Source organism: Ptychodera flava, chromosome 19 (assembly GCF_041260155.1).
Source record: "Ptychodera flava strain L36383 chromosome 19, AS_Pfla_20210202, whole genome shotgun sequence".
NCBI lineage: Eukaryota > Metazoa > Hemichordata > Enteropneusta > Ptychoderidae > Ptychodera > Ptychodera flava.
The window spans coordinates 10,640,319-10,745,256 of NC_091946.1; the positions used below are offsets into that span (position 1 = coordinate 10,640,319).

The 104,938-nt window shown below is 39.8% G+C and overlaps 8 protein-coding genes across 10 annotated transcripts; 3 read left to right on the plus strand and 5 right to left on the minus strand.

Annotated features, from left to right (window-relative positions):
• The first annotated feature begins 11,237 nt into the window (after positions 1 to 11,237).
• On the plus strand, positions 11,238 to 31,090 carry LOC139118538 (tripartite motif-containing protein 2-like). Its single transcript, XM_070681887.1, has 2 exons — positions 11,238 to 11,648; positions 25,169 to 31,090. Exon 2 carries the CDS (start codon positions 25,182 to 25,184, stop codon positions 27,510 to 27,512), a length of 2,331 nt encoding a protein of 776 aa, XP_070537988.1. The 5' UTR covers positions 11,238 to 11,648; positions 25,169 to 25,181; the 3' UTR covers positions 27,513 to 31,090.
• A 5,855-nt stretch (positions 31,091 to 36,945) lies between these two features.
• On the plus strand, positions 36,946 to 44,083 carry LOC139118539 (tripartite motif-containing protein 2-like). The gene is made up of 2 exons (XM_070681888.1): positions 36,946 to 37,375; positions 40,371 to 44,083. The coding sequence occupies exon 2, from the start codon at positions 40,409 to 40,411 to the stop codon at positions 42,296 to 42,298; it is 1,890 nt and encodes a 629-aa protein (XP_070537989.1). The 5' UTR covers positions 36,946 to 37,375; positions 40,371 to 40,408; the 3' UTR covers positions 42,299 to 44,083.
• Positions 44,084 to 48,081: 3,998 nt separating this feature from the next.
• LOC139118234 (inactive pancreatic lipase-related protein 1-like) lies at positions 48,082 to 53,341 on the minus strand. The gene is made up of 6 exons (XM_070681514.1): positions 53,243 to 53,341; positions 51,828 to 52,117; positions 51,296 to 51,527; positions 50,883 to 51,019; positions 50,266 to 50,338; positions 48,082 to 48,881 (listed from the first exon to the last, which is right to left on the minus strand). The coding sequence occupies exons 1-6, from the start codon at positions 53,283 to 53,285 to the stop codon at positions 48,646 to 48,648; spliced, it is 1,011 nt and encodes a 336-aa protein (XP_070537615.1). The 5' UTR covers positions 53,286 to 53,341; the 3' UTR covers positions 48,082 to 48,645.
• Positions 53,342 to 54,528: 1,187 nt separating this feature from the next.
• Positions 54,529 to 63,896, minus strand: LOC139118235 (pancreatic triacylglycerol lipase-like). Its single transcript, XM_070681515.1, has 5 exons — positions 63,605 to 63,896; positions 62,708 to 62,939; positions 62,026 to 62,162; positions 55,227 to 55,296; positions 54,529 to 54,906 (listed from the first exon to the last, which is right to left on the minus strand). The coding sequence occupies exons 2-5, from the start codon at positions 62,829 to 62,831 to the stop codon at positions 54,671 to 54,673; spliced, it is 567 nt and encodes a 188-aa protein (XP_070537616.1). The 5' UTR covers positions 62,832 to 62,939; positions 63,605 to 63,896; the 3' UTR covers positions 54,529 to 54,670.
• Positions 56,416 to 61,355, plus strand: LOC139118540 (uncharacterized). The gene is made up of 4 exons (XM_070681889.1): positions 56,416 to 57,806; positions 58,114 to 58,384; positions 58,799 to 58,886; positions 59,065 to 61,355. The coding sequence occupies exons 3-4, from the start codon at positions 58,863 to 58,865 to the stop codon at positions 59,980 to 59,982; spliced, it is 942 nt and encodes a 313-aa protein (XP_070537990.1). The 5' UTR covers positions 56,416 to 57,806; positions 58,114 to 58,384; positions 58,799 to 58,862; the 3' UTR covers positions 59,983 to 61,355.
• A 2,152-nt stretch (positions 63,897 to 66,048) lies between the features above and the next one.
• On the minus strand, positions 66,049 to 70,247 carry LOC139118542 (pancreatic triacylglycerol lipase-like). Of its 2 annotated transcripts, XM_070681893.1 has the most exons (7): positions 69,733 to 70,247; positions 69,223 to 69,448; positions 68,698 to 68,993; positions 67,811 to 68,042; positions 67,255 to 67,391; positions 66,695 to 66,773; positions 66,049 to 66,341 (listed from the first exon to the last, which is right to left on the minus strand). In XM_070681893.1, exons 4-7 carry the CDS (start codon positions 67,890 to 67,892, stop codon positions 66,100 to 66,102), a joined length of 540 nt encoding a protein of 179 aa, XP_070537994.1. In that variant the 5' UTR covers positions 67,893 to 68,042; positions 68,698 to 68,993; positions 69,223 to 69,448; positions 69,733 to 70,247; the 3' UTR covers positions 66,049 to 66,099. The 2 variants fall into 2 exon arrangements, with proteins under 2 accessions (XP_070537994.1, XP_070537993.1); XM_070681892.1 differs by having other exon boundaries at positions 68,698 to 69,748.
• Positions 70,248 to 71,838: 1,591 nt separating this feature from the next.
• On the minus strand, positions 71,839 to 86,044 carry LOC139118541 (pancreatic lipase-related protein 2-like). Of its 2 annotated transcripts, none has more exons than XM_070681890.1 (7): positions 85,895 to 86,044; positions 85,106 to 85,169; positions 84,387 to 84,673; positions 83,118 to 83,352; positions 75,181 to 75,314; positions 73,694 to 73,763; positions 71,839 to 72,178 (listed from the first exon to the last, which is right to left on the minus strand). In XM_070681890.1, exons 1-7 carry the CDS (start codon positions 85,949 to 85,951, stop codon positions 71,964 to 71,966), a joined length of 1,062 nt encoding a protein of 353 aa, XP_070537991.1. In that variant the 5' UTR covers positions 85,952 to 86,044; the 3' UTR covers positions 71,839 to 71,963. The 2 variants fall into 2 exon arrangements, with proteins under 2 accessions (XP_070537991.1, XP_070537992.1); XM_070681891.1 differs by having other exon boundaries at positions 85,106 to 85,186; positions 85,895 to 85,926.
• A 6,441-nt stretch (positions 86,045 to 92,485) lies between these two features.
• LOC139118545 (inactive pancreatic lipase-related protein 1-like) lies at positions 92,486 to 103,602 on the minus strand. Its single transcript, XM_070681895.1, has 7 exons — positions 103,496 to 103,602; positions 102,517 to 102,708; positions 101,116 to 101,210; positions 100,519 to 100,753; positions 100,090 to 100,223; positions 95,114 to 95,177; positions 92,486 to 94,424 (listed from the first exon to the last, which is right to left on the minus strand). Exons 1-7 carry the CDS (start codon positions 103,545 to 103,547, stop codon positions 94,210 to 94,212), a joined length of 987 nt encoding a protein of 328 aa, XP_070537996.1. The 5' UTR covers positions 103,548 to 103,602; the 3' UTR covers positions 92,486 to 94,209.
• Positions 103,603 to 104,938: the final 1,336 nt, after the last annotated feature.

Consider the following 104,938-nt stretch of genomic DNA (forward strand, 5'->3'; position numbering starts at 1 on the left):
CACGTGTGTGAACACGTGAGCAAACAACGGGCGTTTCGGGTCATCAATGGACAGCTGGAGAAGCGCCCGCACGCGATGATTCAATCTTTCCGTATGACGTACATTTTGGAATTCACAGACTACTCTCTGGTCACCAAGGCAGAGTAACTCTAATATTTCACTGACAGAACAACTACCATTTCCTTTGTCGAATTCGAAACGCTTTCCTGTTCGGTATGGAAGGATAACCGCACAACAACAGTATATTTATAAAATATCTGAAAAAATATCTCTTGATCCATATGACGAAAGCATTTTTCAAGTGATGGACGCATAGAACTCAGCGCAAAAAGGCAAAACGATGAAAGTGCATTGTTCTTATCACATTTGTTCGACAAACCGTCACTGCATCATAAGTTTTTCTTGACCATGGCTGTATGTAAGTTTCACATAGCGCATAGGACTTGCCGACCACTTTACTTCCCTTGTCGGTTTGGTACCGGAGAGCCTTAAAAGATACTCGATGAAATACATGTAGAAAAGATAGAAATGTTTACGTTCTTTTACTTTCACTGTGATCAGCCAGACTTTAGATTCAATGTCATAGTTTATTATATATTTTACAAAACGTTTCTCTTTGACCATTTCCGAGGTAACACCCAAAGCTCTCAACTTTTTTTGGCAAATTTATAGAGAAGTTTCATGTAATTTGCGACTTACACTCAGTAATATTACAGTTCGTTGAGTAACAACAAGCAATCTACCGATATACGTAAATAACATAATTTAACCAGATATGAACTGAAAATGCTCACGTGTTTCATTATATATTGCATTTATGTGCAAGTTTGAACCTTTGCTACATGCTTTGCTACATTTAAAGTGTTATGATCAACACAATGAATTTCACCACAGATCAATTCTAAAGGTCATTAAGTATTCAAATATGTAATTAGCTGAAATAAAAATAATTAATTTCTTTGAGTACTGTCATTGTATCACAATATAGCATGTGTAATTACCTTTGGTCAAGTCCTTCAAGCTCTATATGCCAAACCGTGAAAGCTTGTTAGCTATTTATGCAAATTATGAATTAGCTGACATGAAAATGCAAAATGACTTTCAATACTGTTATAACCTGGTATAATGATCAATGTACACAGCATGTTTCGCCAAATTTTATCAAGTAAATGCCAGTATATATCCCTAATTTGGAAGGTTCATTAAATATGCATATTGGGAATTGGCTGAAAAAAATGTCAAATGACTTTCAATAATCTTGTATCATAGTATCTTTAATGTACATAGCAAGTTTTGCCAACTTTGGTCAAGTCAAAACAGATAAATATCGCTAATAAATGCGGGATATCGGACCGCAGGCGGGCGAAGATTGCATTATAAGCGCGCCAACCCAAACTCACTGCATGGACATCACATTTACGAAATCGAAGTCCAAAGTCAACTACGTCATTGTTAGAATAAGAGAGGTTTTCCATCACACGGGAGCATACCACCACAAATTTTGCACAGATGGCGTTGCACTGGCATCGAAAAAGGGTGCATGGGAACGCGGGCAGTTTCCCTCGCTATGGGTAGGAAATGCATTGAGCAAGACACACTTCCGGGTTCGCAAAAAAACGAGGATCCCATTTACGGGGCGCTCAAATATAACTATTTGCTGTGATACATAGCAGAGGCGTATATGTTTGTGATGCTGAGAATAACATCAGTAAATAAATGACGGGTTTTAAAAGTTGACGTTTTTTGCGATGAAACAGACTTCTGAAGGTAGCTCGCTTGGGGAACACGTCATCCGGCCGCTGTCCGCTTTGACCCCAGTAATTCACACTGGTTTTGGTCGGCCCCAGGTACCCAAGTCACTTCGACCCGTCACACTTTTGCCTACATGTCCACGGAGACGATTCAACATGTTCCACAACAAAGCCAAGACAAAAATTGAAAATATCAATAAAATGGCTTCACAAAGGCTGAAATACACGATACTCGATGAAGTATGAAGTTTATGAAATGAAATCAAAATTGACAACACAAGTGTTTGTCTCGGGTAATACCACTACAGACTGTTTTTTCCATACAGTGCAGTATTTATCAGTGACAAATTAATCTTTGCAATACATTTTTTTGCGATGAGCTGGAAATTTGATTAATATCGAGTTAATGTACATAAATATTCCGTTATTTACTGGGACAACGTTTATTTTCTCGATCCGCTATCTGCGGACTACGTGCTGAAGTACATTGACTGTTCATGTCAACGATCGTTTCTCCCTCTGCAGAGTTTCTGTATCCCGTTCAACAACGCTGTACCTCGATCACACGATAGTGACGCTATGTAGCTGTGCAGTATTGAAACTTATCATAAAATGGCCACCTCGTCTAACAGTAACACGTATTGTCGGATTATCGTACGGAAAAAAGACTGCAAAAGTAAGACTTATGAATCTTCATCAGAATTGAACACATCATGATTGTACACGAGTATCAACCGTGAATGCACGTTGAGCTCGGCAGTTACACAAGCATGGTACGCTACATGCAAAGCCCTACGAGTATGGCGACAGTGTCCGGCTTTGGCTACGCCGCCTACCGGAGGTGGGAGGCGGCGTAGCCAAAGCCGGACACTCTCGTCATACTCGTAGGGCTAGCCACATGCACTGCCGCGATGCCGATCGTATGCATTCCAAGGCCTATCCCGGAATTTGTTTCACAAACAACCTCAAAGGAGAGCAAACATACTTCTATGGACAATGACGAACACGTTTCTTGGCGAAGCAAAATCAAAACAGTGCAGAAGTACATGAAGTAGGTCATGGCCTTGGACTCTGTGCACGAACCTGATTGGACACTTCAATACCTTTGACCCAAAGTTATTATTCATCAGCACTTCCATGCCATGAGGCTAGGTAGAGAACGTATGTACTCATTTCTGGCGATCGAGCAGCGAGGGAAACAATCAATTACCAAGGATAAAGCTAATTTGCTAAACGATATTTTATCTTGAATAGTGAGTTGAATGAGTAATAAAATATCATATTTTTAATGTTCAATACGAGGTTGAAACACGGAGGGACCGTGGTTGAAACCAGTGCTATCCAGCTGTAGCCAACCTGGACAAGCACATTTCACAGCGCCCTCAAACAGTCGATTGTTTTCACTTGTCATACGCGGCGTAACAGAAAAATTAAAACTTTCATAACTTCATTAATATCCAAGCCACGCCCACCAAAACCTTTTCAGTTCTAGCCATTTGAATTCTGAAGATGTCTACCAAATTTGACTGAAATACGTTCAGCCGTTTTTGAGAAAATGGACCAACAGACAGACAGACAGACAGACAGACACACAGACAGACAGACATCGCTGCGACATATGCTCACGTGTTCACACGTGAGCAAAAAACCAGAGATTTTCAACTTTTGGACCGTTATTTGCTCACGTGTTCACACACGTGGGCATATGTCGTAGCGATGTCTGTCTGTCTGTGTGTCTGTCTGTTGGTCCATTTTCTCAAAAACGGCTGAACGTATTTCAGTCAAATTTGGTAGACATCTTCAGAATTCAAATGGCTAGAACTGAAAAGGTTTTGGTGGGCGTGGCTTGCATATTAATGAAGTTATCACAGTTTTAATTTTTCTGATACATGGTAGTCTATGGGAAGCCGGTATCTGTGGTTTGAGGGCGCTATCCCCACGTTACACTCTGGCTAGACGATGCTGAAATTAGACTCGGTTTCGGATTCGGTTTCGGATTCTAGAGACTGAAAGAAATTTTATATTTTCAGCCAATTGTTACACTGTGGAATACTGGATTTTCCTTACTTTCCCTGGACCCTTTTTTCAGCTAAAATAATATCTAATCACACTAAACAAAGTGAAAATCAGTATATAGGGATAACTTAGCAATACAATTTTTTGACAAAATGTCATGTGATCTCGATGACCTTTGACCTTAAATATGAGTATATGTCCATAACTCAGTAACCACAAGTGCTACACCCTTCATATTTGGTATGATGGGAGACCTTATGACATCACATGCTGTACCTCATTAATTATGCGCATATCTAATTCTGAGCCAGCCAATAGAGCTAGAGGTCTGATTTTTGGTATATAGGGATAACTTAGCAATACAATTTTTTTGACAAAATGTCACGTGACCTCGGTGACCTTTGACCTCAAATATACATATTTGTCCATAACTCAGTAACCACAAGTGCTACAGCCTTCATGTATGGTATGATGGGACAGCTTATGACGCCACATATTGCACCTCATTAATTATGCACATATCTAATTTTGAGCGCGCCAATAGAGCTAGAGGTCTGATTTTTTGCTCACGTGTGAACACGTGAGCATATGTCGCAGCGATGTCTGTCTGTCTGTCTGTCTGTGTGTCTGTCTGTCTGTCTGTTGGTCCATTTTCTCAAAAACGGCTGAACGTATTTCAGTCAAATTTGGTAGACATCTTCAGAATTCAAATGGCTAGAACTGAAAAGGTTTTGGTGGGCGTGGCTTGGATATTAATGAAGTTATGAAAGTTTTAATTTTTCTGTTACGCCGCGTATGACAAGTAAAAACAATCGACTGTTTGAGGGCGCTGTGAAATGTGCTTGTCCAGGTTGGCTACAGCTGGATAGCTCTGGTTTCAACCACGGTCCCTCCGTGTTTCAACCTCGTATTGAACATTAAAATACGGATGATATTTTATTATTCATTCAACTCACTATTCAAGATAAAATATCGTTTAGCAAATTAGCTTTATCCTTGGTAATTGATTGTTTCCCTCGCTGCTCGATCGCCAGAAATGAGTACATACGTTCTCTACCTAGCCTCATGGCATGGAAGTGCTGATGAATAATAACTTTGGGTCAAAGGTATTGAAGTGTCCAATCAGTTCGTGCACAGAGTCCAAGGCCATGACCTACTTCATGTACTTCTGCACTGTTTTGATTTTGCTTCGCCAAGAAACGTGTTCGTCATTGTCCATAGAAGTATGTTTGCTCTCCTTTGAGGTTGTTTGTGAAACAAATTCCGGGATAGGCCTTGGAATGCATACGATCGGCATCGCGGCAGTGCATGTAGCTAGCCCTACGAGTATGACGAGAGTGTCCGGCTTTGGCTACGCCGCCTCCCACCTCCGGTAGGCGGCGTAGCCAAAGCCGGACACTGTCGCCATACTCGTAGGGCTATGCATGTAGCGTACCATGCTTGTGTAACTGCCGAGCTCAACGTGCATTCACGGTTGATACTCGTGTACAATCATGATGTGTTCAATTCTGATGAAGATTCAACTTCAGTGGTATTACCCGAGACAAACACTTGTGTTGTCAATTTTGATTTCATTTCATAAACTTCATACTTCATCGAGTATCGTGTATTTCAGCCTTTGTGAAGCCATTTTATTGATATTTTCAATTTTTGTCTTGGCTTTGTTGTGGAACATGTTGAATCGTCTCCGTGGACATGTAGGCAAAAGTGTGACGGGGTCGAAGTGACTTGGGTACCTGGGGCCGACCAAAACCAGTGTGAATTACTGGGGTCAAAGCGGACAGCGGCCGGGATGACGTGTTCCCCAAGCGAGCTACCTTCAGAAGTCTGTTTCATCGCAAAAAACGTCAACTTTTAAAACCCGTCATTTATTTACTGATGTTATTCTCAGCATCACAAACATATACGCCTCTGCTATGTATCACAGCAAATAGTTATATTTGAGCGCCCCGTAAATGGGATCCTCGTTTTTTTGCGAACCCGGAAGTGTGTCTTGCTCGATGCATTTCCTACCCATAGCGAGGGAAACTGCCCGCGTTCCCATGCTCCCATGCACCCTTTTTCAATGCCAGTGCAAAATTTGTGGTGGTATGCTCCCGTGTGATGGAAAACCTCTCTTATTCTAACAATGACGTAGTTGACTTTTGACTTCGATTTCGTAAATGTGATGTCCATGCAGTGAGTTTGGGTTGGCGCGCTTATAATGCAATCTTCGCCCGCCTGCGGTCCGATATCCCGCATTTATTAGCGATATTTATCTGTTTTGACTTGACCAAAGTTGGCAAAACTTGCTATGTACATTAAAGGTACTATGATACAAGATTATTGAAAGTCATTTGACATTTTTTTCAGCCAATTCCCAATATGCATATTTAATGAACCTTCCAAATTAGGGATATATACTGGCATTTACTTGATAAAATTTGGCGAAACATGCTGTGTACATTGATCATTATACCAGGTTATAACAGTATTGAAAGTCATTTTGCATTTTCATGTCAGCTAATTCATAATTTGCATAAATAGCTAACAAGCTTTCACGGTTTGGCATATAGAGCTTGAAGGACTTGACCAAAGGTAATTACACATGCTATATTGTGATACAATGACAGTACTCAAAGAAATTAATTATTTTTATTTCAGCTAATTACATATTTGAATACTTAATGACCTTTAGAATTGATCTGTGGTGAAATTCATTGTGTTGATCATAACACTTTAAATGTAGCAAAGCATGTAGCAAAGGTTCAAACTTGCACATAAATGCAATATATAATGAAACACGTGAGCATTTTCAGTTCATATCTGGTTGGTATATAGGGATAACTTAGCAATACAATTTTTTTGACAAAATGTCACGTGACCTCGGTGACCTTTGACCTCAAATATACATATTTGTCCATAACTCAGTAACCACAAGTGCTACAGCCTTCATGTATGGTATGATGAAACACCTTATGACGTCACATATTGTACCTCATTAATTATGCGCATATCTAATTTTGAGCGAGCCAATAGAGCTAGAGGTCTGATTTTTGGTATATAGGGATAACTTAGCAATACAATTTTTTTGACAAAATGTCACGTGACCTCGGTGACCTTTGACCTCAAATATACATATTTGTCCATAACTCAGCAACCACAAGTGCTACAGCCTTCATGTATGGTATGATGGGACAGCTTATGACGCCACATATTGTACCTCATTAATTATGCGCATATCTCATTCTGAGCGAGCCAATAGAGCTAGAGGTCTGATTTTTGGTATATAGGGATAACTTAGCAATACAATTTTTTTGACAAAATGTCACGTGACCTCGGTGACCTTTGACCTCAAATATACATATTTTTCCATAACTCGGTAACCACAAGTGCTACACCCTTCATGTTTGGTATGATGGGACACGTTATGACGCCACATACTGTACCTCAATAATTATGCGCATATCTCATTCTGAGCGAGCCAATAGAGCTGGATGTCTGATTTTTGGTATATAGGGATAACTATAGAAGAGAAATTTTTTGACCAAATTTCATGTGACCTCGATGACCTTTTACCTAAAATATATGTTTATGTCAATAAATAAGTAACCACAAGTGCTATGTCCTTTGTATTTAGTAGAATGGGAGACCTTATGACAACACACGCTTTACCTCATTAATTATGTACATATCTAATTCTGGGCAAGCGAATACAGCTAGAGATCTGATTTTTTTGGCATATAGGGATTAATTAGGAATATAATTTTTTTTTTGAAAATGTCATGTGACCTTGATGACCTTTGACCTTGATTATACATATATATGCATATTTCAGTAACCACAAGTTCTATACCCTCCAATTTTGATAGGATATTAGACCTTAAGATGTCACATCTTGTACCTCATTTATAATGCGCATATGTATTTCTTGGCTGGCCTATACTGCTAGAGGTCTGATCTTTTTTCCCGATTTAGAACCGTAACTTAGACATGCCTCATGTGTTTCAAATTGGGAACAAGGACATAGACCTATGTGCCCATAGATCTCAACATATACACTCCAATGATACTTCTTAATGACCACATTTTCCTGCCCCATCAAGACTAGTACTCCTATTACAAGTGGGGACTATGTCATTGTAAATGACTTGTTGAGTTAATGGTTGTATCACAGTATTCGATATATCTAATTCTGTATTTTTTCCATTTTATATTCTGAATAATTACATTAAACATATTTCACTGTCTCCAGTACATTTCATTTAAGTATTTTCACTTCATGCACTTTATCCCTTTCACACATGTTCAAATATCTGACCAGAGAACAAACACTAAATAGTCCAGGATGGGAGCTACAGTGTCATTGACGCTATTTTACTTCAGCCAATTCCTAATTTGCATATTAAATGAATTTTCATACTTAGGGATATTCATCTGAATTGACTTGATCAAAATTGATGTAACTTGCTATGTACATTTCAGACACTGTAATACAATATTATTGAAAGTCATTAATCATTTTCTCTTCAGCAAATTCCTAATTTGCATGTTTAATGAACTTTCCTAATTAGAGATATATATCTGAATTGACTTGACCAAAGTTGACAAAACTTGCTACATATATTGCAGATACCATGATACAACATTATTGACAATCATTAAGCATTTTTACTTAAGTCAATTCCTAATTTACATATTTAATGAACTTTGCTTATTAGGGATATATACTGGGATTTACTTGATCAAAGTTGGCAAAACATGACAACATTGATGATTATACCTGGTTAAAACAATATCGAAAGTCATTTCACATTTTCATGTCAGCTAATTTATAATTTGCATATCTAATGAGCTTTCACAGCTCGCCATATATGGCTTGAAGGACTTGGCCAACGGTAATTACACTTGCTATATAAATGACAGCAGTCAAAGAACTTTAATAATTTTATTTCAGCTAATTACATATTTGTATACTTCATGACCTTTGAGAATTAATCAGTGGTGATTATTGTTCATTATGTTGATCATAATACTTTCAATGAAGTTGCAAACATGTGGCAAAGGTTCAAATTTACACATAACTGTATGAAACACGTGAGCATTTTCAGTTCATATCTGGTTTTTCCTTTGCTGTAGGCGACAGTTCCCGTCCTACCAAACCCACTTCCCGGAAGCGTGTTCCATAAAAATCGCAAGCACATCTGATTCAGAGCCTGTTTAGGTCTAAACCTTGCCAGTTTTCTGTCTGCCCAGTACCCCCATGGAATATCATATTTTGACAAGACTCTGTATTAATAGATTAATTCGATCCGTCAATACGAGTTGGTAAAGTCAGCCTTCAGGAAATATACGAATTCGAGGCTGAAAATCTTAAACCATTTTGAAAGGAAAAATATCTGATGTTCTGAGACTTCTGAATAATAATACCTGTCTCGGTAGTATCGAGATTCATTGCGAATACTCCGCTATTTGCAGTTCTTCGGTAAATTTACAACTTTTGCAAATGGAAAGAGACACATGAAGTAATGAAATGTCTGGATGAAAAAATAGTTCAACCGTCGACTTGGCTATTTATTGGTGTCGTCAGATTTTCAACTTGGATTGTATCAGTTGTCATTAGATCTAAAGGCTAAGTACATCGGATATTGTTGCTTGAGGAGACTGAGAAACCAGATTCATCTCGGCGTCACTTTCATGTATTGCCGATTTTACCAAAAATAAAAGTTCTGTGGCCTAATTAAATTGAAGCCACACCCACGACGGTTTGGGGTGCACCGCTCCCGGTGAAAGAACTTCTAATCTCGGGTACTTTAGCCCACCACACCGGCTCCATACTTCCGGCCTGGAGACAAACCCTTTAGGTCACGAGCCGGGGCTTTCAGAGAACTGATATCGCATTCACTTTATATACCACTATCGCAACTTCACAGGGAGCGTGGTCGGCTTTAAAGGCCACGGGCGGTCTTTCAGTCGGTGACCTGACAGGCTCGGACAGACGGCCCGACTCCCCTGGCTCGGGTCGTTTATTGTCCTCCGTGTATTGAGGACAAATTGAATAATGATCCAAAGTCTATTGCAATTAGAGGAATGATAAAGACAAACATTGCCTGTGTGTAAAGCCAAATGACTCGCGTCAGACAGACCTGTGAGCAATCGGAACTCGCTTAAGGCAGTCGACAGAGATACGCGCTTTTATATCTATATGGACGTGAGTGTAAATTGCACGTGTAATCTAACGGAAACGAATTCGATATTCCTTTCGTCGTATCGCATAACGTTCATTAAAATATTTCCGCGTTTGCTATCTGTATACCGATCTCTAATTAAAGGAAACCGTTATATACTAATTACAGCAGATTATCTTGTCAGATGTAGGAAATCAAAACTGTTTCAGAAGGGTTGACTCGTCACATTGATGTGTACAAAGTGACTCTTCCTAAGGGGCCGACTGTCATGATATCGGTGACATGCGGATAATATATGATCATGGGGACTGTAACGGCCCAAGAACACTTAGCAGACACGAGCCGCCAGCAAAGTGGGACATAACATGATATTTACAACGACTCAAATGATTTTAAGCAGCGGTCAATTCAAGACCGCGACTGACTACATGGAATCCCGGCATGGAATGTAGGCTAAATCCGGGTTAGGCCTACGCAAAGACTCGGGCGGCATGACCCTAAACAGCTGGCGCTGTGAAATATGCAACCCGAAGTTGGTATAGAGCTATGATAAGCGTGGACATTGTATGTATGTATGTATGTATGTATGTGTGTATGTGTGTATGTGTGTGTGTGTGTGTGTGTGTGTGTGTGTGTGTGTGTATGTATGTGTATATATGTATGTATGTATGTATGTATGTATGTATGTATGTATGTATGTATGTATGTATGTATGTACATGTATGTATGTATATATATATATATATATATATATATATATATATATATATATATATATATATATATATTTATATATATGATAACACAAAATTACTTCAAGAACAAAGTAATGATATCTGTTACTTAAGTTTAATGCATCCTGCAATCTTCTGTCTGATGATTGCAGGATGCATGAAACTTAAGTAACAGATATCATTACTTTGTACTTGAAGTAATTTTGTGTTATTATTTATAACGCCCTGCTTTAACATCGAGCACTGTAATTTCCCATGAGGACATCTGTATACTTCGATATATATATATATATATATATATATATATATATATATATATATATATATATATATATATATATATATATATATATATATATATATATATATATATATTAGCTGGTCCATATTGCTCCATGGTTCCCTTGGATATTCCATTCCGACTGTAACGATAACATTCTCCTCACAAGAGGCCTTCTGTAGGTCGTAACAGTACGATATCTCGTCAAAGTATGCGAACAACGCGACTTGATGCAACCATGACGACTGCCATTACGCACTTACTTGCTGCTGTTGATTCCCCGCCGCTGATTGGCCGGCCCCGAAGCCTCGTGCGGCCTCGCTGACATGCCAGGCGCGTCTCTGCTATTGACAACTCCTGCAGTTACCCCTGACAAGAAGCATCTCCCACGCATGAAAGCTGATCTATGTCTGATATACATGCGCACATCCATACATTGTCAGAGGTTTTAGTCCAGCCAGTAGCTTAAGCGCCTTACTAGATAGCTAGTGATGTGTGTAATTCGTCCTTAGTCACTACCGCCGTACTTTTACATCTAGAAGTCACCGCCACAGTACAATCCCTCAGGATTATAAGTAACAAGCTCAAGTTCAAAGTTAAAAAATAATCACCGGTAGAGAACTACAAGATTGAGAACTGTTAGAACCACTTCTCCTGTCAAAATCCCTGAACGGCGACGGAACCAAAGTGACCGGACCAGGTGAGTAAATCGCATTCTTAAACGGTTTGCCTTGCCATGAAAGAGCTAAAGACTGGGTCACTGCAATCTGACATGTAAATCCCCGAGGAATTCTTGTTGTCCATTGCATTTAACCTTGACGAAGGAGCACGCGAGGTTACAATTTCTATTATGTTTCACGTCCATCACGGAACGCATGCGATGTCAGCGCGTGAATATAGCCATATAAATGATAGGTAGAAATATCCCAGTGGAAGTAGATGCTCAGATCGAATAGTCCTGTGTGTACAGTCTTAAATGTCAAGACATAACTGCCCCTATGGAGTTATCGACCGGTTAAGAGATTCCATTTTCTATCCCGAAAGGGCAAAGAAGTTTAAACGAACTTAAGACGGAAAAGAATGGTATCACGTGGTCTTAAGTGTCTTTCGATTGTGTTAGAAAAGGGTAGCTTTATAGAGAGCTGGCGCTAGTGTTGACGGTTTATTATGTGTGAAATGTGCAAGACGCATAGCGACTCAAGGTTCGAACTGATTCCGTAAGTGTCTTCGAAATTCAGGTTAACGGGAAGGATATAAGTTAAGTAATACCAACTAGGCGGTCCGACCTAAGCAGCGTCACAGTGACCAAGGAGTGAAGCGATTTTAATACCTTCAATATGATATTTTCTTTCCGTTGAATTGACGTGAAAGGGTGTGAAAAAGCTGCCCGTGTCATCATGGGTCAGTCATTATTTGCTACAGAGTCAGTCCGGATGTGTGGATGTATTTGCACGGCCTGCAATGTTTCAGCAACTTTATCTATGGAGTGGGCGTTCTGAGTGATATAATAGTTTTCAATACTGCTTAAATTCGTACTTAGACGCCAGCTTTTTTCATTAAGGTTATACACGCCTTTAAATTGGAAGAGTTTAACTTTCGCTCAAATATTCCTCAAGGAAACTTCAACTATTCTCTTTCAAAATCAAAAATAAAAACCTGGATTACCTTGCAAATTTTTCAACTGTTGAAACAAATTACCTTAAATTTACCATTATTTGAAATTCAAAATGGCCTCCACAAATGTGTTAATTCTATTAGTGAAAGAAAAATTTCGATTATCAAAAATGTAAGAAAATGAAAGTTTTCTTACTCCAAGAGCTTTAAAATGAACCCCACAAAAGGTAGACAGACAAAAACAAACAAACAAACAAACAAAATTGTATAAATATGAGAGTCGGCATATCTGTCCCCGAGGCGTATTCTACACCACGTCAATAGGTCGACAACTACCGTTATCTTAGTAAATAACGAGTGTCCGTTTATTTACACATACTACTATGTAACCTTGGATAGAATGTTTCGCTCGCTGTTGCCGGGATGAAGAAAGGGAAACATCGTTTCAATTGCGAAGAAGTCACATGGTTTTGCTGGCAATATCCCGTCAACCACGGATATGCTTGATCTTCGTGCTCGTCAGATTAATGTATTCGAATAGCTCTATTGTTCATCATTACACTGCCAAAGGCATTTACTAAGAGACTTTAAACCAATAGAAACTTTGTCAAGAATTTACCTATTTTTATAAATAATATCGTCAAGTTCGATGAACTATACAATAGTGAAATTCTGCTGAAGGAAAGTCTAAATTTCGCCCAATGATATGCGTCAAAATCAAATAAAAACCTTAGGCAGCCTACTTTTTAAAACAAGATATACTGAAATTGACCTGACACACTTAAATGTCGCTATAAGCTTTCAGCTTCCGAAACCTTTGTTTTACCACACATTGTGCGAGTCTTGAAATCTCAGCAAGCATGCACAAGACATCACGCCGCAAAACATATACATAAAACGCTCAATATGACAAGTTTAATCCGAACGCTGTATCAAAAACCAATATGAATACCAAGTTGGCATGTTTGCTTATGATTCATGTCATAACGAGCCGACCACCAAAGTCAAACAACTATTTTTCATTTCAACGACCACATTTCATATTATTAATCATGGCAGCTATGAAACGATTAGGCGAGATTGTGTGCCGCAAAGTGAAAACACCAGGCCTTGCCGATCTTCCTATCATGTTTGTTGGTAAAAGACAGCATCACGAATGAAATCATACGAATAAGGACAGCTTCTTACTGGGTAACACCTGTATCTAGATTGCCAATAGCTTTGTTGGTTTTGTTCCATAGAAGAATTTTATTTTTTGTTCGCCTCCCAGAAGTATGTGGAAAGAATTAGCTGTATCAAAACATGTGTAATGTATAATATGCAAATTTTCGGTTGAAAAATGAATTCTAGTCCATAATAATTTGTAAACAATGGTATCAGAAATTACACACGTACAGGCTTAGACTGCCAACCGCAGATTGTGCCGTTTTGGCATTTCTTTCACTTCGAGTGGAAGTTGCTGCGGTCAGCCAGGCGTTTGCGCCTTTCACTTGTCACTCGTTTATCGGTAAAAGTACTTGCGTCATATAAAACCGCACCTGGTGAAACTGGCTACGTCGCGTCGACTTCGGTAGTGTAGACAAACAAGGCACGAGGGACCGTCGATCGTTTAATACCGGGTGCTAATACAGTACAAAGCTCAACACTAGATATTTCAACATTATTCCTGATGTATAAAAACATATTTTACAAGCAAAACAAAACTACTGGAAACTGCAGTTGCAGCGTATGGAAATTTAAAAGTTAGCAAGGCTCTAACCAAAAGGGTATCCAGTCCCCGTATTTGCCCCTTCCAATGTTAGACACAGACCTGCTGGTGTGAGTTCAGACTTGCACCAAATATGTTGGCATATAACTTGAACATCAAAAGAGAATAAACGGAAGAAATAACCTTCAGAAGACTGTCGCGCCAGTGCTAGGCTGTAACTGTGTGATGCGGGTTGGGGTTAACGCGATGGCTCCCAGTCGCTTGGCTCTTTTCAACAGCAGTTACTAGCCAGCCAGTAACTGATGCCGAGAAAAGCCAAACAACTGGGGGCCAGTCTAGTATGAGTGGTACATACTGCCGTGATTCTATCATTACATTTTACAGTTGTTTGTTTCTTGTGCGTTGTTGTCTCTAGGAATGATGAACAAATGAGAGCAGCAGCTGTCAAAATTCTTCATGTTGTTATTCGAGTAAATTGAGTGGCTGGAATCGATTGCTTTACGGTAAACTATTTCGTACAGACGCTCTCCAAGTCTTTTATCGATGATGAAGTGCATACTCCGTGGTGTTAAGGTAGTGTGCAACTCGAAATTGAAAAAATTAAACTGTCGCTCAAACTTTCCGAAAGGAAATAAAAATTATTTCTTTTCGAAATCAAAAATAAAAATCAGGGGTCACTGTTCAAAATTGGGTACAAAAGAAACAAATTAGCCAACAACGTTTACCGATAATTAAATTCAAAATGGCCGCCATCCCTGTGTTAACTCTTATGGGAAAAATAAATTGCCGATTTTCACTCCATGAGCTTCAAAATGGGCCCCAAAAGTAGTAGACAAACACGAATACTGTTTTAGTGTCCGAATATTTGTCCTCAAGGCACTTTCTACTCGATGTTACTGCTTTTATATGTAATTTTCATCACTTGTGTATGAAAGACCATAAGGGGCAATTTGGAAGGAAAAAATAGATATTATCTCGTACGCATGAGATGATAATTTGTACACATGATTTTGGATCTAGAATCTTCTGTTATTGAGCTAGCTGGGAGTACTAATATAGCGAGGGAACTATGATAGAATTACGGAGGAACCACCAGCAACAAAACGAGAACTTGCTTCTCTTTACGAAACCCCTGCAGCAAGTATGAAAACGTTACTTGTCGGGACATCCAACGTTGTCGAGGAATATCTTCACCGTGTTATATTCAAGAATTTCTGATTCAAGTTTTCATTTCAGTAAATTCGATGTTATTCACTACTGTAATAGTTTCGCTTTGCTGACAATCGTTCGCCGACTGTCAACGTTTACACTTGATCCGTCCTGTTTGCATAATTTTAAATCACGCAGGATTTGAAGTATACGTCCATATAAAGTTCGGAAAAAGCAACTTTCAAGAGTTTATGCAACTCACGGGTGACTCGCAGGCCAGTGTTTATATTCTGAGTTTTGCCCGCCTAAACTGAGTAAATACCGAGCCGTACAGATTTCATTGTGCAAGCCACGTCCTTCGAGCCAATCTATGTGGCACATGTATGCCCATTTTTAAAGCAGATAGTATTCCGAAGTACGCCTGAAGTGTTTGTGTTTTAGAAGCTTTAAGAAAGAAACCAACGTTGATGCCACCGACGACGTGTCAGGTCGTTAAATGGTTTTGAATTATAATGTCTTTGCCACGCATACCATGATTTTTTGTTTCGTACGGGGAGGGGGCAGGGGCATCGTCAAACTCTAATGTGTGAACGCAATATTAAACCTTGTTTAGTGTTATTAGTTCACGAAGAGAAAATGTTTAGTACTTGTGTTACAAATTAAAGTATCAATTAACGGAGTACTTTGGCTCACAGGTTATTTTCGGCGAGGGATTTTTTTTTTGTATCTCAGCGTCTTCAAAATGAGCTGATGCCAGAGGTCAATGGCCAAAGGCATGATAATCGGATAATCACTGAGCATAGTAACTTTGTAGGATGAATCAGTAACGCTAGGATGATACGCTCAAGGATCTATGGATGGAGACGTTTAGTGGTCAAAATGTCTTAGCTTAGCCTACTCTGACCAAATTTTCTGTGATTTCCTCGCATTTGAATTTACGGAAGGAAAAAACCAAACTCAAAAAAACAAAAAAACACAACCGAGTGTATAAATTAAGTCATCTGGAATTCACTGGCACTAATAGGAATACGTACGTGAATACTGGCATTGCACAGTATCTGCCCTCGCTCGTCCATTCATCTCCTTCTATACTGTTATTAAAAGTTATGTACGCTACATATAATTGATCTTTCGAATCAGGACACGGGATTCGCAGTGATTCTTCCCATCATATTTAGTGCTCAGCGGGCCGCGGTCAGATAATATTCACCCTCAACAGGATGAAGTAAGGCAATCCAATGGTTATCCTCTTGTGAACTTACAAGTTCAAGAACAGCAGATCGGTATAAACCACAAACTAACAAGTGTGGTTTTTGCGTCCCGAAGAACGCAGGAGAGTACGGGCAAACATCGTAAGTTGGGACAGACAGCTTTTCTTTCTCGTTCGAACATATTGTAGATTGGATCACCTGCCTTAGGATACTGACTTGAATGGAGCCATGTTTTTCCTCTTTCACTTGATATTATATCTCTTTTATTACACTCTCCCTGGCCCTCGTTCGCCTCTCTGCGTCTTATCACTGCACTACACTGCTGTACCCTAAACAGTCTGGCCCAGGCACCCCGTCGGAGGCAAATGCGTAGCGATGTTTTGTCGGCTACGTGACTTGCTTTCGCTTGCTGTGTGCTACTAAGCTCGGAAAGAGCAGAACTGCGTGGCCAACGAGGGGCCGTCAGAGCTTCTCGGTTTTGAAATGAATGACTATTTTGCAACTTGAAAAAGGTTGTTTTGGCTTCCTTTACTCTTTTTTAATACGCAAAGTTCATATATAATCTTATCTCTTTAATTTCGTTCATAATATCGGCAGGGAGTGTGGGTTTGACAATGCTATCATAGCAAACATGATTAATGTGACGAAGGAATACCTAAGTATATCTTTTGGACAGGGACCAAGCAAAGAAATTTAAGAAACGAACTGCTACGCATGTTGTCCCCTACCGTCAAAGACTACACAGACACGAGGTCACACTGCCACATTGAAGAGCCGCAGAAAGATCAGGCGGTGCGTCAGCAGTATGCAATTTAAATGATAGCGACTGTCAGTTCATGAGGGCTGTTTCACTGATCATCTGAATAATAAAGTTTTGATTTATCGCAGTTAAAAATGAAACCATCGCTATGACTTCAATTCAGTCAGCCCCTTTGCAGTTGACGATAGACACAACTGAAACAGCAGAAGGAAAGAGAGGAATCAACGACGCGGACACTAGAATCTCAGTTATGTTAAGATCGTCGATTAAAAATACTCGTGCAGGAATTCACAACACTTTGTGCATTGTTGTAGATTCGATCTACAATAAGGATCATGTCAACTTGACTTCAGTCAATCAGGAATACCATAAACGAAAGGATAACACGAAGTGTTTGTTAAAGTACACGAGATACTGAGGAAAAAACATGTCACAGTGAATAGATTACATCACTCTGGTATATTTCAAAGACATTGCTGATTAGTTTGATATGTTAATCACTGACCACTGCGAGTGTGCTTCATACAATCATTGTCCCTCTTGATTCTTCAATACGCAAATATTATTCAGATTAAGTTTAACGAATGTGCATTATAACAAAATTAAGAATTATTAATACTAGAAAATCAATCAATCAATCAATCAATCAATCTAATAATCAAGAAGTCATGCTTTTTGAAGCGTCAGTCTTCAAGTGACTTTCTCCATTTACACAAAATAGTAAAATTTAATACTTTTTGAGTCCGTAGAATTCTAGTTTTTTCTTAAATTTGCTTAAGGGCGTACGTAGTTCAAGGGACAATGGCTTTCGATGGTTCTTTCCTTGTATTTGTTCCTTGAAAACACATTATGTTCTCATTCTTTTCCACAAGGGCAAACATTAATTGAGTGGTCAACGATTAAACTTGACATTGCAAACCTGTAGGCAAACACTGTAGGCAACAGCGGACATTTCGATATGAATTTTGCAGTAGAGCGGGGAACTCTATGATATGAACAGACCAGAAATACTGAAACAAAATACGTACACATCAGAAGTTACATCTAATGGAACTTTAAGCAGGCTGCGTGATTCTGATAGCTTTCTCATGACACAGATGTTTTGAATTTTCGGAAAGTGTAACTCATCTTTATTTTTGGCAATCTGTTTCTGCAAAAAAGAATGACACAGCTTTGATCCACAACGAGCGATGAATAACAGGGATTACTGTCTTCACACGAACTCCACCGAGACTGATAGAGACCTTTAACACGATTCCGACAAGCGATGAGAATAGGGTTTGCCTATTTCCTGGAGACACGATTGTGGTTAATCAAGCGCGGCGTAAGATTTCAGTTTGTTTGTCTTATTTTATTTTGCGGTGAAGTTGTTTCAACTGCAGGCATAGGATGCGAAAGTTGTATTTCTATACCATAGGATGTTGATATTTTGCGGAGGGAAACGCCCTCTATGCACACTCCTTCCCTTTCGTGCAAGTTGCGGTTTCATTTCCAGGTACAAGAAAACAAGTTTTACCTAATCTAATGATTTTTATCGTTTGCGGTGAGAGAGAGAGAGAGAGAGAGAGAGAGAGAGAGAGAGAGAGAGAGAGAGAGAGAGAGAGAGAGAGAGAGAGAGAGAGAGAGAGAGAGAGAGACTACAGACAGACAAATAGATAGACAGATAGAGAAACACGTACAGAGACGACATATACCTGTATCAGACAAAGAGCCGACAGAGCGACAGACAGGCAGTCGGACAGACACTGTCAGAAAAACCTCTGTAAGCTAGAGGCCAGCCAAAGAGAAAGAGAGACAGACGGGGAGGACAGGCAGACAGAGAGACAGACGTGTGTCATCCAGACAGACATGTAGGCGTAGGTTAAACTGAACAGACAGATACACATCTTGCCAAGTTCCTAAATGTCAAATTCTTGAAAATGTCCTTGTAGTATAGTTTTACAGGCTTTCGGGGTTGGGACTTACTTTCCAATGTTTTTTTTTTCAAAAGCCTTAAAGATATAAATAAGTACTACTATCATTACAAGCTTTAGTATATATACCAGGCAGACATACAGACAGACAGTTTAGTCTGTTTAATATAAGATGTGGGAAGGCTCCATTTTCATGTGACCAATACCATATTATGTAGCTCTCCTCTCTACACAGAGAGGAGACAATGTTGAAATTTTTAAAGCTCGGCTGAAATGTTTTATCAGGGATAATATTGATAAATAGAACTTTTGTTTTTTATTCTCTTTGCTTTGTTGATTTTTTAAATATTTTATTTATATCTTTATTTTGTCTGCTATTTGACTTCATTGTTTTTTTTAAGACTTATTGGATTTTAATTCTGTGTGTTTAATTAGGACCCCATGGGAGATTACAGCCTTATTGGGTAATTTTAACTCGATTTGAGCATGTACATGAGTAATCCTTTAAAGTGAAATAAATAAATAAATAAATAATAAACAACAACACAAATAACAAGGTAAGGACGGGTTCTCTCTGTGCACCTGATTGTAATCAGATCATATTATACTGTACGTTAATTAATCACAATTATCGTCAGATCTATATCGCTTTCCCACTCTATTTTGCTTAACGCATCTATACTGATTGTGAAAATCAAACGTGTTCCCCACAGTAGCATTCCTATGTCTCATGACTACCAAGGCAAGTGATCAAATTGTCGGAGATGTACTATTACAAATGTACAAGCAATCCTCTGTCATAACATTGATATTAAGACAAGATGACAAAGGGAACACAATCACGTCTTGCTTGTGAAGTTTGAAACATAATATTTTCAACTTTGATAAGGGACAGACCATTAGAATTTGGGTGGGGAAGGTTGGAGTGATCACGCATTTCTTTTGACGTTCCCTGATTTGACGTAATTTTTGTTCAGAGTCATTAGCGCACGCAATTCTTAATTTTTCGTCTAACTTTATATTTCTTTCACTGTATAATTACATGAATATTTTTCGCAAAAGTAGCAGAAATGCATGTTTCCTATAAAGTTTGCTTGGCAGATTTTTTCCATCCTTGAGATCTAGTTACGGTTCGCCAAGTGACTTATCTTCTCTGCAGTGAACTCTTGGTGACCTTTTAACGTGACAGCCACTGCAAAATAACAACGTGCTGGTTTTCAAGATAAAAGCAGTGTCTCAACCTTAGTGCAAGGCGATACGCCATTATGCCCATCAACAGGCTGTTTATCAGTGTAATAGAGCCTGGAAAAACGATTAGCTTTGACATAAGGCTTGTTATTTATTTACACAATGAAGACGTCTGGTGTCCTGGCAAACTCCATAATCCTTGCCCGATTGTCCTTGGTGACCTAGGAGCCCCCGTATTTTCGACTCCCTGGGATTTAAAGCGGTGCACGGTTATTCCCAGGCACGTATGCTGGACTCAGTACTCAGGACAATGACAGTTAGCGGTTCCTATATGGTATATGACCATTTCGATATTTGACTATCAAAATCCTTCACATAATGCTTATAGTAACGGCGCACATACCGTCACTGATGTTAAGCTGCAGGCTTTTTGATGACAGTAGTATACACAGTTCATTGGTCGCTCGCTGTGGGGCGAACATCATCGCCTGTATACTTCAACATCAGAAGTTTTACGACATCAGTGCCAGATACCCTTCTGGCGACTTTTCGATACTTTTGATATCTGTTACTCACAAATACGCAACTCGGGTCGTAAAAAGTGATCATTTGTGCAAGAACAAAAGATCAAAGTGGCGATTTTATGAACTGGTATATATTTAAAAAATCATAACGAGAAAATAACGAGGCAGATTTACCACCGTGCAGGAACGTCAACAAGTCTGGACACTTTTCCGACTATGAATGCATTGTTATTAACGGGAATATTTTAGCAATTAACATTTCGGATTTTTACGATGCAATAAATTTGATCGGTACTCTTACAGGGGAAACTGTGAAACACGTCACATCACAAAAATACATACGTAACAAACAGAAATTACACGGGAACATTTTTGAATAATAGCCCTTGCACAGGGAACACTTCATGCCCCTGTACACATGCTAACGATTGCACGGAAAGCGGTGAACGTCCAGTCGTTTCGCAGAGCTCTTTGTGAACACATTAGGCGTGGGTGAAATAATAGCGTGCAGTGCACGTTTCTCAGGCTGGTTAAATGACCAGTACAAGATCAAATTCAAACGCCAAACGTTTCAAAGTGCGCATAGCAAACCCAGTGGCAATATCAGCAACACGATGAAGAATTATCGAAATGCTTGCTCAATCAATCAATCAATCTCTCCATCGATTGATTGATCGATCGATTGGTGATAAACCCTACATAGTCTTGAGTTATTGAACATGTTGTATCATATATATATATATATATATATATATATATATATATATATATATATATATATATATATATATATATATATATATATATATATATATATATATATATATATATATATATATATATATATATATATGAAACTTTTACATTCTTCGGCTCAAAAACAGGAGAAGGGTATTTTACAGACCGCACCAACTGGTCGTACTCACTGCTGGGCTCTCATCGCTAAATTGTGTATTATGATGTCTGTAGTGGTTTTTCTAAGGGGAGTCTGCACAGAAACAGATAGTGAAAGAATTAGTCTGATGACACTGACAAGCGTGCGCTGGCCTGCATTGTTAGAATATCCCTGTCAACGCAGCTGTTGTCGACGCAACACTGTGGCACAGATATCGCTTTTTATCGGTCCTGTCACTCATTTTGATTTAATTTTAAGAGGACTTTCTGGTCTAGCAAAAGAGAAAATTGAAATAGTTTCTTGAAATCCCCCTCGGTGTCATCCACCCTGTCCATGCAAGGATAGAAAGACATTTTTGTCGGGAATTTGAAGCATTTCAAAGGCCAATGGCCCCGTTTCCGCTCGCAGATGACATCTAGGTTCCTTCGTACAATGCTTATGGACAATAACAGACGATCGTATGTTTCTTTGTGTGGCTCTCTGAAGTTCGACTCAAATGTACACATGTGTTTGAATTTTTATCATGCTAGGGTGTTCATCTTTAGGGACACACCTTAGTTAGGTGCATATGCGGTGAGATCTTTCGACAACTATACACACTTAGTAAAGAAATGCTCCAGCTGGCACCCCTTAGGATGAAATTTGTCCTAGTTTTAATGAGTAACATCCAAAATGGCATAGAAAGAGCAAGAGCATGGGTTGTAAATTGTACACGATAGATGGGCAACATTTTCTCCCTTCATCTTCAATGAAAATGTACTGCAGGTCTTTGCGTTGCTAAACTCGTCTGTATTAGGCTGAAGAGATTTTCGATTATGACTTAGATGTTGAAGAAACCAAAATTACTTTGATAGCGATCAAATAAATTTTCATTTACGGTATTTTTGAAATCTTGGCCATGGATATGTAACAGCTGCATTTCACAAAAAAAAATGTCTATGTTTTAACATCACAGAACTACAGGCGGCGGTAAATTTTTATGTCAACTCCAGTTGTTGCACAAATTAGTCGGACATTGGGATCAACAATGGATACAGACCGAGCGTGTTATGCGAAACACAATCTAATCATAGACCGTGATTTAATTGACCAGCTAAAGAAAGAAAAAGTTAACATCCCCGGTGGATTTCCTCTATAAACACAGTACTGGTGTTAAGTTTATTGCATCTACATAGACAGGCGTTTGGTCTCTAAATTTTTTTCAATGATTTTCTAGTTTTCTTCTCGCGTAGACCCATTTTAAGGCCTTTGAAGTAAGCGCAGTCTTGATTTTGTGAAAACGGAATATTAATTTTCCCCATTAAATTAAAACAGGGTATTGTGGTCCTACTTATTTCAAACACGTAAAATTTTACATTTATTCCAGACGTTTGTATAGCGTAAAACTAAGCCAGTTTCAAGGCGCTTACTACCTCAAGTGTGACACAGAAACCTTCGATTAAATGAGACATTGAACAGACAGCATGGAAAAATTATACGTCATTAAAAGGGACTTAGCTAATAATGTCAACGTTACATCTCATCGCACCGCTACGTAATGAATTCCAGAGTATGGTCAAATGTGTCGCCAACGCAAGCCGCGGTGAAATGGACACCGTTGCCGTGGAGACTAGCGTGGTGTGTTTTACGTCATAGAGCGTCACAACTGCCGAGTAACATGTGGGGACATAGACTTGCCGCGGCTAGATTGGTCATGTGTGAAAGAGATCCCCGGCTCTGAAAAGCGATCGGCACGTGTGCCAAACGCCGACCAGGGTTCAGCACCGGGATATCTTTACACTCTGGAGCCAGAAACATTTCTTAAAATAGAATTTTGGTTAAATCTGTGCGGGATTTATGTTATTTTTAGCCTCTAGTTACTGTAATAAACTTCATTTTAAATGCGGCAAATGCGCGGGGCATGACCTTACGATACCTGCTCTACATATTTCAAATTGCGTCACAGACAACAGAAGGTATGGTGAGATCGCACTCACATATCTTGACCATCTGTAAAAAAGAAAATATAGGCCGTAATTCAAACAAATTGCTCCATTTGGGAAAAATAAATCAGCTAAAAAGACCGACGTCGTCGCATATTTGATACGAATATAGTATTTGGTGAGAGTTCATAGGAAACGTACCGTAAAAGTTTGGTTGCCTTTACGTATATCAAGAGTACAACATCTTCTGTCACAGCTCACAGCGTTTTCTTATCTTAATTTTACAGTCTGCATTTCCAATTCAAGACGGTGCCGTGTGTTTTGTATTTTCCAGCTAAAATATATTATTGACATTGTGCCAGCAATTTATTTCACAATTTTCGTATTTTCTTGTTTTCATATCTCCAATTATACTTTGCATACAAATCGACTGAGTTTTATAATTTGATTTCATATATTAGGTCGCAAATATTTGTTATAGAATGAAAATTTATCTACATTATCTCACCTTTTCGCATGATAACTGACATACATCTTTATCCTTTACTTGGCTTTCCGTACACTGCATTGTAACAGCCAGTTTCATTGCTACCATACAAGACAAGTTTCCACAGTGATTAAAACACAGTAGCTGTACTCCTGAGAACTATCGTGACAAGCAGAAATTTTATTTAGTAATGTTAGTACCCTTTTCAATTATGACAGATTGCAAGAACAGAATTGTAACTAATATATTGTCAAAACGAATTCGTCTGGACTTAATGATTGGACATAGTGCTGGTTGATCCAATAGATAACGAGTATACCGTCTGTTTTCACGAGAACACTGGGTCTTTTGGATTGCTACCGAATGAAAACGATTCTTGGGTTTACTAAAAACGCTGAGAGGAGGAGACGTATAGAGCTTGGGAGGTTCTGTGCCTTCAATTGTCAGATAGGCGGTGCATATTGAATGCATTATCTTTAACGTAAGCTTAAGGGGATTGTTTCAATGGAATGGTGGAACATATCAGGAAAGAGCTGGATCGACAACTGTGGAAACTCGGCGTCGATTTTCAGAGACTCCTTCATCATAATACACAGCTGTCGTCGCTTCGAGGAGGGGCACCTTTTAGTCATAGGCCTACTTGATAAGCTTATACGCCCACGAAATGTTTTATCAAAGTTCATGTTAAATGACATGACACACCCAACTTAAGACTTGAATCATGTTCTCTGAAGATATAAATTATATTCTCCATAATTCTATCCTTTTTGTCACTTAATTAATTGTTTCGTCAGCTTGGAAGCTTGAAGTAAACCTTAACTGACCATCTACTTTTAATTTTGATTTCAGGTCATGATCCAAGATGGCGGCATACAGCACCGTCAAGACCGAAGATCTCGATCAACATTTCTTGCAGTGTGCCTTCTGTTTGGAGAGACTCAGACAGCCTAAAATTCTGAATTGTCTACACACTTTCTGTAGGGACTGTTTAGAACAGTGGGTGAAAAAGAACTACGGAAAGCTTATCTGCCCCGTGTGCCGGAATGAGTATCCTCTTCCGGAAGAAGGGATCGCCGGACTTCCGGATAACTTTTTCATCAACAATATGATAGATTTCTTGGAAGACAGGAAGAACGGAAAAGCTGTCAGTTCTATACCGTGTCACGGGTGCGAGAAGGGCGCGACTACCTATTGTGCCGACTGCACGGAGTTCCTGTGCCCCGACTGTTCTCACGTACATCGCAGGTTAAAGGTCACTCGCATGCACCGCCAACTATCTATGGAGGAGTACCAGTCGTCACAAGATGGCGCCTTCTCCACACCTCGACCTGTCTCGTGTCCGAGCCATGAAGGCAGCGAAATCGAATATTACTGTGAGACTTGTGATGTGCCAATTTGTCTGAAGTGCACAGTGGTTGAGCACAGAGTTCCCGAACACAAGCATCAGTATTGCAGCGACGCCGCCGACAAACAGAGGCCGATATTGGAGAAACTGCTTCACCGGGCTCAGGAGAAAATCCCAATCTTTGAGAATGCCCTCGATAACGTCAAATTCGTCCTGCAGCAGCTTGATGGTGAGAACGAGGCATCTGTCGAGAGGATCCGAGAGCAGAAGCGAAGTTTGCTGGCCACAATTGAGCAGAAGGAACGGTCACTTTTGCAAGATCTCGCAGAGACATACCGCGGAAAGAGGAAGATTCTAGAAGCACAGCAGGATGGTTTGATGCTTGCACTTGGCAATCTCAACAGCGGCTGTGATTTCACCGAAAACCTCCTGAAGCATGAAAACGAAGTGGCCATGTTGGCAGTGAAGAAACAAACCTCCCAGAAAATACAAGATTTGCTGAAGATGTCCCAAGAGTTAAACACACGACCAGAAGAAAACGCCTGCCTTCAGTTCCTGCCCAACGACAAGCTATTGCAAAACGTAAGACAGGAACGGTTCGGCGTCCTCATCAGAGGCAACGCAGTGGCTGCGAATTCTTCCCTCAACGCCGAGGGCCAGCAGTTTGTCACAGTCGGCGAGAAGCACACACTTGTCCTGTCCACAAGGGACCGAAATGATAAAGAAGTTACCCAAGGCGGTGCCATGGTGACAGCTAAAGTCAGGTCACCAAGCGGTGCAGTTGCAATGGTCAAAGTCACAGACAACAAGAACGGCACTTATGACATCACATTCCGCCCAAACATGGAGGGAAGATACAAGCTGTATGTGTCTGTCTTTGGGCAACAGGTAAATGGCAGTCCCCTCACCATCGATGTCAATCCACCTAGAAAGCTAACCTTGGTTATTGGCAAAAGAGGTGAAGCTAGTGGCATGCTGAAAGAGCCATGGGGAGTTGCAGTCTCTCCTAATACATCCGATGTCGTTGTCGCTGATTCCGGTAACAACCGGGTCCAGGTGTTTCACAAAGCCGGGCCCTTTAAAAGGGAGTTCACCTTTCACGGATTCGAGAAGAAGTTTGATCCACTCGATGTAGCTGTCACTCACGACGACAGAATCGTGATATCCGACTACGCCAATAAGCAGATAATTGTCTGTGATATGGGCGGCCGCATGATACGCACCTTTGGCAGCGACATGATGAAGTGGCCTTGGGGTGTTGCCGTCAACAGCTATGGTGACATACACGTGGTTGATTACGAAGATCACTGCCTCCGTATCTTTGATTGCGACGGTGTTTACATCAAGACCATCGGTAACAAAGGCAGCGCCCCGGGCCAGTTTCGTAACCCCCTGTGCGTTGCCATCAACAGCAGGAACAATATCATCGTCACAGACAGGGAAAACTCCCGCATTCAAATCTTTGACGAGGAAGGCAATCTGTTGTATATCTTCAAGGCCCCCGGAGAAGAAGAAGGCCAGTTCAAATACCCGACTGGCATTGCCGTTGATGTCAATGATAACATCATCGTCTGTGATGACTGGAACAACCGAGTACAGATGTTCCGACCAGATGGCACATTCGTTCGCCGCATCGATAGCGATGCAGACGGATTGAGGTACCCGGATGGTGTAGCCGTGACGCCAGATGAGAGAGTTGTCGTCTGCGACTACGGCAACGACTGCCTGAAAGTCTTCGACTGCAAAAGCTTCTCGCAGCCCCGTGCCCAAGTCTTCGTGGTCCTGAACGAGGCTGGCACAACCAAGAAAGTCGTCACATCATCGGTGCCGAACGTATTCGTGGCCTGAATTTGACGACGACAAACATGTTGCAGCGTAAAGACGTAAATTGACTTTCAATGATTGAAGAGTGTCGTCACATGAACAATAATAATGACACCTCTTGTCGACTGAACCCGCGAAGACATATCGATAATGTGGTTTCAAAGACAATCATGAACATGAATGTGACATTGAAGTGACACTCAAACTACAGCAAAGAAGTGGAATTTCACTGTAGATGACCTGTTAATGACAGATTATTGTGCAAGGTTCTAAATAATAGAATACTGTCTGCGACCTTTACTGCTTGTTAAACACAACACTCAGTTATGTCTCTACAGGACGGATTGTAAATGTAACGTTTCGACTAAGGAAAGTGATATCTTTAATGCCTCTGTTTCTAGGGGCTTCAAAATCGCCCGAGGCAAAGTTCCTAAACGCATTTATTGGGTTACTACAAATCTGCTTAGTTTGCAAAACTATTTAATGTACCGAAACATGAAACTCATAGTGTAGATTTGGTCTTGATGGCATGCTAATAGAATTGGAGCAAACTGATCTCGTTTTTCACCATTCCACGCACGTTGGCCTCTTGTTAGGAGACAATGAAAAGAGTAATTAGACCCGATTATTTTGTATACGATGCAAATAAACCGTATTGAGAAAGGTCGTGAAATGTGAGAAATCTCGTAATTCTGTTTATACGACGGCCATTTCTTTGCACGTGGTCAGTGTACTCGAAAGGCATTGCCCTTTAACAAGAAGTCAATCCTTTCCAATGTTCCTTTTCTCCTACTGTTTTGAAAGCGCATATTTTTTCATCAGCGCTCATTATTCAAATCGCCTGCGTGTTTCAATTCCCCTCGCAAATGCAGTTTTGAACTTTGCCTCGCCGTTAAGGTAGAATGCGCCTCGAAAGTGAAAGACTTAATCTTTCGCTCAAACTTTCCTCAAGGAATCTTTCAACCATTCTCTTTCAAAATCGAGAATAAACATCGGGGTCACCGTGCAAATTTTGGTACTGGAGAAACAAATAACCCAAGATTTACCGATATTTGAAATTCAAAATGGCCGCCAACCCTGTGTTCACTCTATATATGAAACTAAAATTTTGGATTTTCGAAAAACTAAGACGGTAAAAATGTTTCGTACACCAAGAGCTTTAAAATGAAATCTAACAAATAGTAGATCAGAAAAGAATCGGAAAAGTTTGAGTGTCCAAATATCTGTCCCGAGGCGCTGTCTACCTGAAAGTGTTTGTTTAGGGGTTAAAGTTATTGTTGAATGAGATGTCAGAATGCCATTTCACCTGGCTTGCATAAAAGTGTAGCAAGAGAGGGATAAACTTGCACGAGTTCACCACAAACCAAACGGAAAACAAAAGCAAAAAAAAAAGTATTGGAGAATCGAAATTCGTAGCGCCACAAACAAACCCCGTGCACATCTTAATAGAAATATTTTTGCAAGTGAAAGAAAACACGACTGGCTTAGCTCAAGCCCAATCCCTATCAAACTGAATCAAAGGGTGAACAGGTGAAAAAGAGAGTTCAAATTCTTTTTCCACCGTGGGCGGAAAAGAGAGAGGTAACAATGCGATTGGAACATGAAATTACAAGTTCAATACTCTGGTAATGTACATAGTACTTCTGTTTGCATGACGACGAAGAATAACTCTACAAAAATTGTCAAATATAAGCACTGAAGTAAAGACAACTTTGCATCCATCGTGCCAGAGACGCCAAAACAACAATTTGTACATAATGTAAAGGACCTGTATAAAATTCTGTACATACAATCACTTGGATTTTTGACACAGCTAGTGTGACAGATATCTCGAGCGGCGAGGTTATATTCGATCCATTCCAGACCTATTGACCTTTTTAAAGTTGAATCTAGGCAAGAAGGATATGTCACAGCGAATGTGCGTGACACATCGCTCACATCGTGTTTGGCTATGTTATGTTCTCTCATGGTATGTGGACAGACCGTACCAGGGAATCCAGTTGGTGTTTATATGATGGCCACCAACCAAGAATAGTAGAACTTACATTTGTACATCATGACAGGTGAACACCGAGAAAAGCGCCGCAGTGAAGTATTCTGTCCACTTGATAGTAGTTCTCACGTTAAGCATATTGTCGTTCGACGACATCAACACGTTTTGTTCGTGGACGAGGTTAATTAACGTATTCGTACATTTCTGCTGTTTGAAGGTAACAGATTGTCTTGCAGACCTGTCGCTGTACAATATCAGTTATCGCAGGACATATTGTAAATTATCAGGAAATTGTTTAATATGAATCATTTTGTACACGAATATCTCCCCTTTAACGGAAAAGTGTCAGTGGGTTGACAAAACATCAGGAGTGGACGATCTAAAACTTCAGCGCAAAAAATGTTCAAACACAGGACTAATGTTTTGATTTGTATGCTTGATGACGTGGTAAATGGTAGGAAATGACGACTTTATAATCGACTTAATGTATCCTTCAACCTGTATGTACTGTCATGACTGTGCCTGCGGTCGCTATGCAACCAGGCAAATTAAGATTGCATGGCTAAGCCATGCTGTATTGTAATCGAAACAAAAATGTTTCGCTTCGAAGATGACGACTAGAATTTGCTCCAACAGCAAATGCAGGAATCGTCGATGATATAAGACAAAATGGCACGAAATAACACAAAACCCAGAAAATCTGCTATGAAAAAAAAAGCCGTGAAATAGACTTCGCAAAATCCTGAAAGAATGCGTCCATATTTTGTAGGAAATTTTGCGATCGGTATCAATGGAAAGACAATTTCACGCTGTAAGCTTGTCGTTGCTATATGGCACGCGAGACTGTTCATTTTCAAAGAAATTAAACGTAACATGAACGTATGGCGCTGGTCAGATCTGATTATTTTGACACGTCATGCAGCATTTTCAGCTGTCGTCGAAGATGATTTAACGTTCCACAACTCTAGATTCGGAAATGAGGCGAGAAGGTAACCTTTGGCAAAACGCCATTCCCACCGCTCGTTTACTAGCGCCATCAACGACGTCAAAACTCCAAACATGATCAAATGACAAATGTTGAAATATTTATCTGGGGCTCTAGGTTCAAGAATTAACTACAAAATAATTATTACCACAGTCTTTATAATTAAATAGTAATAATTCGTGTTAATTAACATTTTATTGTAGAGCTGAAATCACAGAAAGGGCCGTTAAGCGTATATTATATGTTGCGAAAAAATTGTAGTTCATGTTTCAAGCTGGTATGCCATTACCAATATATGAAGGCTTGTAAATTTTTATGTTTGTACAAATACTTAGAGATGCAAAAGGGCAGATTGTCGAATAGAAATGAAGTTGCTTAGGTCAAAGTGTCTAAAAACAGATAAATGGGTTGGCGTTGTTGATCAATCATAAAGCTGTGCTGGGAAAGTTCTATGGACAATGAAGAACATCCTCTAAGGTATAGAGCACACAGTATGATATGTGTGCAGGATGTAAAATCTTTATTTATGATACTAACTGTAATTCCCATGATTCCAATTGTTTTCTTCACATGTGACGGATTGTTTTGTCAATAAAACTATAAGTTACCGTTGTTTCCCCTCAATCAATGTTTATTATTTCCAGCCCCCCTCATATATTTGCACCCACTTTTTCAAGTATAATGTTTTTATGTGTAAATGTGTTTATGTGTATACTGCCTTTTCCAGATACCAATGATATAATAATGACATACTCCCCAAACAGTTGTGAAGCATTGCAGTTGTTATGAATGCAACCATACACCATATGGTTCAACTGACATCGTTGCTCTCGATACGTCAAGAGCCAACAGAAGGACGCCCTCTAGTAACAGCATCGGTTGCCGCATAAACCTGTAACGGGTAAAGATGGTCTTCACAATTCCCTAGACTATATCTTACAGCAAGAATACTTTACAAACCTTTTGAATATTTTCATGATGCTTACAACCCTAAATTTCACTGTCATATGTTAAAATAGAAGTAACCATGGAATCGAACAATTAAAATACAACGATAAAGGGAGGTTTCTGACTTTATAACAAAACTATTATAGTGTGGCTAAATTTTTACTCGATTGTTGTGCCACAGCATTTATTCGCTTACCCCAACTACCCCTACAAGAAAATGGAATAGCACACAAAGATACCGTAAAGATTTGTTTTCCATGGTAATACCATTTCATTTCAAACAAATTTTCCCTGTGCGTTCAAAATCCACAATTATTGCTTGGTCTAAGTTCGTTCTGAATTTTCATCTTTCACAATACTTCCGAAGTATATTTGTAAGATTTTGCGAACCGTTCACCTTGTTAGGAAACAACAATATGCCGTCAGTAAGCGTAAGTAAAAACAGGTCATATATCACTTACTTATACCAAGTCGTTTGCTTTTGCTGTAATTTTTCTTTACTACAGAATATTTGTCACAACCTGTGACCTTGAGCACGAAAATGACTTTCTGTTGTATTTCAAAAACGAAAAGCTGGTGGTATACATTATTTAGATACCATGTCAAAGCAATTGCTGTAATTTCTCGCAATTATACAATTAGGCTTTCATTTAAATCGATTTTCGAATTACAAAAAATCGGCCTCAGATACTTTTTTTCCCGCTCGGATGCAATTATCCTCGTGATGAATCAATCATTTCTTAGTCTGATGTTTATACAGAGCGATTAGCTTTATTAGGAAAATTGGTACGGGTTAATTTTGTTTGATATACTTGCACAATTAGCGGTCAGTACGGTCAACGTTATAAAATTATTGGCGGAATAACTATGTCTTTTTCATAAGTCAATCGTCAGCCACTCCTAAGGAGGAATAGATGATTTTTAATATTATCGTTCAGATATATTTTAATTACGAGGCTGTGATGATTTTAGAATTCGCAATAACCAGCCGCATTATTTTTGTAACCCCTGGCACGCGCGTTTACACAAGCACACAGCACAACAAACCACATACATGCATGCATGCATGCATGCATGCATGCATGCATACATACATACATACATACATACATACATACATACATACATACATACATACATACATACATACACAAATACATACATACATACATACATACATACAAACATACATACACACATACACACATACACACATACACACATACATACATACATACATACATACATACATACATACATACATACATACATACATACATACATACATACATACATACATACATACATACATACATACATACATACATACATGTCAAAGCAAATCCCAAATCAACCCAAATTACATTGCTTTCGTATAAGTAGCAACTTGCCTTCTGGGGTCACTCATGGGTCAACCTCCTAAAGAAGTAGGTACGCACTAAAGTGGTTAATTTTCATCAACGTAAGTCAAGCAACATCCATACATCCCTACTTCGTTATCGGCCTTTCCACACGCCAGAACACGTGTAAATTTTCTCTGAAATACTAAGATTAATAGTGTCGTTTGTAGCTTGTATTATACAGTTCAATTATCAACTAACAGATTACACATCTAGAAGTGTATTTCTGGAATCAATGCCCTCATGATTGAGTGCGGCGTCCCAGTCTCGTATCTACGAAAACATGAACATTTATTTCAATCGCCTTCAGCAAGCATCGTTGTAGCTGCAAACTGCGTGCCATTACTCGTAAAAGTGACGACAGCTCTGAACAAACGGTACGGAATTATTTATTGTAATGCCAGCTTGGATACGTGGTATACCATATCAGTATATTTAGTGTGGTTTTCCTTTTTTTCCTCAATCATAATAAAGACAAGCAGACACTTACAAATGTAGTATTAACCTAGGTGGTCGAGTCAGCCTTTCCTCTGAAGGTTCAGATCGTTTGGGCATGGTTACTCTTCCCCTGTGCTCGGTATATCGGGTTACATAGCGTTAAAAGTTTGCTTAGAGAGGGCCATAGATTGGATGTTCATGTATTTCCCTGAATAATCGACGGAGAAAAGCTCTCCTTTGTTCATTGTCGTAAAGCACTGTCCTCTTTACGGCAATAGCTATACACGTTATACAATGAGGTTCGTGGAGCGGAAACAAAGCTGTGACTCGTGAGGATTCTCTGTTTCATTCGTCTTCTACATCGGATATAGTTTGATTTGTTTTCCGGTCAGATAAATCTATTTGTTCTGTCAAAAATACAGCTCTTAGAGCTGTCTGTTTAAGTTTCTGTGTGTTGTCAAGGAAACCTATCATTTGTAATAAGCTTAACATGTTTGTCGCTGCGACGGAGTGACACGGGGTGATTTTTATTCATCTAAAGGTTTCTAACTAAAGGAGATTGATTTTTGTAATGCGTTTCCTCCTTGTGAAGCTATCACTTGAAAACCATACCGGAATACAAAACTTGACTATGACAGTGAATCCTGATGCAGCTGACAAGACGATCGAATATATTTCCTTGTCTGCAATAATCTGTCACTGTGTGCGTTTGTGTGATACACTGAGAGGCAGAAACACTGACACACAGACCGACAGAGACAGAAATGGATAGAAAGATAAAAAATCGAAGCAGATATAACAGAGCAATGGTGTAACGACGGAGAGACAGATAGAGAAATATCTCATATAGGGACAGGCAGGCAGACAGACAGACAGACAGACAGACAGACAGGCAGACAAATACATGAGACAGAAGCAGGGAGATGAGTCTCATCTAATAAAGAGACAAACGCTATGAAACAGGCAGATTGCCTGGTAATACCGTCATGCCTTTCACTTGTTGTCAAAATTCATCTAAACAATTAAAAGCCTTTGATTAAATGACACTAATATTCGTATTTGTATTTGTAGCTTTTGACATGTATATGACGGTATTTTTATTCTAGTGATTCTCATTTTGCTTCCTGAACCATGACAAAATGCTTGGTATTCCACCCGTTAACACAGAATGCATGTGTACAATATGATAAATTGTTCAAGTTGCTGACAAAATAGCTTTAGTCCAGCTTTCATCAATATTAGCTCTGCATATTGTACATGATGCATTGTGTTTAAGGATAAAACTTTATGATGCAGAAAATATACTTGTTTTCTGGGAAAGAATCGTGAAAATATATTTCAAAAGTTACAGCTGTTCTAAGCTATCAAGTTATTTTCCACGGGGACAGATATTCGGACTCTGAAAATTTTACAATGCTTTTCTTGGCTACCGCTTGTAGGAGTTCATTGTGAGAGTGTTTGTTTTCACCGTCTTAGTTTTGTGAAAATCAAAAATTTAATTTTCAACGTAGAGTTACCGCAGGGATGGTGGCCATATTGAATTTGAAATTTCGATAACATAAATGTTGGATGGTTTGTTTCTCTAGTACCAAAGTTTGAAGTGTGACCCCTGATATTATTTCTTGGTGTGGTAAGAGTATGGGTGTAAGTTACCTTTATTCAAGCACCCATTGAAGTAGACGTATGGCCAAGTGGTTTTGGAGATCCACCTCCTTTGCTGGGCTGAGTTGGTTCCATAGATTGCGGGTTCAAATCTAGTCGATATATAGTACCGACTTTTTGTTTGGAATGTCTAATTAAACGTTAAATCTAGGCGGACGACTGTTGGACATAGTTCGTCTGAGAATGAAAATGTCCAATGAAGTCGGTTTGAATTTGTCAGTACAATGGCATTGGTACCTGGAGCCAGAGAACCTGTCACAAGTTGGCCTGCAGAGGTAGGTCGAAACAGACCCAAGGCAAACTAGAAGAAAGAAAAGCTGGATTATTAGGGTATAGCAAGAAAGACATCCGTCAAAGATGTGTATTACCATACATATATTGAATATCACAACATGAACTAAATAACACAGAAAATATTATTATTCACGGTACACTATGAGATTTCAGGATTATTTTAGGTTACATCCAACAGAGTCACGCTTACATTTAATGTGACACAGTCAAAAACACCACACAGTGTGCCGTATAAGGAATGATAAGTACCATAGCCGTCGGTTATAAGCCCGTCGCAGCCGTCTCAAACTCCTTCTTTTCTCAGAAAGTGTTGCTAGCTGTGAGTTTCATGTTCAATACTGTGAAATGAGAGGAGTCTGAATGAAATGCGGGATGCTTGAATTGAAATTCTAATTGTGCAGTGGCTGTGAATACCATGGACCGGCTTCTCATTGAAACGAATTCAATGACGAGAAATGGCGACATTGGAATTAGATCGTGTTTCCAAGCCTTCTTTCTCCTTTCTCCCCGATTTGCTATCAGCTGAAGATTGAACAGACACTCTGCATCGATGCAAGCACGCGTCTCATCACGGAGAAGAACCAGAGTAATGACAAAACAAAGTACAAGCTTTTGACCAATGCGACATCAAACAAATTGGTGACGCCAACCGGAGAGAATAAAGTTGTTTTTTGTCACGCACGCTTGGGTACAATGCTCTGACAGTCTGTGAACGAAGCCTCGAGGCGTCAGTGTAACATTGAATTTGCAATGATTTTGATCATTATTTCAACTGAAATAACGGTTTCCCGTCATTGGATCTTCTGAACAATTTATCTACATACGTACTCTCAAACCCAATATGAAAGCTCTCAACATATGTTAATTAGCTATGTCCATCACTAATGCATTTGCAACTTACCTATTATCAAGCCACCATATTATGTCCCATATAAACTTTACTTACCTCCCCACAAACCCGCCCACCCACCCTCCCACCCACCCACCTACCTACTTACCTACCTAGCTACCTAGCTACCTAGCTACCTACCTACCTACGTGCCTACGTATGTACGTACGTACCTACCTACCTACCTACCTGCCTACCTATCTACCTACCTACTTGCCTACGTACCTACTTACGTACCTACCTACTTACCTACCTACTTACCTACCTACCTACCCACGTGCCTACGTACCTACATACCTACCTACGTACGTACCTACCCTCTCACCACCTCATTATCTTTCACTATCATAAGATATCTTTTCGTATCCAGTCTTATCGCACAGTTCCTTCAAAGCTGTAGTGAAGAACATCTACGGCTTTTATATTTGGCACATCCAAAAGTCTCGGACTTCTCACTGCAAAGTTCAGTTGATGTCTATGCTCCAAATACTTGTTTGATTTAATTATATGACAATTTAACACATACTCCATGGTCAATTCATTACATTCGAAAAATGCCTCGCTACTACACAATATGGTAAAATCGAAATCGCATCGTATAATCAAACATATACACCATGATTCAGGAGTTTCACAACTCAGAAAACAAAACTTAAATCCGTGACATGAGGTCGTATCTACAGACAGTTACTATAAATTTTACGATTCTAGTGATACAAAAGCAACCGAGATATTCTATTGAAACTCAATAAGCAATATTACTATTGATGTAGGGCAGTTATTATGCTAATAATCGGTAATATTCATTTCCCTCCATATTTGACATGCGCAATCTTAATTAAGGGTTTGTCACGTGGTGCCTTACATCAACTCAGAACGGTTCACGCAATATTTTGCGATTTCTGTCATCCAGGCTGAGGTGTGCATTGAGGACAGTCACGATTACTGTAGAAGATGAACTACAGCGATGCTATACCACGCTAGTTGTCAAGGTGATAGCGACTTGAAAGGGGGTTGAAACTGGATATATTCCATTGTACGTCGACCGGTGCGCAGGCTTTCCAGCGACATCGATCTGTAACGCGATCGAGCAACTGAAATGCATGATACGCCTGGCGTGTTCGGATGCAAGCAGACCCGCCACGCTCAAGACTCAGTTCTAAGCTTCGACATAGGTATTCAGGAAACGCTGACGGCTTCTTTACAACTTGTTTGTAATGTCTAAGGGCGGATTTATTGAACACGGCTGTCAAAAAGTGGCGCAGCCCTCAACTAAAGGTAAGTGTTTCCTTGTATAAAATTTTCAGTGTTTGTCAAACGCAGTACAACAGCCATTTCAAGCAGCCAACAGCTGTATCCACGGGAATTCAAATATCCATTGTACTGGCTTCTGGGATCATCGTAAATGGCATAAGCCTCATAAAAAGGTAAAATGCAGGTAATAGCATCTCATGTGTTAACATTTATCGTTTTGAATTATTTCACCCACATATAATGTTCAAGGTAATGCAATTCACCTCACGATGGCATGCTCGCCTCTCTCATTGGCGGTCGGCACGGTAATGGGGCGATATCCATTGTCGTATGCTATGACCGGGATGATTTATCGCCGTCGCCCGAAATATTTCCCACGACAACCGCCGGCCGTAACTTCAAAAATGACGGCCAATGACATCATCGGTCCGCTTTTGCAAAGGTTAGCTAAAGTGTTACGCCTTCCCTAACATGAAAGGACCTTTTACTACATGCACTGGATCATGCTGCAGTCTTTCAATCGATCACGGGGCGTCCTGGTGTAGACGTTCGATGTCTGAATTCCCATCCGGCGCAGCATGCCTGTATCGCGCTCAGATTAAGCAAATCCTCATCGGTTGGCGGTCTGACGGGGAATCCATGATCGTCTGGTCTGATGAATCTTCTCAGCGGCGGATCGACTGAACGGGTCGGCTATGAGAAGCGTAATTGTGGTGTAATCTAACACAAAATAACCCCTGCAAATTAAATCAGTGATCCGTTTCGTACGATTCATCGCTAATTCACATTGCGAGAGCGAAATGAATTGACGTTTAGTCGGATGGCCGTTAACTTCGGTGATTACACCATGGCACTTTCTCGACGAACAACTACATTCCGGTAAAACCACAGATTACCGATTCCAAAAACTCGCCCTAAGACAAGCAAACACATAAACACACAAACCAAAACCTCAAAATAATAGACAGCATTTTTTAAAACCATTTCACGTGTCGGATGTGGGCAAGTCGACCTTTAAAACATTACAATTCTATTTACATAGACAAAATGAAGTCATCATATTCTTGCCATTATGACCGGCATAACCATTATTCATTAGAAATGAACTATGTCAATTTTGAACGCGAGACGGAACATCCGTTGTTTGAGCGAAATCCTTCAGACGAATAGAAACGTTTTGTCATCAGATAAAAGGTAATCACCAGATGACGTATTGAGGCTATACGTCTTCGTGCGTAATTACTCTCTGCAATGTCGTTAGGAACGTACTAGTAATTGACAACATGGTTCGGAATTCAAATTAGCAATCATAGCAAGCAGATAGTGCCACAAACTTCACCGAGGAAATATTTTAATTCAGTCTTCTGCATTAAATCAATCTAAATATCATCTAATACTGCTTCTATCACAACGATTCGACCTGTCAATGCTAATGTCGAATTCTTTCGACACAAAAATATCAAAGAAACATAATTTCTGAAAGTATTTGGATTAAGTGCCAACAAATTTGGCAAAAAATATGACGGGGCACTGTCAATTCACGGGTAGAGAATATCAGAACGAAATTTAGTATCAAAAATAAATTCAATCTCATGTAAATGGATGAAGGAAATGATATCCCAAGATCCACCACGATCTCGCCTCTAAGGTAGAAACTGGTCAGAATTGGCTTACCGACGTTAGAAAGCAACAATGCCCTAACAACAATTACGAAAAGGAGCCAATTAGGACGGCTTTTGAGGGTAAGGTTGTATCACAATCTGACATGTCTTGGAAACCAGGAAGGAGAGGATACTCCTGGAAATAATGCCAGCATTTCATGACAACTGGAGCTGACAAACGAGCTAAAGCTCACCGTGTTAAGTCACTTGGAAATTTTGTATCGAAACAAAAAGAAAATCTTTCGATTGAAAAAACGTTCATTAGCCATTTTCATTCGTAATCACGTTGCACCGATGCGTTTTGAATTTGGAAAAATAGAATTATTCAGTATGGACGACATAGATGTTTGGAATCAAGAAGGTATTTCGCTGAGCTACTCCCTAAGAAAAATCAATTTTCACCGGAAGTACATTTAGCGAGCGGCGAAGCGAGAGGGACGTTTGCAACACCTGTTCTCGAGTCAACTCATCATGTTTGGTACGGTACGATGGCAAATGAAAGCAATAGTAACTATCAATTCGTTCTGCATGCGCGGATTCAGTACGCAGTGTCACGAATATATATGAGCGGGTTTCCCTACCATGCACACAAAATATCGCGCTAAATCGTGTTTTTTGAATAGATCATTGCATATCTACTCATGATGTACACGTACCACGCTGGAGGAATCTTCAACGATGCAAAGAGAGTGAACTCAAAAGATATAGAAAACTAACCACATTAATACCCCGCCGTCTTTACACATGGATTTATTAGAAACGCCGCTACAAGCCTGGAAATTATACGGTGGTTTCTTATCATACAACCTGTCACAGTCCGTTAAAGATAAATATATGAACTTCTACATCATAATTTGCTAAAACTGAGACCAATAAAATATATGATGTATAAACATCTACAAAACATAAATGGCTATATATATATATATATATATATATATATATATATATATATATATTATATATATATATATATATATATATATATATATAATTTTATATAAATATGCGTGAAACGCGAGTAATAGGTACCAAACGTACTTGATGCGTTCTTATTTTTATTTTAATATTGCTCTGAAAGTCTGCATCGAGCAGTCTACCCCTCTGAGAAGATACAAACTAGTTGTAGTGTATATATTATAAATATAAATAAATAAATATAAATGAATAAATAAATAAATGAATAAATATATGGCTTGAAAAATTGTGATCAGCAGTAGCACAGCTTTTCGAATGTCCATGAAACTGTCCTCGTGCAGTAACGATGTGAAATGCATTCTCATCACGTCTACCTGGCGGCGACCTTTGACTTCAACAGATTACAACAGTGTCTCCTCTTTGCTCTTTTTCTCACACAGGTCCCACAGGGCACAGTTAGCAGCTGCGTGTGTCCAACATGGCATCAAATTCGATTCCCATTGAAGAGCTGGATGACGAATTTCTGCGCTGCCCGACATGTCGGGAGCGATATTTTTCCCCGAAGGCGCTGCATTGCCAACACGTGTTCTGTGCCGGCTGTCTGCAGAAATGGGTATCCAAGAAGTCGGGAAAGCTACACTGCCCAATCTGTCGATGCGAACAGAAATTATCAAGCCTAGGAATCGATGGGTTACCGGACAGCCTGCTAACCAAGAATTTGCTCGAGCTGGTCGGCATGCACCAGGAGCAAAATGCGCAGGCGCAGACAGACTCCGACATCACCAACTCTCTGCACACTGTATCAAGTGTTTCTGCATCACTGTTTTGCGTCCACCACGCAGGCGCAGAACTCACCGTCTTCTGTGAAACTTGCTCCACTCCCCTCTGCCAGCAATGCTCAGCAGAGGACGAGCACCTGGGCCACGACCTCGTCGATCTGACGCAAGCCTGCGCCGACAGGCGTCGACGTTTGCTTACGGTCAGGGAGAAACTGGACGCCAGGGTTTGGAGAGCGCAGCAAAAAGTGTCCTCTCTCAGATTGTTGGAAGAACAACTTGATAAGGACAAAGATATAGCCGAAAGCCACATCCGAGGCCACTGTGATTTAAGCATCGACTTGGTACAGAAATATGAAAATAAGTTACTCAACGAACTGGATGACAAGTTCGACGAGCTCCTGAACACCTACCAGGGCGAGAAAGACAAGGCTCAGCTGCCGATATGGGTTGCATGGTCGGAATTTGTCGACGCTACTCTGCACTGCACCAGCGATGTGGACTTCATACGGAGGGAAAAAGTCGTCAGGGAGAATTTCCAGCGACTGGAGTTGAAGGCAAGCGACGAGGCTTCGGTGTCGGACCTTGCCTGCTCCCTCAGATTTCACAGCAATGACGAGTTCCTGAACCAGTTCAGAACGAACCACATCGGAAACGTTGCAGTCGAGAAGAACCAAGACCCTCCACAATCGCCAGGCCTCATAGCGAGCGGCAGGAAGTCTACCTTCGTTCCTAAGTTCCGCGTCGCTTTCTCAATCGACAAATTCTGGTGCTCGTACAACTGGACGACCAGGACTCTGGAGTATCCACACGCTGTGGCTGTTTCAGGCAGGGGCAATATATTTGTAGTGGATAGCACCGAACAAGTACACGTCTTCAACGACAGAGGGGAGTTCATCCGACACTTCAGGCCGAGCTTCACGTCGAACAAACCCTGGCCAGTCAACACCTTCGATATTACTGTGGTCAACGAAGAGGAGATAGGCATCACTGATCTAACAAGCAAGAGGGTCTTCATCTGCTCGATGGAAGGGCGCATAAAAAGGCGGTGTGGGGGTTCACCTCTCCGTAGCCCAGCAGGCATAGCCGCCGGCAAAGACGGCAAAATCTACGTGGTTGACAACAAGGCCTGCCGAGTTGTCGTGTTCAACCTCAGCGGCAAGTGTCTGCACTACATTGGCCACCACAGTGACGGGCCCGGGAGGCTGAAGAACCCTCAACACGTGGCGGTTAACAGCTGGAACCAGGTGATCGTTACTGACCAGGACGAGACTTCGAAGAACAGGATTTGCGTCTTCGACGCACACGGGGAGTTCATCCACGAGTTCGGGCCCTCGAGTGTAGACGACGGCCACATCCTCGCCCCGAGGTCCATCACCTGCGACCCAAACAACAACATCCTGGTATCTAGCCACCGCCGTGTCGTCATTCTTGGGCCCGACGGCACGTTCCTCGACCGGGTCGATGGTGCCGACGGCGATTTCATCCAAGACCCGCGAGGCATCGACACTATCGTTCTCGACGGCCAACTTCGCGTCGTCGTGGCTGACAGCAACACGGGGTGTGTGAAAGTACTGAGCCAGACGAATTGAACCAAAAACTCAACAACATTCGGAAACCCGAAGTGTAAATGAAATCGTAGCTAAGAACTGAGAAAAGAGTTCTTCCTTGTAAATACCATGACTTTGACACCATAACCTGAAAGATTTCTTGACCCTAGGTGTAAAGGTAGTATCGCGCTTCGACATTGTGCAAACTTTCCACAAGGAAATTTTTAAACCACTCCCTTTCAAAATAAAGAATAAAATCAAGGGACAGCGTGCAAAATTTGGTACTAGAGAAACAAATTACCCAGTATTTACCGATATTAGAAATTCAAAATGGCCGCAATCCCTGTGTTAACTCTATGGAGATTATCGATTTCAACGAGAAGAGGCCTACGAAAACCTTGGAGCTTTACTTAATCCAAGAGCTTCAACATGAGCCCAAATGCATTGTACAAATTTGAGAGTCTGAATATCTAGCCCAAAGGTGCATTCTACTCAAAGTGTTTAGCGCACCTGAGCTTCAATCATTGAATAAAGTTAACCTGAATAGCCATAGTATCATAGACCGGTATAATATAGCTAGAACAATCGGAATTTTACAAGTAGTGAAATTACAAGTTACTCCTGACAAAAACACATTCGAGATACATTGATAAGAGACAGCACGATTCGGATTGACTTATGGCGTAGCCTACAGAGTCTACACTCAAACGATCGCTGATTGCAAATGTGCATCCCGATAAAGTAATCAGTATTTAAAATTTACGAACTGTTGCTGGGGAACTACAATCAGCAACGTATATCAGTATTGTAACCCAGAGACACAAACGGATGTCGTATCTCACTGACTCCAGCTTCTGATGTTACAACCATTGTAATTTTTTTCTTTTTAAATATGTAAGGTTTGAATTGTTTCAAGTGCTCTTTAAAATCGATGATGGGATAAAAACGGTGATTTCCGTTCTTTTTTAAATCCATAATCAATACGTATCATGTAGTACCGTGTTAGTGATGGATAGTAGATGTAGTCTGTATTTCAAGGTAATAGGTCAATGCAACAATATCAAAGATAGAGAGCGTGTAAAACAAATTGAAAACACAAACACATGAACTATAGTGTTCGTCAATTAGTAATGTTTCTTGAGTTTTTTGCATGATAAATGGAAGCAGCTGAAGTTGCATTGTTAATTCATGTTTCTTCGGAAAGCAATTCAATAAATCCAGACCCTGGAGGAGGGCAATAGTAATGTTCACTGGTGGGAATCACATGACAAAAACTGATGCTGTTAAGTCATGTACAGGACATAGTGACAACGACGTCTACAAGTGCTTAAAAGTATGTAGCGACTTTTAGCGACAGATCAGCGGTGACTGCGATGAAAACCAATAAAGGTGCCATCACTGTACCCGTCAAAATTCTTGGATGTGGTCGATCCTGTCCCAGGAATTGTCATTAAGTAGCTGCTAATTGGTAGAGCTGGCGATAATGGCCACTGTTGCTATGGCGACCGAGAAGGTTCATCTCTCCACTAGTGCAATATGAGACATAATTGTTGGTATAGAGACCAACATCTTTCCACAAGAGCTACTCTTGCACACCTATATAATGCCACTACACTAACGCTGCCATGCTTCATACAAACACCTCCTTTACAATGAATTGCACCATTGCATTAACAACGACATACGCCACAACCATTTTCCCCTAGTAACAAATTACAGGATATACTCTAGTAAAGCGAAACTGCCATACACTTGACGGTGACGAATATTGGAACCCCCCTCTGAACTACCCCTCAACCTCCAGACAGTCCGTTTTTTATATACCTCCATATGAGATACTAATATCATCGCCATAAGCTACTACTGACATCACTATATATCGCAATCACTTCGAGAACCACGACTACCATTTGAACGCAAAGCAGTCTGCTTTTTCGTTTGCCAAACATCGTTTAGTAATTATCGTCCCCGCGAGACTTTACCATGGCAACCATTCTCTCCCATTGAAGGGCGAATAAGCAACAATATCTGTACAGACTGCAACCCATACCTACGACCGCGATTCTGCGCCACGATTACTAATAACTCAGAAGAGAACCCGACTGCGCGTCGCAATCGCTCTGGTCTCACTCGTACTCACACAGACGATGGAAACATGAAAGACGAAGCCGTTTCAAAAGTATGAAATAAATACCATGGACATGAAATGACCCTGTCAAAACTATGAAATTACAATGGGAGCGTTACGCTACAAAACGAGAAGATCATGTTATATTCCTAACCGCTGATTTAACATAATGGACTCTTTTGTGAACGGATTTAAAGCCATGATGCAATTCATGAAACATATCGACTTTTCTGTTTGCGGAAGGCACTTGTATTATTCATGAAATAGAAGGTAGAAAATGATATTACGCTTCGGTGGAAACCCCCTTTCTTTTCTGAATACATAATTATGTTACAAAAACCCGGACTCAGTAATAGTGTAATATCATTTTATGCCATACCTGCTTAGGCAAACATCAACTGTTTAAAGAACTTAATTCAGATGTCCGCTATTTGCCTTTATTTGCAAACGAGGTTATTAAACACATATGTCGTATTGCTGTCAGCAGTGAGAACAGTTTTTGAAAGATACATGAAAATTATAGACTGACACAATATCAGTCCCTGAAATATCATCAGTGTCCTACAGGCCCACGAAAAATTATCAAAACGACGTTGAAAAATAATACATAGCTTAAAATAATACCTGTATAAAACCTATTCTCAGACATTCAAATCATCGACACCTTTAGTCATGGAAGACTCGATTTTGCTCTTTTCTAACGTGGTAAGCACGGCTTTCCTGTAAAATATTTTGAGTGTGTCCGCGGGAACACTCGATGAACAAAATTAACTGAGCGCTCCCCTGAGGGATTCTGTCGAGTTTCATTTCTGTAAAAGAATTGTACTTTCGTCGGTCACTTGGACATCAACAGATAACCGCTCGTAACCGTAGGCTATTCCGAAGTGATTTCCTTTTCGTCGGTATTCATGGAACATCGTAAACGCTGTTTTACTCTGTTGCTTGAGTGGAGTGACGCCCACAGCTCACAAGAAAATCACCCGCCCCACTGCGTTGAACGTTTTGTCGCTCAGTCTTAGGGAATCATCCACGAACTATTCTTCCGGTAGGTTTTAGAATTAATCCCAGCATACGTCATGCCCTCTGACTTGTGAGCTTAGAGTGTGAATAAGTTCCAACAAGATCGTTCTAAAACGCTCAGTCAGACTAGTGCGTCGTTTTCCGTGTAATAGCTACAAACCGCTGAAACTACTCATGTAACAGTATATTTGAAAACAGATAACTCTTCTGGAGAGCGAACTTGATCCTGGTATATATGTGAGCGATCACCTAATGTAATTTGTGATAGGTACAGCGGAATATCGCAAAGGTACCAAACTACACCGATAGTATATCGCAGACAAAATGTCATCAGTGTCTCACAAACCGCAGGGAAAATCTTAATCTAATGGGAAACTGTGTAGCAGTGAGCGAGGAGAGTGTTGACCTTGTGCATGATTTGTCGGAAATTGCAGACTTCCCTTTACTTCAAGTCTATATGATCCAAACAGAACGTTCATCCTGGTTTCATTTCTAACCGATCAGTCCGAAACCATTAGTCTTTATCTCCGGCAAAAGTCCCATGCTGACGTCACAATCCGTTTGTGCGTCCCTCGAGGAACATGCGCACATTTTACCAATACATGACACGTCGTCGGGTCATATACCTGAATATGTGACACTCGTTCTCTATATTCTACGCGTATCATGATATCGATTGGCGGATCTGCGTTATTGATGTCTGTATTTATCATCGCTAATGACCGCAATCCTCACAACTGTTGCACTGAAAACGAAAATTTATGATTTCGACTTGATTTAACGGTGTCGCCACGCAGACTTTATTGTAAAATTTACGGACAGGGCTACAGTGGCGATTAATTTCGCACAGATAAGCAAATGCAGGGTGAATCATCTACTCATCGTTATTCCAGTACACCGCTGATAAACTTCCAATTAGACGGACTCTCTCCTAAGGAAGGGGCTATTCATACGAAGAGTAGAGATAAACTAATTTATAGCTGTACGGTTACAAAAGGAACAAAAACAAAAACAAATAAACAGACAAACAAAACAAATACAATAAACCTGCAAAAGACAACGACTGTCATGAAAAAATGGCCTCACTTAAAGTGAGACGAGTGCTTCATAGTGAAAAGGATATTTTAAATTCTGAATGGGATCGTACTCTTACGACACTTGTCACGTAAAACCTCAATTCGTTTCCCATATTAAACATTTATAACACGGACAAATGTCAGTTCTTCTAGGCAGATTTAAAATTTGACTTGTGCTGGCTGCACTCTTGAGCTAGGCCGTGCTTTGCGGGACCCAGAAGAACAGTCCATCAGTCTGAGAGATATACCTCACAAGTGAAACTGTCATTCGTCCTGCAGGCCCGTCGTCTAAAATGTGCTTTCTTGGTGAGTTATCACATGATCTGCACCGGGAAATTCTTTATACTACGCCGTTTAACCTTGCATGGACTATAAGCTACCACTTGCGGTCGCTTTGCAACCGCGTAATAAAAGCTTGTTCACACATGTGACAATACGACGTAAAGCCTCATGATATAAGCAATAAATGCGACTAGTTTGTCTAGCATATTTATTTGGAATGTACCACCCTTGACGCGAATCATAGGTGTACATTTTGAAGAATCATATTCGGTAGAATTCCTCCCAGACGTTGAAAAGAATTCTTATTGACAGCAATAGACCGGACTATGTATTGGAAATTCAAAGACTTAAGTAATGTTTTTTTATGTGCGTTTTGATTTAGTAGCCGTGAGTAGAATTCACAAAGAGGCATGTCGATGCCTGCTTTGCTGTCGGATTTTGACTGATTTTAAGAGGAACAGAGTTCATGTGTCATTTCTTTTAACTGGACTTGAAACTGGCACTACAAAATGCATGTAGTTTGTGTCGGCAATCTTCACTTAAGACTCCGAATAACACAACTGCGTTACACGGCTGCAGTAGTAAAATTATCACAGCAAGCTCAGAAAAGTGTCGATAATTTTAACCCAGTGTCAAAGACCTGCTGATTGATCCTTTACGTTTGCTGTTAGCATTTCATCGCTAGTGATTCATTCATCTGTAGGCTGATAGGTATCTCATGCATTCATAAACAGCCCTGTAACAGTATCGAGATGTTTTACGATTTCAACTTTAAGTGTGATAAAACCAACCACAAATTTACGACGAAACCTGCCGCAGATAGAAAGGACATTCGCATCGAAGGATCATAAATTTGATAAACCTTTTGCTCATGCTCCGCTGGGAAACTGGGAACAAGATCTCAAAGTTCAAACATTTTAATCAGGAAATTGTACTACCCACAATCCCCTCAAACTGATATTCGAAATGGCCAACGGCTCTCCGATGATTCCACTTACGGAAGAAATAAGGGGATTGATTTGGTATCCTATGTTCTTAAATTTCACGTTATGACTCGAGACCAACACATCAAAGAACCGGCTGTGAGCTATTCTCAGAAAATTTTACCTGCAGTGTGTAATATCGTGAAAGCAAAAATATGCGGTCATTCACATTGCATTGACCACAGTGCCCATGTCCATATAAGTAGTGAAATCAAACCCATCGTTCACCCCGGTAGCTTTAATTAATGCGAGACCGCAGTTGCCATGGCAATATCTCGCAGCGGCCGCGACGTAAAAGACCATTTGTGCCAATTTGACAAGGAAGACTGTCGGAAAAAAATATTTGTTTGAATTATTTATTGCATTACATTTGCAGATCCTGCATAATACATGGAGTTCTCTGATTGTCTTAACGTTGTATTTGCTCATTTAAACACCGATGCGAATCGCTGTTGGTTTCTGGGCTGTATTTGTATTTTCGCTGAAACAGTTACAAGATTGTACCCAACATATACAAATTATGTTACTGTTTCAAGGACCAGTAGCTGTAATTTTAATAATTTTTTCACCATTTTTGTTTTGTACGCCAACATAGGTTTCTCATTCTACTTCCAAAAGCATGTTAAAACACCTATTTAGCTTTTAGCTTGTCAACTGTATAGTGTCTATATGTGTGAAATGCACTGTTACTACTTACATTTGAATTGTGGTCCGGACCAGAATTCACTTGAATGTCAACAACAAACATGCAGTGCACACATACACAAGCTGAGTTGACAAGATGAATACTGTGAATCTTAACATGCCTTGGGGAGTAGAATAAAAAAACTGTGGTTGACGTTAAAAACATTTTAAAATACATGATAAGTTACAGCTACTGACCCTTAAACTTGGATCAAACTATTTCAAACAATATGGCGACTCGGTGTTGGTTTCCAGGTAGAATACTCCCCTTGTGTTCCCCTTGTCGGCGTTGATACCCAGGTAGGCACACTGACCGTGTGGACAGTAATTGCAGGCCGACGGATCGTTGTCGATCTCCCACATCGTGCACGGATACGCTGTAAAGGGACAATCACTGACGATGGACTCCATTATGTACTTATGGGAACGACTGTGGTCGCAGTTTGGGTAAGCTGAAAATGAAAGAGTCGAACAGGTATTACGTATTAGATTTAATGCTTGAAAGTAAAGCATGCGTTAATAACAGTAACAAAAAATAAAAGATGAACCGTAGACAGACTCGCTTCGTTTATGTATCGATAAACAGACATATATGCTTCATATCATGTATGTATGTATGTATGTATGTATGTATCAGGGCTCGAAATTAGCGGTAGTCCCGCGTCCACAGACTACCAACTTTTCCCTGGGGCTACCAAAATCCATGACATGGTAGCTCACACGGACTACCAAAGACCGGGACATAAAATCCAGTCAGTACTTGGCGTGCAATGTCCAATATCTAAACTGACGTACTAGAATGACAGGCACTTGAAGTGATGGTCAATGAAAATGCATTTTCATTGCATTTTGATCATAATGTATCAATCACGGTAATATGCCTCCTCCCTACAGAAAGCCCATGGTCTATTTTTAGCACTGCTACAGTATGGCTGGTTTCGACGTACTGAGAAGGTCGTAGTCGTTGTCATGACAAATATCAAAATTGTCATACAACTCTGAGAATGAAACAAGTTGAAAATAGATCACCAAACTTTTGAGTATCACTGTTGTCCATTAGGCCAAAAAAAGATCGTTTCTGGTCACCGCGTGCGTCATTTCAGAACCTGAGCGTCATGGCATTTTTAGGGTCACATACTAATCAGTACAGCTATCCTTGATATCCCTGTTTGCATGTCTAAAAATGCTAAACCGAAAACGAAAGTAATATTCAGCCAGTGATAAAAGACTGTCACAATAACTGTTGAATCAATAGTGCCAAACCAGCATTGTTAAGAAAAAAAGGGGAAAAAGAAAATCGCGTCGCCGCATCACTTTTGCTGAATGTCAAGGACAAGAAACATTTTTTTTGGGGGTGGGGGGTGCTTATACCTGTTTCCTTTTGATACTAGGTGTGTACGTTTTCACATCAAATGACTAGAAAATTCCCCTCATGGGCAGAATCTTGATAAATTGCTTTTGCTTGTCTGGTTAACGAAAAATATGTCCCTAAACTAAAATATGCATGGGCTACCAGCCATTGTCACTGGACTACCAACTTCAGAAAATGGTAGCCCAAGTGGACTACCAGGGGAAAAAGTTAATTTCGAGCCCTGTATGTATGTATGTATGTATGTATGTATGTATGTATGTATGTATGTATGTATGTATGTATGTATGTACTTGCATGTGAGTGAATAGAATTTTACGGACGATAATACCAATGCACGACAGAGACTATTAATTTTTACTGTTTTATGCTGAAAACATTTCCCACGATGTTCGATACAGGACGACAGATCATTTATCGAAGCCATATGAAAATATCGGTAAGAGGACTGAAGAGGGCGGGCTTACTTGGAGAGTTTTCATCTTCGGCACAACCTGCCTGTCTTTTGCCTCCGTTTGGATAGAAATCGATGTGACCGATCTGTTAAAGCAAAGGTGAGTGGATTTTGATTTTCTCAAAGATAACTTCATTTACTGTGCATACTTCAAAATGTTTCTACACAGTCAGCAGATCAGAAAAGCACAGTAGAAATTTGAGTGTTATAAGAAATGTCTGCAAAGGCAAAACGCTTCAAAAGATACAAACAATACCACCGAAATTATCTAGTTAGCTCATCACCTAAGGACACTTGCGTACAATCATCCGAAATGCATGCACATCACTTTTAAAGTCCAATGTATCACATGGTCAGTGCCATTACAAATTTCATAAACTCTGTTTTATTCTGAGTCTTAAATCAGACGTGCAGCTGACGAGTGCCAGATTTTCATTCCGGTCCGAGCCGTCGAACTGCCAAGTGTACATTGAAATAAATGATTCGAAATCCTGAGCGACGTGTCGTCATTCAGAAAAGCTGATTTCTCCACGATATAAAAATTAGTGGAAAAGGATGACGGTTCTAGTATTTTTGGGCCAAAAGAAAACACCTTTCCGTATAAATCTGTGATCTTGTTCTAAAATTTACCGGTTGGAATAATCCCAAGCCTAAGGTAAAGATACTATTTCCATCGGTGTGTATGACGTCAACAAAGTCGGCGTCCGTGCTGTCTAGGCGGACTCGCGGGTCTTTGTACTCAAAGAGTGGCTGGGCTGGATCCGAACCTGATTATGAAGCAAAGGCAAGGTCAAAAGTGTGTAAGCTTATACAACCAGTGTGTCGTGGATCAAGTGTGAGGCGAAAACAAAAACATAAACAAACATATGTAGAAATGAACAATTATCAACTATAGGATGTAAATATCTTTCAATTGATGGTTTTGCTCAAGTTTTTGTCCTAGTATGTCTGAGGAAGTCCGCAATCAGGTAAAGCGTTTTTAAGGCATGATGTCAAATCGCATATAGAATTCTTTAGAACTATTGAGAACTAAATATCTGCACCTGTGATACGACCAAGCCCAGGGGTTCTTTCCCCAGCATACCCGGCGACATGTGCTCCCAGACTGTGACCGATTAAGTGCATATCTTTGAAGGAAGCACCGGTCTGGTCTCGTAATTGCTTCATGAAAGCGGCCACTTCGGCACCAGCGACACGAGCATTTTCTGCACACTGCCAATAGTTTATACCGCCCGCGCCTTTCCTCCAATTCACTGAAAATGCGTTGATGTCGTCCTGGACATAAGAGAAAGAAAATCTTACATAGCGCCCTCTATGAACAAGTTTTAAGGGATGGTACTTGTGGAGAAAAATGTTGGTTTGTGCGATGTAAAATCTTTTCTTCTCTCTGTGTATCTCTCCTGTCACTGCGACCTTTCCTCTCTACTTGATCAGTTTTTCTTTCCGTCTTTGGTTTTATCCTTTCTAACCATCATTATTTCTTCCTTTTCCGTTTATTTGCCCCTCCCCTCTATCTATATGCACAGTACATGAGTACTGCAAGAACGGTATAACATTTCGCTGTCACGTACGTACCCTTTCCACTAAAGCTTTGGCCATGTCGTACGCCCACGCAGTCAAACCATCGTCTGTATAGCCGTGAATGGTGAACTTCGTAGGTTTCGTGGGGTCGAAGTTCGACTGAGCTAGCCCCTTGGTGTCGTTCCTGACCAGCACAGTGGGGATAAGCAGATTGCTGCGCGTGAGTAAGATGAAGCTGACATCAATGTCCTCCGGTGATTCGGGGAGGAATCTGCCGGTGTTGTCGTAGGGCGGGTCATTTGTGAAGCAACCAAGGTCACCGTAACATACCTCGTCAGCCACAACTGCGAAAGAATTATATTATCATCAAAGTATCCTGTCAGTTTTGATGGGAATGCGATACCTGCAGATCTGTGTGTGTGTGTGTGCGTGTGTGTGTGTGTGTGTGTGAGAGAGAGAGAGAGAGAGAGAGAGAGAGAGAGAGAGAGAGAGAGGAGAGAGAGAGAGAGAGAGAGAGAGAGAGAGCGAGCGCATGACTCAATAGGCAATTGCAATGGTATAAAAGTATGCGATCTTCAAAAGTAGCAAAAGAAACAACATATAGCTCTATAGAAACGATGGCTTAGCCATCTTAAAAAAGAAAAAAGAAAAATGGGAGCCAAACCGAAAGAATTAAAAAAGATACCATGAAAGTCTCATTCACACTATAAGGGAGTCTTCAAAAATGCCATTCCTGCATACGACAAGGAACTGAAGGAAAACGGCTGCAAAAAGAGTTAACGAATGCGTCAAAAAGACCAATGAGCTAGAGAAGAGAAGATATCGTCTGGCGGCGTAGTATCATCTGGTTCATCATGTCGCGGAAAAAATTCTGCGATTGCTCACACAATGCGACACAAAGCTGAACAAAATACTCAACGGATGTACGATCAGAAAAATTGAAACTACTATCATACTTTAAATTACGGATTTTGACTTTCGGTATATTAGAATAATGAAAACTACAGAAAGAAGAGGCAGGGTCACCATGCTTTTTTTTTACAAAACGACACTTAAAAGCTTCTAATTCCACTCCCGCATCTACAAGGCCAACGTTGCATCATATCACAAAAAACACTAAAGCCTATTTGGGGCTAATAGAAAACACTTTCAAAAGTCGCTACAATAACCACAAGTACCCCTCCGTGCAAAAGAAACGCGCAAACAGTATCGAACTCCCTCAACATATCTGGGACTGAAAACGGGTCAAGCATGCAAATTGACTGGCCCGTCTGGCCCGTTGTTTGCTGACTAATGCCGTATAACGGATTGCTGCAATGGTAGCTATTTCTACGGCTGCTTTGTGGGAGTAATAAGCCGGGAGTCTAATTTATTGTAACAATCTTATCTGTGAAACATACCTTCCCGTCAGCATCAAAGTTTTAGTGAAATTAGAAAGTTAAAAAGTGAAAAGAGCAATGAGAACTTACCCAAATTGGTTAAAAACCCGACCAGGAGAAGTACAGGTAGCATAATTCCAACAAGATGCAATGCTTAATCAAACTTGTGTGCTTGTGATAAGATTGGAGTCATTTCATCAGGACTAAAATACTTCCTTCTTAACTTATATAGTTACGTAATTTTGTTGATTTTTATTTTAAATTAATAATACACCTGCACACCGTGGACGCCACATGTCGTTCGCATAACAGTTCCCGTCATTAATCGTATCACCTGATGTGTAGCGGCATCTCTGCAAACCAGGAGCTACGTCCAGTTAAACTGGAATTCAAATTACTGAATTCGAGGGTTCTTGACGCGAAAACACTTTGCCTCAATAGGTAGCTCACTGGACATACAGCTGTAACTTATAATGAGTTCTTGTCACTAGTTTGTTTTTAATGTTAACTATATTTCAGACAGTTTCTTGTTCTACTCCCAATGCGTGTTTAGATACACAGTGTTAAGCAAATCATGTGTTTAGACCACAGTGTTATTGTTGACGAGTGAGTTCTGTTCTGGACTAGAATTCAAGTGTAAATAATAACGGTGCCTTTTGCACGCACAGACGCTGCATCGGCTAGAAAAATAGGCGTTTCAAGATGTCTTGGTATTGACTAAAAATAATGAAAATTGTGACAAAAATCATCAACAGTTACATTTAGAACATCAAAGGGAGGGGGTGGGTGTCGGAACTGATCCCAAAGGTCGTATGGAACCCATTCGACGAACGTAAACACTGTATCCAAGGTACGTTGGCGATTGAGGAAAGTTGAAACATAATGGACACCGTATACGTAAAATTTGAATATTGCAGCAATGTCGTTGTGACGAATCTAGATATTGTACACGAAATACATAAATGCATTGTTTGTGAACAAGAGTGTCGCACAAGCCCCCTTTTACGCATCAGTTTCCCTACCCCAATTTTGGAATCTAAAGGCTTTGAGATTCTGATATTTTCTTTGATTACCAGCAGCGGATCTAGAAAGATCCTCATGCAAACTACAAAAACGTCATTATATGAGGGCGCACTTGCACGAAGCTGCAAAGTACCGCATTGTTGATGAAAAACCTTGTTAAATCCATACTTATGTTTCACTCTGGTCAACTACTGGAAACTTAAAACAAGAGGAAGGCGTATAATATCACAAAGCTGAATTTTTATGTTTGCTAAAAAAGGCTCTTGCACAACGAAACCAACGACCCAAATTGAAAGAGACAACCGATGAATTGAACAAACTTTCAATGAGTCAGTGACACCAGCTTATTCCATTTGAATATGTTTTATTTCTCGTACAGCATAGTTACACGTTTACAGAATATAAACTGGGTTGATAAAGTCTTCAAACAGTGGTGTAGTGTTTCTTTACAAGTAGAGATCAACATCTTTCATACATCAAGTTATTTTTTTGCATTCACTGCAAGCAATATGGCGCCTGGTCATTGGTCTCCAGGTAAAACACACCCCTCGCTCGGCTCTGATCGGCGTTGTAGCCCATGTACGAACACTGTCCGAACGGACAGTAATTGCATGCCGACGGATCGTTGTCTACTTCCCACAACGTGCAAGGATACGCAAGGTAGGTACAGTCACTGGTAATGGAGTCCAGAAAAAATTCATGGGCACGGCTGTGGTCACAGCTCAGGTCAACTATGAAAGAATGACAGAGAAAATCTGATCAGACGAATGAAAGAAAAGTGAAGAGAAATTAGCATTGAGGAAGGACGCGGCATTGAAGGATTCGTTACTTAATCATACAGAAGAGAAAAGGAAATTACGCCTCTAAAGATACAATATTCCATTTAATCCAAATTATTATTTAAGGAGCAAGATGCAAATTCTCGCAAGAGTTTTATCTCACCACATTCTGTTCGAAAAAGTTTTAAAAAAACCCCCCAAATCTGACAATTTGACATATACCAAAATTTATCCCGTATGGCCCCATACAAGCACGATATTTCTAAACTTACTCGTTGTACTTTCGTCACCACAGCCTGGTTGCTGCTTGCCACCGTTCGGATAGAAATCAGCATCACCAATCTGCAGAGTTGAACATGATAATTTTTATAGATTCCGGGGTCATCGGTCAGAGGTTACTTAGTTGATGAATAGTATAGCTTCTGAAGACAATAGACCACTTTCCGGAAGTAGATTTCAAAACGAGACTACGGCGCACCGGGGTGTTCCGGTGTATGCCCTGCTGTGGTCAGCGGCGGAAAAAACCTGCTTCTCGGAGGAGGGAGTGTGGAGAAAAAAAGTTCAGACTTTTCAAAAATCAAATGATAATCATGTCAAAATATAAGGCTGACATACTGGTCATTTTCATCATAAACGCCAAAGAATATTACATAAATTCTAACACTACGAGTGTTCAACGCTATGAAAGCCTGCAAGTTGTATGGAACAAGTCAAACTGACTACAGCTACTTGCCCCCTACTTGCCCAGCGCTTACGATTAAGAATTAGTGCTGATTGCATGACAAATGTATTTCATCAAATAATACAAATACGGAATGCCTAATATATATTTATTTATTTAAATTAGCAGCATTTGTCCGTAGGAACTTGTAAGTATCATTTGTTAGTATAGTGTAGAATTTACCGTCGATCGAACACCCCAGCGTTCGTCGTATGTTGTGTAAATACCCTGCGCGCGCATCTAAAAACAGCGATCTTCCACTTCCGGGAAAGTGGTCTATGAGTCTGACCGAGTATTAATTACTAATGATAGTCTGTGGGCCGACCCAGGTTTTTGTGTCACTTTGTTGACAGAGGTTTTCCGCAGAACTTACTGTATGTGGCAATCTACCATTTCAAGTTGTACAGATTACATAACAAAGCAGTTCCATACGTTTTACTTGGAACAATTGCTGTATAATAGCTGAAAAGAAATCAGGAGAATTTCTGTGTGCTGTTGAGGTCAATGGCTTCTTTTATGTTAATTAGGTTTCGTAACATACATGACTATTGGTTCTAGGGCTTATTGTCCAATCAGAAAGCGTGTTATGTAAGAAACAATCATGGCCGAGGTCAACAACACTGTATGTGTGTGTCATGTGTTGGACATACAAAATGAACTAATTCGACCATTTTCTGAAGCATCCTGGGCCAAATTCATCCAATTCGTTGAGAATGGAAGGCTCTTGATGGTTTGAAAAAGAAGTTGCTATGAACTTCAGTCCAGAATGTCAAGACAACATTGGTTTTCACGTCAAGTGTTACAGACGTTTCACAGACAAATGCCGTATTGCTCAAGCAGTGACACGAATTGAAAAAGGTAGGCAAAGATTACCAGTACCACATTCAGTAGAAGATGAATGCAATGATAGCATTGATAAGGAAACTGAACCACCAGCAAAGCGAAGTTTAAGGTCAGCTACTGGTTCCCACAGTATTTCTGGTGGTAAACGTAGAAGTGTGCATGTGTTACCCCAATGTCTTTGATATGTAGAAGTGTGAAACGCATGAATGACAGGAAGACAGGAAAACGAACAGTAGAAAAACTGACATCATGCGAAACTGGTGAAAGTCTGTTGAAAGCTGCAGAGCTCAAAGAGGATGAGGAACTTTTGGTTCAAATCAGAGGTCAAGACTTGGTCAGCATTGAAGTAAAATATCACAATTCATGCTATAGAAATTACACTCGTTGCTTAGAGAAACCATATGAGAAGAAAGATGAAGCTGACAGTGATGTTATGTACACTCCATCATTCAAGATTCTTTGTATGAACGTCATCGAGAAAAAAATTTTTGATGGGGGTGAAGTCTTTAGAATGACAGCATTGAAGAATCTGTTCGTGAAAATCATAAGTGATACAGAACACTATGATGCATCTACCTACAGAAACACTGCATTCAAAAAAGACTTGTGAAAAAATATGGTGACAGGCTACAATTTATTCGCCCTCACTTTCGTGAATGTGAATTAGTGCTTGCTCAAACAAAAAGTAGAAGCCAGGTATTAAATATAACACCGGAATCTGAAAGTGAAGATGAAATTGAGCAGTGTATGCAGGAGTCAACAGCAAGCAGCAGCAGTGAAGTGCGTGATATTTTCCATGCTGCCATGCAGCTGCATGATGTCATCCAGAGTGCAGACTTTGTCAGCGAGTGGCCACCAAAAGCAGAAGATGTCACTTTGCAGCGATGCCAGGAAGTGGTGCCAGTGAAATTATTTAATTTCCTTGCCTGGTGTACAGGAGCGTCTACAGACTTTTGTCCAGAAAACTATGTCAAAGTCTCAGATGATGCACAGAATAAACTCTTGTCAATTGGTCAAGATCTAATCTACTTGTCTTCCAAAGGAAGAAAAACTACACCAAAACATGTTGCTCTTGGAATGGCAGTCCGTCATTTAACAGGCTCATCATCAATACTAGGGCTGTTGAATGGTTTGGGTCACTGTACATCACATTCACAGATTTTACAACATGACACCGCATTGGCTATTCAACAGCTGCAAGGAAATGGGATTCCACCAGGCTTTCAGGAAGGAGTGTTTACAACTCTTGTGTGGGACAACAATGACTTTGGAGAAGAAACATTGACAGGTAGGTAGTTTGTGGAAAAGCTGAAATTATCATTGAAACAAATCTTACCTGAAGGACGCTATATAACAGTACTACTATTACATTGTACATTGTTGATGTTTTTCCAAATATAATTCGAGTATACAAATGGTTTCAACAGATAAACATAAATATGTAAATTTTGATGTTTACTTGAGTGAAACTATAAAGGCAACACGATACCGTGCAAGTCTTTTGTGTTGATTGAAAATCTTGATTTTATAATTTTCATGTATTGAACTATAACTATCACCACTAGTCCTTTGATATATTTCAAAAAATTTTTCAGGTAAAGGAACAACTCATAACACCAATGGTATAATCCTCCAGAGAATGCAAGATGAAGTTTCCAGTGAAACTCAAGGCAGTTCTACCTCAAATGCAATGGTTAATATTGCAAAGTCTAAGCAGAGGACACTCACTCTGCCACCAAGTGATATCATAGAATATTATGGTAAACCACGTCATGGGCCAGCACCACCAGGTTATGATTGCTTCAACTGTTGTGTATAAACTGCACCATGCATCCATGATAGTAATATGGTAATCTACCCATCATTGTAAGTACTAATTAATGCATGAATGTTCGTCCGTGTATTTGTATGGTTGTCAAAGGAATGCATTGATATTTTGGCATGATATATTCTGATTCATATTATGTCTACAAAATCAAAGGCATGTTTTTTAGTTTTTTAACATAATTTTGGTCAGATGTAATATAAAGTAAATGTAATTGTTTAATGACATACATATTTAATTTTTGTATTGCATTATTTACATACTTTTCCACGCATGTTTTGCCTCACCAATTTTTCATATTTGATGAGATATAAGCAACTCTGCCATAGACAGTCATTTCACATTCACTTGCAAGTACATATATTCATTGCACACCTCAGTATTTTTCAATATGGTCTTCTATATTGTCATTGTTATTGGCATCCAACTTTCTGACTTTTTCTTCATTTTGACAGGAATTAAATTTAGTATTGAAGATGACAAAAAATACAAGAACTTCCTGTCAGCCTAGACCTGGCTATGTGGATGTGCAAGACTGTACAGGTTTGTAGTCACTGCTCACACCTTGCCTCCAAATAATACAACACAGAAAAATCTTGAATATTTTTTTAATGTTAAGTGTACTAAAGCTTTAAATAGTTTTGTAGATTCCATTCAAGACAATACATCCTGTGAAAATATTAAAAAAGAACTTGACTGATGTTGTTATTTTCTTTTGCAGGTGACAGATGCCCCTCCATTGCCTGCTTGGACAGGTTTTAACCGAGCTACAGCTAAGTCCATTGCTCCCCCTATCACCAAAATTGGATACCTACCTGTAATAGATGCAAGTCCCACAGAAATGTCAACTGTAAATACAGTACTTGTGAAGAGTATTGATGTTATAAACAAGCTTAATCTCCCCAGTGGTGTACTTGTAATGGATCAGGCAATATATTCAAAAGCTCAACAAATCAGGTGGCAGAATCAAGAATTCGAAAGTCGGCTTGTCCTGCGATTAGGAGAATTTCATACTGCAATGTCCTTTATGGCAGTCATAGGCAAGCAGTACAAAGATGCAGGTTTGGAGGATCTCATGATTGAGTCTGGTGTTTCGGCACAAGGCTCTGTCAATGGTGTTATGAGTGGCCATCACTACAATAGAAGTATTCGATGTCATAAGCTGGTAGCTGAAGCCATGCATCGCCTCAGATTCTCAGAGTTTCTTGACAGTTTACCAGAAGCAGAATACCTGGGAGCTCTTGACTGCCTCATCCGTCTGCGAGAAAGTTTCCCAGAAGACTTCAGTGATGAAGCAAAAAGTGACCATGTAAAGATGTTACAGGCAAAGTACAAGGCACACCTTGAGGAGCGTAGCAGAAGCAATGCAAACTACGCCTTTTGGAATTCGTACTTAGAAATGGTACAAGTACTACTACTTTTTATCCGAGCAACAAGAGAGGGAGGATGGGAGTTACATCTGTCCGTACTCAGGGATATGCTGCCATGGTACTTTGCATATGGCAGGGTAAATTATTCTCGCTACCTACCTGTGTACTTACAGGAGATGTCAGCCCTCAAAGTTACCATCCAAGTGTGTATGAAAAATTCTGCGAAGGTGAATTTGCCGTTCAGCGGTCAGATAGTACGTTTACCATGACTGCTTGTGACCAGGTCATTGAACAGACTTTCAATCGAGACTCGAAGACCAAAGGTGGCATGGTTGGATTTACACAGAATAGAGGAGCCATGAGTCGATGGATACTGAGCCATCCTTCTCGCGCTGCTATTGCCAATGTATGTTATGCTCTTGCAGGGAAAACGGAAGAAGAGGAGAGTCATAAAGATCTGTCAACATCACGGAAAACTAAAGATGAATCGATGTACAAGAAATCATGTCAACTCTAACATCAATGGGGTCACCATTTACTTCAGATGATGAAGATAACCTCATCCACTTAACAGCTGGCACAATAGCTTCTGAAGATATCAAGACTGATCTCTTTCAAGCATATACAAAAGGGAAGAGGCCTACCAAGAATTTCAACAACAACGTCTGGCTGAAGGTGGCATGAATGACAGTTCCCTCCCTCCAAACAAGGACAGCTTGGTACAACATACTAAACGGGCAAATTACCAGGCTGCTGTTCACAGACGATGTCTCCTGCAAACAGTCGATGCGCCAAACCCAAATGGTCATGGATGGCTGTGTTCTGATACCACTCTCACCATACAGTGGATGACTTTGCCTCCAGCTCCAGATTCAGTGATGAAGTTCATCAAACGTAAATGCCAGAAATCACTGTGTGAGACTTCCAGATGTTCTTGCAAAAGTGCATCTACTGCTGTGTACAGAGCTCTGTGAATGTGTATCTTGTGGAAACAAAGCGAGGCAGAAGATGATAAAATAGCGGCTACTTCAAGTGATGAAAGTGATACCGAATAGACACTGTATGAAAATAGACATATAGCTATCCTTTGTGCAGCTTATAGCAGTTTTGAATCTATACTGCTAGTAAAGTACCACCGCAATTTCTAGAAATACAATTACATACTTGACTGGTCAAATCAGCCATTCTGAATTTTACAACTCAATATTCTGTTTAGCACCTGTTGATGACATCTTCTCTTCCAAAAGTCTTGATAATTTCTTAATCTTCTTGACAAAAACACCTAAACTAAATCTCTATGAATGAACATGGGTTCATTTGTATATTTGCATGTATTCTTGCAACCATCAGCCAGAGATTTGCATTCGATATCACATGAAACATTTCAATTCAGAAGATTTGGGGCAAAAAACATGAATTTGAATATTTTTGCTCATATTCATCTAAATTTTGACATCTTTAGACATTCATAATGTCCTATCATGTTAAGTTTGTAGTTCTAAACTTTTCCATATTTTGGAACAGAATCATACACCCGTAACGTCATTTATGCATAATTTGGGGCAAAAAGTGGTAAAAAGGGAAGTTTTCTGTCAAATTCTTAATTATAAGAAATAAAATTTCCATACTTCTTTCTCTTAATTTCAGTCTTCTTTGATGTTTTATTGTACTATGTGAGTGAACTGAAGTTGTCTCTCCCTGACAGTCATTACCATTATTTTGGGTAAAAAACTCAAAAAATGGCATTTTTGGACAAAATTTACATATTTACTCATAATTAGGAAGTGAAACATCAAATTTGTATATTTATATACAATTTCCTTTGGTTCACTGGAAAGAGTAACCTGTCCTTCAATTTTATATCAATCTGTTATATTTTGGGTAGAATTACCCAAAAAATGAAACTTTTTGGTTAATTTCATGCCTTGTTCGAATACCTGATATTGATCTTCTCAAATATGTCTAGACACCTCATAATGAATCATTTTAACTTAAAATCAGTTTTTGCAGATGACCCCTGTCGACTTAATGCCATTTCTAAGCTCTTTTACAAGGCCTGGCCCACAGACTATGAAGAATAAATCACATTTTTCTGTGCAATCACGTGATTATAATTGGAATGGAAGAGAGGTTTCGACTTGCAATGATGTATTCAAAAAGGCTTTCTGCCATTGATAGAATTATGTCAAATTTGTAATTTAAATGCTGCACTTCCCAAGATCTAATGACTAATCCCTAAATCCAGTGCCCCCTTACTGCCTGGCAGTCTTCCCAGAATTTATAAATGCAGCAACCATGGAAAATCGACTTACTGGCTGGAAGAGACCGAAGCCAAGTGTAATGAAGCTGTTTCCATCGGAGTGGATGACGTCAACAAATTCGGCGTCGTCTGGGTCAAGGCGAACCCGCGGGTCTTCATATTCAAAATAGGGATCTGCAGGGTCAAGGCCTAGACGAAAAGGTGAAGATGTTATCATCTATGCCAGAATGTAGCATTTTGCCAATTTTGGTTACCTAAATCGAAATGTCACCTCTCTTTTTCGGCCAATAATAGCTGCAGCTGACGTTTTCCCTCGCCGCGATAATGAGAGCTATTTCGTTTTCTTCGTAAATAGTAGCATTTCCCTCCGTTGACCGAGGATATTGGTTCAACATGGAATAACTCATGCCATAGACACACATTCTCAATTATGTCACAAAAGTTCATCATTTTGTTTTATGTTGTTGCTGCGTTTTCTCCACCCAGAACATAAACTCCCAATGGATGTTTTTCATGGGCTTCTTTGTCACTTAAGAAGTCTAATAATTTCCCTGGCGAGAGATTTGGCCATGGATCAATGGAACAGAAGACAAGCAATGCTATTCAGTATCGTACAACTGGAAGTCGTTTATACTGCTGCTCACTACATGACAAGGGCCTGGAGACAATATATATGATCCGCAACCTAGACGAACAATGCATTCACTTTATTTCAATTTTTTTCTTCAACTTACCGGTGATGCGTCCTAAACCCGGTGTTCTCTCTCCAGCGTATCCAGCGACGTGAGCCCCGAGACTGTGCCCGCTGACGTGCATGTCGCTGTAGGAAGCACCAGTCACGTCTCGTAGTAGCTGCATGAATACAGCCAAGTCAGCACCCACGACGCGGGTATTTTCGGCGCACTGCCAGTACTGGACGCCAAACGCTCCCCTTCGCCAGTTAACAGAAAACGAGTTGACATCTTCCTGTCGACATCACGAACAAACAGAAAACATAGTCACAGCTAACAAACAAACAAACAAACAAACAAACAAACTAACAAACAAACAAACAAACAAACAAACAGGACGGATAAACAGAACAAAATTGCAGGTTTCTCCTCTCTAATCAACACTACTATGAACTGAATTTCACAGATGTACAGTACTCTTTTCAGACGCAGCAGCGTGTCTTGCAAGAAAGGCGAAATCACAACAATCAACCTCTTTAAGATGTAATATTTTCCATAAGGAAAATGGCTGAGCCGTGTGCGCCGAATGCAACATGTTCTCGAATTTTCCGACATGTTTGACGAATATATTCTTAATTTGTGTTTCACTTACTTAATACGTGAAGTACTTTAAACAGTTTCATCAAAACTATTCTTCCGATCCTTATTGAATACATGAGATGGAGGTCTATGAAAAACGTTTTTGTACATATCCTTCTAGTCTATTGAAGACAAAACGATTCTGCGCTAATTGTACCTCCGAAACCAAATGTAAAGCATGTAATTTATTAAAAATTTTATTAATTTATAAATTGAGCGTTTTTACGGAAAGTGCTGGTCATTGACAGTTTCATTACGTCAGTACTTCGAGAAACGGGCCCGCCCTAACCTCAACAAACTAGACATCCCCACAGTACTCACCCGTTGTACGAATGCCTGGGCTATCTCCCTTGCCCAACCGTTTGCACCGTTGCCATTGTAACCGTGGATGATAAACTTCGTCGGTTTGCTGGGGTCAAAGGTCGACTGCCGGAGGGCGCTTGCATCATTCCTAGTCAATGTATAGGGAGCAAATCGGTTTCGTCGCGTGAACAACAGGTACTCGACACCGATGTCATCCGGTGAATCAGGCGGGAAGCTACCGGTGTTATCATAAGGCGGGTCATCGGTGAAGCATCCAAGATCGTCATAACACACTTGGGCAGCTAGAACTGAAAACGTTCATGACAAGTGCACGTGGTGTTAATAATGTACACAAGTATGGGTGCATTCATGATATAATATCTAAATGCTGACGCTATCTGTGACCATGCAGCTAAATGCTGTGACATAGATGTGGTCTCACAGTTGTTTTCCAGACATTTTTGAAGCTGGAATCTTTTCAGCAACTTCAAAATCTAATTTCAGGCAATGCCGTCTTTCACCTGGACACTTAGGATGGTCTACAATCAGCTGCGGTTCTAAGTCACACAAAATGACGTTAATGAAATGACTTCACTGGCAAAAAAAAAATAGAGGAAGGTCGTCCTGTGGAGAGTTGGCGACAACTCCTTTCTCAGTCTCATTCATTATCGTTATTTTAAGAATGAACATTGCCTTTACGTATTTCAGAATATCCTACCCTCTTCAAGTTTTAGTTGGTCACGTGACGTTGACGAATGATACAATCTTGTCATCGAAAATGAAATTTTCGATTTTCGAAAAAAACTGAGACGGTGAAAATGTTTCCTGCTCCAAGAGTTTTAAAATGAACCCCAACACGCGTGGATCAGAAAAGAATTGTAAAAATTTGCGAGTCCGAATATTTGTCCTCGAGGTGCATTCAACCTTGACAATGCATATCCGCCAGTTTACTTGACTTTCAAATGAATACCTCATCTACCATGACTTGGAGCAAACACCTTATTAGAGAGCGTCCACTAATGTTATGCACTTTTTTAACGTGACATTCAAGCTACAACACTGGAGTATGGTGTACAAACAACGACTGTTTGGTTTTGTGCTACTTTTGTTACTGTGACCGTATCCTAAAAGTTAAACTTGATCATGAACTTGCAATCTTCGACGAGTTGTGATGTTTCAACACTACATTGAATTTGCGCGGTCACCAACTTGAAGATTTACGAAGCAAGGCGCATCAACTACAAATCGGATGAAGAAAGAGAGACCTAGCAATTTGAAGACGTTCATACATACCACTCGTCACGCAGACAATTAGGGAAACTGCGGAGAACTTTGCTTCGAAAGGCTTCATGTTGACAATAATTTGACTTTATGAAAAAGGATTATAATTCCCGAGCTTACCCATGTTATTAATAGTTCCTAATCTGATATTGTGTATTAAATGATGTCATCATCAAGGTTTGGCATCCGCCTTGCAGTCCACGTGACGCACTCAGGAAAGTACTCAGGGAATCAGACAAGTCGATTGACAACAAACAAACCCATGGGAGATGGATGATCAACACGTGATTGACCCAAAGACCTTAGGGTCTATGATGGACCACTGAACAGGGAAACAGTGCCGATTTATTCCGTATACTCGGCCTAACACGATGAGACTCATGTACTTGAATTTTGATTGGATGCGAGAAAGGTCGGTTTCTGAACAACTGAAGGAAGTTTGAAGATTTAAGGTGTTGTTGTGTACACTGCAGAGGCCATATTTTACCGAGTACTTTTAGAGCTACGATTTGTGGCAATCTCGAAATAAAAAAAATAGGTGATCATTCATACAGTAAAAGGGCAAACGTGACTAAGAGGGATACAATTTAATAATAATCAAGATTCTTATCATATAAGTTTAAGATCGAGCTAGAAAGTTTGTGATAGTCGTTTGCTATAAAGGAGGCCATCATTTCAATTAAAGGGAGGATTCGTCCCGTCTGCGGCTGCGCGACCTCTTCCCAGAAATCACGTTGGGGATAAATGTCGAGCAAATGTGAAGCAAAGTCAGCATTTGATGCATGTCCATAGTTCATCAGTTTATCAGTTTTCTGCACATGCTCATGGGATGTTGGGATACGTTGTGCAAAGCACAACAGACCTGTTGTATGGGTCCAATAGCTACAGCCGCAGACGGGACGACCCCTTCCCTATAGGCAGTCCATCATTCAGGACGGCGTGCAATGGGACAATTCTCATCAAATGGACACAGCCGGGATAAAACTTGTCAACGTAATAACCTAAAGTAAACAATTACCTTGCTTGAATCTTGTTTCAAAGACATTCATTCAAAGTTCACGATAAAAAATACACGGGATCTGCCGTATAATTGGCATACACAGTGAGTAATCTTGAGAGCTGTTTTGTTACTTGATGGGTGAAATGAGCCATTAGTGGCTAATAATTAAGAGAAAGACAACTTTGCCTTTGAGTTGATATTTTTCTTTATTCACATTTTAAATCAATAGATACTACTTTGTACAGTATGGCGAGGCGGAATTCGTCTCTAAGTAAAACGTGCCGCGTAGTCCGCTCTTGTCCGCCTCGTAACCCATGACAGCACAGTCACCTTGGAGACAATAGTTGCACTTGGACGGGTCGTAGTCAATATCCCAGAGGTCACAAGGGTAGGCCTTGAATTCGCAGTCACCGTTGATTGATTCGAAAAAATAACTTGGCGCCCTCCCATGGTCACAACCAGTTGACAGGTGGTCTGGAAAATACGGCGAAACCAGATTTTAAGATGTGAAACTTACGATGCGTCAATTTTACAAGCCTAAATGTATCACTGTAATCGGATTTGTGCAAGGGTAATTTTGAATGGGAAAACTATATACGCGTTGCAAGTTAAGATTTTCACGTTAATCTAGATACACTTCGGCTGAAAACCTTTATCACCTCCAGGAGGCGCACTATACCATACAAGTGCATAGACCATAGGCGTGTGGTCAGAATGGACCGATGAGAGTGACATATGCGCCTTTTCTCAGGAACGTTTACAACACAAAGTCATGGTTGTGAATATTTGACGGCTCATTTTGCGCGCAATTGCAATGATGAACTTACATTGACCATCAGTATTATTGAAGGTTGCACATCCGGGTTGTTTCTTCCCTCCGTTTGGGTAAAAGTCGATATGACCACTCTGAAAGGGACAGTAGAAGTGAAAAAAAATACAAAGTACCAATAATTAACATTAGCGAAAAAAAATTAAAAAAAGAAGAGATCCCTATTAAAGAGGGTGTATGAAGAGCTTTAACTGTAAAATAGTAGTTTCTTATGTTTTGCCAACTGGAATAAAAATTGTCTGTCCATCCGTCCGTCTGTCTGTCTGTCTGTCTGTCTGTCTGTCTGTCTGTCTGTCTGTCTGTCTGTGTCTTTACGTGCACATATGTGTGTATGTACGTACGTATCTGTGTATACGCTTGGGCTGTTACAGCAAATAATAACAATAACAATGAAATAGTATATTGCTTACAGAGGTTAAAAGGTTGTACAGCAAAATAATAACAATAACAATGAAATAGTATATTGCTTACAGAGGTTAAAAGGTTGTCTCTCATTGTATTGACCCAATCAGTGCCTGCATAACGGGCCAGGAATTTGGGCATCATTTATGAACTTACCGGTTGAAACAAACCAAAACCCAGGGTCAACACTGAATTACCATCCGTGTGTATGACGTCAACGAATTCGGCATCACTCGGGTCGAGACGAACCAGTGGATCCTTGTACTCAAAGTAGGGTTGAGCGGGATCGAGACCTGCGCAAAAAGTTTCAAGTTTACCATACATGTGCGTGTTTGAGAGCAAGAAAACAGATTTGTGATGGCAATATTGATATCAAAACACGTCCCGTCTTCTGGAAGAATGTAGAAGGAGTTTTGACCATCACGAAAAACTGACAGATAAACATTTAAGTAAATTTAAAAAAAAATCGCGGCGATATATTATTAAATGAAAAATATATTATTAAATGTAAAATTCGTAATTTTTAGATCTGAAACAGTGATTGGGCCGTTGTTGCTTTTATGAATTACTCGGCTTGATGTGAAGGTAATTAAAACACCCAATTAAAAAGCTCCTAAAGAGAAGTCTTCAATACCATTATTCGCATCACAGTAATCCACACTTTGGCGATTCATTATTGTGTGTCGTTCTACAGAAAGAATGCTTGATATACCTGTTATACGTCCCAAGCCAGGTGTTCTCTGTCCCGCATAGCCCGCCACCTGGGCGCCGAGGCTAAAACCGACTAGGTGCATATCAGCGTAGGAGGCACCGGTGGTGTTGTGGAGGAAATGCAGGAACGCAGCTACTTCGGCCCCGGCGACTTTGGAGTTCTCCGCCGCTGGAAAATAGAAAATACCTCGGGCTCCAGCAGCCCAGTCAACGGAGAAAGCGTTGACGTCGTCCTGCAAGAAAGGCCACACGCCAGACCTTAGTACAAAAAGGTCACTAACAGTTAAAGCTCTTAAAGTCCACTTGCTGTAATTTTCGATCTTTTTCAACTGAGTGCATTTATTTTGTAAAAACGTAACCCTCAAAATCATGTCACATGCCTAGTCTTCGATTTGTCAGCACAATGTGAAATGTGAAGGGTTGTTTTTAAACAACTGAATTTTAGAGCACGACGTAATTCATTTGGACATATAATAGCATTGGATATTTACACCATCCATCATGTTGAAATGGCCTAACATTTTTATTTCGACATACTTTGAAAAGAAGAAAAAAAGGAGTTAACATATACTTCTTTTTAAAAAAACATTAACAGTGATGAAAATGTTCCTGTAAAGTTATATCCGACATTCATTCAAAGTATTTACAGCTGACTTGATGATTTTACACTGTATTGTCGGACGAAACGTCACATTGTGTATCTGCGTGTGCTTGCGAGTCTGTCTGTCTGTCTGTCTGTCTGCCTGTCTGTCTGTCTGTCTGTCTGTCTGCATCTTTCATATATGAGTTCGTGAATTTCAATATTTGGCTAATTTCTTCTTCAATCTTACTTCATTATGAAAGACAATATTTTGACCTTTCTTTGATAAAGTTTGACTAAAAGATCACCTTAATCAGGAATTCTCTACACAAGTCGTTACCGAACCCTCTTTTACCCTGTGCATTCCATCCATGGATGAAAAATTTCGTCGGTTTGGTGGGGTCAAAGTTCGATGTCAACAGACTGGCGGCGTCGTTCCTCACTATGGTTTGGGAAAGTCTTTGATTTTGTCGAGTAAAGAGGAAGAAAGAGATGTCTTGCTCCTCGGGCGAGGCTGGCGGGAAGGCAGCCGACGGTGTGTTGTCGTAGGGCGGCTCGTTCGTGAAACATCCCAGGTCGCCATAGCAGACTTCGTCGCCAAGCGCTGTACAGAACAAATTTACAATTTAAGGTTCAAATCCGTCGCTAAAGTTGTTGTTTTTGTTTTGATATTGGAGTAATTCACACAATATAAAGATTACAATTAACGCAACTTATTATCTTGTCTTTTTAACTTTTCACAAACTTGTATATGGAGAATGGTTCATGTGTCAGATTCAACGAATTCTTATAATAACATGTCTGCCCCTGCCTTTCTTTGTATCACAACTCACTGTTTGACGGCTTTGCCAGGTCAGAGTAGACGATACGCCGACAATTCCGGTCGTGCCTTGCAATCGTCAGCCGACATATGGAAAAACTGAAGTTAACGAAGTGCGTTGACTATTAATGAGAATGACGAAATTGTATCCGGCTGCAGTCTGTCTCAGTGACCACACCAACAACACGAGGTAAAATACATGTATGATTGTCAAACCTTGTCTTTAGAATTCACTATATCTATAAACAGTATGAAAACAATATAGAATTGCAATAAGTATCCATAACCAACTGTTGTCTCCCTATTCTCTTGATCAGTTTTAGACATCATTACTTTTCCATAATTTTTTGCTTGCCAGTTATTTTGCAGGTGTAAGGCAAAATGAGACGAAGACAGTTAGAAAAACAGTTGCTTTGTGGATAATTAGCTCATGACATCCAACATTAAACAAAGATACAGACCAATAGGCAGGGGTAAAAATACCAATATAGAACCCAAAAGAAATGGAAAACACACAACTTACCATGGTACACGGACAGTAGCAATAACAACAAACGTATTTTCCATGCAGCCATTTTGGTGAAAAATGCAAGAGTTGTGACGACATGTAAATAATACTCGTGAGATTATCATCCTAGCAGAAGGATTACTGAGAGATATCTTATTATGCAACTGCATAATCTGGCATATCCGATATGATATTATTTTGATCAAATTTGAATTTATAAACCTTCTGAGGCAACCAGCAAGTTTTGGGTAGGGAAGTTTATTTTACGCGATGATAATACTTCTGTCAATTAAGTTTGCTCATAAGAGAGAGAGAGAGAGAGAGAGAGAGAGAGAGAGAGAGAGAAGAGAGAGAGAGAGAGAGAGAAGAGAGAGAGGAGAATGAGAGAGAGAGAGAGAGAGAGAGAGAGAGAGAGAGAGAGAGCGCGCAGGCGGGCGAATTTTAGAATGAGACTCAGTTGACTTTACGTAATCCCATATTACCAATCTGTGGTGTACACTTTCTCATTACTGAAGATGCAATGCAGGGTGACGTTGCTCGCGGGGGGGGGGACAAGAAAAAACAAAACACAACCCCTCCCCCAAACAAAAACCAACTTGTTTGCAACATTTGTACCCAAATGTAGGCCATAGATAGAAATGAGAACACAACATATGGCATATGAATGCATCCGCTCATCGTCCTGATTAACAGAGACGATAAGATCAGGCGATGATTACAATGTACCAAAGTGGATGGTAGTGTCACATGAGATACTAGATATGCTGGTGATAAGGATATCCACTGGCAGTATTTGTATCCTTAATTACTTTAGCAGATGCCAATCACCGTTTAATCTGTCAGAGAGGGATGTTTGTATAATTGATAGACCCTACTTTGTTCAGGTAAAGTGAGCCTCGGGGACAGATGTTCGGGCTTTCAAATATTTACTTACGGGACTCATTTTGAAGCTCTCGAAGTGCAGTTAACACAGGGATGGCGGCCATTTTGCATTTCAAATATCGGTAAATATTAGGTAATTTGTTTCTGTAGTACTGAACTTTACACGGTGACCCCCTAATTTTTGTTCGTAATTTGGTAAGAGAGAATGGTTTAAAGTTTCATTGAGGAAAGTTTGAGAAAAAGTGTAAGTCTTTCAATTTCGAGGCGCGTTACTACCTTAAAACGTTATACATGTCAATCATCTATATTTAAGCATGCGCTCTTCAATATTTGAAAACCTATGCGAAATCTAAAATTAAATACATCAGACTATGTAGATTATAGAGATCGGGCATTCTGGTGGCGCTGGTGATCTCTGTGGGTATGGCTTTGAATGAACTTGTTGCTCCAGAAAGTAATACGTAAAGTATTGTGTGAATCGATGATCTTCGAAGGGTGTAGCTGTCACTTGCACGACATAGAATTAAAGAATAGTTTAAAACTGTTTTAAATCTATGTGGATACTGTCAGTATTTCAGACAGCACACGTAATATATGCCGTGAAATTAAAAGTTTCGTAAACATGCATATTAGCATTTGGAAACACTGGAGACAATTATTGTAGTATTATACCCGACAAAACAAAATTTCGATTTAATCTCTCTCCGGTTTAAGTCACTGAAGGGTTGTCATGTATGGTAAACATCCGCTGCTCCATAAATCTCATAAACCTTTTACAAAAATGCATAGCACTTCACTCCTCAAACATAAAATGATTAAATTTATGCTCAAACTGTCCTCAAGTAAACTTTCAACCATCCTCTTTCAAAATAAAAAAAAAAGAAAAAAGAAAGAAGAAAAAAGAAAGAAATCGGGAATCTCCGTGCAAAGTTTGGTATTATAGAAACAAATTACACAATACTTACTGATATTTGAATTTCAAAATGGCCGCCATCCCTGTGTTATGTCTATTGGGAAAAATATAGTGCCCTTTTCCTCAAAACTTATAGTGACAACTCCATTTTCTCCGTAAGCTTCAAAATGAGCCCTCACATGTGGTAGGCCAAAAGTAAGTTTGACAGTCCGATTATATGTCCCCGAAGCGAATTCTACCTTATGGTTTTATCTATTGCCTGTGATTCCCCCGTGTGTTCGACATCGTCGTAGTTATTATTGAGTCATTAAAATGCACCATAAAGATACGGAAGACGATATCACATTATTTATTCAGAAACCAGGTCAGAATATTAGTCGCCTATCCATTTTCACTAAATTGATAAACACAAACGAAAAAATCGATAGGGTGGAGGCATTTAGATCACCTATCAAGCGATACAGAACGGCGGGGCAGCGTTTGTCTCCAGGTAGAAGGTACCGGGAGTTGATGCCTGGGCGTGGTAACCCATGTAATTGCACAGCGGGGAACAAGAATTGCAGTTCGCCCAGTCCCAAACAGTGCACGGTCCGTTGGACGTGAACTTGCAGCTGCTGTTGATAGATTCTATGTAGAACTGATAGGCCCGGGAGTGGTCGCAACTGTCTTTAAAAAGAAACACGAAAGAAAGAGAAATGGTGTTAATTGTCTTTTTATTGGTAAAACCAATTCGAAAAATATGTAAAATACGGCAAGTTTTCAATCGGGTTCGAACCCACAACATACGGTATCAGTCGCCTAGCAGAGAGGCCACAGAGAGAACCACTCGGCTAAATCTCCACTCCCAAAAAAGAGTGAACAATTCGTAAACAATTCCTACAATAATGGGACGAGGCAGATAAAAAGTATTGGCATGTCTCTACCCTGTGGACACATGTATTATTGGCAATTAGATTTGCTCTTGGTTCGTGCTAGATCAGTAACACTGGAGAACACGGAGTTTTAGCAAAACCGTAATATAATACAAAATTACCAAAGAAGTTGTGCATTCCTGTTTATCTATTTTCAGCGGCATCTCAACCCACGCGGATTGCTATTAAATTAATCTTTACGGCCCTGATACGGCTTTTGCGGCCCGAGGTCGTACGGCGGAAGGGCCCGAGCGTGCGAGGGCCCGTACGCCGTACGACCAAGGGCCGCAAAAGCCGTATCAGGGCCGTAAAGGTTTTATCATATACCTTATGAAATGGTAAATATGTAGTTTACATAATATTCAACATTGTTTAGGAGATAAAAATGCGTGCGATATCAAAGATTCATCGCCATTTGTGTAAGTTTTTCAGAAATACGATGACCGCTTCCCGTCGCGGATTGACATACATAATGACGTCATTTGTTTACCTGCAGAATTCTAGAACGCGCAAAGCAACATCCGTACTGTGTACGTGACCAACAGAGACCAAGGCTGAAATCGAGGTGTATGGAGGACAAAAGCGTGTTGTCAGTTTCTGGTAATTTTTACTGAACAGGCACGCACTTAGTATACACAGGATTTCACTAGAATTTAGAAATAAAAGCCAATGTCACCTGCACGGCCCCACTGTCGCCACGCGCAACTACGATCTGAGGGAGCAGACGTTTTCCTAATCTCGCGCTGGCTTTGTGTACGAATGGAACGTTTGCAGATAGCAACGCGCGTAGTAACCAGAATCGAAATAGTTCAGAAATGCACGCGATTGCCCATATTTGGGCACCGGGCCGCGGCCGGGGCGTGATACGTAAAAAAAATGCACGGTTCTGAGGGCGCTTTCTCCCATAGCTTTACACAGGCACGTGAATGTAGGTATATGATAAGTATGGTTATTGTGTTCGAGGGCGCTAATTCGATGCACTTATGTAAAGTAGAACTTTGGTGATACTCACTGTCCTTAAACAAGTTGATAAATGAAAATATTTGGTTGCAAGAATTGCAAGATAAGACTGAAGCATTGCCGAAATTTTCACGTGTTGTCGTCAAGTGTGTTGTGTGAACAAAGGTTAAGGTAGCCCTACCAATCAAAAACGGTGTATAAAGGTATTGGTGAACCTGTTGCCATAGTAATACAGGCGACACGGCATAGCAGGGGCGAATTTGAATTGTGCCGAATGGTGTAAAGGGGTTGTCATGAAAACTTAGCCTACCTCCACCAGGTCCATCTTGACAACCGGGCTGGTCCTCCCCACCATTCGGATAGAAGTCAGCATGGCCGGACTAAAGCAATGAGAAATATGACAAATTTTATACATATATATATATCTGTACACATTCATACATCAATCCACCCAGACCAAGCCAACCAAACACATACATACATACATACATACATACATACATACATACATACATACATACATACATACATACATACATACATACATACATACATACATACATACATACATACATAAATACATACACGTATATTTTGCATAAAGTCGTGCTCTAGTAGAGTAATAGGTTTTCAGAGCCTGTCTTCGAGTCTATCACGAGCTGAGGTCGAGCTGAACCACGTGACTGCCCACAAATATAGAAATAACGGACGACGCGCTGACCATTAACGTTTATTTATGAGCAAGGGCGAGAGGAAAGCCAAAAATTAATGGGCGAGGCTTGCCGAGCCCGTTAATTTGGCTTTTCTCTCGCCCGCGCCCATAAATAAACGTTAATGGTCAGCGCGGAGTCTGTTATTTCCATTATATTATCAACGAACCCCGAAAAACTGTCAAAATTTACGGGCCCCAGAACCTGTCAGTGAGTAGTGCAAAAATTTTGCAAATCCGGAGATTTAAAAAAAAAAAGACGTCTAAACTTGGCCGACAAATGCTCCATTTTATTTTGTGGTTGATTATGAATTTTGTACAAATGACAATTTTCGTTTTAGCTGCAAAGTTACTATGTTTACGATATTATTCATATTCACGGACATGAAAACAAACCATTACTGTGTATTATATTACCATGCCCTGCCCGTCGCATTTTGATTGGTCGAGCTGAACCACGTAACTGACCACAAATACACAGTAATGGTTTGTTTACAGGCCCGTGAATATGAATAATAAGATTAGCAACTCAAAGTATCGTAACTTTAAAGCTCAAACGTAAATTATGATAATTCACAAAATAAAATGGAGCACTTGTAGGTCAAGTTGAGATACTTTTTTCTGAAAACATCTCCGCATTTGCCAATTTTTAACAGCGCGCGTGACAGTGCGTCGCGTATTGTTCAGTTTCTGGGGCCTATTTATCGTTCGCTCCTGAAATTTTCGGAAATTTTGACGGCTTTCTTAATTGGTTCGCTGATAATGTAATGGAAATAACAGACTCCGCTCTGACAATTAACGTTTATTTGTGGGCGCGGGCTTGAGGAAAGCAAAATTAACGGGCTCGGCAAGCCTCGCCCGTTAATTTTTGGCTTTACTCTCGCCCTTGCCCATAAATAAACGTTAATGGTCAGCGCGTCGCCCGTTATTTCTATATTTGTGGGCAGTCACGTGGTTCAGCTCGACCAATTAAAACGCGATGACAGGGCATGGTAATACAATGACATGTAAATCACGATGACACATATATGTCGCTGTTCGAATTTTCAAAACACCCATGAATCTACCACGTAGCCGCAGAAGTTTACCTCCATTCTGATTCCGAGTCCGGCAGGTCCAGTATTGCAATCTGTATGTAATACATCTACAAACTTGGCATCAGAAGGGTCCAATCGAACTTCTATGGGTCGATCTTCAAAGCTTGGACCAGCGGGATCAAGACCTTTATGATAGAAAGACAATGTCTATTACGTGGATAGTGAATGCGCGCGTTAATTCTATCGAAAGCAAGCAGTTTAATATCAAATGTATCTAAGGAAATGCAAGTTTTGAGAAGCTATGCAGATAAGTCCAAAATGTCAAACAAGAATTCTGAGTTGGTCTATAAGTGCCGACACGAAAACGAATTCTACAAGTCAAATTTGAACCAACCCATGACAACAAATGGTTTCACCCAAATTGATACTTGTATGTAAGCACCTGAAGCAAATATCAGACAATAAACTACCAATCTGACGATCGCGTGAATGCGTGAAACTCGACTAATAGGTACTAAACGTACTTGATGTCTTATATATATATATATATATATAATATATAATATATATAGATATATATATATAATGAAATCTATTACTTAAGTTTCATGCATCTTGCAATCCTCAGATAGATTGAAAGGATTACTAGCTCGATCATATATGTAAGAGTGTCGAGCTAGTAATCCGTTCACTCTATCTGAGGATTGCAAGATGCATGAAACTTAAGTAATAGATTTCAAATCCGTGGCATTATTAGGCCAACCGAATCTGAATGTCGAAATCGAAGAAGGAATTCTGAAATATCGTCATATTTCTTTCTGTGATTGTCGTTTTAGAGTTGGCATTTCCAACATCGGATTTTACATGTAACGCCGTGCATTACGCGGCCAGCTTATATATGATGATGTTATTAGAGAACGAAACGCGTATTAGCTCGAAATCCAGCACATATGCAATGTTCGCACGAAACAAGTGAGAAGATGTAAAGACCATCGCTTTGCAGTATGCTAGGAATAAATCGAATATCGAAATTTGGTGTAGAACAGGAAGTTAATTCGTTTGTCATTGTTTCATTTGTAAAGGCGGAGCCTCCTTTTTTAAAAAGGGCGCGAAGCCGTGGTTGTGTCGAGTCACTGTGTAACTGGACACCAAATAGGCAACACGCCGACACACGCTCCAGAAACTGCCACTTTTTAGTTTTTTCCGGCCGCAACAGGGCAGAAAACTGCCAAGCAGTCAGCGCGAAGCTGCTGCCGATCGAACTCTGTGGTAATATTCAAATTCTAACGCGACTGGAAGATGATTTTTAGGAAATTCGAGCGTTGGTGTTGGGGAATCAATGACCATTGCCGATTTGAACGGACTGTCAATCAAACGCTAACCTTGTATAAACTCTGTTTGCAGGATTAGCAAAAGAAGCCAAAAGGTTGAGATCAGTGTGTGTAATTAATGATATAGAAATCAAACATCATAATGGCCAAGTGTTTGACTGGGAGGAGAACTCCACTAATGCGAGAACCTCGGATTGAAAATTGCGGCTGTAATGTTGACATTGACCTGGCGTCGCAAGTCGGACGGCTATGCCAAACATAATAAGTTTCAATTTAAATGAAAGTTTCGGTTAGGCATATTTAATTACAAACGAGTTACTATGCTTTGTTTCCGAAACAGACGGCACATGGTCACCATGCTCCCCCCCAAATCCCAATAGAGCTGTTATTGAGTTGCGTTTTCCAGAGTGGACAAAGTTTCAGGGTATAACTACTTTTCGGCTAGATGCGTTCCTTATTCAGAATAAAATAATTGATGGGGGTTTAAAAACACGTAATTAATTTGCAGTTCTTTACAGCTCGATATCTTTTCATACTTTCCTTTTTTTCACTTTTCCCGGGATCAACTTGAAGAAGTGACTTTATGTAACTATCATCGACTGACAGCCGTTCTAGATCCATCGCTGTCCTTGTGCCAGACTTTCAGATCAGCCTCAGGCTGGGTTAACAGCGGCTCAGCATAGACACCAACTTTCGGGTTTTATCAGAAAGTATCACAAGGGCAGGAAGGAGCGCGCTTTTTACATGTAGACACCAGCTATTGAGGAAACCGTTGACAGTATAGGCGCGGATGGATGTTTTGTCTGAAATGTATCAGTCTCAGTGAGACTGGATATCAATCCGTGGCATTATTAGGCCAACCGAATTTGAATGTCGAAATCGAAGAAGGAATTCTGAAATATCATAATATTTCTTTCTGCGATTGTCGTTTTAGAGTTGGCATTTCCAACATCGGATTTTTACATGTAACGCCGTGCATTACGCGGCCAGCTTATATATGATGATGATATTAGAGAACGAAACGCGTATTAGCTCGAAATAGCACATATGCAATGTTCGCACGAAACAAGTGAGAAGATGTAAAGACCATCGCTTTGCAATATGCTAGGAATAAATCGAATATCGAAATTTGGTGTAGAACAGGAAGTTAATTCGTTTGTCAATGTTTCATTTGTAAAGGCGGGGCCTCCTTTTAAAAGGGCGCGAAGCCGTGGTTGCGTTCACTGTGTAAGTGGACACCAAATAGGCAACACGCGGGGCACACGCTCCAGAAACTGCCACTTTTTAGTTTTTTCCGGCCGCAACAGGGCAGAAAACTGCCAAGCAGTCAGCGCGAAGCTGCTGCCGATCGAACTCTGTGGTTATATTCAAATTCTAACGCGACTGGAAGATGATTTTTAGGAAATTCGAGCGTTGGTGTTGGGGAATCAATGACCATTGGCGATTTGAACGGACTGTCAATCAAACGCTAACCTTGTATAAACTCTGTTTGCAGGATTAGCAAACGAAGCCAAAAGGTTGAGATCAGTTTGTGTAATTAATGGTATAGAAATCAAACATCATACTGGCCAAGTGTTTGACTGGGAGGAGAACTCCACTAATGCGAGAACCTGGGATTGAAAATTGCGGCTTTAATGTTGACCTTGACCTGGCGTCGCAAGTCGGACGGCTATGCCAAACATAATAAGTTTTACATTAAATGAAAGTTTCAGTCACATATTTACGAGTTACTCTGCGTTTGTTTCCGAAACAGACGGCACGTGGTCACCATGCCCCCCCCCACCCCCATCCCAATAGAGCTGTTATTGAGTTGCGTTTGCCAGAGTGGACAAAGTTTCAGGGTACCTACTTTTCGGCTAGATGCGTTCCTTATTCAGAATAAAATAATTGATGGGGGTTATAAACACGTAATTAATTTGCAGTTCTCTACAGCTCGATATCTTTTCTTACTTTCTTTTTTCATTTTCCCCGGGATCAACTTGAAGAAGCGCCTTTATGTAACTATCATCGACTGACAGCCGTTCTAGATCCATAGCTGTCCTTGTGCCAGACTTTCAGATCAGCCTCAGGCTGAGTTAACAGCGGCTCAGCATAGACACTAACTTTGCAGTTTTATCAGAAGTATCACAAGGGCAGGAAGGAGCGCGCTTTTTACATGTAGACACCAGCTATTGAGGAAACCGTCGACAGTATAGGCACGGATGGATGTTTTGTCTAAAATGTATCAGTCTCAGTGAGACGGGATTATCACTAAAAATGTAACATTGTCGGGTCCAAACCAATATCGAAAATCGCATATCCGAAATAAGGGGCAGTGTATCAAATTGCAATATTCGATTTTGTTTCACGCATAAGACAGAACACGTCGCACAAGAGCAACTACTTCATGCGCAATATTGCTAGTCAACACTCGTAAATATCAATTTAAAGCCGATTCCACACAAATGTTTTTCTCTTTCAAACTAGAAAGATGCCTGGCCGCCAAATGTATCGCGCACCTCGCGCAATTTAAATTTTCGAATTCGTTCACAAAATCGCAGCGGTTAATGTAAAATTAGCTTGTAAACGTCATTTCCTTGGGTCTGAAATCTGTGACAAAATGCAATTTAGACATAATTTATCATGTCTTTCTCTGATTTCCACATCGAAATATGGTTGGCCTAATAATGCCACGGATTATAATCCGTGGCACTTTGCGGCCACTCCATTTCCTAATTTAGGTATTCCATTAGAAAATAGAAATTAGGCTAATAATCAATTTTTAAACGTTTCTTCACGTTGATGAAGCGCATTTTGGTCCTTTTCGAAATGAACAAGTTTTCAACAGTGGTGAAATTATGAGAAATTGGTAAAAACCCTTGTGAGGATGGTACTTTGCGGCCAATCAGTATTTCATTTGTAAACGTCATCGTAAATGCTAGTTATCTTAGAAACGTGCCTATTTTCATTTATGTTAGGTAACTCTGTGCAGTGCGGTGTTCACCTTTCAAAACTGCAAGTGGGAATTGGCGACTGCAACCTAATTTCCAATTTGCCATTTTCCGATTTCCTATTTGAGTTTGGGTGTGGTCTATGCTAAGGAGAGGCGGAGCATGAGATGAGTTATCATGGCATCTAAATTGATACATGTTAGCTGTGGAAATGCAGCTATCTGTTGGTGGGGTAGCGTGCGTCACTATGCGGGTCATACCCCGCCATGGCGTGGTTGACTTTTTTATGACCCGCATAGCGACAGCTCTATCCCGTCGACAGCTAGATACATGTCTAAGCATTCCCGTGAATATTACGATTAGTCTAAACATAATTCAGTTTGCTGCCTAATTATGAATCAGCCTGTTCTTGTACGTTTTTGGAAGTAGAAAGGATTGTCAATCCTTTCAGACATGATTTAATTATTCATTTTCTCCACCGATTTAGCATTGCATGCCCATACAACTACTCCGGTGGCAAAATTAGATTGTATCCAGCCACAGGAAGTTGTCCGATCCAGAAATATCATGCCGATCAAGATAGTCAACATCGAGACAATTAAGTTGTTCAACCTCAGTTCAACGTTCAACCGCTGGTTTTCGAAATTGAGTTGCCAACACAGAGCTGTGATCATCTGCTGAGCGGTAACATCAGCCGACCACCAAAAAATCTAAGCTAACTCTACTAAAGTTCATGAAGTTGGAACATTGTCTGGCGGGAGGTCAGACTTAGAGTCAAAACAATGACACGACCACCAGATCAAAACACTCCACGCTTGCTGATATGCACGCATTCTCATGTTACCTTGTTAAATAAAACATAATTCTCCGACGAAGACGTCGCATTACAATTTAATTTACATGTTATCTATGTACAGTGTCTCAGAGCGGTTGATTCCACAGGCTCTTGATTCAATGCAGGCGAACCGCCAGCCGTCACTGATACAATTATAGCATCTGTGATGGCTGGCGGTTGGCCTGCACTAGAGACTGTGGCTGATTCGCTTATACCTCTGCATGGCAGGGCTGTGTGTAACCGGCTTTATATGTGGTGGGAGGCCGTATAAAGCCGGTAACACACAGCCCTGCCATGCAGAGCTAATTCGCTTATAACTTTCACTTTTGACCATGCTCGCCACAGGCACCGCCGTAGTTGACAGCACTTTTCAACTACGTCGGCGCCTGTAATGCTTGCGGCGCGCACACACCACTGAGCTATGTAATTTTGGTATGGGACAGGTCTAGCCAAGGAAAGATAAGTAGCAAAAAATTTAACCATGGAGCTAGAAACGGACAAGCTCCATGGTTTAACAAAACATTCAACGCGCAGAGTATGTCACAAACTTTTGTGATTTGTTGGGTATCCCTCTGTACAAACGCCGTGAAATTCGCTGCACTGCTGATGACCCCAGAGCCATTCATCATGTTGCTACCTACTATTTGGTTGGAGGGAGAAAGCACATTTGACAGCGACCGAAAATTCAATTCAGTTAAAAAACATTGACAAAGAAAAGTATAACTTTGTTGAAATATCTAAGTGATATGTCAATCGCTGTTTGGTTCAATCTGATTGGCTGTTTTGAGATGTCCATCATTTACGTCAGGGGAATTCAATAGACCACGCCTAAACTCAAATAGAAATTAGGATTTTGGATTAAATTTGCAGTTTGCTTTTCAACATGGCATATGGCCATTCGGACATTGATAAAGTGAAATACGATTTGACAAACGACTTTTGGAAAGTTAAAAGGAAATAAATAGGTATTAGTTAAAACAGAATTTTGAAAAACATAGGATTTTCAATTATCGAATGAAGCTTTCCAAGCAAAATTCTGATTGGCCACAATGTACCATCCTGACAAGGCTTTTTACTTATTTCTCACTCTCTAACTTTTGGCAAAATCTAACATATTTAGAAAAGGGCCAAATGCGCTTCATCTGCTCGCCTAAAATATTTGAAATTTGATAATTACCCTTCATTCTAATTTTTAATTGAATACCTCAATTAGAAAATGGAGTGGCCGCAAAGTGCCACGGATTGATTATTATCACTAAAATGTAACATTGTTTGGTCCACACCAATATCGAAAATCGCATATCCGAAATAAGGGGCAGTGTATCAAATTGCAATATTCGATTTTGTTTCACGCATAAGACAGACCACGTCGCTCAAGAGCAACTACTTCATGCGCAATATTGCTAGTCAACACTCGTAAACATCAATTTAAAGCCGATTCCACACAAATGTTTTTCTCTTTCAAAACTAGAAAGATGCCTGGCCGCCAAATGTATCGCGCACCTCGCGCAATTTAAATTTTCGAATTCGTTCACAAAATCGCAGCGGTTTATGTAAAATTAGCTTGTAAACGTCATTTCCTTGGGTCTGAAATCTGTGACAAAATGCAATTTAGACATAATTTATCATGTCTTTCTCTGATTTCCACATCGTAATATGGTTGGCCTAATAATGCCACGGATTATTTCATCACTTTGTACTTGAAGTAATTTGTTTATTCATAACGCTCTGCTTTTTGCATTGAGCACTGTAATTTCCCTCGAGGACATCTGTATACTTCGATATATATATATATATATATATATATATATATATATATATATATATATATACGCATGCAAGCATGCATACATGCATACAATAAAAATAGTTCAAGTACAAAATAATATTATCTGTTACGCAGGTTTCATGGTTTCATGCATTGCATTTTGCAATGTTCAGACAGATCTTCAAAACCTATTCGTAACCTACATGTAACAGTATCATTTCCTTCTTCTCCGTTTCCTAAAGTATGTCGCGATACGAACGAATAAAGATATCAAGATCCTGACAAAAATTCAGTTGTCAATCACAGCATTGGACATCAGAGCACGTACTAGTTTTGTGCCGTTGGCGATTTTGCAGGTTGGCCATTTCAAGATGATGTGGCAGTAGAACAAGAAAATGTTTTTCTCAAGCAAACGTTTTTAAAGAAACAAATTCTTGAAACACCCCCAAAGTTACAATGTTATGGAGATGAAAAATAGCAAAAAAAAAAATTCTGTACAAAAGAGAAATTTTTAGTTAAAACGTCAATCTGTTTCAGTTTTATCATTGAGGTCGAGAGATCCACCTGTTTCAGTTTTATCATTGAGGTCGAGAGATCCAACTTGCAAAATGAAGAGAATAAAATCGGGAATGTTAACAGGCGTAATTCTGAAAAGCAGCAAGAAACTATGGCATAATTGTTCAGAACTGTGTAGTGTTTACTCTGTCATCCTACAGCAAGTTTCTGCTTACATTTAATATTCATCTTCATTACCATTTTTAAAAGAATACGAAATAATAATTATGAGGGTGTCGCCTGTTTCATTTCGATTATCTAAATATGAAATGTCTGGTCCTCTTTTCACTCAGTAAAGCAATTTGACAGCTGTAGGAAAATAAGCGCGAAATCAATCATAGAGTAGGTGTTTAGATATTCATGAGAGGAAGACATTCGGGTATTGACAAGCGATGTGCCATATTAAAAAACTGCACGAAAATAAAATTTGTCTTAAAAATTACACATTTCGGAAGTTTTTAAAACATCATACGATAAAATATGGATATCCATTAAAATCGTCAATGAAATATTCATCAATATTCATCATGAATAATCGAAGTGCTGTTGGCTTCATAATCGTCACTTACCGGTAATGCGACCAATCGTAGGCATTCTTTCTCCGGCATGACCGCTGCAATGGGCGCCAAGACTGTGACCAATCAGATGCACTCTATCATGGTGATATTCGCCATACTGAGCGTTCAGAAACTTGACAAGTGCATCGATTTCAGCTCCCACTATCTGCGTGTTCGAAACGGATCGTCCGTATATGGCTGACGCGCCACCTTCCCAATCTACAGCGATAACATTCAGATCTTCAGCCTGTGTGATGTTGAATAGAAATATTTAACATATTATACTTTCACCAACAGGTCTGAGGGTGATAAGTGTAGTTGTGTATACAAATCTGAATAACTCATCTCTAAACAGCTCATTTAAGGTAGAATGGGCCCAGGGGACATATATTCGGACTCTCAAATTTTAAAAAAAAATTTCTTGTTCACCACTTCTTGGGGTTTATTTTGTAGCTTATGAATACAGTTTTCGCCGGCTAATTTTCTCGAAAATCGAAAATTTAATTTCCCCCACAGAGATGATACTGAGAGAATGGCCGTTTTGAAGTTCAATGTCGGTAAATGTGAGTTAATTTGTTTCCATGGTAACAAATTTTGCTCTTTGACCCCTGACTTCGATTTTGAAATGGACTGGAACGAACATTTCGATTCAAAATTACCTTCTGGACTTTTTTTTGCATTACTAACAACACGCAAAATATTGTTCATAGAAGGAAATGAAATTTCTGTACTTCGATGTTACGCATTTGTCAAAGAAAATGTGAAGTGACGAAGGAGAATATCTTAATTGATTTGACACTCATCAACGCAATTTACGCTTGTCTACAATATTTCTAAAGAAAGTAACATTTTTCATGTAAGTATCGAAAGCTATGAAACTGATCTCAAAACTTTACTAGTTATGATCGCGCCAATTGCAATGGAAAATACAGTCGATCAATAAGGAGAGTGCTAGGGTATACCATCGCCTCATTAGACTTCAAATAACTTTAATCTTTTCATTTTTATCGTATGACGAGTTATTATCCTAACCTCGTTCTCGTTCGGAATGACTTATGAATTTAAAACATGGGTAAAGGAATACTCAAAATGATCTTCCTGTAAGTTGAACTTAAAATAATTCGATTGCACAGAAGTGTTGCATATACTAGAGCCTAAACTTCAAGATAAATGTGGTCGACAGAGAAGCAAATTAAAATTTAGCTTGTGTGAAAAATCACTTAAACAAAACAGTATAAACAATGGACATGTTTGCATTTCCAAATTCGACCGTTTACTCACGGAATCCAAAAACTCATTTTTCATATCAATAACCCATTGGTTGTTCCAGCTTCCGGTCCATCCATGGGTCAGAAATTTCGTGTCCTTGTTCTTGTCAAAGTTGGAGTCGTGCAGACTCTGGGGGTCATTCCTGTCAATGACTTGAAGTTGGTCTCTGTTCAGCTTGGTGTACAGCCCGAAGCGGGTGTTGACAGTTGCTGGGTCTTGGGGCAGGAACATGGAGTTGTCGTACGGATAAACGTTGGTGAAACAGCCAAGGTCACCGTAGCATACTTCATCAGCGCTGACTGCCCGAGAAAAATCAAGATGTCATTTGAAATAGAAATTAAACGAAATGTAACTGTAAATGAGTCCAAATTGCGATACTATTAGGCTTATACAAAGCTTTGGCAGTATTTTTCGACTGACCCGTTCAGAACTATATTTTTGGTGTAAGATAGGCTTTCGTTGCGGCACTTTTTTGAAACGAATGTCCCACAGCATCCCGTAGATAACAAAATATCACATGATTGGAAAATCAGCAAACATTCAACGATGTGATATCACTTGCACAGGCGAACTCGTGTCAGACGAAACCACCAAAAGCTAAAGAAAACACCAATTCAGATAAGACTTTTGTTTTTATGGACAATGTCACGACTTTATGGGCACAGATATGTCAACACAACTGGAAAATATCAACCATCTGGTGCAAACTATTCAAGTAAGCTTTTACATACCTTCCTTAAGAAGACCAACAACGACAAACACCGTTATCGTTAGCAGCTTCATGTTAGTGATGGGCTGTTGAAAGGGAAAGGCTGTTGAAATGATATGGGTTCAGTAAATGCCATAACTGTCATACAGCAATCCATCATGGCGAACTTCATATATACAATTTCTATAACATTTGCTCCGTTTCCTTCAAAATGCTAGAAACCGGGCGCTGGATCTTCTTAAATGAATTTCAACAAATTAAAATCTATCAACCGAAATACAAATGTCTGCAAGTTTGGAAATATTACTACCGACGCCGTACAGTTTTAAAGTTGTCAAGTTGTGTAGTAAATACTTCATTTTCGGATGAATCATTGTTGACATTGTGACGAAAATTGATGAAGGCAATTTGGCCAAAAAACATTAATAGTGCTGTTTCTCATCCGAAGTCTTTTACAAAAATAATGCAACGACGTGGTGGTTTTGTTTATTTACGTTCTTCCCTCTTGAGCTCTGAAGATCCAACTACCAACATTAAAAACCCAAATCAGGAATATTTACATTTGATGATAATCCTAATCTCTTTCATAATGATGATGATTTCACTGTTCAGAATTGTACATCCGATCGTGTGCGTGAGATCTTACAGACATTAAATGCCACATTTTCTGACGTACGTAACAAACTTTCCTTTTCCCAGACAAGTTTGCCAAATGAACATTCAAAAAAGGATGACGTGGCTAGTAAAGATCGAGAAACAAAACTTGCTTTTCGGCCTGACACACTTCATGTATAATTTGAAACTTACTTACCATTAACCTGTGCACACGATTATACCTGGTCTTTACACTTCTTTGATTTAGGATCATAAAAGTCCGCTATATATATACCCTGGCGACATGTATCGTGACAGTGCGCATGTCTGTGTCGGAATAACATGAGAAATGACATGTGCTGTAATGAGACCTTTATTGCCCCGACCCGATAGGGACGATTGCAGCTAGGCATGAAATGTCGATCTGTGGCTTCTGTCAAGGTCACATAGGTGAGTGTACCCTGTCAAATAGTACAGTTACCTTATACCTTATGGCATGCAACTAAGCATGCTGTGCAAACTAAATGATGATCTTCCATCAACTGTCATCTCTGACAGGAACATTCTGATCGAGATTTAGAGTCTCATTCACTCCTGATGAAGCTGAAACGATTTCACAAATACCAAACGGTATTAGTGTTGCATACATGTGGGCACCTTGTGGTCAAGTGGGTGCATGCTGTAGCCAAAACTTTAGAGGTGCGTTGTGCATCACAGATAGTCAATATCTTCGGTAATGTAAATTATCCTATGGAATCTCAGTAAGTACATTCTGTCTACCTGATATAGCATTCCGCGGCAGGTCATGTCCTTACAGAAGCCCATAAATGCGTGACCCGTATACTCTGGATTGAACTGTAACCGACTTCGTAGGGAAAATGTAGTTCATCATATTTAATCAGCAGTCGGACGGTTGCATTTTTAAACCAGCAACCTGTCACTTGTTGTATTACTTTCATATTTTTCTATCAAGTTCTGAATGTACTCAGCGGAGTATGTTTATTCAAGTTATATTAACTGAAGAACTGATGCATCGGTAAGTTTGAAAAAGGCAAATAATAAAAGGATGCTCAACTCAAATATGGCCACGTTGATGGTAGTTTGCAAATTGGTGTTTCAAATACAGTTATTGTGGACAATCCATCGTCTTTTTTGCTTGAAGACTGACTCTCGGTGAAAATAAGTTTGATAGAAATGTATGTACACGATATTGTTGAGGTCATTGAAACGTTACAGTTTATGCGTGTTGTGTCGGCGTTTGTTGTGTTTTGTTTTTTGTGTTGGATTGTGTTTGTGGGTTGTGTTGTGTTAGGTGTGATTTTGTTGAGTTGGCTTGTGTTGTGTTGGATTGTGTAGTGTTGATTTGTGCTATCTGGCGTCGTGTTGTGTTGGGTTGTACTGAGTTGCGTTCTTGTTTAGTTTTGTGTAGTGTTGTTTTCTATTGATTTGTATTTGGTTGTTAAGTGTTGTGTAGGGCTGTGTTGGCTTGTTTCGTGTTGTGTTGTGTTGTGTTGTGTTGTGTTGTGTAGTGTTGTGTTGTGTTGTGTTGTGTTGTGTAGTGTTGTGTTGGTTGGGGTTTGGTTAGGTTGTGTTGTGTTGTGTTCTGTTGTGTTATGTTGTGCTGTGCTGTGATGTGATGTGATCGGTGTGTTGTACTGTGCTGTACTGTTTTATGTTGAGGTGTGCTGTGTCGGGTTGGGTTGAATTGTTAATTCCAAGCGTCTATGATTATAAGTTGACATCGCTACAAGGCCTGACAAGGGTACTAGATAGGACCGGGCTAAGGCAAGTCAAACGGTCCTCGTAGTTTTAATCCATGCAAGTATACAGTGTCGGCTTTGGTGATGCAGAATATTTTGGTGGTTAAAAAGACATTTGCACGCATGATAAAAAAAACCCGAATTCAGAAAGTGTAAAATTACACACTTGAATTGAATTGAATATCTTATCTTCTGAATCTGTTATGCAAGTCAAGTCAACAGACAACCCTTTATTTATGATACTTTATATCTTACCTGGTCGGAACCTGATACTTTTTATCTTCCTTAGTCGGAACCTGCTTCGCATAGGGTAGACAAGCAAGTCAATTTTCCCTGGCTATATATTCTACAATTTATTTTTTGATCATTAGCTTTACGTAAGAGACAAGAAGGCATTTGTTTCTGTCCCATTGTGTTGAATTTATCGACCGTTCATACAATGAGTAGCAATAATGAAACATGCGATGTGTAAATGTATCTATCTTTACTGAAATTGCAACAAAAGAATTAACATTATGGCTTTAGTAATTGTACACTTAGAGGTTAGCAATTAGAACTCCGCAAGGTGGTAAGGACGATGACGTCATATTTTTTTTTCTCTGGGAAACTTAAATAATACGAATCAGTCACGCTGTTTCGCACAGCTGTAGATTTTGAAATTTCAACAAGGAAATCAGATTCCTGTCAGATGACTCTGACAAATATATTATAAGCTTTCAAACCGAATATATCGAGTACCCTGTGTTGGTGGGTTTCTTGCGATTGTAGGAACTTATAAGATGAGTGAACTGAAAGTGGTGTTTCGACATCAAGTCAAATAATGGGTAGGCCTAAATTGCATAGTTACTTTAAGGTAGAATGCGCCTCGGTGTAGATATTTGGACTCTCAAACCTTTAATAACAGTCTTTTGGTCTACTACTTGTGGGGGGGGGGGTCACTTTGAAGCTAAATCACATAAATCACATTTTACAATGTCATGCTCAATTTGTGGAAATCGGGAATTTTATTTTCCATAAACAGATAACACAGGAATAGTGTTCATTTTTATTTTTTTAATATTGTTAAATATTGGATAATGTATTACTCTGGTACCACCAACATTTGCAAGGTGATCTCCGATTTCAATTCTTGATAAAAACAAAAGGTTGAAAATTTGCTTGTAATGAGGAAAGTTTTAGCAAAAGTTTCATTCTTTCGTTTCATTCTTTCAACTAACTTACCATTCATCTGTGCATATGATTATACCTGGTCTTTACACTTCTTTGATTGAGGATCATAAAAGTCTGTTATATGTACCCTGGCGACATGTATCGTGACAGTGCGCATGTCTGTGTCGGAATAACATGAGAAATGACATGTGCTGTAATGAGACCTTTATTGCCCCGACCCGATAGGGACGATTGCAGCTAGGCATGAAATGTCGATCTGTGGCTTCTGTCAAGGACAAATCGGAGCCGACGGAGTACATCTTGTTAAAAAGTGCAATTACCTTATACATTATGGCATGCAAGTAAGCATGCTGTGCAAACTAAATGACGATCTTCCATCAACTGTCATCTCTGACAAGAACATTTTGATTTGAGAATTAGAGTCTCATTCACTCCTGAAGAAGCTATAGGAACGATTTTACTAATATTCAACGATATTAGTGTTGCATACATGTAGGCAATCACCTTGCTGTCAAATGGGTGTATTCTTTAGCCCAGACTTGAGGATGTGTAGTGCGTCACATATAGTCAATATCTTCAGTAAATAAAATTTATATTTGGGAATCTCAACATATACAGTCTGTTAGGGGAACGTTTATAGCGTTCAGAGGCTAATCATATCCTTACATAAGCCCATTAATGTGTGGATATAAAGGAAAGTGAGGGCAACTTCACACATCGTTTTCTACTTTTGTTAGTGATGCGGTATATTGAATCGATGAATGTGGTTTTATGATATGGAGAAACATAGCGAGACACCGGTGAATCGATGGTGCTTTGACCCATGTCATGTGATATTGGTCCCCGGGAAAATCGGTTATATGTCAGAGTGATTCGTTTTAATGGTGTTTCGGAACCAAGGTGCGGTTCCTTTATCAGTCGCTCGAATCGTTTTTCCCCCTCATGTTAGTTTGATAGTAGCGATTGTTCATCAAAGAGAGATGCTAGTATGGTTATGTTGTGGTCTGAAATTTGAGTGCTTTGTTAGTCAGACTTTTCGTGTTCATTTCTGTCCTCGTGTTGGTTTTTGCTTGAACAAGGATGTCTTTTATGTTTTATTCCTTTTATATGCTATGATAGGTTTATCTGGAGAAACTTCGGTCGGTGTTTGGTCGGCCTCTATCATTCCCAGTTATTTTTAACATTGTTTGATTAGGCAGGTCTGAATGGAAGGACTGACTCAAGGTCGTTTTGCGTACCAGTTTTGTTGTGACGTCATTCCTCTTATCTTTATCGGTGAGGTATAGCTGACGCTTTGTTAGGTTAAATTACTTGTCTGATACGAGATTTTTCTGTTTTATAATCTCCTTGTTGAGGTTTCGTGTACTCTGTATTGAACTGGTGACCATCTCGTAGGGGAAATGTAGGTCATCATATTTAATCAGCAGTCGGACGGTTGTATATTTAAACCTGCGACCTTTAACTTTCCGTCTTTTTTTGTCAATTTCTGAATTTACTCACCGGGATATGTTTATTCAAGTTATTACTAACTGAAAAACTGACGCATGGGTAAGTTTGAAAAGGCAAATAATAAAAGGATGCTCCACTCAAATATGGCCACGTCGATGATAGTTCGCAAAATGAGTCACAAACAGGACATACAGTATGTACGTCGGAATTCTTCCAATTAAAACATTTTGCCATCAATTGGATCAAATGGTATTGTAAAATCTCCAAGTAGATGTCTTATTCTTCGGTATCTCTCAATATATTGCACAGGTATACATATTATACATACCCCCACCCCACCCCATCCCCCTAAACAGCCAACATATGTTAGGGACCGTTCAGTTTTTACGGTCGGGGGGGGCGGCAACATCTTGTCGCCGGTTTTCATAGAAATAAAAACCCCCTGCATTTTTTGTGAAAAAAAGATGACCCCCTTTGTCAGACGAAAAAATTTGATGACCCCCCCCCCCCCGTGCTGAAAAATAACCAAAACCCATATGTCAAATTTACCCGCACGGTTTGGATTTGAACTCCGGTACGCGGCGCACTTTATCCGTGTAGCAGAGACGCCAGTGCACAAAATTCTCAGCCACATCCATGCAAACGTCTGTTAATAAGGACAACTGGAAGGCAATTTTTAACTTCATTTCCATAGACAACTTATGTCCATCACACTGTTATGCAAATTCCCTTTTTTGTCTCAGTGCTACCATTCAGGCCTGAATGGTAGCACTGAGACAAAAAGGGGAATTTGCATAACATGCATAACGCATAACATGCACAACGCGAGCATGTAAATGGTCTTTCAAAGATGAGATAGGCACTTAACCAGATACTACTGTAATATGAGTTGGCCGCCGAAGGCAGCCTGCTGCTTATTGTAGTGGGTTGGCAAAGTCTGGGCCTGCCGGTAAAGAGGGTCATGGGCCACACGTCGATAATGGCCATTGCATGAAGTAAACCTATTTATTGTAGCGGGCCGCCTTCGGCCGGTAAAGAGGGTCGATCATGGCAATTGCATGAATTAAACCTAATTAGAGTGGGGCACCAAAGGCGTCAGCCCGTTAAGAGGGTCATAGGCCATTACATAAAGTCAATTTGTTGTAGTGAGCTGTCGAAGGCGGCCCGCCGGTAAAGAGGGTCGATCATGGCCATGGCATAAAGTGAACTTCATTGTAGGTATTATGTTTTCGAAAATGTGGTGACCCCCCCTTTCCTACCACTGAAAAAGCGATGACCCCCCTTTGTGGATTCCAAAATTACGATGACCCCCCCCTTGATTTTGCCGCCCCCCGGCCGTTAAAACTGAACGGTCCCTTACAGGAGGGTAAGATAACATTTCTCTTTTATCATTGGTGTTTTCGAACAGAGTTATTAAGGGCAAACCACCGTCATTGCTTGAAGACTGACTCTCGGTGAAAATAAGTTTTATAGGAATGTACGTGTATATATACGATACCGTCGAGGTCTGTGAAATGTCGTGTTGTGTCGGCGTTTGTTGTATTGTGTTTCTTTTTGTGTTTGGTAAACTTGGTTCAAGTCGGTGAATTTTTAAAAAAATTGTAATAGTTTCTCTTGTGTCTCTCCTATTCCATACAAATCTATTTGGAGATTGGCAGCCCAGGCCAGGTTTTCCTAGCGATTGAACACGTTACCTTTGTGTTTGAACAGTAATGGGTTAGTTTCTGCCGGGAGAAAATCCCTGCGTAGCGTGCACCCCACTCATCGCGCTCGTCCCACCATAGACCCTCGAGTTTCTCGAGGGTCTATGGTCCCACTCACGCGTTTCACATGAAAACAGAACACTAAAAATCGCGTGCACCCCACTCAAACATTCACAAATCACAGACTTGAACAAAGTCTATTTTTTGGGTTGTGTTTGGAGGACTGTGTTGTGTTCTGCGTGGTTGTGTTGTGTTGTGTTGTATTGTTGTGTTGTGTTGTGTTGTGTTGTGTTGTGTTGTGTTGTGTTGCGTTATGTTGTGTTGTGTTGTGTTGTGTTGAGTTGCGTTGTTCTGTGCTTTGAACTGTGTTGTGTTGTGATTTGTCGTGTTGGGTTGTGATGGATTGTGTTTTGTTGTGTTGGGTTGTGTTGGGTTGTGAGGAGTTGCGTTGTTTTGTGCTGTGAATTGTGTTGTGTTGTGATGTGTTGTGATGTGTTGTGTTGTGTTGGGTTGTGATGGGTTGTGTTGTGTTGTGTTGTGTTGTGTGTTATTTTGTTGTGTTGTGTTGGTTTTTTGGGGTTGAAATGGGTTGTGTTGGGCCGTGTTATTTGCCTTGTGTTGTGCTGTGCTGTTTTGTGTAAGGTTATGTTTGTATATATTCTACAATTTGTTTTTTGATCATTAGCTTTACGTAAGAGACAAGAAGGCATTTGTTTCTGGCCCAATGTGTTTAATTTATCGACCGTTCGTACTATTGACAATAACGAAGGGTAAATGCATCTATTTTTACTGAAATTGCAACATTACAATTAACATCCTGGCCTTAGTAGCTGTAGCCTACACTTAGAAATTGGCAATGCAACTCCGCAGGGCGGTAAGGACGATAACGTCATATTTTTTCTCTGAGCAACTGAAATAATACGAATCAGTCACGCTCTTTCGCACAGCGGTAATTTTGAAATTTCGACCAGAAAATCAGATTTCTGTCAGATGACTCTGACAAATATACTACAAGCTTTCAACCAGAATATATTGAGTACCTGTGTTGATGAGTTTCTTGCAATTGTAGGAACTTTTAGGATGAATGAATTGAAAGTAATGGTCCGATATCGAGTCAAATGATAGGTAATTTGCATATTGACTTTAAGATAGAAATGATGCGCTTAGGGGGCAGATATTTGGACTCTGAAACCTTTAACAATAGTCTTTTGGTCCACTACTTGTGGGGGCTCATTTTGAAGCATTGGGGGGTAAATAACATTTTCACACGCTTAATTTTGTTGAAATCGGGAATTTATTTTCCTCATGGAGATGACACAGGAACAGCGACCATTTTGAATTTTAAATCGTTAAATATTGGGTAATTTGTAATTTGTTTCTCTCAGGTACCAACAAAATTTGCAACTTGAAGGTGATCTCCGATTTTTATTTCTGATGTAAAAAAAGAATGGTCGAAAGTTTGCTCGAGGAAAGAGTTTGCAAAAGTTTAATTCTGTCATTTCGTTGCGCGTACTACTTTCAATTTAAAACTTTATTTTCATCGGTATCAATGTTGCTCCAAGTTTAATGAATTTCGCTGGTAATGTGGATCATAACGAGACACGGGTTAAATGAAATATATTTTGCAATTTAATGTCAGCTAGTCAGTTTTATTTTTGTCTCTTAAAATACTGTACCAAAATTTGATTAATTTTGCTGGTTATGTTGAGCGTGAAAATAAATGAAAATGATGCAAGATGTTTAGTAGACATTTAGAAGACATTTGATTTACATAGTTCATGGTTAATTGCGAGTTTAACGAACCTTCTAACGAACCTTCAAATTTTAAACATGTGGATAACCGCCTCTATTCCGAATTTCGAAAAAATGTTATTCCCGAGTTGTCCAAGCATGAACATCCCAAATCCCACATTTTCTTCAGTTTACATCGGGTAAATATATTTTTCTTAAGGTAGGACGCGCCTCGGGGACAGATATTCGGACTCTCAAACTTTTACAATTCTTTTTTGATATACCACTTGTGGGGGTTCATATTAAAGCTCTTGGTGTAAGCAAACTTTTCACTGGTTAAGTTTTCGAAATTCGAAAATTTCAGTTTTTTTCATAGAGTTAACACAGGGATGACGGTCATTTTGTATTTCTAATATCTGTAAATCTTGGGTATTTTATTGCTCTAGTACCAAACTTTGCACGGTGACCCCCTATTTTTATTCTTGATTTTGAAAGAGAATGATTGAAAGATCCCTTGAGGAAAATTAGAGCAAACGTTCAAGTCTTTCACTTCAGAGGCGCATACTACCTTAACAAAAGCAAGGTTGCAAACCCTATTGCAAGTATATTTTGCTTGGCAGATATAATTTTCTTTCTGACCAACCCGACCAACATCTAGAAGTCAGTCCCTAATTACAGCACAGTTAAACACAGTTATTTCGACGATACATTGGATTCAACTACATGCAAAATGGATATTCGGCGTTGGTTTCCAGATAAAAGACACCATGGCTGTCTGGAACGGCGTGGTATCCCATGTAGTTACATACTGGATTGCAGGTATTACACGTGACCCACTCGCCTCGTTCACACGGTCCACAGGACAGGAATTTACAGTCACTGTTGACGGACTCAATGTAGAATTCGCAGGCTCGGGCATGATCACAATTGTCGGCTGTTGGGAGAAAGACGTAGTTACAACGACAAGAGTTAAGAGTAATGGACACAGATGGCGTTTGGTTATAATCGTTAGTAACCTAGGGAGTCGCGATCGTTGGGGGATGTTCTCCATAGTTAGAGGGACCGTGACCTCGGAAAAAACCCAAAGTTCGCACAAGCGGAACCTCACTCGAGCAAAGTAAACAAACAAATAAAAACTAGCAAAAACCAAATTCACAAAGAATCAAACAACCAGGCAACAAACAAACAAACAGAAATAGCTCGCTATCTAACTAACTGACTGACTACGTAACTCACAATCTCTGTCACTAACTTGCTAACAAATAAAAGTTGAGAACTTATCTTCAATGTTGTGCATTCAGTGAATTATTTTATCATTAAAGGTATACTGTCAACTGTTCCAATTTTGCCACAGTTACCGTGGAAAGAGAAAATCTAACCAATCACAGGTTGGCCGCTTAAAAAGAGCGCCCTCGCATGGGCATTTTGAACACCAAGGAACGCCCCTTTGACCATATATGGACATATTTAGATTACAGGTGACTATATACGTTTAAATATATACACTCTCCTCCAGCTCATGTGATATCCTTTAATAAAGCGATGTACTTTTGATCTAGGAGACTGTCATAAAGAAGAAAGTTTACGGGTGATCACATCACCCGCGAAAGGCGTAAAACTCACCATCTTCACCAACACAACCAGGTTGATTTTCTCCGCCATTAGGATAAAAATCAGCATGCCCGCACTGTGAAACGAACAAGACCAAAACGTTGAGGATAAAAGAAAGCTGACGTCGTTGTGTTTGGATACCAGCTAGTTTTACAGTCTCATAACCGTCATCACCTCACGTTCCGATAATTACAATTCTTCAGTAATACTTTTAAATTTGATTAATCTGCCGGTCATGTTAATAGTAAGAGCAAAGGTGCATATTGAAATATATTTCATTGTTTTTTTTGGTCGGTCATTAATCGTATGTTTAACGTATTTTCACTATACCAGATATGAACTGAAATGCTCACGTGTTTCATACAGTTATGTGTAAATTTGAACCTTTGCCACATGTTTGCAACTTCATTGAAAGTATTATGATCAACATAATGAACAATAATCACCGCTGATTAATTCTCAAAGGTCATGAAGTATACAAATATGTAATTAGCTGAAATAAAAATATAAAGTTCTTTGACTGCTGTCATTTATATAGCAAGTGTAATTACCGTTGGCCAAGTCCTTCAAGCCATATATGCCGAGCTGTGAAAGCTCATTAGATATGCAAATTGTAAATTAGCTGACATGAAAATGTGAAATGACTTTCGATATTGTTTTAACCAGGTATAATCATCAATGTTGTCATGTTTTGCCAACTTTGATCAAGTAAATCCCAGTATATATCCCTAATAAGCAAAGTTCATTAAATATGTAAATTAGGAATTGACTTAAGTAAAAATGCTTAATGATTGTCAATAATGTTGTATCATGGTATCTGCAATATATGTAGCAAGTTTTGTCAACTTTGGTCAAGTCAATTCAGATATATATCTCTAATTAGGAAAGTTCATTAAACATGCAAATTAGGAATTTGCTGAAGAGAAATGATTAATGACTTTCAATAATATTGTATTACAGTGTCTGAAATGTACATAGCAAGTTACATCAATTTTGATCAAGTCAATTCAGATGAATATCCCTAAGTATGAAAATTCATTTAATATGCAAATTAGGAATTGGCTGAAGAAAAATAGCGTCAATGACACTGTAGCTCCCATCCTGGACTATTTAGTGTTTGTTCTCTGGTCAGATATTTGAACATGTGTGAAGGGATAAAGTGCATGAAGTGAAAATACTTAATGAAATGTACTGGCGACAGTGAAATATGTTTAATGTAATTATTCAGAATATAAAATGGAAAAAATACAGAATTAGATATATCGAATACTGTGATACAACCATTAACTCAACAAGTCATTTACAATGACATAGTCCCCACTTGTAATAGGAGTACTAGTCTTGATGGGGCAGGAAAATGTGGTCATTAAGAAGTATCATTGGAGTGTATATGTTGAGATCTATGGGCACATAGGTCTATGTCGTTGTTCCCAATTTGAAACACATGAGGCATGTCTAAGTTACGGTTCTAAATCGGGAAAAAAGGATCAGACCTGTAGCAGTATTGGCCAGCCAAGAAATACATATGCGCATTATAAATGAGGTACAAGATGTGACATCTTAAGGTCTAATATCCTATCAAAATTGGAGGGTATAGAACTTGTGGTTACTGAAATATGCATATATATGTATAATCAAGGTCAAGGTCATCAAGGTCACATGACATTTTCAAAAAAAAAATTATATTCCTAATTAATCCCTATATGCCAAAAAATCAGATCTCTAGCTCTATTCGCTTGCCCAGAATTAGATGTTACATAATTAATGAGGTAAAGCGTGTGCTGTCATAAGGTCTCCCATCCTACTAAATACAAAGGACATAGCACTTGTGGTTACTTATTTATTGACATAAACATATATTTTAGGTAAAAGGTCATCGAGGTCACATGACATTTGGTCAAAAAATTTCTCTCCTATAGTTATCCCTATATACCAAAAATCAGACATCCAGCTCTATTGGCTCGCTCAGAATGAGATATGCGCATAATTATTGAGGTACAGTATGTGGCGTCATAACGTGTCCCATCATACCAAACATGAAGGGTGTAGCACTTGTGGTTACCGAGTTATGGAAAAATATGTATATTGGAGGTCAAAGGTCACCGAGGTCACGTGACATTTGTCAAAAAAATTGTATTGCTAAGTTATCCCTATATACCAAAATCAGACCTCTAGCTCTATTGGCTCGCTCAAATAATGCGCATAATTAATGAGGTACAATATGTGGCGTCATAAGGTGTTTCATCATACCATACATGAAGGCTGTAGCACTTGTGGTTACTGAGTTATGGACAAATATGTATATTTGAGGTCAAAGGTCACCGAGGTCACGTGACATTTTGTCAAAAAATTGTATTGCTAAGTTATCCCTATATACCAAAAATCAGACCTCTAGCTCTATTGGCTCGCTCAAAATATGCGCATAATTAATGAGGTACAATATGTGGCGTCATAAGGTGTTTCATCATACCATACATGAAGGCTGTAGCACTTGTGGTTACTGAGTTATGGACAAATATGTATATTTGAGGTCAAAGGTCACCGAGGTCACGTGACATTTTGTCAGAAAATTGTATTGCTAAGTTATCCCTATATACCAAAAATCAGACCTCTAGCTCTATTGGCACGCTAAAATTAGATATGCGCATAATTAATGAGGTGCAATATGTGGCGTCATAAGCTGTCCATCATACCATACATGAAGGCTGTAGACTTGTGGTTACTGAGTTATGGACAAATATGTATATTTGAGGTCAAAGGTCACCGAGGTCACGTGACATTTTGTCAAAAAAATTGTATTGCTAAATTATCCCTATATACCAAAAATCAGACATCTAGCTCTATTGGCTGGCTCAGAATTAGATATGCGCATAATTAATGAGGTACAGTATGTGGCGTCATAAGGTCTCCCATCATACCAAACATGAAGGGTGTAGCACTTGTGGTTACTGAGTTATGGCCATAATATGTATATTTGAGGTCAAAGGTCACGGGGTCACATGACATTTTGTCAAAAAAATTGTATTGCTAAGTTATACCTATATACCAAAAATCAGACCTCTAGCTCTATTTGCTCGCTCAGAATTAGATATGCACATAATTAATGAGGTACAAGCGTGTGCTGTCATAAGGTCTCCCATCCTACTAAATACAAAGGACATAGCACTTGTGGTTACTTATTTATTGACAAAAATGTATATTTGAGGTCAAAGGTCACGAGGTCACATGACATTTTGTCAAAAAATTTCTCTGCTAAGTTATCCCTATATACCAAAAATCAGACATCCAGCTCTATTGGCTCGCTCAAAATGAGATATGCGCATAATTATTGAGGTACAGTATGTGGCGTCATAACGTGTCCCATCATACCAAACATGAAGGCTGTAGCACTTGTGGTTACCGAGTTATGGAAAAATATGTATATTGAGGTCAAAGGTCACCGAGGTCACGTGACATTTTGTCAAAAAAATTGTATTGCTAAGTTATCCCTATATACCAAAAATCAGACCTCTAGCTCTATTGGCTCGCTCAAAATTAGATATGCGCATAATTAATGAGGTACAATATGTGGCATCATAAGGTGTTTCATCATACCATACATGAAGGCTGTAGCACTTGTGGTTACTGAGTTATGGACAAATATGTATATTTGAGGTCAAAGGTCACCGAGGTCACGTGACATTTTGTCAAAAAAATTGTATTGCTAAGTTATCCCTATATACCAAAAATCAGACCTCTAGCTCTATTGGCTCGCTAAAAATTAGATATGCGCATAATATTAATGAGGTGCAATATGTGGCGTCATAAGCTGTCCCATCATACCATACATGAAGGCTGTAGTACTTGTGGTTACTGAGTTATGGACAAATATGTATATTTGAGGTCAAAGGTCACCGAGGTCACGTGACATTTTGTCAAAAAATTGTATTGCTAAATTATCCCTATATACCAAAAATCAGACCTCTAGCTCTATTGGCTGGCTCAGAATTAGATATGCGCATAATTAATGAGGTACAGGATGTGGTGTCATAAGGTCTCCCATCATACCAAATATGAAGGGTGTAGCACTTGGGGTTACTTAGTTATGGCCATATATGTATATTTGAGGTCAAAGGTCATTGGGGTCACATGACATTTTGTCAAAAAAATTGTATTGCTAAGTTATACCTATATACCAAAAATCAGACCTCTAGCTCTATTTGCTGGCTCAGAATTAGATATGCACATAATTAATAAGGTACAGGATGTGATGTCATAAGGTCTCCCATCATACCAAATATGAAGGGTGTAGCACTTGTGGTTACTGAGTTATGGACATATACTCATATTTAAGGTCAAAGGTCATCGAGATCACATGACATTTTGTCAAAAAATTTGTATTGCTAAGTTATCCCTATATACTTATTTTCACTTTGTTTAGTGTGATTAGATATTATTTTAGCTGAAAAAAGGGTCCAGGGAAAGTAAGGAAAATCCAGTATTCCACAGTGTAACAATTGGCTGAAAATATAAAATTTCTTTCAGTCTCTAGAATCCGAAACCGAATCCGAAACCGAATCCGAAACCGAGTCTAATTTCAGCATCGTCTAGCCAGAGTGTAACGTGGGGATAGCGCCCTCAAACCACAGATACCGGCTTCCCATAGACTACCATGTATCAGAAAAATTAAAACTGTGATAACTTCATTAATATGCAAGCCACGCCCACCAAAACCTTTTCAGTTCTAGCCATTTGAATTCTGAAGATGTCTACCAAATTTGACTGAAATACGTTCAGCCGTTTTTGAGAAAATGGACCCACAGACAGACAGACAGACACACAGACAGACAGACAGACGGACAGACAGACAGACAGACAGACAGACAGACATCGCTGCGACATATGCTCACGTGTGTGAACACGTGAGCAAAAAACGACACACATTTGGAAATCCGCTATTGTCCCTGTCATATAGCAAAAAAAGAAGATGAATGTAATAGTTAACTAACCTCCATTATGATACCAGCGCCACTCGAATCAAGATTTGCATCTGTATGCAGAACGTCAACGAATTTTGCATCTGTTGGATCTAATCTTACAGCCGGGTGCTCGTCTTCGAAATACAACCCAGCAGGGTCCAGACCTGTTGTATAGCGTATTGAAAATATTCCATGTCGTCTCAAACGGGACTATTCCCGCCTCTCACGTAGGCAGAACTTAAAGATTTTCACCAGATTTTGATGAATAATATTCATTCGAACCATGGGTTCAAAGGAAACGAATTCTTATTATCACTTAGGTCGCGGATTAGAACCAAGTCTAACAGATCTATTTGAACAAAGAAAATATATTTTACTTGACGATGTCTGTCCAAATGATAGATAGCTGCAGAAACGTGTTATTGCTAGGACGAAAAAAATCGATAACTAGTAAGGCACCTGAAATTCGTCCAATGGTGGGCATTCTTTCTCCAGCATGGCCACTGCACTGGGCGCCCAGACTGTGACCAATCAGGTGCACCCTGTCATGATGATACTCCCCGTACTCGATGTCAAGGAATCTTATGAAAGCGTCAACTTCGGCGCCGACCATCTGAGTATTGGCCACCGCCTGTGGGTAAATTGTCCATGCGCCGCTTCCCCAGTCTACAGCGATCACGTTCAGGTCTTCTGTCTAGCAGGTGGGATGGAGAAAGTTTTCGGCGAGTCAAAGTCAAAGTCGCAATCTACAGTAGCAGACTGTGGTGTTCACTTCCTTAATTTTAACACTTAATAAAATTCTGAGAAGTAAATAACAACGTTAGGCCATGAAGTATAAGCGATGGATCCGTTCGTTGCATTTAGGACTAGCCGTAGGACAGTAAAATGCATGCATTGTGATCAACTATGCGTATTTGATGCTCATATTTTTCACAAAAGCAAGTACTTCTATCATGTCAATGAATAAACATTTCAAAATAATATTTATTTGACGATAGAAAGTCTTACGTCTTTCTCTGTGTCATTGAATTTTTGACTAAACAATGAGTAACTTACTGAATTAAGAAAAGCATCTTTCATTTCCAAAACCCAAGGAGTATTCCAGTTGCTTATCCAGCCATGTATCAGGAATTTGGTGTCTCTTCTCTTGTCAAACAAGGAATCGTTGATGACACAGTCCCCACTTGTTAATGGGTGCTTTGATTACAGGTCCTCAGAGAGGATAGAGTCCTCTTCATTAGGTCTGTGATAAAAATACTTTTGAATAAATTCGCTTGATACATGTCTGAGTTATAGTTCAGGAGATGAAAAAATCGTAATAAAATGGCCACATGGTGGCCATATTGGATCGAATCACAAAACAAATCAATGTGCATATGTATGACATAGGTCAATGTCCTTGTACCAAGTTTGAATAAAATTGGTTGAGATATGCCTGAGTTATGGCTCTGTACATGAAAAAATCGTAACAAAATGGCCGCATGGCGGCCATATTGGATCGTATCACAAAACAAATTGATGTGTATAGCTATGACATTGGTCAATGTCCTTGTAGCAACTTTGAATAAAATCTGTAGAAACATGCCTGAGTTATGACTCTGTACATGAAAAAATCGTAATAAAATGGCCGCCTGCTGGCAGCCATATTGGATCGTATCACAAAACAAATCAATGTGCATATGTATGACATAGGTCAATGTCCTTGTACCAATTTTGAATGAAATTGGTTGAGATATGCCTGAGTTATGGCTCTGTACATGAACAATCGTAACAAAATGGCCGCCTGGCGGCCATATTGGATCGTATCACAAAACAAATTGATGTGCATAGCTATGACATTGGTCAATGTCCTTGTACCAACTTTTAATAAAATCTGTAGAAACATGCCTGAGTTATGGCTCTGTACATGAAAAAATCGTAATAAAATGGCCGCCTGGCGGCCATATTGGATCGTATCACAAAACAAATTGATGTGCATATGTATGACATAGGTCAATGTCCTTGTACCAACTTTGAATAAAATTGGTTGAGATATGCCTGAGTTATGGCTCTGTACATGAAAAAATCGTAACAAAATGGCCGCACGGCGGCCATATTGGATCGTATCACAAAAAGAATCGACGTGCATATCTATGACACTGGTCAATGTCCTTGTACCAACTTTGAATAAAATCAGTTGAAACATGCCTGAATTATGGCTCTGTACATGAAAAATCGTAATAAAATGGCCGCCTGGCAGCCATATTGGATCGTATCACAAAACAAATCGACGTGCATCTGTATGACATATGAAGTAATCCTTGTACCAAGTTTGAATGAAATCGCTTCAGGCATCTCTGAGATATCTGCGTGAACGGACGACGGACGCACGCACGCACGCACGCACGCACGGACGCACGCACACACGCACGGACATGACCAAACCTATAAGTCCCCCCGGACTGTTGTCCGTGGGACCAAACAAGGAATTGTGCAAGGTGGACGGATCGCTTCTGTCAATGACTTGCATCTGGTCTCTGTTCAGTTTTGTGTAGAGTCCAAACCGAGTGTTGACGGAGGCCGGGTCGTGCGGCAGAAAGTTGGTGTTGTTGTACGGATACGCGTTTGTGAAACATCCTAGATCATCATAGCACACTGTGTCGGCCAAAACTGTTGAGATTGACCAAATTATCAGGTAGGTCAAACTCCCGAAGGTATGGTTCTGGGCGTGTTTCATGAGCTGATGACTCAGCATATTTCCCTTTGGGACCGTGTATAATTAAGACACAGGCGTGGCAAGGGAAAATCATCGCGCTGGACCTCAGACTCCCCCCTTCCCTGAACGGAAGATTTGAAGTGCGACGGAAAGTCCGATGACAAATACTGAACGTCACCTAAGCTCGATAAATTGCTGACAACAAAGGTTGGCAAGTGGAATTTCAAATTGTTGACAGGTGTTTGAGTAAAATACGTTTCAAAAAGAGTCTGAATAGTGACGGATACTCACTCAATGCCATATACGCTTTTTTCATTCCGTTACATAGGCGTATAATTAAGTTAATGTGAAAGCAAGCTACAACCTCCCCCTCCTCTAAAGTAAAGGCAATGCATATGAGTTTCGTTTGCCGTGCACCTGTTTTAATTATTCTTGGTCCATTTCACTAGGATATCTAAATTTCTATCAAATTCAGCTTGGCTCTATCGCAAACTCCCAAGATCACGCATATTAGACAGAAGTCGTCGAGATCTTGTGAGCATTTGCATAATCAACATTTTGTATTGTAGTAGGTACCGGATGAAAACTTTCAGTCAACCGATTGAAATTTACGTCGTCGCACGCATGTATACTTCTTACTCGGTGTGGTTATGTTCACGATACATACAATAAAGCGAACGGACTGAGAATGGAATGGCATGTTTTAAATTCATGAAGAGAAATATCGTACGTCACACGTACCTGTGTCGGAAAGACTCAGGATTACTGCAAGCGTGAAGAAGGTAAAACTCATCGTTTTTGAGCTGTGGAAAAATAACACAGAGATGCCGTTTAGGTAAGTGGAGGAAATGTCCATTTGAAGAATCTGTTTTCTCTATATAAGTGCTATTTGATTACTTTTGTAATTAAACGAACACCAGGGTTTTATCTGTTCGTGTCTCTTATGAAACAACTGTTCCTAATTATAGTATTTTTTACGTGGGTGATATCTAAGTGCGTGTGATAACGTAAAAATAACGCTACTGATTTGCTTAATCCCCTGTCAATCAAGAATTAACGGTAGTCGATAATCAGAAACATGTGCACTTGTTCCTCTAGCGGGATTTCGCAAGCAAACTGAAGACGTGTACTGAAACTTACGGATCGAATTCTTCAAATAGGAAGAACCACATTCAAAAAATACTTTTCAAGAGAAAAAAATATTCGTGTTTTGACGTGGGGGCTAACCTGCTCTCCTGCTTGCATTAAAATTGGCCACCTATGCATTTTGGGGTGTTATTTCCGAGGGGACCTGTACTTGAAAGTTGTATTTGGAAGTAGCAAATTCTAGCGGTGTCCTTGAATCTACCAATCAACAATGCCGTTTCATATCCCATAATTGAAACGTTACAACTAATCGCACGCTCATAGCCAATCATAGGATCGCTACTTTCAAGTGTACGGCAGAGGTAGACTGAAAGATATTTCTTCTTGTTGACATCATATGCCCCCTCGAAAACCGCACCCAAAAATGCATAGAAGCTAAACATTGGTGCAAACAGGATAGCAGGTGTGGATTTAGTCATGAAATAGAGCCATCAATGCTAGTTTATTGAATATATTACACCTTTTGTGAGGGAGAACAAGCTGCGAACTTGGCGATACGTGTGTATCGGCAGACGTACCCAATACAGTATGTTGTTTAAATTATTTTACGTCACGAGAGACTGTGCTTCAGCATGCAGCGGAGAAGTGCAAAGAGGTAGATACTTCCAACTGATTCAAAAAATAAAATTTAGATCTCGGTCTGTTCTAGTTAATGATCGATAAAATCGTGCCAACATTTGTTAGGTTTGGCACTTCCCCTCAAGCTGGCCTACTGTTGAGTATATATCTATAAAATCATACAAACTTACCCAAGTTCCACGTCATCCATTAGCTGAAATAAACAAACATACACTGTAAGATTCACAGTATTCATCGAAGTCACTGAATTGTTTAATCTCCAGTTTTGAGGGGGTTGAGGGTACCTAACGAGATTGTCACGATGAAATATAATTTCCTTCATATCAAATACTACCTGACAAGTTTGACCTAATTGATTACAAAGTTATCATCTTACACAGTTATCACAGCTAATGACGACAAACATGAAGTATGCCCTCAGACCCACATGGTGTGTTCCATGGTGGCCGATTACGCATT

Coding starts and splice junctions, on each gene's coding strand:
- LOC139118538 (XM_070681887.1), top strand. CDS start 25,182: ATGGCGGCATACAGCACCGTCAAGACCGAAGATCTCGATCAACATTTC.
- LOC139118539 (XM_070681888.1), top strand. CDS start 40,409: ATGGCATCAAATTCGATTCCCATTGAAGAGCTGGATGACGAATTTCTG.
- LOC139118234 (XM_070681514.1), bottom strand. CDS start 53,285: ATGCTACCTGTACTTCTCCTGGTCGGGTTTTTAACCAATTTGG. Junction 50,339..50,882: donor GCTTGGGATTATTCCAACCG/GTAAATTTTAGA, acceptor TTGCTTTAACAG/ATCGGTCACATCGATTTCTA. Junction 48,882..50,265: donor CGAAGATGAAAACTCTCCAA/GTAAGCCCGCCC, acceptor TTTCATTTTCAG/CTTACCCAAACTGCGACCAC.
- LOC139118540 (XM_070681889.1), top strand. CDS start 58,863: ATGTGGATGTGCAAGACTGTACAG. Junction 58,887..59,064: donor GGATGTGCAAGACTGTACAG/GTTTGTAGTCAC, acceptor TTTCTTTTGCAG/GTGACAGATGCCCCTCCATT.
- LOC139118235 (XM_070681515.1), bottom strand. CDS start 62,831: ATGCAGCTACTACGAGACGTGACTGGTGCTTCCTACAGCGACATGCAC. Junction 62,163..62,707: donor GGGTTTAGGACGCATCACCG/GTAAGTTGAAGA, acceptor CTTTTCGTCTAG/GCCTTGACCCTGCAGATCCC. Junction 54,907..55,226: donor TGGTGACGAAAGTACAACGA/GTAAGTTTAGAA, acceptor ATTCTTTCATAG/TTGACCTGAGCTGTGACCAC.
- LOC139118542 (XM_070681893.1), bottom strand. CDS start 67,892: ATGCACCTAGTCGGTTTTAGCCTCGGCGCCCAGGTGGCGGGCTATGCG. Junction 66,774..67,254: donor GTTTTGGTTTGTTTCAACCG/GTAAGTTCATAA, acceptor TGTCCCTTTCAG/AGTGGTCATATCGACTTTTA. Junction 66,342..66,694: donor CAATAATACTGATGGTCAAT/GTAAGTTCATCA, acceptor CGTATTTTCCAG/ACCACCTGTCAACTGGTTGT.
- LOC139118541 (XM_070681890.1), bottom strand. CDS start 85,951: ATGATCCTAAATCAAAGAAGTGTAAAGACCAGGTATAATCGTGTGCAC. Junction 83,353..84,386: donor AAAATGAGTTTTTGGATTCC/GTGAGTAAACGG, acceptor AACATCACACAG/GCTGAAGATCTGAATGTTAT. Junction 73,764..75,180: donor GACTCGGAATCAGAATGGAG/GTAAACTTCTGC, acceptor TCATTGCTTTAG/TCCGGCCATGCTGACTTCTA.
- LOC139118545 (XM_070681895.1), bottom strand. CDS start 103,547: ATGAGTTTTACCTTCTTCACGCTTGCAGTAATCCTGAGTCTTTCCGAC. Junction 101,211..102,516: donor CTTGCACAATTCCTTGTTTG/GTCCCACGGACA, acceptor ATTCCTTGTTTG/ACAAGAGAAGAGACACCAAA. Junction 95,178..100,089: donor GCGCTGGTATCATAATGGAG/GTTAGTTAACTA, acceptor TTCGTTTCACAG/TGCGGGCATGCTGATTTTTA.